This window comes from Procambarus clarkii, chromosome 16, assembly GCF_040958095.1.
Source record: "Procambarus clarkii isolate CNS0578487 chromosome 16, FALCON_Pclarkii_2.0, whole genome shotgun sequence".
NCBI lineage: Eukaryota > Metazoa > Arthropoda > Malacostraca > Decapoda > Cambaridae > Procambarus > Procambarus clarkii.
Window position 1 is genome coordinate 35,756,887 of NC_091165.1, and position 144,179 is coordinate 35,901,065.

Below are 144,179 nucleotides of genomic sequence, written 5' to 3' on the forward strand. Positions count from 1 at the left end.
GAGGCCGTTAAGATTGACTGGGAGACTCTCCTGGCGTGCAGTGGCGCAGTGAGGATCGAGTGAAGACCCGCAGGGCTACGGTGAGTTACCTTGAGCATAACTACTGCTCACCCCAGAGTAAGGGTAGAGAATAATAGAGAGTTGAAACCCCAACACTATGTGCTTTAATATACCTACAAATTTCTCTCATCTTTTAGTTTTTTCTTGCTATGTACCTATTATCATTTTTATAAATTTTGCAAGTATTTACCTACTTCAAATTTTCTTAGATTAAGGACCAGACCGAAACGCTGTGCGTACTAGTGGCTTAATTTACAAGAATGTAATTACTATACTATATGCGACTGAAAATTCACACCCCAGAAGTGACTCGAACCCATACTCCCAGGAGAAACGCAACTGGTATCGACAGGACGCCTTAATCCGCTTGACCGTGACGACCGGACAATAGGGAAGTGATAGCCGAAGCAATGTGAACCACTTCCCAGCCGGCACTCGGATGGTAATCTTGGGCATAGCATTTTATCAAATCACCTCATTCTTTGGGGCACACGTGAGGAACACAAATGCCAACAAGCCTGAATGGTCCCCAGGACTATATGCGACTGAAAACTCACACCCCAGAAGTGACTCGAACCCATTCTCCTCCTCCTTCCCCCTTTACCTTACCTTAAGTTTCCACAACAGCTAAGATAAGTATCCTCCTATGTAACCGTGCTACTAGATAGGCTTATGTGACTTGTATAGTGAGTGTAGTATTAGCCAGTGTTTGTATTGTGATAGGGTACCACGTGGGGCTCACTACCCCAAGCTGCTTTAGGCTTTAGAGTTCTTTACAAGTAGACTTTACCCTAGTTTGTCCTAATTGTAAAACCTTGTATCCTGCTTATGTGGACCAAGGCTTTTAACGTAAAATAGTGTGGTAAAGTAGTTATTGTTATTGTTGTTAATGTATATGGGGGTTGTTAAGAGGGTTTAATAAATATGTTTTTAAAGGAGTATCCATTCTTCCTGTGTAGGGGATCAATGATCAATTTCTAGGCTGACATATTTTCGTGAAGCCACTAAATTAATATTGTTTATGTTCTTATTGGGGGCCGGCCGGGCCTATCTGATCTCCACTAATTTTGATACATCCTGATTCTAGCTGTTGGCCCTTCTCCTTAATACTCTATACCCCCCCATAACAGTAAGCAAATTTGTAACAGACAGCCTTACAAGATGTTTGTTGTTGTTGTTATAGATTCAGCTACTCAGAACTAGTTCCAAGAAGCACGAGCTATGGGGAGCCCGTAGTGGACTTACTTGGCACTGGAGTGGGGCAAGTAGCACGGGCTATGGGGAGCCCGTAACTTACCTGGCACAGGAGCGGGGCAGGTAGCATGAGCTATGGAATTGACAGGGTTGAAAAGGATAAACTGTTCAATATGGGTGGTACGCAAACAAGGGGACACCGTGGAAACTGAGTACCCAAATGAGCCACAGGGACGTTAGAAATAACTTTTTCAGTGTTAGAGTTGTTAATGGAGGGAATGCATTAGGCAGTGATGTGGTGGAGGCTGACTCCATACACAGTTTCAAATGTAGATAGGATAGAGCACATAGGCTCAGGAATCTGTACACCAGTTGATCGACAGTTGAGAGGCTGGACAAAAGAGCTAATGGTGAGCCCGTAGTGGACTTACCTGGCACAGGTGCGGTGCTGGGTAGGGGGCTTACAAGAAGACTTCTAGACATTTATTAGTGTGGATACACCCCACTCTACGATTCACCAAAATTAAGCCCCTTAATCGTAGGGAGTGGCGAAGGGTAGGGTGAGGTGATTGTTGCCTGACTCCGGCTTTTAGCTGTCCGCTAGGTCTTACATCTTCCCTCCGGATCAGTGGAGGACCATCGAACAGTTGTATGCTCGAAGTAGAATTCATCTGGATGTTGATTACTGGTGTCAGCTACCGAATGAACACCTCCTTATGTATACGAAGCCTCCTACGATCGTCGGTGCGTGTGATTACTGTCGTATCTTTCGCTATGTCTTGGGCATAGTGAATGATATGACAGTAATCTTTCACCGAACATACAGCCCCGCTCCTGTGCCAGGTAAGTCCACTACGGGCTCACCATAGCCCGTGGTACTTGGAAGTTTTTGTTCTGAGTGGCTGAATCTAAAACAACAACACCAATGAATAATCATCAGTCTAATGATGAATAAGGATGAACCCAACTAGCCAAGTCAGCAACAGAAAAATGCGGCTGTCTTTTTAAGGATCTGAAAAACAGTATAGATAGAGAGAGAGCTTGGTACAAAAGGATTAAAGGAGACGTTGAGTGTAACCTTGGATTGTCAATGAGCAATCTGAGAGCAGCAGTACACCAAGAACTTCAACAAATCTTGTAGATCTGAGGCAAAGTGAATCCGGCACCAGTAATTCCATCTATCATCACACTATCATGCAAGAGGAGCCACACATCTATGGTTCATCCAATAAAATCAGCTGACTTCTAGATGTTACTACTGTTCGGCTTTGACTCGGTTACAAGTATCTCTGGGAATTCTCATTGTCTGCTGATTTAGACCTGACCATATGTAAACTGTCAACAAAATTATTCGCACACCCTCCGTCACTATGTGATGGAGTGCAAAAGATACATAAATTCAGGGACAATTCTATAACCAATGTTCCAACAATGTGTAAATATTTCATTGAAAATGATCTGCTACCAGAAATTTTAGCCAAATATCCCCAGTTTGCAAACAGTAGGTAGTATCTAAGTGATTGTAACCTATCCACCGCTGCCCATTGGAAGGGGGGCGGTGTGTAGGTCAAACATATCAATTGTGACACTAGCTCTCCACATATGTCAGTTGCTTAATTTATAAATTGTATTTGTGGTCGATCTGAAACCCATTTATGATGTGACGACTTATACTGAATTTTGTAACTAGCTCATCAAGATTGTAACTTGCTTAGCTAAATGAATTGTGGGGTTCAGTCCCTGAGCCCATGATGTGCCTCTGTAACCCTTTCCACTACCTCCCACAAGATGAGTATGGGGTGCATAATAAATGAACAAAACTAAACGATCGTGACTATTTAGGTCAAAGATATTTAATCAAATCACATTTTTAGTGCTGCATGAGCATCATTTGCGTGTGCACGTGCACAGGCGCATTTGTGTGCTGTGTTTTGCCGTTATTTTGTCATAAAATACTTCAGTTTCTAAATATCACTTTCAAATTGTAAATCATTTGCTAAATATCTTAACAACTCCTATAGGTAAACTAACTTTCTGTTTAGTTTTAAGTATTACTCAATTATACATGTAAATAAATATCCAAATTATGTTTACATCAGCCCATCCTCCTGTTTTGATAGTACTGTTGTTGTTGATATAGGGGCGCTGACGATCGAGGACTCGGATGCGCCCCAGCTGCACGATACCAGAAAAGTGCGGAGAGGGATGGTAACCCTAAAGTCTCTACTGTTGACAGACGTGTCCAATAAAGTGAAAGGTATAGAGAAGGTTGCCATAATGGACGTCCTCATCTTCTGCACCGCTCTATCAAGGAGAATGGGAACCGTGAGGCAAGGAATATGCAGCCTACAGACAGCACTGTAGTCTGACGTGCACTGTGAAACCGTGGGCAATGGAGAAATAGATGTTCCACAGTATCCTCCTCGTTCGAACATCACTGACAGTAGGGGGAATCCGCCAACTTAAAGACGATGGAGATGCGCACCCAGAGAGGTTTACCTTATCCGAAGGCGAGTAAGGGTCATGTCAAGAAGATGCGAGTGTTGACGGGCCTGAGGACGGGGAGAGGCACTCTATCGGAGGCAACCCAGAGAAAACATAAGGAAGGTCAACATCTCCTCCACCCAAGCCGTGAGGCAGGCTGCTTGAAGATGCTACAGAGTCTTTTTTAGATCCAGAAGTACCTGTGTAACTTCATGGTGAGCATACACCAATCCCGCTACTTCATCTACCTTCTCATTGCCATGATTTCGGCATAAGATGGAACCCAGTGCAGAGACTGACCAACCCGGGAAAATTGAGTAAGACAGCAATTCCCCACGGATCTGTGCCACCATATGATGGTGGACCCGCGGACGCTGAAATGATATCAGACACAGGGCTGCAAGACAGTCCACGTAGAAGACAACCAATGAGGGCCCGGAAACTTGATGGAGGAGTCTTAATACGAGCAAAATTGCGAAGTTCCCCAGCCAGGCACGAATGATCAGGAGAAACTTCCATGTCTGATACAAGGAAAAAGGAGCGCAGAAAGCAGCCGCCGAGGTTGTCGGCAACTGATTAACATGGGACCCATCTGTGTAAACCTTCAGGTATCCTTGGTATAAAGCATGCAGGTCAGGGAATATCGAAGGGTCTAGACCCTCTAAATCCTTCTTCCGGCAAGGAGGCATGAAAACGTCCACCGAAACACTGATAACCAAACCAGGGACGGTTCTGGGACTGAAACGGAAAACTCTGAATAAGCGTCAAAGGCTCAGACTACGAAAGACAGATGACGGCGCCTGAAACGTCCCGCCGGCACATCCCACAAGTGTTCATCGGACTGCAAGCGAGTAAGCAAAAGTGCAGCTGGGAGACGCACTATCCGTTGGAGTCGTCGACAAAGGACTAGAAGGCGTCCAAATCGCAGTGGCCAAACCCCCGACTTTGCATGGAGAGAGAGCACTGGCAAGGAGGGCATAACCCCAAGCGCAGAGCGAAGGGCACCATTTTGGAAAGAATAAAGCTGCGCTAAGACCGATGGAGCCGCCGAACCATAACCTTTAATCTCATACATGATCCTGCTACATAGGAAGGCCTTATAGAGAACTAGGAGAGAGGGACACCCGCGAAACCCTCCATGCCATCCCGGAAAGCCGCTTCATGATGGTGATGTGGTGCAGATAGGAGCCCGCCCCCCTCCCCCAAGGAAGCTACGTAACGCTTTTACGATAGCCGAGGGCCATCAGCAACCACTCGTAGCCACCTGTGATCCGTGGCGACCGGGAGACGACGACCCTCGATAGTCACCACCAGTTGAGCCTGTAAGCAGGTCCAGGTCCAGGTCCACCTGCAAGTCTTCTTCGGACTGATTGAGAGCCTCTTCCCCATCACATTTGCAGAGAGCGCATACTCCGCCTGCCGCAGAAAACTCTGCGCCTCCAGAAGAATGGCACCATCTCCACAAGCCTATAAGTTATCTGCCTAACCTAAAACCTGTGCACCACAGAAAACTGGAAGATCAGAGAAAATGATGGAGAATGGGAGTGGGGTGAGTATCGCTCCGTGGGGAACACTATGGGTGACCGGGCAGGACGAAGGGACGACACCACCCATCGCCACTCCAAAAGACGACACTCTAGATAGTTTTGAAACCATCTTATTGCGGAACCTGAGAGTCCTAGTCGAGCCAAGCCCTGAAGGACAGCAGTGTGTGATGCAGAGTCAGACGCACTCTGGATGTCAAAGAAAGCTGCAAGAAGCAGCCTCCTCCGGCGATTATTGCCCATTATTCAATGTTCCATGCTGAGAAGACAGTCCATGGTGCTCCTTCTCGCTCGAAACCCACTGTTTTAATAATACTAATAGTAACGATGTGGACCATCATACATATATTGACGTTATGGACAATTATAAAGTAGAATTTGGTACTATTGAATTTGGAAAATCGGGAAAGGTTTTGTATATATTTTGCTAATAAAACCTAACCACCCTAGGCCTAATACACGCTATTTAAGGCCTAACAAGGCCTTTAAGGCCTCCCCCTGTTTCAACCAAGTAACAAAGTGCTATATTAGTCCTAAGAATATTTAAGTTTGGTTTTAGCTTGATTTTTTCCAGGCTCAATAAAGGTATTAGTACCAAATTCTCTTAATTGTCCTTTACGTCAATATATGTACGACAGTCCATATAATTACGAGAGGTACTATCTAAACAGGAGGATGGGCAGGTTTACATTGTGCCCAAAACTGTGTATTAGTGACTTTTATAATGTACATTGTTTACCTACGAGTTCTCAACTGCATCTTTGATCAAATTTATGTATTATTCTATAAATATAAATTATTATTAGGATTATTATTATTATTAATCTGACGGGAGAAATGTGGAGAGTGGAATACTGTTTTCTGTCACATAAGTGAATGACAGAGAATAGGATATTACAAACTTCATCATCAAATCTGTAGATGACATTAAGATCTATGTTAAAGTAACAGCCAGCCTCCCCACCACAACTGTTGGGCGGCTGGCTGTTACTGATGCTACTGGGGTCAGTGTGGACCTGAACACGGTGGGTACCGCAGCTCCTCCCCACCACAGTTGTTCACTCTGGTAAGCTCACCATTACTGTTCGTATTTTATACAGTAAAATGTCATCTCTGAATGTGCAGAGGTCGGTGTTATCATGTCGATATTTTTGCATATGAGCTTGAGGTTGTGTGGGGTAGACAGTTCCAGGAATGGTTGTGGGGTTACGTTAGGAGGGGTGACGTTGCCTACAAACAACGTTACCATATTATTCATCAAGGTTTACTTCATGTTCTGTGTACATGAAGTAAATCCACGCGTCTGTTCAAGTAATGAAATTCTGGGAAAAGTTGATCGAAAAAAATAAGGAATGTTGACAGTATTATATAATTCATAATGACTACTCATGACTGAAAAAAACTGAATTTTACTAAATAAGCCATCTTTTAGGTGGTGATAAAATTTGTATTATGCTACCAAGATCAAGAGGTACCTGCAATTACATTATGTGTGTGTGAGTTTATAATTATCTAAGTGTAGTTGCAGGATGTGAGCTACGCTCGTGGTGTCCCGTCTTCCCCTTCATCTTTGTCATATGACAGAACCCGCTGATAATTTTGGCATCTACCGACATCCCTTAAATTGTTGCAACCTTTTACAACTCTGTTCGCAAAGCAGAACTTTTGCATACCTTTTCGACACTGTTGCTTTCTAAGCTTTAGGCTGTGGCCTCTTATTCCAGAAGTCTCAAGTTTTAATAATCCACTTTGGTAAATTTTTCGATTCCTGTGAGGGGTTTTATGTTGTGATTATATCTCTTTACCTTCTCTTTCCTCGCTTGTGCTTGTTTTGCACCTCAAGCTCATAGCTCTTGTGGGCTTTTGGTCTGGAAGCCGTTTGGTGGCTTGTCTTTTTACCCTTTATATTTTGTGTATGTATCTTTTTAGATATGGCCACCATACAACTACTGCGAACTCCGATGTCAGTTTCACAAATCTCGTCAAATTTTGTAAAGTATCTCCTTTCATCCATGTATTTAAAATTTATTTTGAAATTATGCAAGTTTAGCATAGGCTTCTCTCACAATGTTTAAAATAAGAAAAAATCCAGGCATCCTTCATTATGGTTTTTAATTGTGTTTATACTGAAACAGGTGAAGTAAGAGAGGCGTCATGGCGTACGGAAGAAGGTCTGGCGGGGCAGTCATGATGGCCTACCCTCGAGGGGCCATAGTCATCCTGGTGTCCTACCTGCTCGAGCGCCTCGTCTACTACGGGCTCTTCGGTGGTGCTGTGTTCTACATGCAACGGATGCTGGGCTTCACCTCCTCCTCGGCCACGACAGTCAAGGCCATCATGGAAGGCCTCGTCTACCTCGCCCCCATTGCCGGCGCCATCCTGGCCGATGTCTATCTGGGCAAGGTGGGTCGGGTGTGTGTGTATACTCCCCTTGTTGTGCTTGCGTGGATTGAGCTTTGGCTCTTTGGTCCGTCTCTCAACCGTCAATCAACTGGTGTAAAGATTGCTGAGCCTGTTGGGCTCTTATCATATCTATTTGAAACTGTGTGTGGAGTCATCCTCCACCACACTGCTGCCTAGTGCATTCCATTTTCTAACTACCGAACACTGAAAAAATTCTTTCTAGTGTCTGTGACTCAATTAGTTAATAAGTTTCCACCTGTGTCCCCTTGCGCGCCCCCTAATGACTCTTCTCATTCACTTTGCATCATCCGCAAACATTGATATGAAGGCGTCTCTTGTATGGGACATTATCAAATGTTTTCTGATAGTCAAAGAATATACTGTCTACCCATCCTTCTCTCTCTTATTTCATTTCTGTCTTCTTACTGCAAAACTGCAGCAAATTTGTCAAGCAGGATTTTGCTTTACAAAATCCGTGCTGGTGTTTTGAGACAAAATTTATCTGTTTTAAATGTTCGATTAACCTGCTTCCGATCAGTCTCTCTAGTAAGTGGCTGGGGATACTCGTCAGTGATAAGGTTCTATAGTATAACAGTTTCTGCCTTTATAGTATAGAATGCAGAGTCGTACCACATTAGGTATCTTCCAGCAATCAGGATGTTTTCCTGTTTTTGACAAGGAATTAATATTATAGCAAGGGGGGGGGTTGCACAATTGCTTCAGTTGCCTCTTTTTAGAGTCAATGGAATATTTCGTCTGGTCTTACAGCTTTCGTCACGTTCAGAAACTGTAATTGCGTCCTTACTTCATCTGGTCGTCATTATAATTTCAGTGAGGCTTTCCTATGGAAGTCCCCATTCGGTTTGGACTCTTAACTGTAGTGGCAAAATCAGGTTCCAGCTTGAATACTTCTTAAAAGCTGATGTTAAGTTTCTCATCATTCGTAGCATTACTTCCTTATGTTTTACAAGTCTGATAACCTGGTTGTTCGCAGTCATCTTCCTCTTGATGTTGCTACACAACAGTTTTGGCTGGGACTTAGCACTGAATTCATAGTCATTCTTATACTGTTTCTCTGCCTCTCTCTGGTTTCTGTGTAATCATTTCTGGACTCTGTGTATACATTGTGATTTCCTTCTGCTCTGTGTTCTCTATATTTCTTCCACGTTCTTTTGCTTATTTTCTCAACTTCCAGCCCAACCATTTGTGGTGGACGGTAGAGCGACGGACTCGCTTCATGCAGGTCGGCGTCAATCCCCGACCGTCTAAGTGGTTGGCACAATTCCCTCCCCGTCGAAAGGGAACAGGGTGTTGGATGTCTGTGTGGCATTGAGCTGGGGGTTTCACTTTGGTGGAGTGGAAATTGTTTGGCTTGGGGCTGGTGAAGGGAAGATGGCAGACGAGAGTGACTGAGTTCCAAGGAGAAATGTAGGAAGCGGTATAGGTGGTAGTTGATGCTAAATGGGTGGCAATTGGTGGTTGGTGGGTTGCAATTGATGGGAGAGGGAAATTGGTGCTACTGCGATGGAAGGAGGTTTCTGTGAGTGTTTGTGTAAGGGGTACATGAGCAGGAAAGTCAGGACCCGGGTTACCATGATATGGGGAACCAGGCTCTGAGCATACCAATAAACATTGCCAGCCATGGTTGTGAGAGCACCAAAAGATTGCCGTAAAGAGCAGTCGGGGTAACTGTCAATAAACAACAGCCGGGATTATCAAGGTATACATCAGGTAGGGGTAAGGAATGACGGCATCAGGGAGCGCGCTCAGAATTATAAGGAGAAAGGCAGGCAAGACAAACAAGTGTACGTGTTGGGTCTTTAATCAAGGTAGAATTAAGGTAGCAAATTGCATCTTATATATCAATACGAACCTGTTTTCGTGGTCGGCGTGTATACTGACGAAGTTGGCCAGGCGTAGCCAAGGGGAAGGTCATGTATAATGAGGATTGTGTGTATAGCCTCGTATGTTTATCCCAGACCTATCTGGGGTAGGTCTGACGTAGGATTGACGGCGCTGGAACCAATCGTATTGGTGTATGCCTTTCCATTGGAGACTTTCAGCGCCGTGGAGAGACCTGCTGCCTGGGTAACAGCTTCTCCCCCTAATCAACTTACCCTGGCTATGCGCCCTGGTGAGGCCACTCCAGACCAGGCCGACGCCAGTGCGCAAGTCCATAGTGCACTGAGACTGATGGATGCCTACTACCTTACCTTAAACTCCGGAGCTGGAGCCTCTGGAGCAGTTCGTTGTTGCCTTCAACTTCTTTCTGACAGTTCCTGGGACGACGCTGGAATCAATCGTATTAGCGTTTGCCTTTCCATTGGAGACTTTCGGTGCCGCGGAGAGGGGGACCTGCTGCATGGGTGACAGCTTCTCCCCTGTATCAACCTACTCTGCTTTTGCGCTCTGGAGAGGCCACTCCAGACCGACAACCAGAGCGCAACGCCATAGTCTCTTGAGACTGATAGATGCCTACTACTACTACTACTACCTTTCCTTGCGATGATTCCGGGAGTTAAGGTCCCCGCGGTCCGGTCTCTGACCAGGTCTCCTGGTCAGAGACCCCAGGTGAAGATCGTGTGTATTGTGGATCCTTACCATAATATACTTTGCGTGAAGATCGTGTACATATGATTCATTGTATTCAGTATATATACTAATGATCTTCGCCTGTTTGCATGTAGTGAGGATTGTGTATAATGAGAATTGTGAATGTTGTATAGTGATGGTCGTGAGCTGTGAGGGTCACAGCTCGGGAGAACTATGTGGGTATAGTGAAGATTGTCACTGCAGACAAGCATAACTAGGACCTGCCACTAGTGAAGATTACCTTGAGGTGCTTCCGGGCCTTAGCGTCCCCGCGACCCGGTCGTCGACCAGGCCTCCTACGCACAGGTAGGTACGCACAGTGAAAACATTCACCCAGGTGTGTATGCGTGTTGATTGTATGTATCATGTGTAATGAACATCAAACATTAGTTTTTTTATTATTATTATTTATTTATACAAGAGTTCTTACATTATTTATTGTAGAGCCACTATCACGCGTAGCGTTTCGGACAAGTCCATAATCCTGTGTTCCCCGGAATACGACCCGCCAAATCGTTTAACAACCAGGTTCCCATTTTATTGGTGGGTAAAGAGAGGCTACAGTTAATAAGGATTGACGCCAAGTAAATCTTCCCCGGACAAGATACGAATCCAGGACAAAGCGCTCGCGGAACGCGTCTTATCCGGTCTTGAGATAAAAGCAAAAGTTAACTTCTGTTTCACTAAGTTGACTTAGTGAAGGTCCTGTTATCTGTATATATCTTCTAAGCTGAACTTCACTCTCGCTCAAGCAACCTCACACTATAATACTCCCCGTACCTCTTCAACACCTCTTAGTCTCTGTCACCTTCCTCATACAGGCTCGCACAGTGTTCCTGATGTGCTGCGGGTACACAGTGGGCGCCGTCATCTTTACCCTTTCTTCGGTCACTCCCATCATGGCCTCCTTCAGCGCTGCCAAGTTCACAGGAGTCTTGGGCATGCTGGCGCTGGGCATCTGCACAGGGCTCATGAAAGCTGTGTACTCCTCCCTCGTTGCCGACCAGTTCAAAGTCCCAGAACAACGGGAGCAACAGAAGAGGTATGTTAAAGTCGGGGAGGTTCATCAGGGTGAATTGGGGATATTGATGGGTGTGGAAGGCTGGGAAGAGGGAGTTCACAGGTTGGTGGGTTTTGTAAAGGAGTTAAAGGGGTCTGTGGTGTGGCTGATATTTGTCTTTGCTATACACGGTAAGAAGTGCAATTAAAAAGTTGCAGCCAAGTTAACGAACAGACTCGCTGAGGAAAGCGTTAACAAGGACTTAATGCTTGATGATGGAAAACTATAGAAGAAGTGATCATGGCTCCTATTCCATTGTCATATTTAGCGAAATCTGTGTATAAGACGTGTGCATTTTAGTTTGCTTCAATAATACTTTGAAATGGTCAAGTAGTTAGGAAAGACAAAACATTCCTGCTCTCGATGACGTGTTAGATGGAGTTATTAATTCGTTTTTTGCACATAAACCAGATAACTGGTAAGTTGTCATCTTAGCATTCTCTCAACTTGTTATTTCTGTTGCAGGTTCTTTTACGCCTTCTACTGGATGATCAACGCTGGCGCCTTCGTCGGGCTATTCATAACAGCTCAAATACGAGACTCTGTCCAGTGCTTCGGTGATGACTGCTACTTCCTCTCCTACATTATAATGGCCGGCCTCATGGTTGTCTCCACCGTCATCTTCGCTGCTGGTCAGTCCTCTAGGATAATAATATTTAAACAATTTTTATTATTTGTTGATGTATTTTCAAGATGGCACCATGGACTATTTTAATACAAATTTTGTGACTTAATAAAACGTTTTTGTAAAGCCACAAACATATGTGTGTAATGCTGCAATTAGTCCCAGATGACACCGTAGCATATTAGTCCCAGATGACACCGTAGCATATTAGTCCCAGATGACACCGTAGCATATTAGTCCCAGATGACACCGTAGCATATTAGTCCCAGATGACACCGTAGCATATTAGTCCCAGATGACACCGTAGCATATTAGTCCCAGATGACACCGTAGCATATTAGTCCCAGATGTCACCGTAGCATATTAGTCCCAGATGACACCGTAGCATATTAGTCCCAGATGACACCGTAGAATAATAGTCCCAGATGACACCGTAGCATAATAGTCCCAGATGACACCGTAGCATATTAGTCCCAGATGTCACCGTAGCATATTAGACGCAGTCAGAGAAGGCTGTAAAGTGTAGGAGGCGAACGAGCAGGTAATTAGTCCAACGGTGTGTCCCACTATGCCTTTAATCTCCTTCCTTTTCCTATGTTTTGTTACGGGCTATTCATACCTATGCAACCTCTTGGGTGGCTTAATATTCATCAATCAATCAATTTATGTTTTGTCCCATACAACAGTACTCACTCATGTTTGTTCATTAGGAAAACAGAGTTTAGAACATTCTTCTTAAAAATTTAAGACGGGTATAAATATTCTTGAAAATAATTCGCATACATATGATAATCTTTATTTCATCAACGAGACTTGTAGACTGTCTCTTAATATATAATTGTGCAATACTCTCCCCAGTGTCTCCACTTGACAGCTCAGGTAGTGCACTATTAGTTGGCTCATCTAGTAAGACCTCACACGTCTGGCTTAGGCAAACTTTAGCGGCAGAAGGGATACTTTGGCGGGCTTTTATGGGACCCCACAAGCATTCATGGGGAACCAGCTGTCAGATCTATGAATTTGACCATTGAGGAAGAGGCACTGATGCCTCCCACAATCACATAGATTTGCGCCTACGTGCCTACGTGATTGTCACACTTGCCTTTTCGTAGGCTTGTCCCTAGCCTGTAGACTTATCCTTATCCATGTCTCCCCTAGCTTGTAGGCTATGGACATGGCGGTCGTTGGGAAATTCAAGATGGGTCTCCTTACCTTCGCTCTCACCGTGCGTAGACAGAAAAGTCATACAGCACACCAAATACAATGGCCAACTCCTTGGCTATTGTTTGCTTCTAAGGCAAGGATGTTTAATTCGGTCTAGTTAATCATAACTGGACAGTTAGTTAGTTTATTTCATTTATTATGCACCCTATACCCATCTTGTGGGCAGTAGTGGAAAGGGTTACAGAGGCACATAATGGGTTCAGGGACTGAACCCACAATTCATTAGCTAAGCAATTTACAGTTTTAATGCACAACAACCCTGGTGATAGCAATGGCCTGATGGTAATGTAGGCTCATCAGAGACCAACATGATAGACCCAAGTCCATACATAATGATTTTAGATCCATGCATATGTGGTTCTGCATGCGTATTGTGTACAACCGTAATGCGTATACTCTTGCATTCACAAGCTGATTTCCCTACTGTAGTTCACACAATGTACACCATTAAGTCAGCTGTGGCATTAATTCTCTCAGAAAATGGGAAATTCCACTAGGGCAATGAAGAGGACACGAACTTACGACCTTATCATGGCCAAGCCGCATACACTACCAATAGACCACCGTAACTTGTAAAAGTCATTCAACCAGATTTCTGCTGAAATCACAAGAAGTCTGGAGGCCCCTACTGAAGCCAGTCCAAGTTTTACGTAAAAAACACTGGAACACACTGTGTGTTTCTGAAGTTGAGGCGTAAGGTGTGGCACCACTCTGCCATTCCACCTGAGTGCTTGTGGGTTATACCCCAGCCACTTTGACTGGAAGGTCAAGGGTCATGGCCCAATCATGTCAAAGTCTGTACTTCTCACAACCAGTTTAAAACTTACATAATAAACGCCATGTAACCTACCTTACTCCTAAATGTCAACCCATGTCTACTATTTTAAACAATGCTGTTTGTTGACCAACTTGTATAATTGCTATTTTCTGCCATGTCCCCCCCCCCACTTATTTTTACTCCTTTTTTCAACACAATTTATACTTTAAGCTCAATTATTATTAAGTTTTAGTCTAAGTGTTTCCCCCCCCCCTCTCACACACACCTTGTCCGAAACGCTATGCTTATTAGTGGCTTTAGGTATTGTATGTACTACCTCTATCTTTAAATGTTTGTAACTTATCTTCAATGTATGTAGATTTACTTGAATAAAAAATCTAAATCTAAATCTAAGGTAGGGCGACGGTCTCGCTTCATGCAGGTCGGCGTTCAATCACCAACCGTCCAAGTGGTTGGGCACCATTCCTTTTACCCGTCCCATCCCAAATCCTTATCCTGACCCTTTCCCAGTGCTATATAGTCGTAATGTCTTGGCGCTTTCCCCCTAATAATTAAAATAAATTAAATTGTGGGTTATACGTAAAATTTGGACTGGCTTCAGTAGGGGCCTCCAGACTTTCTGTGAATTCAGTAGAAATCCGGTTGTATGACTTTTACAAATCAGCGATGGTCTAGTGGTGGAGTATTCGGCTTGGTAATGCCAAGGGCGTAGGTTCGTGATCCTAGTGGATTTTCTCATTGATATACATCACTTCAATGTGATTTCTGTGTGTTTTAATTCTCTCACATCATCTCTATTATCTGTTATGTATTTGTTATATTACAGGTAGGTCGCAGTACAAGGAGGGGCCCCCAGACACAATGATGCTAAAAACAGTTCGCTGCGTTGCATACGCGGTTCGCAAGACCTGGGATAAGAACCGAAAGCCTGTGCAGCACTGGCTTGACCGTGCTCAGGACAAATATGATGTTCAGTTGCTGCTGGACGTGAAGGTGACCTTGCGTGTCCTTCTGCTGTTCTGCACCTTCCCGCTCTTTTGGGTTCTCTTCTACCAGACCTTCACTAGTATGATATTCCTGGCTAAACGTCTCGACGGTATGGTGGGCAGCTATAGGATCCCGCCAGATATGTCTTCCACTGCCAACTCACTGCTCGTTTTAGCTCTCATTCCGCTCTTTGATTTTGTGGTCTACCCCTTGTTGGCCCGCGTTGGCGTCCTCACCAAGACCACATCCCGGATGATCGCGGGGATGTGCTTCACCATCATCGCCTTCCTGGTCTACGCACTGGTGAACATGAGCGTGGAACAGACTTTCATTCCTCCAGAGCAGGCGAGAATCCACGTTTACAACGCACTGCCTTGCCAGATGGTGGTGGAGGTGCCCTTCGTCAAGACCGGTCAGCTGAGTGTGGAGAGCGGAGGCCAGGTGGTTCTGCCTAGCTTGACTGTCACACGTGGTGATGAGGTGGAGGCCAAGGTGACAGCCTCCTGCCTCTCCCCAGACATGAGGCAGGTGAGAGTGAGGGTGCTGGATGCCCATGAGACAACACTCCTTGTCACCTCCACTGGCGTGCTGGCTCTCCCTCCCACACTCGAGTACATCAAGGACGAAGATGCCGACACCAAAGTGAGTCCCCGCCCCCAATCATTTACTCTCAGTTTCATAGCTTTAAAAAGTTAAATGCTAACAATGAGAGCAGACTTTACTAAAAATTCAGCACTAATCAATTCAAGTAACTAGCAACTGGAAAGTGTCTCATAAAGTGTCACCATAACGTCAAGTCAACTGTAAAATACATTAATAAAACACAACAACGGGCGAGTATAATGCTTCACAACACAGTTCAGGCAGAGAATGATAATATCCTAGCAATTATTTTTACTTTTACAAATATTGAAACATTTTCATAATCTGAGATATTTTACAACTTTCTCCATCCTCAAAAATTTATTAAATAAGTTTTTGAATGCTTTTGACTAATAAATAAGAGTTTTTAATTAGTTTTGTTACTATTATTGTTGATAGTCACAAGGCAATCACAACAGCGTGATTTATCAATGATAAAATCACTGGAGCCGAGCAGGGATTGGTCCAGCATCTTAAGATGCTGGTTTATCTTAAGATGCTACATCGTCTAAAGATGCCACTTCATCTTAAGACAATTTCATTAGCAACAAAATCCTTAGAGAACAAAGTCGTGTCTGGATGAATATCTTTTGTAGCATGTTATGGGGGGCCTAGCGCGTGTTTGACATTCACCAAGATGTTGCTTCGATCCCCACAGCTGAAGTGATTTTCTCATTACTGATATTATCATTGTTATTGTTAATATTATTTGATGGTGCCTTAGAAATAAATAATCCGTAAAATTTAGGGCCTGATTTCCTGGTGTTGTTCAGTTGTGTTGGTTCGCCCTGACAGGTGCGAGTGTTGGCGCCTGCGCACAACGAGCTCAACGTGACGCTCACGTACGACACCATCCTCCACAACTTCCAGCTCTTGGAGGGAAAGACGGAGTTCCAGCGCATCAGTCCCCAGGAGTACAAGGTGATGGTGGAAGAGGTGGAAGTTGGAGAGGCTGCTGTGTACCAGGACGGTGTGTACGACATCGTCATCACCACCACCGACGTCTTCCTCTTCCCCATGACGGCCCCTGCAAACGTCCACATGTTGTGGCTCCTTCCCCAGTACGTCCTCATCACCATCGGCGAGGTCCTCTTCTCAGTCTCTGGCATGGACTTTGCTTACTCGCAGGCCCCGATGGCCATGAAGTCTTCACTGCAGGCAGCCAATCTCTTCACAATTACTGTCGGCTTGTGGCTCTTTGCAGGACTAACGAGCCTGAGCTCTGCCACGGGGGCCTTCAAGCACCGACCCTCTCACGAAGCCTTCTTCTATGCTTGTCTCATGTCCGTCAACACAATAATCTTCATCGTGCTGATTAGGAGAAACAAGAAATCTCGCCTGAGGACCCCGGTATGGAGACATACACAAGTGAATCCTGTCTGTGAGCCCATCAACAATTAGCCTCTCACGACAATCTTGTTTTCATAGCCGTCTCCGCACTCGGCGAGTGCTTCGCGAACGCTTTGGCCTGTTTCGTATTCTGGCTGGAGAGGATTGACTGGGCGCCAATCCTTATCTGTAGCTTCTTTAACCAGCAGTGAATGGGTACCTGATTGTTAAAGGATTTGGCGGGTTGTATTCCGGGGAAAAAATTTAGGATTAAGGACTTGCCCGAAACGCTATGCGTGCTAGTGGCTTTACAAAAATGTAAAATATCTTGTATATAAAAAAATGAACGGTCTGTGTAGTCGTATTTCCTGTGACGACGCTCGCAGGTATGGCGTCCCCGGCAGGATTGTCTAATTGTCACTTATGAACGTCGAATTCTCAGTTAATTTGCAAAATTCGTATTTATTGGGCACGTAAGTAGCTGAATCTAAAACAGCAATAAATAACACTTGTAACTTGCACGTCTCCTGTACCAGGTGAGTACAACGGGCTCACCATAACCTGGCTGCTTGGAACTTTTTGTTGTGAGTAGCTGAATCTAAAACAATAACGCTTATAACTTACTCATACCTGTTCCACCTCTTGGACGGCTTAATCTTCATCAATCAATCAATCACATGTAACTTGTAACCTGCTTTTGTTTTTGATAATGTTGACAAGCATCAACGAAACTCACCTCTTAGTGTTTTGATTAAATTGTAAAAGGAATTTTGGAGAGTTAATTTTTCAACTTTCTTCTAAAGTAAAAAAATATGAGACAAGTAGAGACGATTCGGGATAGAATCATGGATCTCGTCCTTTCTGTCCCTGTCCCTTTACAGCCCGTTGCCGTCGTGAGGGGGCCTTCGTGGGCGGCTGTCGGAGTGTGATGCTCCATGGGACAGTCCTCTGTCATGTTGAAGCCTTATGCTCCTACTGCCGTCTTCACAAATTGTGCTAGATGCTTTTTCCTCTTACTTATGTTTTATGTTTCATGCACCCATGGGGGGTGCAGATCGTCTTTTCGGGTGTCTTATCGTCTTGGGGGGGGGGGGGTGCCAAAAAGACTTTTCGGGTGTCCTATGCTCTAACTGTGGCTCCATGGTGGGTATGGGGGCTTATTCGTGGATAAAATTATTACCCGTTCATTTATATGACGACATCTGACCCTCTTTTAACATCCCAGACTCGTGGGGTGAGCGACCTGGCCCCCCGTGTCGGACTGTGATGGAAGGCCGGGCTCTGCACATGTAGCCCGGCCTACATACTACCTATATTCATAAGAAATATGACCCTTGAGCGCTATTTCTGATAGGAATTCAAGGTGATTGCAAGTATTTGGAGTTTTAGATTACGACTTTTTACACCGAAAATATGCAAATTAGTAAAAATTGCTATTGGTTAGGTTTTGCCCAAATCCCCTGCAGTTTTTTTTTAAATACGGAAATATTACTATTGAGCATTATTTCTGAGCAGAATTCAGATTGATTACACGAATTTGGAGTTTTATATTGCTACTTTTTATACCGAAAATATGGAAATTAGTTCAAACGGCGATTGGTCAGATTTTTCACAAATCTACCTGCAGTTTTCAAAATACGATGCCTATCGGAAATATGACTCTTGAGCGTTATTTTTGAGCTATACTGAGCTTACAAGATTGTTGTTGTTTTACATTTAGCTACTTAGAACGAAATGTCCATGTAGCACAGGCTATGGTGAACGCGTAATCGAGTTTGGTTATTCGCGATAACCTTGTTACTGTGACACTGTTACGACCCTGGGTTCCTTAGTTTGAAACCAGAGGTCAAATTGAGCTCTAAATAATTTACGTTTCATTATTTGATAGAATTGCTGATGCGCGTTTGTTCCTATCTTCCTTGCCAGACGTAAGACGAATCTTGTTTCTCACAGAGCATTCAGACTCTTGAGCTTGTTGTGGATTAATTATATCATTGAACTAATTATCAACTATTCTTAGAACTAGTAAAGTAACGAAGGCCGGTGAAGACTTGTATTGTTTGTAGCTGCACGATCAGTTAGGTTATCTTCCCGGCAACAACAACAACAACAACTGGGGAGCTCGGAGACGGAAAGCCTGGGGTGCGCTCTTCTCTGGTCTGGCTGTGGTGTGACAACATCTTCCTGTGGGGCTCTGCCTTCATTCTCCTCCTCCTTCCCCCTTTACCTTACCTTAAGCTCCCACAACAGCTAAAATAAGTATCCTCCTATGTAACCGTGCTACTAGATAGGCTTATGTGACTTGTATAGTGATTGTGTAGTATAAGCCAGTGTTTTGGGCATCCCTAAGTGTTTGTGTTGTAATAGGGTACCACATGGGGCTCACTACCCCAAGCTGCTTTAAGCTTTAGAGTTCTTTACAAGTAGACTTTACCCTAGCTTGTCCTAATTGTAAAACCTTGTATCCTGCTTATGTGGACGTAAGATAGTGTGGTAAAGTAGTTATTGTTATTGTTGTTAATGTATATGGGGGGTTGTTAAGAGGGTTTAATAAATAAGTTAGTTTTTAAATGAGTATCCATTCTTCCTGTGTAGGGGATCAATGATCAATTTCTAGGCTGACATTTTCGTGAAGCCACTAAATTAATATTGTTTATGTTCTTATTGGGGGCCGGCCGGGCCTATCTGATCTCCACTAATTTTGATACATCCTGATTCTAGCTGTTGGCCCTTCTCCTTAATACTCTATACCCCCCATAACAGTAAGCAAATTTGTAACAGACAGCCTTACAAGATGTTTGTTGTTGTTGTTATAGATTCAGCTACTCAGAACTAGTTCCAAGAAGCACGAGCTATGGGGAGCCCGTAGTGGACTTACTTGGCACTGGAGTGGGGCAAGTAGCACGGGCTATGGTGAGCCCGTAACTTACCTGGCACAGGAGCGGGGCAAGTAGCACGGGCTATGGTGAGCCCGTAGCGGACTTACCTGGCACTGGAGTGGGGCAAGTAGCACGGGCTATGGTGAGCCCGTAGCGGACTTACCTGGCACTGGAGCGGTGCCCTGCTCTGCGACGTACAAGAAGAAATCTAGACATTTATTAATGTGGATACACCCCACTCTACGATTCACCAAAATTAAGCCCCTTAATCGTAGGGAGTGGCGAAGGGTGAGGTGATTGTTGCCTGACTCCGGCTTTTAGCTGTCCGCTAGGTCTTACATCTTCCCTCCGGATCAGTGGAGGACCATCGAACAGTTGTATGCTCGAAATAGAATTCATCTGGATGTTGATTACTGGTGTCAGCTACCGAATGAACACCTCCTTATGTATACGAAGCCTCCTACGATCGTCGGTGCGTGTGATTACTGTCGTATCTTTCGCTATGTCTTGGGCATAGTGAATGATATGACAGTAATCTTTCACCGAACATACAGCCCCGCTCCTCTGCCAGGCAAGTCCACTACGGGCTCACCATAGCCCGTGGTACTTGGAACTTTTTGTTCCCAGTAGCTGAATCTAAAACAACAACGCCAATGAATAATCATCAGTCTAATGATGAATAAGGATGAACCCAACTAGCCAAGTCAGCAACAAGAAAAATGCGGCTGTCTTTTTAAGGATCTGAAAAACAGTATAGATAGAGAGAGAGCTTGGTACAAAAGGATTAAAGGAGACGTTGAGTGTAACCTTGGATTGTCAATGAGCAATCTGAGAGCAGCAGTACACCAAGAACTTCAACAAGATCTTGTAGATCTGAGGCAAAGTGAATCCGACACCAGTAATTCCATCTATCATCACACTATCATGCAAGAGGAGCCACACATCTCTGGTTCATCCAATAAAATCAGAAGACTTCTATATGTTTCTACTGCTCGGCTTTGACTTTGTTACAAGTATCTCTGGGAATTCTCATTGTCGGCTGATTTAGACCTGACCAAACGTAAACTGTCAACAAAATTATTCGGACACTCTCCGTCACTATGTGATGGAGTGCAAAAAGATACATAAATTCAGGGACAATTCTATAACCAATGTTCCAACAATGTGTAAATATTTCATTGAAAATGATCTGCTACCAGAAATTTTAGCCAAATATCCCCAGTATGCAAACAGTAGGTAGTATCTAAGTGATTGTAACCTCTCCACCGCTACCCACTGGATGGGGGCGGTGTGTAGGTCAAACATATCAATTGTGACACTAGCTCTCCACATATGTCAGTTGCTTAATTTATAAATTGTATTTGTGGTCGATCTGAAACCCATTTATGATGTGACGACTTATACTGAATTTTGTAACTAGCTCATCAAGATTGTAACTTGCTTAGCTAAATGAATTGTGGGGTTCAGTCCCTGAGCCCATTATGTGTCTCTGTAACCCTTTCCAATACCTTCCACAAGATGAGTATGGGGTGCATAATTGTTACGGACCAGAGCCGAGTGTCGTAGCACGGAGCAGTGACGTCCATGCCATCTGTGAGTCAGCTCCCGAAACCCCCTCCAAATGGACAACGCCATCTAGCGAGGGCGGGATATACCGGCCACAGGGGCTGGTTTCCCGTCTTAATCAGCTCGTAACGTAGCCGTTGCTGACCTCTGGTGAGGTGACGCTTAGACAGCAACGCCATCTATGGAGTGGATAGGTGGGCGTTTGTGTCTAAGCCTGTAAGTGAGGTGCCCTAGGGTGTCCCTAGTACTGATGACGTGTCTGATTACAGAGTCGACCTGGGACTGCTGGATTGGACGATGGGCAGTCTACCCAAGGCAGCCATAGTATCTCCACGTGTTTGCTGCAGAAGCTGTGAGTCACCCCCCCCCCCCCCCCCGGATTTGTGGTTGGATTTGGATTGAAGGCCTCCACGACGGTGCACCCAGTGGGACTGTGATTTGGCTGGCCTGTGGCCTGGGTAGATTCGCCTAGGGAATCGAAGGATTCATCATGAGGCCACAAGAAGAGAACCAGGGCTACTCGTCTTGAGCACCGTAGAGCATCCTGCGTCTTCAGAGGAAGACCAGTTAATGTACATAAGTGTAGTTATAGCCCCAGCGAGTGTTTATATATTTATTTATTGGTGGTTGTGAATATATATTTAATTTAGTGCGTTTGTATCCCTTCCCCTTTAATTTACTTGCGATACGGAACACACCCCTTGAAAGCCACTACTAAATTGGGGCCGGATACCCAAACTCTAATAACATCAGAGAAGAACCCCAGTTGCGACCCAATAGGGCCGTAACAATAATAAATGAACAAAACTAAACGCTCGTGACTATTTAGGTCAAAGATATTTAATCAAATCACATTTTTAGTGCTGCATGAGCATCATTTGCGTGTGCACGTGCACAGGCGCATTTGTGTGCTGTGTTTTGCCGTTATTTTGTCATAAAATACTACAGTTTCTAAATATCACTTTGAAATTGTGAATCATTTGCTAAATATCTTTAACAACTCCTATAGGTAAACTAACTTTCTGTTTAGTTTTAAGTATTACCCAATTATACATGTAAATAAATATCCAAATTATGTTTACATCAGCCCATCCTCCTGTTTTGATAGTACTGTTGTTGTTGATAATAGGGGCGATGACGATCGAGGACTCGGATGCGCCCCAGCTGCACGATACCAGAAAAGTGCGGAGAGGGATGGTAACCCTAAAGTCTCTACTGTTGACAGACGTGTCCAATAAAGTGAAAGGTATAGAGAAGGTTGCCATAATGGACGTCCTCATCTTCTGCAGCCGCTCTATCAAGGAGAATGGGAACCGTGAGGCAAGGAATATGCAGCCTACAGACAGCACTGTAGTCTGACGTGCACTGTGAAACCGTGGGCAATGGAGAAATAGATGTTCCACAGTATCCTCCTGGTTCGAACATCACTGACAGTAGGGGGAATCCACCAACTTAAAGACGATGGAGATGCGCACCCAGAGAGGTTTACCTTATCCGAAGGCGAGTAAGGGTCATGTCAAGAAGATGCGTCTGTTGACGGGCCTGAGGACGGGGAGAGGCACTCTATCGGAGGCAACCCAGAGAAACCATAAGGAGAGTCAACATCTCCTCCACCCAAGCCGTGAGGCAGGCTGCTTGAAGATGTTACAGAGTCTTTTTTAGATCCAGAAGTACCTGTGTAACTTCATGGTGAGCATACACCAATCCCCTACTTCATCTACCTTCTCATTGCCATGAAACCCGGCATAAGATGGAAACCAGTGCAGAGACTGACCAACCCGGGAAACCTGAGTAAGACAGCAATTTCCCACGGATCTGTGCCACCGTATGATGGTGGACCGGCGCACGCTGAAATGATATCAGACACAGGGCTGGAAGACAGTCCACGTAGAAGACAACCAATGAGGGCCCGGAAACGTGATGGAGGCGTCTTAATACGAGCAAAATTGCGAAGTTCCCCAGCCAGGCACGAATGATCAGGAGAAAACTTCCATGTCTGATACAAGGAAAAAGGAGCGTAGAAAGCAGCCGCCGAGGTTGTCGGCAACTGATTAACATGGGACCCATCTGTGTAAACCTTCAGGTATCCTTGGTATAAAGCACGCAGGTCAGGGAATATCGAAGGGTCTAGACCCTCTAAATCCTTCTTCCGGCAAGGAGGCATGAAAACGTTCACCGAAACACTGATAACCAAACCAGGGACGGGTTCTGGGACTGGAACGGAAAACTCTGAATAAGCGTCAAAGGCTCAGACTACGAAAGACAGATGACGGCGCCTGAAACGTCCCGCCGGCACATCCCACAAGTGTTCATCGGACTGCAAGCGAGTAAGCAAAAGTGCAGCTGGGAGACGCACTATCCGTTGGAGTCGTCGACAAAGGACTAGAAGGCGTCCAAATCGCAGTGGCCAAACTCCCGACTTTGCATGGAGAGGCATAGGCAAGAAGGGCATAACCCCAAGCGCAGAGCGAAGGGCACCATTTTGGAAAGAATAAAGCTGCGCTAAGACCGATGGAGCCGCCGAACCATAACCTTTAATCTCATACATGATCCTACTACATAGGAAGGCCTTATAGAGAACTAAGAGAGAGGGACACCTGCGAAACCCCCCATGCCATCCCGGAAAGCCGCTTCATGATGGTGATGTGGTGCAGATAGGAGCCCGCCCCCCCTCCCCCAAGGAAGCTACGTGACGCTTTTACGATAGCCGAGGGCCATCAACAACCACTCCTAGCCACCTGTGATCCGTGGCGACCGGGAGACGACGACCCCCGATAGTCACCACCAGTTGAGCCTGTAAGCAGGTCCAGGTCCAGGTCCACCTGCAAGTCTTCTTCAGACTGATTGAGAGCCTCTTCCCCATCACATTTGCAGAGAGCGCATACTCCGCCTGCCGCAGGAAACTGCGCCTCCAGAAGAATGGCACCATCTCCACAAGCCTATAAGTCATCTGCCTAACCTAAAACCTGTGCACTACAGAAAACTGGAAGATCAGAGAGAATGATGGACAATGGGAGTGGGGTGAGTATCGCTCCGTGGGGAACACTATGGGTGACCGGGCAGGACGAAGGGACGACACCACCCATCGCCACTCCAAAAGACGACACTCTAGATAGTTTTGAAATCATCTTATTGCGGAACCTGAGAGTCCTAGTCGAGCCAAGCCCTGAAGGACAGCAGTGTGTGATGCAGAGTCAGACACACTCTGGATGTCAAAGAAAGCTGCAAGAAGCAGCCTCCTCCGGCGATTATTGCCCATTATTCAATGTTCCATGCTGAGAAGACAGTCCATGGTGCTCCTTCCCGCTCGAAACCCACTGTTTTAATAATACTAATAGTAACGATGTGGACCATCATACATATATTGACGTAATGGACAATTATAAAGTAGAATTTGGTACTATTGAATTTGGACAAATCGGGAAAGGTTTTGTATATATTTTGCTAATAAAACCTAACCACCCTAGGCCTAATACACGCTATTTAAGGCCTAACAAGGCCTTTAAGGCCTCCCCCTGTTTCAACCAAGTAACAAAGTGCTATATTAGTCCTAAGAATATTTAAGTTTGGTTTTAGCTTGATTTTTTCCAGGCCCAATAAAGGTATTAGTACCAAATTCTCTCTAATTGTCCTTTACGTCAATATATGTACGACAGTCCATATAATTACGAGAGGTACTATCTAAACAGGAGGATGGGCAGGTTTACATTGTGCCCAAAACTGTGTATTAGTGACTTTTATAATGTACAGTGTTTACCAACGAGTTCTCAACTGTATCATGTATAAAATTTATGTGTTTTTCTATCAATATAAATTATTTTTATGATTATTATTATTAAGCTGACGGGAGAAATGTGGTGAGTGGAATAGTTTTCTGTCACATACGTGAATGACAGAGAATAGGATATTACAAACTTCATCATCAAATCTGTAGATGATATTAATATCTATGTTAAAGTAACAGCCAGCCTCCCCACCACAACTGTTGGGCGGCTGGCTGTTACTGATGCTACTGGGGTCAGTGTGGACCTGAACACGGTGGGTACCGCAGCTCCTCCCCACCACAGTTGTTCACTCTGGTAAGCTCACCATTACTGTTCGTATTTTATACAGTAACATGTCATCTCTGAATGTGCAGAGGTCGTTGTTATCATGTCGATATTTTTGCATATGAGCTTGAGGTTGTATAGGCATCCCTTAAATTGTTGCAACCTTCTACAACTCTGTTCGCAAAGCAGAACTTTTGCATACCTTTTCGACACTGTTGCTTTCTAAGCTTTAGTCTGTGGCCTCTTATTCCAGAAGTCTCAAGTTTTAATAATCCCACTTTGGTAAATTTTTCGATTCCTGTGAGGGGTTTTATGTTGTGATTATATCTCTTTACCTTCTCATTCCTGGCTTGTGCCTGTTTTGCGCCTCAAGCTCATAGCTCTTGTGGGCTTTTGGTCTGGAAGCCGTTTGGTGGCTTGTCTTTTTACCCTTTATATTTTGTGTATGTATCTTTTTAGATATGGCTACCATACAACTACTGCGAACTCCGATGTCAGTTTCACAAATCTCGTCAATTTTTGCAAAGTATCCCCTTTCATCCATGTATTTAAAAGTTATTTTGAAATTATGCAAGTTTAGCATAGGCTTCTCTCACAATGTTTAAAATAAGAAAAAATCCAGGCATCCTTCATTATGGTTTTTAATTGTGTTTATACTGAAACAGGTGAAGTAAGAGAGGCGTCATGGCGTATGGAAGGAGGTCTGGCAGGGCGGTCATGATGGCCTACCCTCGAGGGGCCATAGTCATCCTGGTGTCCTACCTGCTCGAGCGCCTCGTCTACTACGGGCTCTTCGGCGGTGCTGTGTTCTACATGCAGCGGATGTTGGGCTTCACCTCCTCCTCGGCCACGACGGTCACGGCCATCATGGAAGGCCTCGTCTATCTCGCGCCCATTGCCGGCGCCATCCTGGCCGATGTCTATCTGGGCAAGGTGGGTCGGGTGTGTGTGTATACTCCCCGTGTTGTGCTTGCGTGGATTGAGCTTTGGCTCTTTGGTCCGTCTCTCAACCGTCAATCAACTGGTGTAAAGATTGCTGAGCCTGTTGGGCTCTTATATCTACATTTGAAACTGTGTGTGTTGTCATCCTCCACCACACTGCTGCCTAGTGCATTCCATTTTCTAACTACCCGGACACTGAAAAAATTCTTTCTAGTGTTTGTGACTCAATTAGTTAATAAGTTTCCACCTGTGTCCCCCTGCGCGCCCCCTAATGATTCTCCTCATTCACTTTGCATCATCTGCAAACATTGATATGAAGGCGTCTCTTGTATGGGACATTATCAAATGTTTTCTGATAATCAAGGAATATACAGTATACCCAACCTTCTCTCTCTTATTTCATTTCTGTCTCCTTACTGCAGAACTGCAGCAAATTTGTCAAGCAGGATTTAGCTTTACAAAATCCGTGCTGGTGTTTTGAGACAAAATTTATCTGTTTTAAATGTTCGATTAACCTGCTTCCGATCAGTCTCTCTAGTAAGTGGCTGGGGATACTCGTCAGTGATAAGGTGCTATAGTATAACGGTTTCTGCCTTTATAGTATAGAATGCAGAGTCGTACCACATTAGGTATCTTCCAGCAATCAGGATGTTTTCCTGTTTTTGACAAAGAATTAATATTATAGCAAGGGGGGGTGTTGCACAATTGCTTCAGTTGCCTCTTTTTAGAGTCAATGGGAATATTTCGTCTGGTCTTACAGCTTTCGTCACGTTCAGAAACTGTAATTGCGTCCTTACTTCATCTGGTCGTCATTATAATTTCAGTGAGGCTTTCCTGTGGAAGTCCCCATTCGGTTTGGACTCTTAACTGTAGTGGCAAAATCAGGTTCCAGCTTGAATACTTCTTAAAAACTGATGTTAAGTTTCTCATCATTCGTAGCATTACTTCCTTATGTTTTACAAGTCTGATAACCTGGTTGTTCGCAGTCATCTTCCTCTTGATGTTGCTACACAACAATTTTGGCTGGGACTTAGCACTGAATTCATAGTCATTCTTATACTGTTTCTCTGCCTCTCTCTGGTTTCTGTGTAATCATTTCTGGACTCTGTGTATACATTGTGATTTCCTTCTGCTCTGTGTTCTCTATATTTTTTCCACGTTCTTTTGCTTATTTTCTCAACTTCCAGCCCAACCATTTGTGGTGGACGGTAGAGCGACGGACTCGCTTCATGCAGGTCGGCGTCAATCCCCGACCGTCTAAGTGGTTGGGCACAATTCCCTCCCCCGTCGAAAGGGAACAGGGTGTTGGATGTCTGTGTGGCATTGAGCTGGGGGTTTCACTTTGGTGGAGTGGAAATTGTTTGGCTTGGGGGCTGGTGAAGGGAAGATGGCAGACAAGAGTGACTGAGTTCCAAGGAGAAATGTAGGAAGCGGTATAGGTGGTATTTGATGCTAAATGGGTGGCAATTGGTGGTTGGTGGGTTGCAATTGATGGGAGAGGGAAATTGGTGCTACTGCGATGGAAGGAGGAACCTCAACACTTTCCTCTCCCAATGTGGTCTGTCTCAGCTCATTATCACTCCCAGTGAATTAACTTAATTAACCCCCTGTCAACTAGTGGGGCTAGGTTTCCTAAGTCTCATTGTTTCATTTTCTGACTTAATTTTTAACTTGCTCTTAACTAGTCATTTACTGAAATTTTTTAATTGAGTGCATAAATAGTTCTTCAGGTCTTATTAATTATACAGTCATAACTGAACTATTTATAATTAATAATCATTAGCTTAAATTTGCCTATGTTTATTATTCAACTTTTCTTTGATTCCATTTATTACCTAGGTTGCCTAGCCTCGCCATGCTCCCTTACTCCATTGTACCCCTGGCTTTGCCTGTATCTCAAATTGCAAATTGTTACTTACAGTGTACCTGAGAGTACTTGTAAGCTATCTACCTCATTTTTCATTTTTGCTCAATTTGTTTTTGTATTGCTTAGTCTTGTTTATATTTTTGTTTTGTATTTCTATATCTTGTGTTTTGTATAGTCCATGTTTATATGTTTTTTCGTTAATCTCATTTATTACCTAGGTTGCCTAGCCTAGCCATACTCCCTTACTCCATTGTACCCCTGTAAGCCCCTTTTGAGTTTGCTTTGTTCTGTATTGTGTACATCTTTTTCCCTATTTTATAGCTTATTTCTACCTTGTTATTTGCCTTTCTTCCCTTGTTTTTCCTGCAATCAGCTTTTTTTATGCAGACAAGTATAGACCCTGAACTTAACCTCTTATCCACTATCTATGACAATTATCACTTTAATGATCTAAATTGCAGATATTTTGCAGCACATGATGTAAACAATGTATTAACTCATAATCACAATATCTCTGTAATCAATTTGAACGTTAGATCCCTAGGTAAACACTTCGATGATGTTAGTGCCTTGATTGAAGCTATTGACAACAAATTCTCTTTTATTATACTTACTGAAACATGGTTGAAAGAGGATACTACTCAGCTCTTTAACATGCCTAACTACTCAGCAATTCACAACTGTCGTTAAATTCAGAGAGGTGGTGGCACTGCTCTTTACTACCACCAAGAACTAACATGCTTAAAAGAAATTAGAACCAGAGACTGCTATGGGGAGTATATCTTCGCCAGCTTCAGAGTCAAGGGTGCCGAGTCTGTCCTGACTGTGGGTGCAGTTTATAGAATTCCTAACACTGATGTGTCCGAATTCAACTCAAACCTTAGAAATCTAATACTTGATAACAGACTGAACAAAAACCACCTAATTATCGCAGGGGACTTTAATATTGACCTATGCGAGCCTGAACACCCCACTGCTGTTAGCTTCCTCAACTGTATGAATTCCTGCTTCCTCATACCCTTAATCACTAGACCTACTAGAATCACTGATAGTACTGCCACGGCTACATAGTTAGGTAACATAGTGGACATCAACCTTGCAGTACAATCTTTTCTTCAAAAAACTCTTAGCCTTTATAATACCCACTGTCCTATGCTTACAAAACAAGTCACAACCAAAAGGCTTAACAATCCCTGGCTTACAAAGGGAATACTTAAATCTATTAATAAAAAACATGACCTTGAGAAGAAGTATAGGTTAGGAATTGTCTCCAAAGAATTCTCAAAGAATTACTCATTATTGCTGTCTAAGATAATTAGACGAGCCAAAACTAAATACTATGAAGATAAATTTACCCAAATAAAGAGCAACATTAAACAAACTTGGAGAACAATTTCTCAAATATTGGGATCAAAGAAGTCTTTAAATAACAAACCGACTCTCCTGTCTAATAACGATGGTCAGCTTTCAGCCTCTGATTCTGCTACTGAGTTCAATAGGTTCTTCTCTTCCATTGGTTCATCCCTTGCAAATGATATTCCATCTTCCAGTACAGACATTAATGACTATCTTTCAGGTAACTATCCACAGTCTCTGTACCTAAAGCCTATTAATTCCACTGACGTCAATGAGATAATCCTTTCCCTTAAAACCAAGTCTGGTGCCCTTGAGGAGATACCAACTTTAATTTACAAAAAAGCCTCCAGATCTTTAGCCCCTGCCATTGCTTTGCTCTTCAACAAGTCACTTGAACTCCAAACCTTCCCAGATATTCTAAAAAAAAGCGAGAGTAACGCCTGTCCACAAATGTGGTAATCTCACAGATGTTAACAACTACAGACCTATATCTATCCTGCCAAACTTGTCAAAAATTTTTGAAAAACTAATCTATAAGCAGCTTTACTCATATCTAGCCAAACTCAATATACTTAGCCCTTGCCAATATGGCTTCAGACCCAAAAAAAGCACTAACGATGCACTTATTAGTATGCTTAACTCGATTCATACAGCTCTTGATAAAAATGAGTTCTCTGTTGGGTTGTTTGTGGACCTGCGTAAAGCTTTTGACACTGTCAACCACCAAAACCTTCTTCTTAAATTACATCATTGTGGAGTCAGAGGACACTCCCTACAATACCTCAAATCCTACCTTACTGACAGGCTCCAATATGTTTCTGTGAATAATACAATTTCTCCCACCCTACCCATCAACATTGGTGTTCCCCAGGGCAGCATACTTGGCTCTCTCCTCTTTCTCATCTACATTAATGACCTTCCAAATGCCTCCCAACACCTCAAACCAATTCTATTTGCTGACGACACAACCTTCATTTACTCCAGTCCTGATCCCCTTGCTCTAAATGCCACAGTAAATACTGAGCTAAATAAAGTCCATCTGTGGCTAACTGCCAACAAACTCACCCTTAACATTGACAAAACCTTTTATATTCTGTTTGGCAATAAATCCTCTAATCAAATAAATCTCAAAATAAACAATACCCAAATTTGTAACAAATTAGATGGCAAATTCCTTGGCATTCTCATTGACCACAAGCTTAATTTCCAGGGACACATTCTAAACATATCAAAAAAAGTTTCAAAAACTGTGGGCATTCTTTCTAAGATCAGATATTATGTACCACGCCCTGCCCTGGTGACTCTCTATTACTCCCTTATCTATCCATATCTCAACTATGGTATTTGTGCTTGGGGCTCTACTACCCAAAATCACTTACGTCCTCTAATTACTCAACACAAAGCTGCTATTAGGACAATATCCAATTCTGGCCCCAGACACCACTCGGTACCCCTACTTAAATCTCTGAATATGTTAGACATTAAGTCACTGCACATTCTCTCATGTGTATTATACATATATAAAACGCTAAACTATAATGCCAATCCTGATCTCAAAAGCTTCATAGAAGGTTGTATCAGAACCCATGAGCATCACACCAGAAATAAATACAGTTTTGATATTCCTAGAGTACGACTTAATCAAACTAGAAATGCTCTACAAATCAAGGGGCCCAGAATGTGGAATGACCTTCCCAACCATGTTAAAGACTGTACCTCTCTCAACCAGTTTAAGTTAAAAGCGAAGCTATACCTAATAAATTCCCTGTAACCTACCTTACCCTTCTATTGTCAACCAATGTCTGTTTTTTCTTTAAAGAGCGCTGTTTGTCGACATAATTGTATTTGTGCTGCTTTTTCATCTATGTTTTCATTTCTTGTTTTCATTCTACTCATTATGCTCAATTAGTATTAAGCTTGTCATTTAAGTTTATCATGCCCGAAACGCTTTGCGTAATAGTGGCTTTAGGCATTGTATGTACTAGCTATACCTATAAGTTAAACAATCCTTGTAAATATTTATTGTATGTATGTACCTTACCTAAATAAAATTGTATTGTATTGTATTGTGTAAGATGTACATGAGCAGGAAAGTCAGGACCCGGGTTACCATGATATGGGGAACCAGGATCTGAGCATACCAATAAACATTGCCAGCCATGGTTGTGAGAGCACCAAAAGATTGCCGTAAAGAGCAGTCGGGGTAACTGTCAATAAACAACAGCCGGGATTATCAAGGTATACATCAGGTAGGGGTAAGGAATGACGGCATCAGGGAGCGCGCTCAGAATTATAAGGAGAAAGGCAGGCAAGACAAACAAGTGTACGTGTTTGGTCTTTAATCAAGGTAGAATTAAGGTAGCAAATTGCATCTTATATATCAATACGAACCTGTTTTCGTGGTCGGCGTGTATACTGACGAAGTTGGCCAGGCGTAGCCAAGGGGAAGGTCATGTATAATGAGGATTGTGTGTATAGCCTCGTATGTTTACCCCAGACCTATCTGGGGGTAGGTCTGACGTAGGATTGATGGCGCTGGAACCAATCGTATTGGTGTATGCCTTTCCATTGGAGACTTTCGCTGCCGCGGAGAGGGGGACCTGCTGCATGGGTGACAGCTTCTCCCCTGTATCAACCTACTCTGCCTTTGCGCTCTGGAGAGGCCACTCCAGACCGACAACCAGAGCGCAACGCCATTGTCTCTTGAGACTGATAGATGCCTACTACTACTACCTTTCCTTGCGATGATTCCGGGAGTTAAGGTCCCCGCGGTCCGGTCTCTGACCAGGTCTCCTGGTCAGAGACCCCAGGTGAAGATCGTGTTTTTTTTTTTTTTTTTTTTTTTTTTTTTTTTTTTTTTTTTTTAGATATATACAAGAGTTGTTACATTCTTGTACAGCCACTAGTACGCGTAGCGTTTCGGGCACGTCCTTAATCCTATGGTCCCTGGAATACGATCCCCTGCCGCGAAGAATCGTTTTTTCATCCAAGTAGACATTTTACTGTTGCGTTAAACAGAGGCTACAGTTAAGGAATTGCGCCCAGTAAATCCTCCCCGGCCAGGATACGAACCCATGACATAGCGCTCGCGGAACGCCAGGCGAGTGTCTTACCACTACACCACGGAGACTGCAAAGCATTGTGGATCCTTACCATATTGTGTATTGTGGATCCTTACCATAATATACTTTGCGTGAAGATCGTGATTCATTGTATTCAGTATATATACTAATGATCTTCGCCTGTTTGCATGTAGTGAGGATTGTGTATAATGAGAATTGTGAATTTGTGTAACGGTTTTATTGTTACGTAAAGTATGGTGACAAATAAACACAGACACTAAGATACTATATATATATTTGGTCGAATATACAGAAGTACACCGGTGATACTTTGGTGTGAGTTGAGCGCACTGAGCGTCGGTACAGTATCTCGCAAGTGTCTGCTCTAGACCACACTTGAAAGTAGACTAGCCAATGTTCGCTACACCGCTGCTTATATGCTCGGGCAACACCTCACCGTGTTGCCCAGGCAACGCCTCACCTCATTCATCTCCAAAGGTTGACAGGAATGTTGACCAGACCACACACTAGAAATTGAAGGGACGACGACGTTTCGGTCCGTCCTGGACCATTCTCAAGTCGATTGTGTACGACTTGAGAATGTCGTATTGACATTCAGGAATATTAACAATGCATTGACAGGAATATTAACAATGCATTTGAGCGAGTATATTATTGGGATAATCTACTCGCTACAGAACTCCCCCTCCCAGGGGATGAAAGGAAAAATACTTGATCAAGGAACTTAGCTGGTCGGCGAATTGTACGCCCTGCTCGCGTTACATAACCATCAAAGTTAACTTCCTCCTCTTCGCTGTCATCTAACTGGGGTCGTAGGGTGGGAGGTCGCACAGGATCAGGTTGTGGTGCGGCTGGTAACTGGGGTTGTAGGGTGAGAGGTCGTACAGGATCGTCCGTTGTCGTAGGTGGCGGTGCTGCTGGTAACTGTGGTCGAAAAGTGAACTGCGTAGTCGGCGGATGTGTCTCTGGAGGGATGTCTGGGGCAGCGTCACAGGGTGCTGGTTGAAGGCGATCGATGGAGATGTTTACCCGCTGTCCTCGGCGTTCAATGGTGAAGAACTTCGGTGTTCGAGAAACCACTTTAAATGGTCCTTCGTAAGGTGACTGTAGAGGGCGTCGAACAGCGTCGACTCTTACAAACACGTGTTCAGTTGTGTGGAGCTCATGAGGCACATATGTAGCACGAGTTGTCGGTTGGCGTGGTGGTGTAGGCCGAATGTTTGTCATGGCCGCCCGTAATTTCTGGACAAAAGTGGGGTCTGGGGGTGTGATAAGTGGCGTTGGGGTTAAGAATTCGCCCGGAAGCCGCAGGCTAGATCCGTATACTAAGTCTGCTGCCGAGAATCCACGGCCCTCCTTCGTGGCCGAACGGATGCCAAGCAAGACTAATGGAAGGTTGTCGATGCAATCATCAGGGCGTGCTTGAGCTCTTAGGGCAGCTTTTAGTTGTCTATGAAAGCGTTCTACCATTCCGTTCGACTCAGGGTGGTATGCTGTGGTTCGGTTATGTGTGGTGCCGAGGAATTCCATAAGTTCCTTCCATAGATATGATTCGAACTGTCGTCCTTGGTCGGTGATGATGACAGAGGGGCTGCCAAAACGGGCGACCCATCCAGAGAGGAAAGCCTGGACCACTGACTCAGCTGAGATGTTGATTAATGGGATTGCTTCCGGCCATCTGGAGAATCGATCGATGCAGGTGAGTAGATAAGAATATCCTCTTGCCGACGGTAATGGTCCAACGATGTCTACATGCACCACCTCGAAACGGTCAGAAGGTAACGGAAACTGTTGAAGAGGGCTCTTTGTGTGACGATGTGTTTTCGCTCGCTGGCACTGGAGACATGAGCGAGTCCATCGTCGAACATCGGCATTGATTCCTGGCCATACAACACGCTCCGTTAGTAGTTTCTGGGAAGCACGTACTCCTGGGTGTGCTAGGGAGTGAAATACTGAGAACGTTTTCCAGCGAAACTGGGCAGGAATGTAGGGCCTAAGTGCTCCCGTCCGTGAGGTGTCACAGATTATCCTTCCGCCACCTTCCATGGGAATCTCGATGAACCAGAGAACTGTGTCAGATGTTCGTAATCGCTGCAGATCAGGGTCTTCCCGTTGGGCCTTACTGATTACACAATAGTCCACCTGAGCTGGGTTTGTCACGACGTGGTTTATGGTGGGTCGAGACAGTGCATCGGCTATGACATTATTAGTTCCTTTGACATGACGGATATCCGAGGTAAATTGGGAAATAAATCCCAGGTGGTTGGCTACTCGAGGAGAGTGAGCATCACCCTTGGCCGCCAGCGCATAAGTGAGAGGTTTGTGGTCTGTGAGGATGTGGAAGTTCCACCCCTCGAGAAAGTGCCGGAAATGTTGTATGGCTGAGTAGATGGCGAGCAGTTCCCTATCAAAAGTGCTGTACTTCTCTTCAGTGGGTGACAGGCGCGCTGAAAAGAATGCAATTGGGCGCCATTCTCCTTCAACGAGCTGTTGTAGTACAGCACCAATTGCTGTGTTTGAAGCGTCGGTAGATAGATTGGTGGGAGCGTCAGACACTGGGTGTGCGAGCAAGGTGAATTCCGCCAGCTTGTGTTTTATGTCGGTGAATGCTGTCTCTGCCTGGGGAGTCCACTCCAACGGAAGACGGGACGTGAGTTTCCGACCTCGTAAGAGGTCGTATAAGTGTCGCAAGATGTCCGAACAATGTGGGATGAATCGATGATAAAAATTCACTACACCAAGAAATTCTTGCAACTTCTTTGGAGTAGATGGGCACGGGAATTCCTTGATTGCCTCGATTTTCTTCTCTAGTGGTTGGACCCCTGCTGCTGACACACGGTGTCCCAAGAAATCCAGCTCTGGAACATGGAAAATACACTTCTCGGAGTTGAGCTGCAAGCCGAAGTTGCGCAGACGGGTGAGAAGGAGTCGGAGGTGTAGCAGATGTTCTGTTGGTGATCTACTGGCCACCAGCAGATCGTCAATGTAGGCGTAGCAAAAAGGAAGGTCCTTAACTAATTGGTCGATGAAGCGTTGGAATGTCTGGGCTGCATTCCGTAGACCAAACGGCATCCGGACGAATTCAAACAGTCCAAAAGGTGTTGTGATCGCTGTTTTCGGAATGTCTGCCGGTTCCACAGGGATCTGGTAAAATGCCCGCACAAGGTCAATTTTCGAAAAAACGGTTGCGTTGCTCAATCCCTGTGAGAAATCCTGGATGTGTGGTATTGGGTAGCGATCCGGCAGAGTGCGAACGTTGAGAGCCCTGTAGTCTCCGCAAGGGCGCCATTCCCCTGGGGCTGTTTTCGGGACCATATGGAGAGGTGAAGCCCATGGACTCTTCGAAGGACGGATTATTCCCGCCTCCTGTAGTTTATTGAATTCAGCACGTGCTACCGCCAGTCGTTCCGGTGCCAGGCGGCGTGGTCTGGCGAAGGTAGGTGCTCCCGTTGTAGTAATGTGATGCGTAATCGTATGTTGCACCTCTGGTCGAGGGCTGGCGGGTTGGGTCACATCTTTGAATTCATCCAGGAGTGCTTGAAGTTCCGTAGATGCGACTGGGGTGACGATGTTAACTTGTGTAGAGGTACTAGGAGAGGCTCGAAGTACTACACCTGCGGGATCCACCATAAGTCGATGGTGTTGCAGGAAATCCCATCCAAGAATGGGTTGTTCCACATCCGCTATGAGGAAAGTCCACGTAAAGCGACCCAGAGAGGCGAACTCGAGAACCAGGGCGCGGGTCCCATATGTACGGACGGACGTACCATTGGCGGCTCGTAAGTCCAAACCAGGAGTACGGGTTGGTTTGACTAGTGGGGGAGGCAACACACTAGCTGCTGCACCTGTGTCAACGAGGAAACGGCGTTTGGTTATGACGTCAGATATGTAGAGCAGTGTAGTGTTTGAAATGGCGGGGTCACTGGCCGTTAACAGTCCCCGCCGAAGTAGTTTCCCGACCAGGAACAAGGAGCCCTACAGTTGCGGGCTTGGTGTCCGAACTTCTGGTGGTAAGAACAAAGCTTTCCCCGACGTTCTCGCTGTTGCCTAGAGACTGATACTGGATTCGCATGGTACGTTTTCCCTGGGTGGGCGAAACGCCGGTTCTGGAGGACGTCGAGTTGTTGGGTGTCTGTAGTCTGCTGTGTATCACTGAGGTGGGACAATATAGTGTTATTAGACGTCGTATGAAGCCGGTCTGCCAGTGTAGCCAGCTGGGCTAATGGGGTGTCGTCAGCCATACTGAATAGGGCCGGTTGAATGTGTTTTGGACAGAGTTGTATCCACAGTGATCTCACAATCTCGCTGGGGGCTGGGCCAGTTGCAGTATGCATCACATACTGAATATGCCGCAGAAGCTGAGCCGGTGTTTTGTCTGCTAATCTTTTGTCAGTGAGGAGTTGGTCCCTTTGTTGAATGCGGCGTTTCATTGGTGCCTGTAGAAGAGCGGCCTTCAATGCAGTGTACGTCCTGGTGTCCGGTGATGACAGCGGAGGCAGTGTGCATAGCCTCCGAGGTAAGTGTTGGCAGGGTACAGGCATATCGGGCTTTCTCAGTCGAAATTTCGTGAAGGTCGAAAATAGCCTCCATCTGCATGAACCAAAATTCTGGCTCATCTGCGTTGTATGCTGGAAACCTGGTAGATAAATCCATGGCGAAGATCTAGTTTGTGACTAGGTGTTCTTTTTCACTCACTGGGTCACCAATGTAACGGTTCTATTGTTACGTAAAGTATGGTGACAAATAAACACAGACACTAAGATACTATATATATATTTGGTCGAATATACAGAAGTACACCGGTGATACTTTGGTGTGAGTTGAGCGCACTGAGCGTCGGTACAGTATCTCGCAAGTGTCTGCTCTAGACCACACTTGAAAGTAGACTAGCCAATGTTCGCTACACCGCTGCTTATATGCTCGGGCAACACCTCACCGTGTTGCCCAGGCAACGCCTCACCTCATTCATCTCCAAAGGTTGACAGGAATGTTGACCAGACCACACACTAGAAATTGAAGGGACGACGACGTTTCGGTCCGTCCTGGACCATTCTCAAGTCGATTGTGTACGACTTGAGAATGTCGTATTGACATTCAGGAATATTAACAATGCATTGACAGGAATATTAACAATGCATTTGAGCGAGTATATTATTGGGATAATCTACTCGCTACAGAACTCCCCCTCCCAGGGGATGAAAGGAAAAATACTTGATCAAGGAACTTAGCTGGTCGGCGAATTGTACGCCCTGCTCGCGTTACATAACCATCAAAGTTAACTTCCTCCTCTTCGCTGTCATCTAACTGGGGTCGTAGGGTGGGAGGTCGCACAGGATCAGGTTGTGGTGCGGCTGGTAACTGGGGTTGTAGGGTGAGAGGTCGTACAGGATCGTCCGTTGTCGTAGGTGGCGGTGCTGCTGGTAACTGTGGTCGAAAAGTGAACTGCGTAGTCGGCGGATGTGTCTCTGGAGGGATGTCTGGGGCAGCGTCACAGGGTGCTGGTTGAAGGCGATCGATGGAGATGTTTACCCGCTGTCCTCGGCGTTCAATGGTGAAGAACTTCGGTGTTCGAGAAACCACTTTAAATGGTCCTTCGTAAGGTGACTGTAGAGGGCGTCGAACAGCGTCGACTCTTACAAACACGTGTTCAGTTGTGTGGAGCTCATGAGGCACATATGTAGCACGAGTTGTCGGTTGGCGTGGTGGTGTAGGCCGAATGTTTGTCATGGCCGCCCGTAATTTCTGGACAAAAGTGGGGTCTGGGGGTGTGATAAGTGGCGTTGGGGTTAAGAATTCGCCCGGAAGCCGCAGGCTAGATCCGTATACTAAGTCTGCTGCCGAGAATCCACGGCCCTCCTTCGTGGCCGAACGGATGCCAAGCAAGACTAATGGAAGGTTGTCGATGCAATCATCAGGGCGTGCTTGAGCTCTTAGGGCAGCTTTTAGTTGTCTATGAAAGCGTTCTACCATTCCGTTCGACTCAGGGTGGTATGCTGTGGTTCGGTTATGTGTGGTGCCGAGGAATTCCATAAGTTCCTTCCATAGATATGATTCGAACTGTCGTCCTTGGTCGGTGATGATGACAGAGGGGCTGCCAAAACGGGCGACCCATCCAGAGAGGAAAGCCTGGACCACTGACTCAGCTGAGATGTTGATTAATGGGATTGCTTCCGGCCATCTGGAGAATCGATCGATGCAGGTGAGTAGATAAGAATATCCTCTTGCCGACGGTAATGGTCCAACGATGTCTACATGCACCACCTCGAAACGGTCAGAAGGTAACGGAAACTGTTGAAGAGGGCTCTTTGTGTGACGATGTGTTTTCGCTCGCTGGCACTGGAGACATGAGCGAGTCCATCGTCGAACATCGGCATTGATTCCTGGCCATACAACACGCTCCGTTAGTAGTTTCTGGGAAGCACGTACTCCTGGGTGTGCTAGGGAGTGAAATACTGAGAACGTTTTCCAGCGAAACTGGGCAGGAATGTAGGGCCTAAGTGCTCCCGTCCGTGAGGTGTCACAGATTATCCTTCCGCCACCTTCCATGGGAATCTCGATGAACCAGAGAACTGTGTCAGATGTTCGTAATCGCTGCAGATCAGGGTCTTCCCGTTGGGCCTTACTGATTACACAATAGTCCACCTGAGCTGGGTTTGTCACGACGTGGTTTATGGTGGGTCGAGACAGTGCATCGGCTATGACATTATTAGTTCCTTTGACATGACGGATATCCGAGGTAAATTGGGAAATAAATCCCAGGTGGTTGGCTACTCGAGGAGAGTGAGCATCACCCTTGGCCGCCAGCGCATAAGTGAGAGGTTTGTGGTCTGTGAGGATGTGGAAGTTCCACCCCTCGAGAAAGTGCCGGAAATGTTGTATGGCTGAGTAGATGGCGAGCAGTTCCCTATCAAAAGTGCTGTACTTCTCTTCAGTGGGTGACAGGCGCGCTGAAAAGAATGCAATTGGGCGCCATTCTCCTTCAACGAGCTGTTGTAGTACAGCACCAATTGCTGTGTTTGAAGCGTCGGTAGATAGATTGGTGGGAGCGTCAGACACTGGGTGTGCGAGCAAGGTGAATTCCGCCAGCTTGTGTTTTATGTCGGTGAATGCTGTCTCTGCCTGGGGAGTCCACTCCAACGGAAGACGGGACGTGAGTTTCCGACCTCGTAAGAGGTCGTATAAGTGTCGCAAGATGTCCGAACAATGTGGGATGAATCGATGATAAAAATTCACTACACCAAGAAATTCTTGCAACTTCTTTGGAGTAGATGGGCGCGGGAATTCCTTGATTGCCTCGATTTTCTTCTCTAGTGGTTGGACCCCTGCTGCTGACACACGGTGTCCCAAGAAATCCAGCTCTGGAACATGGAAAATACACTTCTCGGAGTTGAGCTGCAAGCCGAAGTTGCGCAGACGGGTGAGAAGGAGTCGGAGGTGTAGCAGATGTTCTGTTGGTGATCTACTGGCCACCAGCAGATCGTCAATGTAGGCGTAGCAAAAAGGAAGGTCCTTAACTAATTGGTCGATGAAGCGTTGGAATGTCTGGGCTGCATTCCGTAGACCAAACGGCATCCGGACGAATTCAAACAGTCCAAAAGGTGTTGTGATCGCTGTTTTCGGAATGTCTGCCGGTTCCACAGGGATCTGGTAAAATGCCCGCACAAGGTCAATTTTCGAAAAAACGGTTGCGTTGCTCAATCCCTGTGAGAAATCCTGGATGTGTGGTATTGGGTAGCGATCCGGCAGAGTGCGAACGTTGAGAGCCCTGTAGTCTCCGCAAGGGCGCCATTCCCCTGGGGCTGTTTTCGGGACCATATGGAGAGGTGAAGCCCATGGACTCTTCGAAGGACGGATTATTCCCGCCTCCTGTAGTTTATTGAATTCAGCACGTGCTACCGCCAGTCGTTCCGGTGCCAGGCGGCGTGGTCTGGCGAAGGTAGGTGCTCCCGTTGTAGTAATGTGATGCGTAATCGTATGTTGCACCTCTGGTCGAGGGCTGGCGGGTTGGGTCACATCTTTGAATTCATCCAGGAGTGCTTGAAGTTCCGTAGATGCGACTGGGGTGACGATGTTAACTTGTGTAGAGGTACTAGGAGAGGCTCGAAGTACTACACCTGCGGGATCCACCATAAGTCGATGGTGTTGCAGGAAATCCCATCCAAGAATGGGTTGTTCCACATCCGCTATGAGGAAAGTCCACGTAAAGCGACCCAGAGAGGCGAACTCGAGAACCAGGGCGCGGGTCCCATATGTACGGACGGACGTACCATTGGCGGCTCGTAAGTCCAAACCAGGAGTACGGGTTGGTTTGACTAGTGGGGGAGGCAACACACTAGCTGCTGCACCTGTGTCAACGAGGAAACGGCGTTTGGTTATGACGTCAGATATGTAGAGCAGTGTAGTGTTTGAAATGGCGGGGTCACTGGCCGTTAACAGTCCCCGCCGAAGTAGTTTCCCGACCAGGAACAAGGAGCCCTACAGTTGCGGGCTTGGTGTCCGAACTTCTGGTGGTAAGAACAAAGCTTTCCCCGACGTTCTCGCTGTTGCCTAGAGACTGATACTGGATTCGCATGGTACGTTTTCCCTGGGTGGGCGAAACGCCGGTTCTGGAGGACGTCGAGTTGTTGGGTGTCTGTAGTCTGCTGTGTATCACTGAGGTGGGACAATATAGTGTTATTAGACGTCGTATGAAGCCGGTCTGCCAGTGTAGCCAGCTGGGCTAATGGGGTGTCGTCAGCCATACTGAATAGGGCCGGTTGAATGTGTTTTGGACAGAGTTGTATCCACAGTGATCTCACAATCTCGCTGGGGGCTGGGCCAGTTGCAGTATGCATCACATACTGAATATGCCGCAGAAGCTGAGCCGGTGTTTTGTCTGCTAATCTTTTGTCAGTGAGGAGTTGGTCCCTTTGTTGAATGCGGCGTTTCATTGGTGCCTGTAGAAGAGCGGCCTTCAATGCAGTGTACGTCCTGGTGTCCGGTGATGACAGCGGAGGCAGTGTGCATAGCCTCCGAGGTAAGTGTTGGCAGGGTACAGGCATATCGGGCTTTCTCAGTCGAAATTTCGTGAAGGTCGAAAATAGCCTCCATCTGCATGAACCAAAATTCTGGCTCATCTGCGTTGTATGCTGGAAACCTGGTAGATAAATCCATGGCGAAGATCTAGTTTGTGACTAGGTGTTCTTTTTCACTCACTGGGTCACCAATGTAACGGTTCTATTGTTACGTAAAGTATGGTGACAAATAAACACAGACACTAAGATACTATATATATATTTGGTCGAATATACAGAAGTACACCGGTGATACTTTGGTGTGAGTTGAGCGCACTGAGCGTCGGTACAGTATCTCGCAAGTGTCTGCTCTAGACCACACTTGAAAGTAGACTAGCCAATGTTCGCTACACCGCTGCTTATATGCTCGGGCAACACCTCACCGTGTTGCCCAGGCAACGCCTCACCTCATTCATCTCCAAAGGTTGACAGGAATATTAACAATGCATTTGGAGCGAGTATATTATTGGGATAATCTACTCGCTACAGATGTATAGTGATGGTCGTGAGCTGTGAGGGTCACAGCTCGGGAGAACTATGTGGGTGTAGTGAAGATTGTCACTGCAGACAAGCATAACTAGGACCTGCCACTAGTGAAGATTACCTTGAGGTGCTTCCGGGGCTTAGCGTCCCCGCGACCCGGTCGTCGACCAGGCCTACTACGCACAGGTAGGTACGCACAGTGAAAACATTCACCCAGGTGTGTATGCGTGTTGATTGTATGTATTATGTGTAATGAACATCAAACATTAGTTTTTTTATTATTATTATTTATTTGTACAAGAGTTCTTACATTATTTATTGAACAGCCACTATCACGCGTAGCGTTTCGGACAAGTCCATAATCCTGTGTTCCCCGGAATACGACCCGCCAAATCGTTTAACAACCAGGTTCCCATTTTATTGGTGGGTAAAGAGAGGCTACAGTTAATAAGGATTGACGCCAAGTAAATCTTCCCCGGACAAGATACGAATCCAGGACAAAGCGCTCGCGGAACGCGTCTTATCCGGTCTTGAGATAAAAGCAAAAGTTAACTTCTGTTGCACTAAGTTGACTTAGTGAAGGTCCTTGTCATGTTCACAGAAAATGGTACCATCCGTTTTCTATGTGCGGCGGCTGGGACGCCAGAGAGAGATTGAAGGTAAACAAGAGAGCGTACAGGACGCCAGCCAAGCTTGGTAGCTACTAGTCATGTAATCATATTAAGTATTAAAGTCAGTAACCAAGTCATGACTTTACATCAACCCTACAACCAAGACTTCCTCAGTAACACACAAACACCACATTGGCGACGAGGATGAACTGTGAACGCAGGTATTTGTTCAGTTTCAAACACAAGGGAGAAGCATGCTGCCTGGAGGAGGAAGAGAAGCTGTGAGCGCCATACCCGATGCTGTATGTTAACCGATGCTGTGTGCTAACCGATGCTGTGTGCTAAACGATGCTGTGTGCTAACCGATGCTGTGTGCTACCCAAGCTGTGTTGAAGAAACTGTGTACTGAGGAATCTGCCGACGTTGTGTACGAAACGACGCTTTGATGTGTACAAAACCTGATGTTTTGGTTATGAAACGACGCTTCGTGCTACAAAATTCATCACACTGAACTGACTGCTGTACCAACTGCTGCACCAACTGCTGCACCAACTGCTGTACCAACTGCTGCTGTACCAACTGCTGTGCCAACTGCTGTGCTGCTGCTGTGAGTAGGAACAACACATGTACACAAGGGCTAGGTAAGAAGTCAGTTGCTGCAATATTGTGCTCTGCTGTGAACTTTTGCATTAAAATGCTTGTGTGCTTTGCAAAATTAAAGTAATTACAGTGAATTCTTGACTAACATATACAGTGCAGTAAGTGTTTAATATTCTGAGGAACATTTAAGTGATAAGTTACATTTATTCAGTAAAAATGGCAAATATACCTCAGTTTCCTGCATTTGATCCTGACTGTGACCAGACAAACCTGTCACAGAGGTGGGTCAAATGGCTTAAAAAGTTTGAAAATTTGTTGATAGTTTCTGACATCAAAAGTGCTGAAAGAAAGCGTGCCTTTCTACTTCATTATGCAGGTGATAGAGTTTGTGACATCTTTGACACACTGAAAGACACTGGTGGTGCCAAAGATTATGACACTGCCAAAGCCAAACTAACAGAGCATTTCAAACCAAGGCAAAATACTGCTATGGAAATTATGCATTTCAGGAGAGCAAAACAACTCTCTAATGAAACTGTGGATCAATACCACACACGTCTGCAGGGTTTAGCAGCCCATTGTGAGTTTGCTGATGTTGACAAAGAAATCAAACAGCAAATAATTGAATCATGCACATCTACACGTCTTCGTCGAAGAGCTCTAGAACTTGTTGATGATGACAGTTCTCTTACCAAGATACTGGATATGGCTCGTCGAATGGAAGATGCTGCACGTGATGCTCGTGTCATGGAGTGCAGTGCCAATAACGGTTCTGCCACTGTTACTAACAGTGATGAGGTACGTAAGGTTCAGGGAGGACACCGTGATCAAAGAAGATATCATGGCAAACCTAACAGTAAATTTAGCCGAGAACCACGTCACAACTGGGGTCAAGGAACAAGGCTCAAGCAGTCACAACGACCCACATCAGAGGGTGTCAACAATAAATGTTACAATTGTGGAGGAGACTACCCACACCAAGATAATGTTTGTCCTGCTCAAGGTAAGAAGTGCTATGAGTGTGGAAAACTAGGTCATTTTGGTGCTATGTGTCGTTCCGCACTAAAGAAACCACAGTCAATGAATAAAAGCACTGTACGAGGATCAGGTCATAGGGGTCGAGGTGGTAAACACAATATTGCACCTCATATCCAGAATGTTAATAATATACAAGACAACATTTCATTACAACCAGTCTCAGATGACAGTGAATGTGATTATACTTATGGAGTACAAGCAATCACAGAATGGAATGATCTTCCAAACAACCCAGAGACATGTGTATACATTGCTGGTATTTGTCTCAAAGTTCTCATTGACACTGGATCAAACATTGACACCATTGCTGAGTGCCACTATGAAAAATTTAAAAAACAGTTCCCAAAGCTTGAGAACTATAATGGCAAAGCCACTGCCTATGCTTCAAAGGTAGCCTTGCCAGTGATTGGAACTTTCACTGCAGAGATTAAGTCAAAGAATGCAATGCTCATTACTACATTCCATGTTGTTAGGAATGCAAAGGAGTCTTTACTCAGTTACAAGACTTCAACCAAATTGGGGCTACTTCAGCTTTCTAATGCTGTAGCAGTGGAATCTGCAAACAATGTTGATGCTATTGTTGCTGAATTTTCTGATCGATTTAAATCCATAGGTTGTTATACTGATAGCAAAGTACATCTGCATATCAACTCAGATGTAATTCCAGTTGCCCAACCACATCGCCGACAACCATTCCATACTCGCAAGAAAGTCGATGCCGAACTGGATAGGCTGATAGAACTAGATATCATTGAACCAGTAACAGGCCCAACACCATGGGTAAGCCCAATTGTCACTCCACCAAAGCCGAAGAATCCAGATGAGATACGCATTTGTGTGGACATGCGTGTTCCCAACAAGGCAATAATGCGTGAACGCCATCCTACACCGACTGTAGATGATATGATCTACCGCTTGAATGGTGCAACTGTATTCAGCAAGTTAGATTTAAACAAGGGCTATCATCAGCTTGAACTTGATGAGGAGAGTCGATTCATCACAACGTTTACGACACATCGAGGTCTGTATAGGTACAAGCGCCTGAGTTTTGGTATCAACAGTGCTGCCGAGGTATTCCAGCACATCATCAGCCAGGTATTGCAAGACATACCTAATGCTGACAACATGTCTGATGACATCATTGTTTATGGCCGTACCCAAGCTGAACACGACAAAGCTCTTCGTGCAACATTGCAACGCTTACGAGAAAAGAATCTGACGTTAAGCCGAGCAAAGTGTGAGTTCAATCAACATAAAATTGAATTCTTTGGACATGTACTTAGTGACAAAGGTCTGTCTCCAGATCCTAAGAAAGTTGCAGATATCAAGAATGCTGCACCTCCTTCAACGTCCACTGAAGTACATAGTTTTCTGGGAATGGCAAACTACTGTTCTCGCTTCATTCCAGATTTTGCTACCATTACGAAGCCTCTACGTGAGCTCCTGAAGAAAAATGCATCATGGTACTGGAGCGATATCGAGCAAAATGCATTTGATGCTGTGAAAGATGCACTAGTAGAGAATGCGACTGCTGCATACTTTGATCCATCAATGGACACTGAGTTAACGGTGGATGCTAGTCCTGTTGGTTTAGGTGCTGTTTTAGCCCAACACAAACCTGGTCAACCAGATTCCCGAGTAGTAATTGCCTACGCCAGCCGTTCTCTCACAGATGTTGAGCAACGATACAGTCAGACAGAGAAGGAAGCTCTTGCTCTTGTATGGGGCTGTGAACACTTTAATGTGTATCTGCTTGGTGCACCCTTCACCACGATAGTCACTGACCACAAACCGTTGGAGACCATCTTCAATAATCCAAAGTCCAAACCACCAGCTCGCATTGAGAGATGGGCTCTTCGTCTGCAACCATACAACTTTACGGTGAAATACAAGCCGGGTGCAGGCAATCCCGCTGATTACATCAGTCGACATCCTGCCAACAGTTTCACCATCACCAAGCATCAGCAAGTTGCCGAGGAATATGTACACTCTGTAACCTGTGATGCAGTCCCTAAGGCTCTTACTCTTGATGAAATCCGTACTGCAACCCTAGAGGACCCAACTCTGCAAGCAACAGTGGATGCATTGACTAAGAAAAAGTTTCCACGCATCCCACCCTCAGGAGTTGACCAAGATGCATTCAAAGCACTTGAACGCATCCAGACAGAATTAAGTGTTACGCAACAACGCGACACTGTGCTGCGAGGTACTCGTATCGTGATTCCAGCTGTTCTCCAGCAACGTGCTCTGAAGCTTGCACATCAAGGACACCAAGGTCTTGTTAGGACGAAACAGCTGCTACGAGAAAAGGTGTGGTTTCCTGGCATTGATCGTCAAGCAAAGGATATGCATGATGCCTGTGTCCCTTGCCAAGCTGCAGTGGATACTTCAAGACCAACACCTCTACAACCTTCACCACTACCTGCTGCACCATGGACGGAAGTATCAATGGACTTCTGCGGACCACTACCAACTGGAGAGTACTTGATGGTAGTCATTGATGATCACTCACGTTATCCAGAAGTAGAAATCATCAATTCCACATCTGCAAAGGCCGTCATCCCGAAACTTGACAAGATCTTTTCAAACTTTGGCATTCCTGAAGTTGTCAAGACGGACAATGGACCGCCATTCAATGGACAAGACTTTGTCAACTTTTCTGAGCATATTGGATTCAAACACCGCCGTGTGATGCCACTACATCCTCAAGCAAATGGAGAAGTTGAGAGATTCATGCAACCTCTCATGAAAGCGGTACGCTGTGCTCATGCCGAAGGACGATCCTGGAAACAAGCTATGTATGCTTTTCTCAGGAACTACCGTGCAACACCACATGGAACACTGGGCAAGTCGCCAGGCGAACTTTTATTTGGACGTCCTATGAGAATCGCACTACCCGTCATGCCAGCCGAGGTAACGGATAAACGTCTCGCTCAGAAGGATGCACTAGCCAAGGGCAAAATGAAAATTGATCATGATCAACGTGCAAAGGAACAGTTCATAAAGGTTGGTGACACTGTTCTCGTTAAAAAGAAAAAAGAGGGAAAGTTAGATATGCCGTATGATACAAAACCATATAAAGTGATTAGTGTAAAAGGAACTATAGTAACAGCTAGTAATAGAGATCATAGTATAACACGTAATATGGCTTATTTCAAAGTGATTCCAACTAGTGTAGAAAATGATGAAGTGCAAAGTCGTGCAAAAGAAAAAGAAAAAAATAGTTATAACCCGACAAACAATTCATCAAGGGATGTTATTGCATTTAAGGACTCTCGTCCTAAACGTCATGTTAAACGCCCAACACGATTTGATGATTAATTGTGTTCCTATGTAATGCAAAATATTTACTTGTCATGCTGAACTAAATTTAATATTGTTTGAATAATGCAGTTATCTCATTCAATATTTTGTAACTTTGTAGTACAGTTTCTTTCATGTTTGTTTAACATTGCATATGTATTTTTAACATTGAAATCCTTTGTGGAAAAGATTAAGTTGTTTAAATTCTTTGTGTGCTTAATTAATGTTAAATGTATGCAGTATCTCTTGATATGGTAATAACTTACTTTGTGTCAATAACTTTGCTTTGTGCTACAATGCTGGTAGACATCCTGTATTCATTCTTTTTAAAGAAAAGGAGGGATGTCATGTTCACAGAAAATGGTACCATCCGTTTTCTATGTGCGGCGGCTGGGACGCCAGAGAGAGATTGAAGGTAAACAAGAGAGCGTACAGGACGCCAGCCAAGCTTGGTAGCTACTAGTCATGTAATCATATTAAGTATTAAAGTCAGTAACCAAGTCATGACTTTACATCAACCCTATAACCAAGACTTCCTCAGTAACACACAAACACCACAGTCCTGTTATCTGTATATATCTTCTAAGCTGAACTTCACTCTCGCTCAAGCAACCTCACACTATAATACTCCCCGTACCTCTTCAACACCTCTTAGTCTCTGTCACCTTCCTCATACAGGCTCGCACAGTGTTCCTGATGTGCTGCGGGTACACAGTGGGCGCCGTCATCTTTACCCTCTCTTCGGTCACCCCCATCATGGCCTCCTTCAGCGCCGCCAAATTTACAGGAGTCTTGGGCATGCTGGCGCTGGGCATCTGCACAGGGCTCATGAAAGCTGTGTACTCCTCCCTCGGGGCCGACCAGTTCAAAGTCCCAGAACAACGGGAGCAACAGAAGAGGTATGTTAAAGTCGAGGAGGTTCATCAGGGTGAATTGGGGATATTGATGGGTGTGGAAGGCTGGGAAGAGGGAGTTCACAGGTTGGTGGGTTTTGTAAAGGAGTTAGATGGGTTTGTGGTGTGGCTGATATTTGTCTTTGCTATACACGGTAGGAAGTGCAATTAAAAAGTTGCAGCCAAGTTAACGAACAGACTCGCTGAGGAAAGCGTTAACAAGGACTTAATGCTTGATGATGGAAAACTATAGAAGAAGTGATCATGGCTCCTATTCCATGGTCATATTTAGCGAAATCTGTGTATAAGACGTGTGCATTTTAGTTTGCTTCAATAATACTTTGAAATGGTCAAGTAGTTAGGAAAGACAAAACATTCCTGCTCTCGATGACGTGTTAGATGGAGTTATTAATTCGTTTTTTGCACATAAACCAGAAAACTGGTAAGTTGTCATCTTAGCATTCTCTTAACTTGTCATTTCTGCTGCAGGTTCTTTTACGCCTTCTACTGGATGATCAACGCTGGCGCCTTCGTCGGGCTATTCATAACAGCTCAAATACGAGACTCTGTCCAGTGCTTTGGTGATGACTGCTACTTCCTCTCCTACATTATAATGGCCGGCCTCATGGTTGTCTCCACCGTCATCTTCGCTGCTGGTTAGTCCTCTAGGATAATAATATTTAAACAATTTTTATTATTTGTTGATGTATTTTCAAGATGGCACCATGGACTATTTTAATACAAATTTTGTGACTTAATAAAACGTTTTTGTAAAGCCACAAACATATGTGTGTAATGCTGCAAATTAGTCCCAGATGACACCGTAGCATATCAGTCCCAGATGACACCGTAGCATATTAGTCCCAGATGACACCGTAGCATATTAGTCCCAGATGACACCGTAGCATATTAGTCCCAGATGACACCGTAGCATATTAGTCCCAGATGACACCGTAGCATATTAGTCCCAGATGACACCGTAGCATATTAGTCCCAGATGTCACCGTATCATATTAGTCCCAGATGACACCGTAGCATATTAGTCCCAGATGACACCGTAGCATAATAGTCCCAGATGACACCGTAGCATATTAGTCCCAGATGTCACCGTAGCATATTAGTCCCAGATGTCACCGTAGCATATTAGACGCAGTCAGAGAAGGCTGTAAAGTGTAGGAGGCGAACGAGCAGGAAATTAGTCCAACGGTGTGTCCCACTATGCCTTTAATCTCCTTCCTTTTCCTATGTTTTGTTACGGGCTATTCATACCTATGCAACCTCTTGGGTGGCTTAATCTTCATCAATCAATCAATTTATGTTTTGTCCCATACAACAGTACTCACTCATGTTTGTTCATTAGGAAAACAGAGTTTAGAACATTCTTCTTAAAAATTTAAGACGGGTATAAATATTCTTGAAAATAATTCGCATACATATGATAATCTTTATTTCATCAATGAGATTTGTAGACTGTCTCTTAATATATAATTGTGCAATACTCTCCCCAGTGTCTCCACTTGACAGCTCAGGTAGTGCACCATTAGTTGGCTCATCTAGTAAGACCTCACACGTCTGGCTTAGACAAACTTTAGGGGCAGAAGGGATGCTTTGGCGGGCTTCTTTGGGACCTCACAAGCATTCATGGGGAACCAGCAGTCAGATCTATGAATTTGACCATTGAGGAAGAGGCACTGATGCCTCCCAAATCACATAGATTTGCGCCTACGTGCCTACGTGATTGTCCCACTTGCCCTTTCGTAGGCTTGTCCCTAGCCTGTAGACTTATCCTTATCCATGTCCCCCCTAGCTTGTAGGCTATGGACATGGCGGTCGTTGGGAAATTCAAGATGGGTCTCCTTACCTTCGCTCTCACCGTGCGTAGACAGAAAAGTCATACCGCACACCAAATACAATTGCCAACTCCTTGACTATTGTTTGCTTCTAAGGCAAGGATGCTTAATTCGGTCTAGTTAATCATAACTGGACAGTTAGTTAGTTTATTTCATTTATTATGCACCCTATACCCATCTTGTGGGCAGTAGTGGAAAGGGTTACAGAGGCACATAATGGGTTCAAGGACTGAACCCCACAATTCATTAGCTAAGCAATTTACAGTTTTAATGCACAACGACCCTCGTGATAGCAATGGCCTGATGGTAATGTAGGCTCATCAGAGACCAACATGATAGACCCAAGTCCATACATAATGATTTTAGATCCATGCATATGTGGTTCTGCATGCGTATTGTGTACAACCGTAATGCGTATACTCTTGCATTCACAAGCTGATTTCCCTACTGTAGTTCACACAATGTACACCATTAAGTCAGCTGTGGCATTAATTCTCTCAGAAAATGGGAAATTCCGCTAGGGCAATGAAGAGGACACGAACTTACGACCTTATCATGGCCAAGCCGCATACACTACCAATAGACCACCGTAACTTGTAAAAGTCATTCAACCAGATTTCTGCTGAAATCACAGGAAGTCTGGAGGCCCCTACTGAAGCCAGTCCAAGTTTTACGTAAAAAACACAGGAACACACTGTGTGTTTCTGAAGTTGAGGCGTAAGGTGTGGCACCACTCTGCCATTCCACCTGAGTGCTTGTGGGTTATACCCCAGCCACTTTGACTGGAAGGTCAAGGGTCATGGCCCAATCATGTCAAAGTCTGTACTTCTCTCAACCAGTTTAAAACTTACATAATAAACTCCATGTAACCTACCTTACTCCTAAATGTCAACCCATGTCTACTATTTTAAACAATGCTGTTTGTTGACCAACTTGTATAATTGCTATTTTCTGCCATGTCTCCCCCCCCCCCCCACTTATTTTTACTCCTTTTTTCAACACAATTTATACTTTAAGCTCAATTATTATTAAGTTTTAGTCTAAGTGTTCCCCCCCCCCTCACACACACCTTGTCCGAAACGCTATGCGTATTAGTGGCTTTAGGTATTGTATGTACTAGCTCTATCTTTAAATGTTTGTAACTTATCTTCAATGTATGTAAATTTACTTGAATAAAAATCTAAATCTAAATCTAAGGTAGGGCGACGGTCTCGCTTCATGCAGGTCGGCGTTCAATCACCAACCGTCCAAGTGGTTGGGCACCATTCCTTTTACCCGTCCCATCCCAAATCCTTATCCTGACCCTTTCCCAGTGCTATATAGTTGTAATGGCTTGGCGCTTTCCCCCTAATATTTAAAATAAATTAAATTGTGGGTTATACGTAAAATTTGGACTGTTTTCAGTAGGGGCCTCCAGACTTTCTGTGAATTCAGTAAAAATCTGGTTGTATGATTTTCACAAATCAGCGATGGTCTAGTGGTGGAGTATTCGGCTTGGTAATGCCAAGGGCGTAGGTTCGTGACCCTAGTGGATTTTCTCATTGATATACATCACTTCAATGTGATTTCTGTGTTTTAATTCTCTCACATCATCTCTATTATCTGTTATGTATTTGTTATGTTACAGGTCGGTCGCAGTACAAGGAGGGGCCCCCAGACACAATGATGCTAAAAACAGTTCGCTGCGTTGCATACGCGGTTCGCAAGACCTGGGATAAGAACCGAAAGCCTGTGCAGCACTGGCTTGACCGTGCTCAGGACAAATATGATGTTCAGTTGCTGCTGGACGTGAAGGTGACCATGCGTGTCCTTCTGCTGTTCTGCACCTTCCCGCTCTTTTGGGTTCTCTTCTACCAGACCTTCACTAGTATGATATTCCTGGCTAAACGTCTCGACGGTATGGTGGGCAGCTATAGGATCCCGCCAGATATGTCTTCCACTGCCAACTCACTGCTCGTTTTAGCTCTCATTCCGCTCTTTGATTTTGTGGTCTACCCCTTGTTGGCCCGCGTTGGCGTCCTCACCAAGACCACATCCCGGATGATCGCGGGGATGTGCTTCACCATCATCGCCTTCCTGGTCTACGCACTGGTGAACATGAGCGTGGAACAGACTTTCATTCCTCCAGAGCAGGCGAGAATCCACGTTTACAACGCACTGCCTTGCCAGATGGTGGTGAAGGTGCCCTTCGTCAAGACCGGTCAGCTGAGTGTGGAGAGCGGAGGCCAGGTGGTTCTGCCTAGCTTGACTGTCACACATGGTGATGAGGTGGAGGCCAAGGTGACAGCCTCCTGCCTCGCCCCGGACATGAGGCAGGTGACAGTGAGGGTGCTGGGTGCCCATGAGACAACACTCCTTGTCACCTCCACTGGCGTGCTGGCTCTCCCTCCCACACTCGAGTACATCAAGGACGAAGATGCCGACACCAAAGTGAGTCTCCGTACCCAATCATTTCCGCTCCTTGGGTTTCTTGGGTGTAAAAAGGCTAAATGCTAACAATGAGAGCAGACTTTACTAAAGATTCAGCACTAATCATTTCAAGTAACTAGCAACTGGAAAGTGTCTCATAAAGTGTCACCATGACGCCAAGTCAACTGTAAAATACATTAATAAAACACAACAACGGGCGAGTATAATGCTTCACAATACAGTTCAGGCAGAGAATGATAATATCCTAGCAATTATTTTTACTTTTACAAATATTGAAACATTTTCATAATCTGAGATATTTTACAACTTTCTCCATCCTCAAAAATTTATTAAATAAGTTTTTGAATGCTTTTGACTAATAAATAAGAGCCATTTATTACAGGTCTATTAAGTAGTTTTTAATTAGTTTTGTTACTATTATTATTGATAGTCACAAGGCAATCACAACAGCGTGATTTATCAATGATAAAATCACTGGAGCCGAGCAGGGATTCCATGGTCCAGCATCTTAAGATGCTGGTTTATCTTAAGATGCTGCATCGTCTAAAGATGCCACTTCATCTTAAGACAATTTAATTAGCAACAAAATCCTTAGAGAACAAAGTAGTGTCTGGATGAATATCTTTTGTAGCATGTTATGGGGGGCCTAGCGCGTGTTTGACATTCACCAAGATGTTGCTTCGATCCCCACTGCTGAAGTGATTTTCTCATTACTGATATTATCATTGTTATTGTTAATATTATTTGATGGTGCCTTAGAAATAAATAATCCGTAAAATTTAGGGCCTGATTTCCTGGTGTTCAGTTGTGTTGGTTCGCCCTGACAGGTGCGGGTGTTGGCGCCTGCGCACAACGAGCTCAACGTGACGCTCACGTACGACACCATCCTCCACAACTTCCAGCTCCTGGAGGGAAAGACGGAGTTCCAGCGCATCAGTCCCCAGGAGTACAAGGTGATGGTGGAAGAGGTGGAAGTTGGAGAGGCTGCTGTGTACCAGGACGGTGTGTACGACATCGTCATCACCACCACCGACGTCTTCCTCTTCCCCATGACGGCCCCTGCAAACGTCCACATGTTGTGGCTCCTTCCCCAGTACGTCCTCATCACCATCGGCGAGGTCCTCTTCTCAGTCTCTGGCATGGACTTTGCTTACTCGCAGGCCCCGATGGCCATGAAGTCTTCACTGCAGGCAGCCAATCTCTTCACAATTACTGTCGGCTTGTGGCTCTTTGCAGGACTAACGAGCCTGAGCTCTGCCACGGGGGCCTTCAAGCACCGACCCTCTCACGAAGCCTTCTTCTATGCTTGTCTCATGTCCGTCAACACAATAATCTTCATCGTGCTGATTAGGAGAAACAAGAAATCTCGCCTAAGGACCCCGGTATGGAGACATACACAAGTGAATCCTGTCTGTGAGCCCATCAACAATTAGCCTCTCACGACAATCTTGTTTTCATAGCCGTCTCCGCACTCGGCGGGCGCTTCGCGAACGCTTTGGCCTGTTTCGTATTCTGGCTGGAGAGGATTGACTGGGCGCCAATCCTTATCAGTAGCTTCTTTAACCAGCAGTGAATGGGTACCTGATTGTTAAAGGATTTGGCGGGTTGTATTCCGGGGAAAAAAAATAGGATTAAGGACTTGCCCGAAACGCTATGCGTGCTAGTGGCTTTACAAAAATGTAAAATATCTTGTATATAAAAAAATGAACACTCTGTGTAGTTGTATTTCCTGTGACGACGCTCGCAGGTATGGCGTCCCCGGCAGGATTGTCTAATTGTCACTTATGAACGTCGAATTCTCAGTTAATTTGCAAAATTCGTATTTATTGGGCAGGTAAGTAGCTGAATCTAAAACAGCAACAAATAACACTTGTAACTTGCACGTCTCCTGTACCAGGTGAGTACAACGGGCTCACCATAACCTGGCTGCTTGGAACTTTTTGTTGTGAGTAGCTGAATCTAAAACAATAACGCTTATAACTTACTCATACCTGTTCCACCTCTTGGACGGCTTAATCTTCATCAATCAATCAATCACATGTAACTTGTAACCTGCTTTTGTTTTTGATAATGTTGACAAGCATCAACGAAACTCACCTCTTAGTGTTTTGATTAAATTGTAAAAGGAATTTTGGAGAGTTAATTTTTCAACTTTCTTCTAAAGTAAAAAAATATGAGACAAGTAGAGACGATTCGGGATAGAATCATGGATCTCGTCCTTTCTGTCCCTGTCCCTTTACAGCCCGTTGCCGTCGTGAGGGGGCCTTCGTGGGCGGCTGTCGGAGTGTGATGCTCCATGGGACAGTCCTCTGTCATGTTGAAGCCTTATGCTCCTACTGCCGTCTTCACAAATTGTGCTAGATGCTTTTTCCTCTTACTTATGTTTTATGTTTCATGCACCCATGGTGGATGCAGATCGTCTTTTCGGGTGTCCTATCGTCTTGGGGGGGGGGGGGGTGCCAAAAAGACTTGTCGGGTGTCCTATGCTCTAACTGTGGCTCCATGGTGGGTATGGGGGCTTATTCGTGGATAAAATTATTACCCGTTCATTTATATGACGACATCTGACCCTCTTTTAACATCCCAGACTCGTGGGGTGAGCGACCTGGCCCCCCGAGTCGAACTGTGATGGAAGGCCGGGCTCTGCACATGTAGCCCGGCCTACATACTACCTATATTCATAAGAAATATGACCCTTGAGCGCTATTTCTAATAGGAATTCAAGGTGATTGCAAGTATTTGGAGTTTTAGATTACGACTTTTTACACCGAAAATATGCAAATTAGTAAAAATTGCTATTGGTTTGCCCAAATCCCCTTGCAGTTTTTTTTTAAATACGGAAATATTACTATTGAGCATTATTTCTGAGCAGAATTCAGGGTGATTACACGAATTTGGAGTTTTATATTGCTACTTTGTATACCGAAAATATGGAAATTAGTTCAAACGGCGATTGGTCAGATTTTTCACAAATCTATCTGCAGTTTTCAAAATACGATGCCTATCGGAAATATGACTCTTGAGCGTTATTTTTGAGCTATACTGAGCTTACAAGATTGTTGTTGTTTTACATTTAGCTACTTAGAACGAAATGTCCATGTAGCACAGGCTATGGTGAACGCGTAATCGAGTTTGGTTATTCGCGATAACCTTGTTACTGTGACACTGTTACGACCCTGGGTTCCTTAGTTTGAAACCAGAGGTCAAATTGAGCTCTAAATAATTTACGTTTCATTATTTGATAGAATTGCTGATGCGCGTTTGTTCCTATCTTCCTTGCCAGACGTAAGACGAATCTTGTTTCTCACAGAGCATTCAGACTCTTGAGCTTGTTGTGGATTAATTATATCATTGAACTAATTATCAACTATTCTTAGAACTAGTAAAGTAACGAAGGCCGGTGAAGACTTGTATTGTTTGTAGCTGCACGATCAGTTAGGTTATCTTCCCGGCAACAACAACAACAACAACTGGGGAGCTCGGAGACGGAAAGCCTGGGGTGCGCTCTTCTCTGGTCTGGCTGTGGTGTGACAACATCTTCCTGTGGGGCTCTGCCTTCATTCTCCTCCTCCTTCCCCCTTTACCTTACCTTAAGCTCCCACAACAGCTAAAATAAGTATCCTCCTATGTAACCGTGCTACTAGATAGGCTTATGTGACTTGTATAGTGATTGTTTAGTATAAGCCAGTGTTTTGGGCATCCCTAAGTGTTTGTGTTGTGATAGAGTACCACGTGGGGCTCACTACCCCAAGCTGCTTTAAGCTTTAGAGTTCTTTACAAGTAGACGTTACCCTAGCTTGTCCTAATTGTAAAACCTTGTATCCTGCTTATGTGGACGTAAGATAGTGTGGTAAAGTAGTTATTGTTATTGTTGTTAATGTATATGGGGGGTTGTTAAGAGGGTTTAATAAATAAGTTAGTTTTTAAATGAGTATCCATTCTTCCTGTGTAGGGGATCAATGATCAATTTCTAGGCTGACATTTTCGTGAAGCCACTAAATTAATATTGTTTATGTTCTTATTGGGGGCCGGCCGGGCCTATCTGATCTCCACTAATTTTGATACATCCTGATTCTAGCTGTTGGCCCTTCTCCATAATACTCTATACCCCCCATAACAGTAAGCAAATTTGTAACAGACAGCCTTACAAGATGTTTGTTGTTGTTGTTATAGATTCAGCTACTCAGAACTAGTTCCAAGAAGCACGAGCTATGGGGAGCCCGTAGTGGACTTACTTGGCACTGGAGTGGGGCAAGTAGCACGGGCTATGGTGAGCCCGTAACTTACCTGGCACAGGAGCGGGGCAAGTAGCACGGGCTATGGTGAGCCCGTAGCGGACTTACCTGGCACTGGAGTGGGGCAAGTAGCACGGGCTATGGTGAGCCCGTAGCGGACTTACCTGGCACTGGAGCGGTGCCCTGCTCTGCGATGTATAAGAAGAAATCTAGACATTTATTAATGTGGATACACCCCACTCTACGATTCACCAAAATTAAGCCCCTTAATCGTAGGGAGTGGCGAAGGGTGAGGTGATTGTTGCCTGACTCCGGCTTTTAGCTGTCCGCTAGGTCTTACATCTTCCCTCCGGATCAGTGGAGGACCATCGAACAGTTGTATGCTCGAAGTAGAATTCATCTGGATGTTGATTACTGGTGTCAGCTACCGAATGAACACCTCCTTATGTATACGAAGCCTCCTACGATCGTCGGTGCGTGTGATTACTGTCGTATCTTTCGCTATGTCTTGGGCATAGTGAATGATATGACAGTAATCTTTCACCGAACATACAGCCCCGCTCCTGTGCCAGGTAAGTCCACTACGGGCTCACCATAGCCCGTGGTACTTGGAAGTTTTTGTTCTGAGTGGCTGAATCTAAAACAACAACACCAATGAATAATCATCAGTCTAATGATGAATAAGGATGAACCCAACTAGCCAAGTCAGCAACAAGAAAAATGCGGCTGTCTTTTTAAGGATCTGAAAAACAGTATAGATAGAGAGAGAGCTTGGTACAAAAGGATTAAAGGAGACGTTGAGTGTAACCTTGGATTGTCAATGAGCAATCTGAGAGCAGCAGTACACCGAGAACTTCAACAAGATCTTGTAGATCTGAGGCAAAGTGAATCCGACACCAGTAATTCCATCTATCATCACACTATTATGCAAGAGGAGCCACACATCTCTGGTCATCCAATAAAATCAGAAGACTTCTAGATGTTTCTACTGCTCGGCTTTGACTTTGTTACAAGTATCTCTGGGAATTCTCATTGTCGGCTGATTTAGACCTGACCAAACGTAAACTGTCAACAAAATTATTCGGACACTCTCCGTCACTATGTGATGGAGTGCAAAAAGATACATAAATTCAGGGACAATTCTATAACCAATGTTCCAACAATGTGTAAATATTTCATTGAAAATGATCTGCTACCAGAAATTTTAGCCAAATATCCCCAGTATGCAAACAGTAGGTAGTATCTAAGTGATTGTAACCTCTCCACCGCTACCCACTGGATGGGGGCGGTGTGTAGGTCAAACATATCAATTGTGACACTAGCTCTCCACATATGTCAGTTGCTTTATTTATAAATTGTATTTATGGTCGATCTGAAACCCATTTATGATGTGACGATTTATACTGAATTTTGTAACTAGCTCATCAAGATTGTAACTTGCTTAGCTAAATGAATTGTGGGGTTCAGTCCCTGAGCCCATTATGTGCCTCTGTAACCCTTTCCAATACCTTCCACAAGATGAGTATGGGGTGCATAATAAATGAACAAAACTAAACGATCGTGACTATTTAGGTCAAAGATATTTAATCAAATCACATTTTTAGTGCTGCATGAGCATCATTTGCGTGTGCACGTGCACAGGCGCATTTGTGTGCTGTGTTTTGCCGTTATTTTGTCATAAAATACTTCAGTTTCTAAATATCACTTTCAAATTATAAATCATTTGCTAAATATCTTTAACAACTCCTATAGGTAAACTAACTTTCTGTTTAGTTTTAAGTATTACCCAATTATACATGTAAATAAATATCCAAATTGTGTTTACATCAGCCCATCCTCCTGTTTTGATAGTACTGTTGTTGTTGATATAGGGGCGCTGACGATCGAGGACTCGGATGCGCCCCAGCTGCACGATACCAGAAAAGTGCGGAGAGGGATGGTAACCCTAAAGTCTCTACTGTTGACAGACGTGTCCAATAAAGTGAAAGGTATAGAGAAGGTTGCCATAATGGACGTCCTCATCTTCTGCACCCGCTCTATCAAGGAGAATGGGAACCGTGAGGCAAGGAATATGCAGCCTACAGACAGCACTGTAGTCTGACGTGCACTGTGAAACCGTGGGCAATGGAGAAATAGATGTTCCACAGTATCCTCCTCGTTCGAACATCACTGACAGTAGGGGGAATGCACCAACTTAAAGACGATGGAGATGCGCACCCAGAGAGGTTTACCTTATCCGAAGGCGAGTAAGGGTCATGTCAAGGAGATGCGAGTGTTGACGGGCCTGAGGACGGGGAGAGGCACTCTATCGGAGGCAACCCAGAGAAAACATAAGGAAGGTCAACATCTCCTCCACCCAAGCCGTGAGGCAGGCTGCTTGAAGATGCTACAGAGTCTTTTTTAGATCCAGAAGTACCTGTGTAACTTCATGGTGAGCATACACCAATCCCGCTACTTCATCTACCTTCTCATTGCCATGATTTCGGCATAAGATGGAACCCAGTGCAGAGACTGACCAACCCGGGAAAATTGAGTAAGACAGCAATTCCCCACGGATCTGTGCCACCATATGATGGTGGACCCGCGGACGCTGAAATGATATCAGACACAGGGCTGCAAGACAGTCCACGTAGAAGACAACCAATGAGGGCCCGGAAACTTGATGGAGGAGTCGTAATACGAGCAAAATTGCGAAGTTCCCCAGCCAGGCACGAATGATCAGGAGAAAGCTTCCATATCTGATACAAGGAAAGAGGAGCGTAGAAAGCAGCCGCCGAGGTTGTCGGCAACTGATTAACATGGGACCCATCTGTGTAAACCTTCAGGTATCCTTGGTATATAGCACGCAGGTCAGGGAATATCGAAGGGTCTAGACCCTCTAAATCCTTCTTCCGGCAAGGAGGCATGAAAACGTCCACCGAAACACTGATAACCAAACCAGGGACGGGTTCTGGGACTGGAACGGAAAACTCTGAATAAGCGTCAAAGGCTCAGACTACGAAAGACAGATGACGGCGCCTGAAACGTCCCGCCGGCACATCCCACAAGTGTTCATCGGACTGCAAGCAAGTAAGCAAAAGTGCAGCTGGGAGACGCACTATCCGTTGGAGTCGTCGACAAAGGACTAGAAGGCGTCCAAATCGCAGTGGCCAAACCCCCGACTTTGCATGGAGAGAGAGCACTGGCAAGGAGGGCATAACCCCAAGCGCAGAGCGAAGGGCACCATTTTGGAAAGAATAAAGCTGCGCTAAGACCGATGGAGCCGCCGAACCATAAACTTTAATCTCATACATGATCCTGCTACATAGGAAGGCCTTATAGAGAACTAAGAGAGAGGGACACCCGCGAAACCCCCCATGCCATCCCGGAAAGCCGCTTCATGATGGTGATGTGGTGCAGATAGGAGCCCGCCCCCCCCTCCCCCAAGGAAGCTACGTGACGCTTTTTCGATAGCCGAGGGCCATCAGCAACCACTCCTAGCCACCTGTGATCCGTGGCGACCGGGAGACGACGACCCTCGATAGTCACCACCAGTTGAGCCTGTAAGCAGGTCCAGGTCCACCTGCAAGTCTTCTTCGGACTGATTGAGAGCCTCTTCCCCATCACATTTGCAGAGAGCGCATACTCCGCCTCCCGCAGGAAACTTTGCGCCTCCAGAAGAATGGCACCATCTCCACAAGCCTATAAGTCATCTGCCTAACCTAAAACCTGGGCACCACAGAAAACTGGAAGATCAGAGAGAATGATGGAGAATGGGAGTGGGGTGAGTATCGCTCCGTGGGGAACACTATGGGTGACCGGGCAGGACGAAGGGACGACACCACCCACCGCCAATCCAAAAGACGACACTCTAGATAGTTTTGAAACCATCTTATTGCGGAACCTGAGAGTCCTAGTCGAGCCAAGCCCTGAAGGACAGCAGTGTGTGATGCAGAGTCAGACGCACTCTGGATGTCAAAGAAAGCTGCAAGAAGCAGCCTCCTCCGGCGATTATTGCCCATTATTCAATGTTCCATGCTGAGAAGACAGTCCATGGTGCTCCTTCCCGCTCGAAACCCACTGTTTTAATAATACTAATAGTAACGATGTGGACCATCATACATATATTGACGTAATGGACAATTATAAAGTAGAATTTGGTACTATTGAATTTGGACAAATCGGGAAAGGTTTTGTATATATTTTGCTAATAAAACCTAACCACCCTAGGCCTAATACACGCTATTTAAGGCCTAACAAGGCCTTTAAGGCCTCCCCCTGTTTCAACCAAGTAACAAAGTGCTATATTAGTCCTAAGAATATTTAAGTTTGGTTTTAGCTTGATTTTTTCCAGGCCCAATAAAGGTATTAGTACCAAATTCTCTCTAATTGTCCTTTACGTCAATATATGTACGACAGTCCATATAATTACGAGAGGTACTATCTAAACAGGAGGATGGGCAGGTTTACATTGTGCCCAAAACTGTGTATTAGTGACTTTTATAATGTACAGTGTTTACCTACGAGTTCTCAACTGCATCTTTTATCAAATTTATGTATTATTCTATAAATATAAATTATTATTTGGATTGTTAATCTGACGGGAGAAATGTGGAGAGTGGAATACTGTTTTCTGTCACATAAGTGAATGCTAGAGAATAGGATATTACAAACTTCATCATCAAATCTGTAGATGACATTAAGATCTATGTTAAAGTAACAGCCAGCCTCCCCACCACAACTGTTGGGCGGCTGGCTGTTACTGATGCTACTGGGGTCAGTGTGGACCTGAACACGGTGGGTACCGCAGCTCCTCCCCACCACAGTTGTTCACTCTGGTAAGCTCACCATTACTGTTCGTATTTTATACAGTAAAATATCATCTCTGAATGTGCAGAGGTCGGTGTTATCATGTCGATATTTTTGCATATGAGCTTGAGGTTGTGTGGGGTAGACAGTTCCAGGAATGGTTGTGGGGTTACGTTAGAAGGGGTGACGTTGCCTACAAACAACGTTACCATATTATTCATCAAGGTTTACTTTATGTTCTGTGTACATGAAGAAAATCCACGCGTCTGTTCAAGTAATGAAATTCTGGGAAAAGTTGATGGAAAAAAATAAGGAATGTTGACAGTATTATATAATTCATAATGACTACTCATGACTGAAAAAAAACTGAATTTTACAAAATAAGCCATCTTTTAGGTGGTGATAAAATTTGTATTATGCTACCAAGATCAAGAGGTACCTGCAATTACATTATGTGTGTGTGAGTTTATAATTATCTAAGTGTAGTTGCAGGATGTGAGCTACGCTCGTGGTGTCCCGTCTTCCCCTTCATCTTTGTCATATGACAGAACCCGCTGATAATTTTGGCATCTACCGACATCCCTTAAATTGTTGCAACCTTTTACAACTCTGTTCGCAAAGCAGAACTTTTGCATACCTTTTCGACGCTGTTGCTTTCTAAGCTTTAGTCTGTGGCCTCTTATTCCAGAATTCTCAAGTTTTAATAATCCCACTTTGGTAAATTTTTCGATTCCTGTGAGGGGTTTTATGTTGTGATTATATCTCTTTACCTTCTCTTTCCTCGTTTGTGCCTGTTTTGCGCCTCAAGCTCATAGCTCTTGTGGGCTTTTGGTCTGGAAGCCGTTTGGTGGCTTGTCTTTTTACCCTTTATATTTTGTGTATGTATCTTTTTAGATATGGCCACCATACAACTACTGCGAACTCCGATGTCAGTTTCACAAATCTCGTCAATTTTTGTAAAGTATCTCCTTCTCATCCATGAATTTAAAAGTTATTTTGAAATTATGCAAGTTTAGCATAGGCTTCTCTCACAATGTTTAAAATAAGAAAAAATCCAGGCATCCTTCATTATGGTTTTTAATTGTGTTTATACTGAAACAGGTGAAGTAAGAGAGGCGTCATGGCGTACGGAAGAAGGAGGTCTGGCGGGGCAGTCATGATAGCCTACCCTCGAGGGGCCATAGTCATCCTGGTGTCCTACCTGCTCGAACGCCTCGTCTACTACGGGCTCTTCGGTGGTGCTGTGTTCTACATGCAACGGATGCTGGGCTTCACCTCCTCCTCGGCCACGACGGTCAAGGCCATCATGGAAGGCCTCGTCTACCTCGCCCCCATTGCCGGTGCCATCCTGGCCGATGTCTATCTGGGCAAGGTGGGTCGGGTGTGTGTGTATACTCCCCTTGTTGTGCTTGCGTGGATTGAGCTTTGGCTCTTTGGTCCGTCTCTCAACCGTCAATCAACTGGTGTAAAGATTGCTGAGCCTGTTGGGCTCTTATCATATCTACATTTGAAACTGTGTGTGGAGTCATCCTCCACCACACTGCTGCCTAGTGCATTCTATTTTTTAACTACCCGGACACTGAAAAAATTCTTTCTAGTGTTTGTGACTCAATTAGTTAATAAGTTTCCACCTGTGTCCCCCTGCGCGCCCCCTAATGATTCTCCTCATTCACTTTGCATCATCTGCAAACATTGATATGAAGGCGTCTCTTGTATGGGACATTATCAAATGTTTTCTGATAATCAAGGAATATACAGTATACCCAACCTTCTCTCTCTTATTTCATTTCTGTCTCCTTACTGCAGAACTGCAGCAAATTTGTCAAGCAGGATTTAGCTTTACAAAATCCGTGCTGGTGTTTTGAGACAAAATTTATCTGTTTTAAATGTTCGATTAACCTGCTTCCGATCAGTCTCTCTAGTAAGTGGCTGGGGATACTCGTCAGTGATAAGGTGCTATAGTATAACGGTTTCTGCCTTTATAGTATAGAATGCAGAGTCGTACCACATTAGGTATCTTCCAGCAATCAGGATGTTTTCCTGTTTTTGACAAAGAATTAATATTATAGCAAGGGGGGGTGTTGCACAATTGCTTCAGTTGCCTCTTTTTAGAGTCAATGGGAATATTTCGTCTGGTCTTACAGCTTTCGTCACGTTCAGAAACTGTAATTGCGTCCTTACTTCATCTGGTCGTCATTATAATTTCAGTGAGGCTTTCCTGTGGAAGTCCCCATTCGGTTTGGACTCTTAACTGTAGTGGCAAAATCAGGTTCCAGCTTGAATACTTCTTAAAAACTGATGTTAAGTTTCTCATTATTCGTAGCATTACTTCCTTATGTTTTACAAGTCTGATAACCTGGTTGTTCGCAGTCATCTTCCTCTTGATGTTGCTACACAACAGTTTTGGCTGGGACTTCGCACTGAATTCATAGTCATTCTTATACTGTTTCTCTGCCTCTCTCTGGTTTCTGTGTAATCATTTCTGGACTCTGTGTATACATTGTGATTTCCTTCTGCTCTGTGTTCTCTATATTTCTTCCACGTTCTTTTGCTTATTTTCTCAACTTCCAGCCCAACCATTTGTGGTGGACGGTAGAGCGACGGACTCGCTGCATGCAGGTCGGCGTCAATCCCCGACCGTCTAAGTGGTTGGGCACAATTCCCTCCCCCGTCGAAAGGGAACAGGGTGTTGGATGTCTGTGTGGCATTGAGCTGGGGGTTTCACTTTGGTGGAGTGGAAATTGTTTGGCTTGGGGGCTGGTGAAGGGAAGATGGCAGACAAGAGTGACTGAGTTCCAAGGAGAAATGTAGGAAGCGGTATAAGTGGTAGTTGATGCTAAATGGGTGGCAATTGGTGGTTGGTGGGTTGCAATTGATGGGAGAGGGAAATTGGTGCTACTGCGATGGAAGGAGGTTTCTGTGAGTGTTTGTGTAAGGGGTACATGAGCAGGAAAGTCAGGACCCGGGTTACCACGATATGGGGAACCAGGATCTGGGCATACCAATAAACATTGCCAGCCATGGTTGTGAGAGCACCAAAAGATTGCCGTAAAGAGCAGTCGGGGAAACTGTCAATAAACAACAGCCGGGATTATCAAGGTATACATCAGGTGGGGGTAAGGAATGACGGCATCAGGGAGCGCGCTCAGAATTATAAGGAGAAAGGCAGGCAAGACAAACAAGTGTACGTGTTTGGTCTTTAATCAAGGTAGAATTAAGGTAGCAAATTGCATCTTATATATCAATACGAACCTGTTTTCGTGGTCGGCGTGTATACTGACGAAGTTGGCCAGGCATAGCCAAGGGGAAGGTCATGTATAATGAGGATTGTGTGTATAGCCTCGTATGTTTACCCCAGACCTATCTGGGGGTAGGTCTGACGTAGGATTGATGGCGCTGGAACCAATCTTATTGGTGTATGCCTTTCCATTGGAGACTTTCGCTGCCGCAGAGAGGGGGACCTGCTGCATGGGTAACAGCTTCTCCCCTGTATCAACCTACTCTGCCTTTGCGCTCTGAGAGGCCACTCCAGACCGACAACCAGAGCGCAACGCCATAGTCTCTTGAGACTGATAGATGCCTACTACTACTACCTTTCCTTGCGATGATTCCGGGAGTTAAGGTCCCCGCGGTCCGGTCTCTGACCAGGTCTCCTAGTCAGAGACCCCAGGTGAAGATCGTGTGTATTGTGGATCCTTACCATAATATACTTTGCGTGAAGATCGTGATTCATTGTATTCAGTATATATACTAATGATCTTCGCCTGTTTGCATGTAGTGAGGATTGTGTATAATGAGAATTGTGAATTTGTGTAACGGTTCTATTGTTACGTAAAGTATGGTGACAAATAAACACAGACACTAAGATACTATATATATATTTGGTCGAATATACAGAAGTACACCGGTGATACTTTGGTGTGAGTTGAGCGCACTGAGCGTCGGTACAGTATCTCGCAAGTGTCTGCTCTAGACCACACTTGAAAGTAGACTAGCCAATGTTCGCTACACCGCTGCTTATATGCTCGGGCAACACCTCACCGTGTTGCCCAGGCAACGCCTCACCTCATTCATCTCCAAAGGTTGACAGGAATATTAACAATGCATTGGAGCGAGTATATTATTGGGATAATCTACTCGCTACAGAACTCCCCCTCCCAGGGGATGAAAGGAAAAATACTTGATCAAGGAACTTAGCTGGTCGGCGAATTGTACGCCCTGCTCGCGTTACATAACCATCAAAGTTAACTTCCTCCTCTTCGCTGATGTCATCTAACTGGGGTCGTAGGGTGGGAGGTCGCACAGGATCAGGTTGTGGTGCGGCTGGTAACTGGGGTTGTAGGGTGAGAGGTCGTACAGGATCGTCCGTTGTCGTAGGTGGCGGTGCTGCTGGTAACTGTGGTCGAAAAGTGAACTGCGTAGTCGGCGGATGTGTCTCTGGAGGGATGTCTGGGGCAGCGTCACAGGGTGCTGGTTGAAGGCGATCGATGGAGATGTTTACCCGCTGTCCTCGGCGTTCAATGGTGAAGAACTTCGGTGTTCGAGAAACCACTTTAAATGGTCCTTCGTAAGGTGACTGTAGAGGGCGTCGAACAGCGTCGACTCTTACAAACACGTGTTCAGTTGTGTGGAGCTCATGAGGCACATGTAGCACGAGTTGTCGGTTGGCGTGGTGGTGTAGGCCGAATGTTTGTCATGGCCGCCCGTAATTTCTGGACAAAAGTGGGGTCTGGGGGTGTGATAAGTGGCGTTGGGGTTAAGAATTCGCCCGGAAGCCGCAGGCTAGATCCGTATACTAAGTCTGCTGCCGAGAATCCACTGCCCTCCTTCGTGGCTGAACGGATGCCAAGCACGACTAATGGAAGGTTGTCGATCCAATCATCAGGGCGTGCTTGAGCTCTTAGGGCAGCTTTTAGTTGTCTATGAAAGCGTTCTACCATTCCGTTCGACTCAGGGTGGTATGCTGTGGTTCGGTTATGTGTGGTGCCGAGGAATTCCATAAGTTCCTTCCATAGATATGATTCGAACTGTCGTCCTTGGTCGGTGATGATGACAGAGGGGCTGCCAAAACGGGCGACCCATCCAGAGAGGAAAGCCTGGACCACTGACTCAGCTGAGATGTTGATTAATGGGATTGCTTCCGGCCATCTGGAGAATCGATCGATGCAGGTGAGTAGATAAGAATATCCTCTTGCCGACGGTAATGGTCCAACGATGTCTACATGCACCACCTCGAAACGGTCAGAAGGTAACGGAAACTGTTGAAGAGGGCTCTTTGTGTGACGATGTGTTTTCGCTCGCTGGCACTGGAGACATGAGCGAGTCCATCGTCGAACATCGGCATTGATTCCTGGCCATACAACACGCTCCGTTAGTAGTTTCTGGGAAGCACGTACTCCTGGGTGTGCTAGGGAGTGAAATACTGAGAACGTTTTCCAGCGAAACTGGGCAGGAATGTAGGGCCTAAGTGCTCCCGTCCGTGAGGTGTCACAGATTATCCTTCCGCCACCTTCCATGGGAATCTCGATGAACCAGAGAACTGTGTCAAATGTTCGTAATCGCTGCAGATCAGGGTCTTCCCGTTGGGCCTTACTGATTACACAATAGTCCACCTGAGCTGGGTTTGTCACGACGTGGTTTATGGTGGGTCGAGACAGTGCATCGGCTATGACATTATTAGTTCCTTTGACATGACGGATATCCGAGGTAAATTGGGAAATAAATCCCAGGTGGTTGGCTACTCGAGGAGAGTGAGCATCACCCTTGGCCGCCAGCGCATAAGTGAGAGGTTTGTGGTCTGTGAGGATGTGGAAGTTCCACCCCTCGAGAAAGTGCCGGAAATGTTGTATGGCTGAGTAGATGGCGAGCAGTTCCCTATCAAAAGTGCTGTACTTCTCTTCAGTGGGTGACAGGCGCGCTGAAAAGAATGCAATTGGGCGCCATTCTCCTTCAACGAGCTGTTGTAGTACAGCACCAATTGCTGTGTTTGAAGCGTCGGTAGATAGATTGGTGGGAGCGTCAGACACTGGGTGTGCGAGCAAGGTGAATTCCGCCAGCTTGTGTTTTATGTCGGTGAATGCTGTCTCTGCCTGGGGAGTCCACTCCAACGGAAGACGGGACGTGAGTTTCCGACCTCGTAAGAGGTCGTATAAGTGTCGCAAGATGTCCGAACAATGTGGGATGAATCGATGATAAAAACTCACTACACCAAGAAATTCTTGCAACTTCTTTGGAGTAGATGGGCGCGGGAATTCCTTGATTGCCTCGATTTTCTTCTCTAGTGGTTGGACCCCTGCTGCTGACACACGGTGTCCCAAGAAATCCAGCTCTGGAACATGGAAAATACACTTCTCGGAGTTGAGCTGCAAGCCGAAGTTGCGCAGACGGGTGAGAAGGAGTCGGAGGTGTAGCAGATGTTCTGTTGGTGATGTACTGGCCACCAGCAGATCGTCAATGTAGGCGTAGCAAAAAGGAAGGTCCTTAACTAATTGGTCGATGAAGCGTTGGAATGTCTGGGCTGCATTCCGTAGACCAAAAGGCATCCGGACGAATTCAAACAGTCCAAAAGGTGTTGTGATCGCTGTTTTCGGAATGTCTGCCGGTTCCACAGGGATCTGGTAAAATGCCCGCACAAGGTCAATTTTCGAAAAAACGGTTGCGTTGCTCAATCCCTGTGAGAAATCCTGGATGTGTGGTATTGGGTAGCGATCCGGCAGAGTGCGAACGTTGAGAGCCCTGTAGTCTCCGCAAGGGCGCCATTCCCCTGGGGCTGTTTTCGGGACCATATGGAGAGGTGAAGCCCATGGACTCTTCGAAGGACGGATTATTCCCGCCTCCTGTAGTTTATTGAATTCAGCACGTGCTACCGCCAGTCGTTCCGGTGCCAGGCGGCGTGGTCTGGCGAAGGTAGGTGCTCCCGTTGTAGTAATGTGATGCGTAATCGTATGTTGCACCTCTGGTCGAGGGCTGGCGGGTTGGGTCACATCTTTGAATTCATCCAGGAGTGCTTGAAGTTCCGTAGATGCGACTGGGGTGACGATGTTAACTTGTGTAGAGGTACTAGGAGAGGCTCGAAGTACTACACCTGCGGGATCCACCATAAGTCGTTGGTGTTGCAGGAAATCCCATCCAAGAATGGGTTGTTCCACATCCGCTATGAGGAAAGTCCACGTAAAGCGACCCAGAGAGGCGAACTCGAGAACCAGGGCGCGGGTCCCATATGTACGGACGGACGTACCATTGGCGGCTCGTAAGTCCAAACCAGGAGTACGGGTTGGTTTGACTAGTGGGGGAGGCAACACACTAGCTGCTGCACCTGTGTCAACGAGGAAACGGCGTTTGGTTATGACGTCAGATATGTAGAGCAGTGTAGTGTTTGAAATGGCGGGGTCACTGGCCGTTAACAGTCCCCGCCGAAGTAGTTTCCCGACCAGGAACAAGGAGCCCTACAGTTGCGGGCTTGGTGTCCGAACTTCTGGTGGTAAGAACAAAGCTTTCCCCGACGTTCTCGCTGTTGCCTAGAGACTGATACTGGATTCGCATGGTACGTTTTCCCTGGGTGGGCGAAACGCCGGTTCTGGAGGACGTCGAATTGTTGGGTGTCTGTAGTCTGCTGTGTATCACTGAGGTGGGACAATATAGTGTTATTAGACGTCGTATGAAGCCGGTCTGCCAGTGTAGCCAGCTGGGCTAATGGGGTGTCGTCAGCCATACTGAATAGGGCCGGTTGAATGTGTTTTGGACAGAGTTGTATCCACAGTGATCTCACAATCTCGCTGGGGCTGGGCCAGTTGCAGTATGCATCACATACTGAATATGCCGCAGAAGCTGAGCTGGTGTTTTGTCTGCTAATCTTTTGTCAGTGAGGAGTTGGTCCCTTTGTTGAATGCGGCGTTTCATTGGTGCCTGTAGAAGAGCGGCCTTCAATGCAGTGTACGTCCTGGTGTCCGGTGATGGCGCGGTGATGACAGCGGAGGCAGTGTGCATAGCCTCCGAGGTAAGTGTTGGCAGGGTACAGGCATATCGGGGTTTCTCAGTCGAAATTTCGTGAAGGTCGAAAATAGCCTCCATCTGCATGAACCAAAATTCTGGCTCATCTGCGTTGTATGCTGGAAACCTGGTAGATAAATCCATGGCGAAGATCTAGTTTGTGACTAGGTGTTCTTTTTCACTCACTGGGTCACCAATGTAACGGTTCTATTGTTACGTAAAGTATGGTGACAAATAAACACAGACACTAAGATACTATATATATATTTGGTCGAATATACAGAAGTACACCGGTGATACTTTGGTGTGAGTTGAGCGCACTGAGCGTCGGTACAGTATCTCGCAAGTGTCTGCTCTAGACCACACTTGAAAGTAGACTAGCCAATGTTCGCTACACCGCTGCTTATATGCTCGGGCAACACCTCACCGTGTTGCCCAGGCAACGCCTCACCTCATTCATCTCCAAAGGTTGACAGGAATATTAACAATGCATTTGGAGCGAGTATATTATTGGGATAATCTACTCGCTACAGATGTATAGTGATGGTCGTGAGCTGTGAGGGTCACAGCTCGGGAGAACTATGTGGGTGTAGTGAAGATTGTCACTGCAGACAAGCATAACTAGGACCTGCCACTAGTGAAGATTACCTTGAGGTGCTTCCGGGGCTTAGCGTCCCCGCGACCCGGTCGTCGACCAGGCCTACTACGCACAGGTAGGTACGCACAGTGAAAACATTCACCCAGGTGTGTATGCGTGTTGATTGTATGTATCATGTGTAATGAACATCAAACATTAGTTTTTTTATTATTATTATTTATTTATACAAGAGTTCTTACATTATTTATTGAACAGCCACTATCACGCGTAGCGTTTCGGACAAGTCCATAATCCTGTGTTCCCCGGAATACGACCCGCCAAATCGTTTAACAACCAGGTTCCCATTTTATTGGTGGGTAAAGAGAGGTTACAGTTAATAAGGATTGACGCCAAGTAAATCTTCCCCGGACAAGATACGAATCCAGGACAAAGCGCTCGCGGAACGCGTCTTATCCGGTCTTGAGATAAAAGCAAAAGTTAACTTCTGTTTCACTAAGTTGACTTAGTGAAGGTCCTGTTATCTGTATATATCTTCTAAGCTGAACTTCACTCTCGCTCAAGCAACCTCACACTATAATACTCCCCGTACCTCTTCAACACCTCTTAGTCTCTGTCACCTTCCTCATACAGGCTCGCACAGTGTTCCTGATGTGCTGCGGGTACACAGTGGGCGCCGTCATCTTTACCCTCTCTTCGGTCACCCCCATCATGGCCTCCTTCAGCGCCGCCAAATTTACAGGAGTCTTGGGCATGCTGGCGCTGGGCATCTGCACAGGGCTCATGAAAGCTGTGTACTCCTCCCTCGGGGCCGACCAGTTCAAAGTCCCAGAACAACGGGAGCAACAGAAGAGGTATGTTAAAGTCGGGGAGGTTCATCAGGGTGAATTGGGGATATTGATGGGTGTGAAAGGCTGGGAAGAGGGAGTTCACAGGTTGGTGGGTTTTGTAAAGGAGTTAGATAGGTTTGTGGTGTGGCTGATATTTGTCTTTGCTATACACGGTAGGAAGTGCAATTAAAAAGTTGCAGCCAAGTTAACGAACAGACTCGCTGAGGAAAGCGTTAACAAGGACTTAATGCTTGATGATGGAAAACTATAGAAGAAGTGATCATGGCTCCTATTCCATGGTCATATTTGGCGAAATCTGTGTATAAGACGTGTGCATTTTAGTTTGCTTCAATAATACTTTGAAATGGTCAAGTAGTTAGGAAAGACAAAACATTCCTGCTCTCGATGACGTGTTAGATGGAGTTATTAATTCGTTTTTTGCACATAAACCAGAAAACTGGTAAGTTGTCATCTTAGCATTCTCTTAACTTGTCATTTCTGCTGCAGGTTCTTTTACGCCTTCTACTGGATGATCAACGCTGGCGCCTTCGTCGGGCTATTCATAACAGCTCAAATACGAGACTCTGTCCAGTGTTTCGGTGATGACTGCTACTTCCTCTCCTACATTATAATGGCCGGCCTCATGGTTGTCTCCACCGTCATCTTCGCTGCTGGTCAGTCCTCTAGGATAATAATATTTAAACAATTTTTATTATTTGTTGATGTATTTTCAAGATGGCACCATGGACTATTTTAATACAAATTTTGTGACTTAATAAAACGTTTTTGTAAAGCCACAAGCATATGTGTGTAATGCTGCAAATTAGTCCCAGATGACACCGTAGCATATTAGTCCCAGATGACACCGTAGCATATCAGTCCCAGATGACACCGTAGCATATTAGTCCCAGATGACACCGTAGCATATTAGTCCCAGATGACACCGTAGCATATTAGTCCCAGATGACACCGTAGCATATTAGTCCCAGATGACACCGTAGCATATTAGTCCCAGATGACACCGTAGCATATTAGTCCCAGATGTCACCGTAGCATATTAGTCCCAGATGACATCGTAGCATATTAGTCCCAGATGACACCGTAGCATAATAGTCCCAGATGACACCGTAGCATATTAGTCCCAGATGTCACCGTAGCATATTAGACGCAGTCAGAGAAGGCTGTAAAGTGTAGGAGGCGAACGAGCAGGAAATTAGTCCAACGGTGTGTCCCACTATGCCTTTAATCTCCTTCCTTTTCCTATGTTTTGTTACGGGCTATTCATACCTATGCAACCTCTTGGGTGGCTTAATCTTCATCAATCAATCAATTTATGTTTTGTCCCATACAACAGTACTCACTCATGTTTGTTCATTAGGAAAACAGAGTTTAGAACATTCTTCTTAAAAATTTAAGACGGGTATAAATATTCTTGAAAATAATTCGCATACATATGATAATCTTTATTTCATCAATGAGATTTGTAGACTGTCTCTTAATATATAATTGTGCAATACTCTCCCCAGTGTCTCCACTTGACAGCTCAGGTAGTGCACCATTAGTTGGCTCATCTAGTAAGACCTCACACGTCTGGCTTAGACAAACTTTAGGGGCAGAAGGGATGCTTTGGCGGGCTTCTTTGGGACCTCACAAGCATTCAGGGGGAACCAGCAGTCAGATCTATGAATTTGACCATTGAGGAAGAGGCACTGATGCCTCCCACAATCACATAGATTTGCGCCTACGTGCCTACGTGATTGTCCCACTTGCCCTTTCGTAGGCTTGTCCCTAGCCTGTAGACTTATCCTTATCCATGTCCCCCCTAGCTTGTAGGCTATGGACATGGCGGTCGTTGGGAAATTCAAGATGGGTCTCCTTACCTTCGCTCTCACCGTGCGTAGACAGAAAAGTCATACCGCACACCAAATACAATTGCCAACTCCATGACTATTGTTTGCTTCTAAGGCAAGGATGCTTATTTCGGTCTAGTTAATCATAACTGGACAGTTAGTTAGTTTATTTCATTTATTATGCACCCTATACCCATCTTGTGGGCAGTAGTGGAAAGGGTTACAGAGGCACATAATGGGTTCAGGGACTGAACCCCACAATTCATTAGCTAAGCAATTTACAGTTTTAATGCACAACGACCCTCGTGATAGCAATGGCCTGATGGTAATGTAGGCTCATCAGAGACCAACATGATAGACCCAAGTCCATACATAATGATTTTAGATCCATGCATATGTGGTTCTGCATGCGTATTGTGTACAACCGTAATGCGTATACTCTTGCATTCACAAGCTGATTTCCCTACTGTAGTTCACACAATGTACACCATTAAGTCAGCTGTGGCATTAATTCTCTCAGAAAATGGGAAATTCCGCTAGGGCAATGAAGAGGACACGAACTTACGACCTTATCATGGCCAAGCCGCATACACTACCAATAGACCACCGTAACTTGTAAAAGTCATTCAACCAGATTTCTGTTGAAATCACAGGAAGTCTGGAGGCCCCTACTGAAGCCAGTCCAAGTTTTACGTAAAAAACACAGGAACACACTGTGTGTTTCTGAAGTTGAGGCGTAAGGTGTGGCACCACTCTGCCATTCCACCTGAGTGCTTGTGGGTTATACCCCAGCCACTTTGACTGGAAGGTCAAGGGTCATGGCCCAATCATGTCAAAGTCTGTACTTCTCTCAACCAGTTTAAAACTTACATAATAAACGCCATGTAACCTACCTTACTCCTAAATGTCAACCCATGTCTACTATTTTAAACAATGCTGTTTGTTGACCAACTTGTATAATTGCTATTTTCTGCCATGTCTCCCCCCCCCCCACTTATTTTTACTCCTTTTTTCAACACAATTTATACTTTAAGCTCAATTATTATTAAGTTTTAGTCTAAGTGTTCCCCCCCCCCCTCACACACACCTTGTCCGAAACGCTATGCTTATTAGTGGCTTTAGGTATTGTATGTACTAGCTCTATCTTTAAATGTTTGTAACTTATCTTCAATGTATGTAGATTTACTTGAATAAAAAATCTAAATCTAAATCTAAGGTAGGGCGACGGTCTCGCTTCATGCAGGTCGGCGTTCAATCACCAACCGTCCAAGTGGTTGGGCACCATTCCTTTTACCCGTCCCATCCCAAATCCTTATCCTGACCCTTTCCCAGTGCTATATAGTTGTAATGGCTTGGCGCTTTCCCCCTAATAATTAAAATAAATTAAATTGTGGGTTATACGTAAAATTTGGACTGTTTTCAGTAGGGGCCTCCAGACTTTCTGTGAATTCAGTAAAAATCTGGTTGTATGATTTTCACAAATCAGCGATGGTCTAGTGGTGGAGTATTCGGCTTGGTAATGCCAAGGGCGTAGGTTCGTGACCCTAGTGGATTTTCTCATTGATATACATCACTTCAATGTGATTTCTGTGTGTTTTAATTCTCTCACATCATCTCTATTATCTGTTATGTATTTGTTATATTACAGGTCGGTCGCAGTACAAGGAGGGGCCCCCAGACACAATGATGCTAAAAACAGTTCGCTGCGTTGCATACGCGGTTCGCAAGACCTGGGATAAGAACCGAAAGCCTGTGCAGCACTGGCTTGACCGTGCTCAGGACAAATATGATGTTCAGTTGCTGCTGGACGTGAAGGTGACCTTGCGTGTCCTTCTGCTGTTCTGCACCTTCCCGCTCTTTTGGGTTCTCTTCTACCAGACCTTCACTAGTATGATATTCCTGGCTAAACGTCTCGACGGTATGGTGGGCAGCTATAGGATCCCGCCAGATATGTCTTCCACTGCCAACTCACTGCTCGTTTTAGCTCTCATTCCGCTCTTTGATTTTGTGGTCTACCCCTTGTTGGCCCGCGTTGGCGTCCTCACCAAGACCACATCCCGGATGATCGCGGGGATGTGCTTCACCATCATCGCCTTCCTGGTCTACGCACTGGTGAACATGAGCGTGGAACAGACTTGCATTCCTCCAGAGCAGGCGAGAATCCACGTTTACAACGCACTGCCTTGCCAGATGGTGGTGGAGGTGCCCTTCGTCAAGACCGGTCAGCTGAGTGTGGAGAGCGGAGGCCAGGTGGTTCTGCCTAGCTTGACTGTCACACATGGTGATGAGGTGGAGGCCAAGGTGACAGCCTCCTGCCTCGCCCCGGACATGAGGCAGGTGACAGTGAGGGTGCTGGGTGCCCATGAGACAACACTCCTTGTCACCTCCACTGGCGTGCTGGCTCTCCCTCCCAAACTCGAGTACATCAAGGACGAAGATGCCGACACCAAAGTAAGTCTCCGTACCCAATCATTTCCGCTCCTTGGGTTTCTTGGGTGTAAAAAGGCTAAATGCTAACAATGAGAGCAGACTTTACTAAAGATTCAGCACGAATCATTTCAAGTAACTAGCAACTGGAAAGTGTATCATAAAGTGTCACCATGACGCCAAGTCAACTGTAAAATACATTAATAAAACACAACAACGGGCGAGTATAATGCTTCACAACACAGTTCAGGCAGAGAATGATAATATCCTAGCAATTATTTTTACTTTTACAAATATTGAAACATTTTCATAATCTGAGATATTTTACAATTTTCTCCATCCTCAAAAATTTATTAAATAAGTTTTTGAATGCTTTTGACTAATAAATAAGAGCCATTTATTACAGGTCTATTAAGTAGTTTTTAATTAGTTTTGTTACTATTATTATTGATAGTCACAAGGCAATCACAACAGCGTGATTTATCAATGATAAAATCACTGGAGCCGAGCAGGGATTGGTCCAGCATCTTAAGATGCTGGTTTATCTTAAGATGCTGCATCGTCTAAAGATGCCACTTCATCTTAAGACAATTTCATTAGCAACAAAATCCTTAGAGAACAAAGTAGTGTCTGGATGAATATCTTTTGTAGCATGTTTTGTAGCCTAGCGCGTGTTCGACATTCACCAAGATGTCGCTTCGATCCCCACTGCTGAAGTGATTTTCTCATTACTGATATTATCATTGTTATTGTTAATATTATTTGATGGTGCCTTAGAAATAAATAATCCGTAAAATTTAGGGCCTGATTTCCTGGTGTTGTTCAGTTGTGTTGGTTCGCCCTGACAGGTGCGGGTGTTGGCGCCTGCGCACAACGAGCTCAACGTGACGCTCACGTACGACACCATCCTCCACAACTTCCAGCTCCTGGAGGGAAAGACGGAGTTCCAGCGCATCAGTCCCCAGGAGTACAAGGTGATGGTGGAAGAGGTGGAAGTTGGAGAGGCTGCTGTGTACCAGGACGGTGTGTACGACATCGTCATCACCACCACCGACGTCTTCCTCTTCCCCATGACGGCCCCTGCAAACGTCCACATGTTGTGGCTCCTTCCCCAGTACGTCCTCATCACCATCGGCGAGGTCCTCTTCTCAGTCTCTGGCATGGACTTTGCTTACTCGCCGGCCCCGATGGCCATGAAGTCTTCACTGCAGGCAGCCAATCTCTTCACAATTACTGTCGGCTTGTGGCTCTTTGCAGGACTAACGAGCCTGAGCTCTGCCACGGGGGCCTTCAAGCACCGACCCTCTCACGAAGCCTTCTTCTATGCTTGTCTCATGTCCGTCAACACAATAATCTTCATCGTGCTGATTAGGAGAAACAAGAAATCTCGCCTGAGGACCCCGGTATGGAGACATACACAAGTGAATCCTGTCTGTGAGCCCATCAACAATTAGCCTCTCAAGACAATCTTGTTTTCATAGCCGTCTCCGCACTCGGCGGGCGCTTCGCGAACGCTTTGGCCTGTTTCGTATTCTGGCTGGAGAGGATTGACTGGGCGCCAATCCTTATCAGTAGCTTCTTTAACCAGCAGTGAATGGGTACCTGATTGTTAAAGGATTTGGCGGGTTGTATTCCGGGGAAAAAAATTAGGATTAAGGACTTGCCCGAAACACTATGCGTGCTAGTGGCTTTACAAAAATGTAAAATATCTTGTATATAAAAAAATGAACACTCTGTGTAGTTGTATTTCCTGTGACGACGCTCGCAGGTATGGCGTCCCCGGCAGGATTGTCTAATTGTCACTTATGAACGTCGAATTCTCAGTTAATTTGCAAAATTCGTATTTATTGGGCAGGTAAGTAGCTGAATCTAAAACAGCAACAAATAACACTTGTAACTTGCACGTCTCCTGTACCAGGTGAGTACAACGGGCTCACCATAACCTGGCTGCTTGGAACTTTTTGTTGTGAGTAGCTGAATCTAAAACAATAACACTTATAACTTACTCATACCTGTTCCACCAATTGGACGGCTTAAACTTCATCAATCAATCAATCACATGTAACTTGTAACCTGCTTTTGTTTTTGATAATGTTGACAAGCATCAACGAAACTCACCTCTTAGTGTTTTGATTAAATTGTAAAAGGAATTTTGGAGAGTTAATTTTTCAACTTTCTTCTAAAGTAAAAAAATATGAGACAAGTAGAGACGATTCGGGATAGAATCATGGATCTCGTCCTTTCTGTCCCTGTCCCTGTACAGCCCGTTGCCGTCGTGAGGGGGCCTTCGTGGGCGGCTGTCGGAGTGTGATGCTCCATGGGACAGTCCTCTGTCATGTTGAAGCCTTATGCTCCTACTGCCGTCTTCACAAATTGTGCTAGATGCTTTTTCCTCTTACTTATGTTTTATGTTTCATGCACCCATGGTGGATGCAGATCGTCTTTTCGGGTGTCCTATCGTCTTGGGGGGGGGGGGGTGCCAAAAAGACTTGTCGGGTGTCCTATGCTCTAACTGTGGCTCCATGGTGGGTATGGGGGCTTATTCGTGGATAAAATTATTACCCGTTCATTTATATGACGACATCTGACCCTCTTTTAACATCCCAGACTCGTGGGGTGAGCGACCTGGCCCCCCGTGTCGGACTGTGATGGAAGGCCGGGCTCTGCACATGTAGCCCGGCCTACATACTACCTATATTCATAAGAAATATGACCCTTGAGCGCTATTTCTAATAGGAATTCAAGGTGATTGCAAGTATTTGGAGTTTTAGATTACGACTTTTTACACCGAAAATATGCAAATTAGTAAAAATTGCTATTGGTTTGCCCAAATCCCCTTGCAGTTTTTTTTTAAATACGGAAATATTACTATTGAGCATTATTTCTGAGCAGAATTCAGGGTGATTACACGAATTTGGAGTTTTATATTGCTACTTTGTATACCGAAAATATGGAAATTAGTTCAAACGGCGATTGGTCAGATTTTTCACAAATCTATCTGCAGTTTTCAAAATACGATGCCTATCGGAAATATGACTCTTGAGCGTTATTTTTGAGCTATACTGAGCTTACAAGATTGTTGTTGTTTTAGATTTAGCTACTTAGAACGAAATGTCCATGTAGCACAGGCTATGGTGAACGCGTAATCGAGTTTGGTTATTCGCGATAACCTTGTTACTGTGACACTGTTACGACCCTGGGTTCCTTAGTTTGAAACCAGAGGTCAAATTGAGCTCTAAATAATTTACGTTTCATTATTTGATAGAATTGCTGATGCGCGTTTGTTCCTATCTTCCTTGCCAGACGTAAGACGAATCTTGTTTCTCACAGAGCATTCAGACTCTTGAGCTTGTTGTGGATTAATTATATCATTGAACTAATTATCAACTATTCTTAGAACTAGTAAAGTAACGAAGGCCGGTGAAGACTTGTATTGTTTGTAGCTGCACGATCAGTTAGGTTATCTTCCCGGCAACAACAACAACAACAACTGGGGAGCTCGGAGACGGAAAGCCTGGGGTGCGCTCTTCTCTGGTCTGGCTGTGGTGTGACAACATCTTCCTGTGGGGCTCTGCCTTCATTCTCCTCCTCCTTCCCCCTTTACCTTACCTTAAGCTCCCACGACAGCTAAAATAAGTATCCTCCTATGTAACCGTGCTACTAGATAGGCTTATGTGACTTGTATAGTGATTGTGTAGTATAAGCCAGTGTTTTGGGCATCCCTAAGTGTTTGTGTTGTGATAGGGTACCACGTGGGGCTCACTACCCCAAGCTGCTTTAAGCTTTAGAGTTCTTTACAAGTAGACTTTACCCTAGCTTGTCCTAATTGTAAAACCTTGTATCCTGCTTATGTGGACGTAAGATAGTGTGGTAAAGTAGTTATTGTTATTGTTGTTAATGTATATGGGGGGTTGTTAAGAGGGTTTAATAAATAAGTTAGTTTTTAAATGAGTATCCATTCTTCCTGTGTAGGGGATCAATGATCAATTTCTAGGCTGACATTTTCGTGAAGCCACTAAATTAATATTGTTTATGTTCTTATTGGGGGCCGGCCGGGCCTATCTGATCTCCACTAATTTTGATACATCCTGATTCTAGCTGTTGGCCCTTCTCCTTAATACTCTATACCCCCCATAACAGTAAGCAAATTTGTAACAGACAGCCTTACAAGATGTTTGTTGTTGTTGTTATAGATTCAGCTACTCAGAACTAGTTCCAAGAAGCACGAGCTATGGGGAGCCCGTAGTGGACTTACTTGGCACTGGAGTGGGGCAAGTAGCACGGGCTATGGTGAGCCCGTAACTTACCTGGCACAGGAGCGGGGCAAGTAGCACGGGCTATGGTGAGCCCGTAGCGGACTTACCTGGCACTGGAGTGGGGCAAGTAGCACGGGCTATGGTGAGCCCGTAGCGGACTTACCTGGCACTGGAGCGGTGCCCTGCTCTGCGACGTACAAGAAGAAATCTAGACATTTATTAATGTGGATACACCCCACTCTACGATTCACCAAAATTAAGCCCCTTAATCGTAGGGAGTGGCGAAGGGTAGGGTGAGGTGATTGTTGCCTGACTCCGGCTTTTAGCTGTCCGCTAGGTCTTACATCTTCCCTCCGGATCAGTGGAGGACCATCGAACAGTTGTATGCTCGAAGTAGAATTCATCTGGATGTTGATTACTGGTGTCAGCTACCGAATGAACACCTCCTTATGTATACGAAGCCTCCTACGATCGTCGGTGCGTGTGATTACTGTCGTATCTTTCGCTATGTCTTGGGCATAGTGAATGATATGACAGTAATCTTTCACCGAACATACAGCCCCGCTCCTGTGCCAGGTAAGTCCACTACGGGCTCACCATAGCCCGTGGTACTTGGAAGTTTTTGTTCTGAGTGGCTGAATCTAAAACAACAACACCAATGAATAATCATCAGTCTAATGATGAATAAGGATGAACCCAACTAGCCAAGTCAGCAACAGGAAAAATGCGGCTGTCTTTTTAAGGATCTGAAAAACAGTATAGATAGAGAGAGAGCTTGGTACAAAAGGATTAAAGGAGACGTTGAGTGTAACCTTGGATTGTCAATGAGCAATCTGAGAGCAATAGTACACCAAGAACTTCAACAAGATCTTGTAGATCTGAGGCAAAGTGAATCCGACACCAGTAATTCCATCTATCATCACACTATCATGCAAGAGGAGCCACACATCTCTGGTTCATCCAATAAAATCAGAAGACTTCTAGATGTTACTACTGCTCGGCTTTGACTTTGTTACAAGTATCTCTGGGAATTCTAATTGTCGGCTGATTTAGACCTGACCAAACGTAAACTGTCAACAAAATTATTCGGACACTCTCCGTCACTACGTGATGGAGTGCAAAAAGATACATAAATTCAGGGACAATTCTATAACCAATGTTCCAACAATGTGTAAATATTTCATTGAAAATGAACTGCTACCAGAAATTTTAGCCAAATATCCCCAGTATGCAAACAGTAGGTAGTATCTAAGTGATTGTAACCTCTCCACCGCTACCCACTGGATGGGGGCGGTGTGTAGGTCAAACATATCAATTGTGACACTAGCTCTCCACATATGTCAGTTGCTTAATTTATAAATTGTATTTGTGGTCGATCTCAAACCCATTTATGATGTGACGACTTATACTGAATTTTGTAACTAGCTCATCAAGATTGTAACTTGCTTAGCTAAATGAATTGTGGGGTTCAGTCCCTGAGCCCATTATGTGCCTCTGTAACCCTTTCCAATACCTTCCACAAGATGAGTATGGGGTGCATAATTGTTACGGACCCGAGCCGAGTGTCGTAGCACGGAGCAGTGACGTCCATGCCATCTGTGAGTCAGCTCCCGAAACCCCCTCCAAATGGACGACGCCATCTAGCGAGGGCGGGATATACCGGCCACAGGGGCTGGTTTCCCGTCTTAATCACCTCGTAACGTAGCTGTTGCTGACCTCTGGTGAGGTGACGCTTAGACAGCAACGCCATCTATGGAGTGGATAGGTGGGCGTTTGTGTCTAAGCCTGTAAGTGAGGTGCCCTAGAGTGTCCCCAACACTAATGACGTGTCTGATTAGAGAGTCGACCTGGGACTGCTGGATTGGACGATGGGCAGTCTACCCAAGGCAGCCATAGTATCTCCACGTGTTTGCTGCAGAAGCTGTGAGTCACCCCCCCCCCCCCCGGATTTGTGGTTGGATTTGGATTGAAGGCCTCCACGACGGTGCACCCAGTGGGATTGTGATTTGGCTGGCCTGTGGCCTGGGTAGATTCGCCTAGGGAATCGAAGGATTCATCATGAGGCCACAAGAAGAGAACCAGGGCTACTCGTCTTGAGCACCGTAGAGCATCCTGCGTCTTCAGAGGAAGACCAGTTAATGTACATAAGTGTAGTTATAGCCCCAGCGAGTGTTTATATATTTATTTATTGGTGGTGGTGAATATATATTTAATTTAGTGCGTTTGTATCCCTTCCCCTTTAATTTACTTGCGATACGGAACACACCCCTTGAAAGCCACTACTAAATTGGGGCCGGATACCCAAACTCTAATAACATCAGAGAAGAACCCTAGTTGCGACCCAATAGGGCCGTAACAATAATAAATGAACAAAACTAAACGCTCGTGACTATTTAGGTCAAAGATATTTAATCAAATCACATTTTTAGTGCTGCATGAGCATCATTTGCGTGCGCACGTGCACAGGCGCATTTGTGTGCTGTGTTTTGCCGTTATTTTGTCATAAAATACTACAGTTTCTAAATATCACTTTCAAATTGTAAATCATTTGCTAAATATCTTTAACAACGCCTATAGGTAAACTAACTTTCTGTTTAGTTTTAAGTATTACCCAATTATACATGTAAATAAATATCCAAATTATGTTTACATCAGCCCATCCTCCTGTTTTGATAGTACTGTTGTTGTTGATATAGGGGCGATGACGATCGAGGACTCGGATGCGCCCCAGCTGCACGATACCAGAAAAGTGCGGAGAGGGATGGTAACCCTAAAGTCTCTACTGTTGACAGACGTGTCCAATAAAGTGAAAGGTATAGAGAAGGTTGCCATAATGGACGTCCTCATCTTCTGCACCCGCTCTATCAAGGAGAATGGGAACCGTGAGGCAAGGAATATGCAGCCTACAGACAGCACTGTAGTCTGACGTGCACTGTGAAACCGTGGGCAATGGAGAAATAGATGTTCCACAGTATCCTCCTGGTTCGAACATCACTGACAGTAGGGGGAATCCACCAACTTAAAGACGATGGAGATGCGCACCCAGAGAGGTTTACCTTATCCGAAGGCGAGTAAGGGTCATGTCAAGAAGATGCGAGTGTTGACGGGCCTGGGGAGGGGGAGAGGCACTCTATCGGAGGCAACCCAGAGAAAACATAAGGAAGGTCAACATCTCCTCCACCCAAGCCGTGAGGCAGGCTGCTTGAAGATGCTACAGAGTCTTTTTTAGATCCAGAAGTACCTGTGTAACTTCATGGTGAGCATACACCAATCCCGCTACTTCATCTACCTTCTCATTGCCATGATTTCGGCATAAGATGGAACCCAGTGCAGAGACTGACCAACCCGGGAAAATTGAGTAAGACAGCAATTCCCCACGGATCTGTGCCACCATATTATGGTAGACCCGCAAACGCTGAAATGATATCAGACACAGGGCTGCAAGACAGTCCACGTAGAAGACAACCAATGAGGGCCCGGAAACTTGATGGAGGATTCTTAATACGAGCAAAATTGCGAAGTTCCCCAGCCAGGCACGAATGATCAGGAGAAAGTTACCATGTCTGATACAAGGAAAAAGGAGCGTAGAAAGCAGCCGCCGAGGTTGTCGGCAACTGATTAACATGGGACCCATCTGTGTAAACCTTCAGGTATCCTTGGTATAAAGCACGCAGGTCAGGGAATATCGAAGGATCTAGACCCTCTAAATCCTTCTTCCGGCAAGGAGGCATGAAAACGTCCACCGAAACACTGATAACCAAACCAGGGACGGGTTCTGGGACTGGAACGGAAAACTCTGAATAAGCGTCAAAGGCTCAGACTACGAAAGACAGATGACGGCGCCTGAAACGTCCCGCCGGCACATCCCACAAGTGTTCATCGGACTGCAAGCGAGTAAGCAAAAGTGCAGCTGGGAGACGCACTATCCGTTGGAGTCGTCGACAAAGGACTAGAAGGCGTCCAAATCGCAGTGGCCAAACCCCCGACTTTGCATGGAGAGAGAGCACTGGCAAGGAGGGCATAACCCCAAACGCAGAGCAAAGGGCACCATTTTGGAAAGAATAAAGCTGCGCTAAGACCGATGGAGCCGCCGAACCATAAACTTTAATCTCATACATGATCCTGCTACATAGGAAGGCCTTATAGAGAACTAAGAGAGAGGGACACCCGCGAAACCCCCCATGCCATCCCGGAAAGCCGCTTCATGATGGTGATGTGGTGCAGATAGGAGCCCGCCCCCCTCCCCCAAGGAAGCTACGTGACGCTTTTACGATAGCCGAGGGCCATCAACAACCACTCCTAGCCACCTGTGATCCGTGGCGACCGGGAGACGACGACCCTCGATAGTCACCACCAGTTGAGCCTGTAAGCAGGTCCAGGTCCAGGTCCACCTGCAAGTCTTCTTCGGACTGATTGAGAGCCTCTTCCCCATCACATTTGCAGAGAGCGCATACTCCACCTCCCGCAGGAAACTCTGCGCCTCCAGAAGAATGGCACCATCTCCACACGCCTATAAGTCATCTGCCTAACCTAAAACCTGGGCACCACAGAAAACTGGAAGATCAGAGAGAATGATGGAGAATGGGAGTGGGGTGAGTATCGCTCCGTGGGAAACATCATGGGTGACCGGGCAGGACGAAGGGATGACACCACCCACCGCCACTCCAAAAGACGACACTCTAGATAGTTTTGAAACCATCTTATTGCGGAACCTGAGCGTTCTAGTCGAGCCAAGCCCTGAAGGACAGCAGTGTGTGATGCAGAGTCAGACGCACTCTGGATGTCAAAGAAAGCTGCAAGAAGCAGCCTCCTCCGGCGATTATTGCCCATTATTCAATGTTCCATGCTGAGAAGACAGTACATGGTGCTCCTTCTCGCTCGAAACCCACTGTTTTAATAATACTAATAGTAACGATGTGGACCATCATACATATATTGACGTAATGGACAATTATAAAGTAGAATTTGGTACTATTGAATTTGGACAAATCGGGAAAGGTTTTGTATATATTTTGCTAATAAAACCTAACCACCCTAGGCCTAATACACGCTATTTAAGGCCTAACAAGGCCTTTAAGGCCTCCCCCTGTTTCAACCAAGTAACAAAGTGCTATATTAGTCCTAAGAATATTTAAGTTTGGGTTTAGCTTGATTTTTTCCAGGATCAATAAAGGTATTAGTACCAAATACTCTCTAATTGTCCTTTACGTCAATATATGTACGACAGTCCATATAATTAGAGTTGTTACATACATTCTTGTACAGCCACTAGTACGTGTAGCGTTTCGGGCAGGTCCCTGGAATACGATCCCCTGCCGCGAAGAATCGTTGTTACAACCAAGTACACATTTTACTGTTGAGTTAAACAGAGGCTACAGTTAAGGATTTGCGCCCAGTAAATCCTCCCCGGCCAGGATACGAACCCATGACAAAGCGCTCGCGGAACGCCAGGCGAGTGTCTTACCACTACACCATGGAGACTACAAATTACGAGAGGTACTATCTAAACAGGAGGATGGGCAGGTTTACATTGTGCCCAAAACTGTGTATTAGTGACTTTTATAATGTACATTGTTTACCTACGAGTTCTCAACTGTATCATGTATCAAATTTATGTATTTTTCTATAAATATAAATTATTATTATTATTAAGCAGACGGGAGAAATGTGCTGAGTGGAATAGTTTTCTTCCACATACGTGAATGACAGAGAATAGGATATTACAAACTTCATCATCAAATTTGCAGATGACATTAATATCTATGTTAAAGTAACAGCCAGCCTCCCCACCACAACTGTTGGGCGGCTGGCTGTTACTGATGCTACTGGGGTCAGTGTGGACCTGTACACGGTGGGTACCGCAGCTCCTCCCCACCACAGTTGTTCACTCTGGTAAGCTCACCATTACTGTTCGTATTTTATACAGTAAAATGTCATCTCTGAATGTGCAGAGGTCGGTGTTATCATGTTGATATTTTTGCATACGAGCTTGAGGTTGTGTGGGGTAGACAGTTCCAGGAATGGTTGTGGGGTTACGTTAGAAGGGGTGACGTTGCCTACAAACAACGTTACCATATTATTCATCAAGGTTTACTTCTTGTTCTGTGTACATGAAGTAAATCCACGCGTCTGTTCAAGTAATGAAATTCTGGGAAAAGTTGATCGAAAAAAAATAAGGAATGTTGACAGTATTATATAATTCATAATGACTACTCATGACTGAAAAAACTGAATTTTACTAAATAAACCATCTTTTAGGTGGTGATAAAAGGTGTATTATGCTACCAAGATCAAGAGGTACCTGCAGTTACATTATGTGTGTGTGAGTTTATAATTATCTAATTGCAGGATGTGAGCTACGCTCGTGGTGTCTCGTCTTCCCCTTCATCTTTGTCATATGACTGAACCCGCTGATAATTTTGGCATCTACCGACATCCCTTAAATTGTTTCAACCTTCTACAACTCTGTTCGCAAAGGGGAGCTTTTGCATACCTTTTCGACACTGTTGATTTCTAAGCTTTAGTCTGTGGCCTCTTATTCCAGAAGTCTCAAGTTTTAATAATCCCACTTTGGTAAATTTTTCGATTCCTATCAGGGGTTTTATGTTGTGATTATATCTCTTTACCTTCTCATTCCTCGCTTGTGCCTGTTTTGCACCTCAAGCTCATAGCTCTTGTGGGCTTTTGGTCTGGAAGCCGTTTGGTGGCTTCTCTTTGTACCCTTTATATTTTGTGTATGTATCATTTTACATGTGGCTACCATACAACTACTGCGAACTCCGATGTCAATTTCACAAATCTCGTGAATTTTTGTAAAGTATTCCCTTTCATCCATGTATTAAAAAGTTATTTTGAAATTTTGCAAGTCTATCATAGGCTTCTCTCACAATGTTTAAAATAAGAAAAAATCGAGGCTTCTTTCATTATGTTTTATAATTGTGTTTATACTGAAACAGGTGAAGCAAGAGTGGCGTCAAGGCGTACGGAACAAGTAGGTCAGGCGTGGCAGTCATGATGGCCTACTCTCGAGGAGCCATAGTCATCCTGGTGTCCTACCTGCTCGAGCGCCTCGTCTACTACGGGGTCTTCGGCGGTGCTGTGTTCTACATGCAGCGGATGTTGGGCTTCACCTCCTCCTCGGCCACGACAGTCAAGGCCATCATGGAAGGCCTCGCCTACCTCGCGCCCATTGCCGGCGCCGTCCTGGCCGATGTCTATCTGGGCAAGGTGGGTCGGGTCTGGAAGCTTCGTTCTGCGTGTGTATACTCCCCGTGTTGTGCTTGCGTGGATTGAGCTGTGGCTCTTTGATCCGTCTCTCAACCATCAATCAACTGATGTAAAGATTGCTGAGCCTGTTGGGCTCTTATCATATCTACATTTGAAACTGTGTGTGTGGAGCCATCCTCCACCACACTGCTGCCTAGTGCATCCCATTTTCTAACTACCAGGACACTGAAAAAATTATTTCTAGTGTTTTTGACTCAATTAGTTACCAATAAACATTGCCAGCCATGGTTGTGAGAGCACCAAAAGATTGCCGTAAAGAGCAGTCGGGGTAACTGACAAATTATCAACAGCCGGAATTATCAAGGTATACATCAGGTAGGGGTAAGGAATGAGGGCATCAGGGAGCGCGCTCAGAATTATAAGGAGAAAGGCAGGCAAGACAAACAAGTGCACGTGCTTGGTCTTTAATCCAAGTTAGAATTAAGGTCGCAAATTGCATCTTATATATCAATACGAACCTGTTTTCGTGGTCGGCGTGTATACTGACGAAGTTGGTCAGGCGTAGCCAAGGGGAAGTTCATGTATATTGAGGATTGTGTGTATAGCCTCGTATGTTTACCCCAGACCTATCTGGGGGTAGGTCTGACGTAGGATTGACGGCGCTGGAACCAGTCGTATTGGTGTATGCCTTTCCATTGGAGACTTTCAGCGCCGTGGAGAGACCTGCTGCCTGGGTAACAGCTTCTCCCCCTAATCAACTTACCCTGGCTTTGTGCCCTGGTGAGGCCACTCCAGACCAGGCCAACGCCAGTGCGCAAGTCCATAGTGTACTGAGACTGATGGATGCCTACTTCCTTACCTTAAACTCCGGAGCTAAAGCCTCTGGAGCAGTTCGTTGTTGCCTTCAACTTCTTTCTGACAGTTCCTGGGACGACGCTGGAATCAATCGTACAGGCGTTTGCCTTTCCATTGGAGACTTTCGGTGCCGCGGAGAGGGGGACCTGCTGCATGGGTGACAGCTTCTCCCCTGTATCAACCTACTCTGCCTTTGCGCCCTGGAGAGGCCACTCCAGACCGACAACCAGAGCGCAACGCCATAGTCTCTTGAGACTGATAGATGCCTACTACTACTACTACCTTTCCTTGCGATGATTCCGGGAGTTAAGGTCCCCGCGGTCCGGTCTCTGACCAGGTCTCCTGGTCAGAGACCCCAGGTGAAGATCGTGTGTATTGTGGATCTTTACCATAATATACTTTGCGTGAAGATCGTGTACATATGATTCATTGTATTCAGTATATATACTGATGATCTTCGCCTGTTTGCATGTAGTGAGGATTGTGTATAATGAGAATTGTGAATGTTGTATAGTGATGGTCGTGTGCTGTGAGGGTCACAGCTTGGAAGAACTATGTGTGTATAGTGAAGATTGTCACTGCAGACAAGCATAACTAGGACCTGCCACTAGTGAAGGTACGCACAGTGAAAACATTCACCCAGGTGTGTATGCGTGTTGACTGTATGTATCATGTGTAATGAACATCAAACATTTGTTTTTTATTATTATTATTTATTTATACAAGAGTTCTTACATTATTTATTGTAGAGCCACTATCACGCGTAGCGTTTCGGACAAGTCCATAATCCTGTGTTCCCCGGAATACGACCCGCCAAATCGTTTAACAACCAGGTTCCCATTTTATTGGTGGGTAAAGAGAGGCTACAGTTAATAAGGAGTGATGCCAAGTAAATCTTCCCCGGACAAGATACGAATCCAGGACAAAGCGCTCCCAGAACGCGTCTTATCCGGTCTTGAGATAAAAGCAAAAGTTAACTTCTGTTTTACTAAGTTGACTTAGTGAAGGTCCTGTTATTTGTATATATCATCTATTTTATTTTTATTTTTCCCCCCTTTTATATCAAATTTTGTTTTGTAATTGCCATTCTTGCCTTGTTTTCCTACAACCAGTCTTCTTATGCAAACAAGTATAGACCCAGAACTAAACCTCTTATCCAGTATCTATGACAATCATCACTTTAATGATCAAAATTGCAGATATTTTACAGCTCATGATGTAAACAATGTATTAACACATAATCACAATATCTCTCTAATTAACTTGAATGTAAGATCACTAAGCAAACACGTCGATGATGTTAGTGCCTTGATTGAAACTATTGACAACGAATTCTCTTTTATTATACTTACTGAAACGTGGTTAAAAGAGGATACTACTTAACTCTTTAACATGCCGAACTACTCAGCAATTCACAACTGTCGACCAATTTAGAGAGGTGGTGGCACTGCTCTTTACTACCACCAAGAACTAACATGCCTAAAAGTAATTAGAATTAGAGACTACTGTGGGGAGTATATCTTTGCCAGTTTCAGAGTCAAAGGTGCTGAGTCTGTCTTGACTGTGGGAGCAGTCTCTAGAGTTCCAAACACTGATGTGTCCGAATTCAACTCTAACCTTAAAAATCTTATACTAGATAACAGACTGAACAAAAACCATCAAATTATCGCAGGGGACTTTAATATTGACCTCTGTGAGCCTGAAAACCCCACTGCTGCCAGTTTCCTCAACTGTGTGAATTCCTGCTTCCTCATACTCTTAATCACTAGACCTACTAGAATCACTGATAGTACTGCCACGGCTCTTGATCACATCTGGACCAACATAACCGCTCCGCTTACTTCAGGTATAATCACCGATAGCACTACAGACCATTACCCCACATTTCTCCTAACTAACATTAACAAACCACCTCTAGAGACAAGGGAGATAAGCTTTAGGCTGCACAATGAAACTGCCATAGGCAATTTTATAGCTGCTGCTGCTAATGTCAACTGGGAGTCTGAATTAGGTAACATAGGGGACATCAATCTAGCAGTGCAATCTTTTCTTAAAAAAACTCTCAGCCTTTATAACACCCACTGTCCTATGCTAACGAAACAAGTCACAACTAAAAGGCTAAACAATCCTTGGCTTACAAAGGGGATACTTAAATCCATTAATAAAAAACATGACCTTGAGAAGAAGTATAGGTTAGGAATCGTCTCCAAAGAATTTTCAAAGAATTACTCATCATTGCTATCTAAAATAACTAGAAGAGCCAAAATTAAATATTACAAAGATAAATTTACCCACACAAAGGGCAACATTAAGAAAACATGGAGCACAATTTCACAAATATTGGGATCAAAGAAGATTTTAAATAACAAACCAATACTCCTGTCAAATATTGATGGTCTGCTTTCAGCCTCTGACACTGCTTTTGAGTTCAATAGGTTCTTCTCTTCCATTGGGTCATCCCTTGCAAATGATATTCCATCTTACAGTACTAATATTCAGGACTATCTTACAGGTAACTATTCACAGTCTCTGTACCTAAGGCCTACTAATACCACTGATGTTACTGACATAATCCTTTCCCTTAAAAACAAGTCTAGTGCCCTTGAGGAGATACCAACTCTTATTTACAGAAAAAAGCGAGGGTAACCCCTGTCCACAAATGTGGTGATCCCACTGATGTTAACAACTTCAAACCTATATCAATTCTGCCAAACTTGTCTAAAATATCTCAAAAACTTATCTACAAGCAGCTTTACTCTTATCTAGCCAAACACAATATACTTAGCTCTTGTCAATATGGCTTCAGATCCCAAAAAAGCACTAACGATGCACTTATTTGTATGATTAACTTGATACATGCAGCTCTTGATAAAAATGAGTTCCCTATTGGGTTATTTGTGGATCTGCGTAAGGCTTTTGACACTGTTAACCACCAAAACCTTCTTCTTAAATTACAACATTATGGAGTCAGAGGTCACTCCCTGCAGTACCTTAAGTCCTACCTTACTGACAGGCTCCAATATGTTTCTGTGAATAATTCAATTTCTCCCACCCTACCCATCAACATTGGTGTTCCCTAGGGCAGCATACTTGGCCCTCTCCTCTTTCTCATCTACATTAATGACCTCACAAATGCCTACCAACATTTCAAACCAATTTTATTTGCTGACGACTTGACCTTCATTTACTCCAGCCCTGACCCCTTTGCTCTAAATGTCACAGTGAATACTGAGCTAAATAAAGTCCATCACTGGCTAACCGCCAACAAACTCACCCTCAATATTGACAAAACTTTCTATATTTTGTTTGGCAATAAATCCTCAAACCAAATAATCTCAGGATTAACAATACCCAAATTTGTAACAAAGTAGATGGCAAATTCCTTGGCGTTCTCATTGATCGCAAGCTGAATTTCCAGGGACGCATTCTAAATATATCAAAAAAAGGTTCAAAAACTATTGGCATTCTCTCTAAGATCAGATATTATGTACCTCGCCCTGCCCTGGTGACGCTCTATTACTCTCTCATCTATCTTTATCTCAACTATGGTATTTGTGCTTGGGGTTCTACTACCCAAAATCATTTACGTCCTCTAATTACTCAACACAAAACTGCAATTAGGACAATATCCAACTCTGGCCCATGTCTTCTATTTTAAACAATGCTGTTTGTTTACCAAATTGTATTTTTTTTTCTGCCATGTTTCCACCCCTTCTTCCCCCCACCCTACCTTTTCACATTTTTGTCTTATTTTTTCTAAACACAATTTATACTTTATTCTCAATTCGTTTTAGTCTTAGCGTTTTTCCTGCCTGAAACGCTTTGCGTAATAGTGGCTTTAGGCATTGTATGTACTAGCTCTATCTATAAATCCATCAACTTTTGTATTTCACCTTGTATGTATGTACTTTACCTGAATAAATATTTGTATTTTTGTATTTGTATATATCTTCCAAGCTGAACTTCACTCTCGCTCAAGCAACCTTACACTATAATACTCCCCGTACCTCTTCAACACCTCTTAGTCTCTGTCACCTTCCTCATACAGGCTCGCACAGTGTTCCTGATGTGCTGCGGGTGCACAGTGGGCGCCGTCATCTTCTCCCTCTCTTCGGTCACCCCCATCATGGCCTCCTTCAACGCCTCCAAATTTACAGGAGTCTTGGGCATGCTGGCGCTGGGCGTCTGCGCAGGTCTCATGAAAGCTGTGTACTCCTCCCTCGGGGCCGACCAGTTCAAAGTCCCAGAACAACGGGAGCAACAGAAGAGGTATGTTAAAGTGGGGAAGGTTCATCAGGGTGAATTGGGGATATTGATGGGTGTGGAAGGCTGGGAAGAGGGTGTTCATAGGTTGGTGGGTTTTGTAAAGGAGTTAGAGGGGTCTGTGGTGTGGCTAATATATGTCCTTGCTATACACGGTAGGAAGTGCAATTAAAAAGTGGCAGGCAAATTCCCGAACAGACTTGGTGAGGAAAACGTTCACAAGGATTTAATGCTTGACGATGGAAAACTAGGGAAGAAGGACCATGGCTCCTACTCCATGGTCATATTTAGCAAAATCTGTGTATAAGACGTGTACATTTTAGTTTGCTTCAATAATACTTTGTAATTTTGTTGAAATGGTCAAGTAGTTAGGAAAGAAAAATCATTCCTGCTTTCGATGACGTCTTAGATGGAGTTATTAATTCGTTTTTTGCACATAAACCAGAAAACTGGTAAGTTGTCATCTTAGCATTCTCTCAACTTGTTATTTCTGTTGCAGGTTCTTTTACGCCTTCTACTGGATGATCAACGCTGGCGCCTTCGTCGGGCTATTCATAACAGCTCAAATACGAGACTCTGTCCAGTGCTTCGGTGATGACTGCTACTTCCTCTCCTACATTATAATGGCCGGCCTCATGGTTGTCTCCACCGTCATCTTCGCTGCTGGTCAGTCCTCTAGGATAATAATATTTAAACAATTTTTATTATTTGCTGATGTATTTTCAAGATGGCACCATGGACTATTTTAATACAAATTTTGAGACTAAATAAAACGTTTTTGTAAAGCCACAAACATATGTGTGTAATGCTGCAAATTAGTCCCAGATGACACCGTAGCATATTAGTCCCGGATGACACCGTAGCATATTAGTCCCAGATGACACCGTAGCCTATTAGTCCCAGATGACACCGTAGCATATTAGTCCCAGATGACACCGTAGCCTATTAGTCCCAGATGACACCGTAGCATATTAGTCCCAGATGACACCGTAGCATATTAGTCCCAGATGACACCGTAGCATATTAGTACCAGATGTCACCGTAGCATATTAGTCCCAGATGACACCGTAGCATATTAGTCCCAGATGTCACCGTAGCATATTCGTCACAGATGACACCGTAGCATATTAGTCCCAGATGTCACCGTAGCATATTAGTCCCTGATGACACCGTAGCATATTAGTCCCAGACGACACCGTAGTATATTAGTCCCAGATGTCACCGTAGCATATTAGTCCCAGATGTCACCGTAGCATATTAGAGGCAGTCAGAGAAGCCTGTAAAGTGTAGGAGGCGAGCGAGAAGGTAATTAGTCCAACGGTGTGTCCCACTATGCCTTTAATCTCCTTCCTTTTCCTATGTTTTGTTACGGGCTATTCATACCCATGCAACCTCTTGGGTGGCTTAATCTTCATCAATCAATCAATTTATGTTTTGTCTCATACAGCAGTACTCACCCATGTTTGTTCATTAGGAAAACAGAGTTTAGAACATTCTTCTTAAAAACTTAAGACGGGTATATATATTCTTGAAGATAATTCGCATACATATGATAATCTTTATTTCATCAATGAGATTTGTAGACTGTCTCTTGATATATAATTGTGCAATACTCTCCCCAGTGTCTCCACTTGACAGCTCAGGTAGTGCACCATTAGTTGGCTCATCTAGTAAGACCTCACACGTCTGGCTTAGACAAACTTTAGGGGCAGAAGGGATGCTTTGGCGGGCTTCTTTGGAACCCCACAAGCATTCATGGGGAACCAGCTGTCAGATCTATGAATTTGACCATTGAGGAAGAGGCACTGATGCCTCCCACAATCACGTAGATTTGCGCCTACGTGATTGTCACACTTGCCTTTTCGTAGGCTTGTCCCTAGCCTGTAGCCTTATCCTTATCCATGTCCTCCCCCCTAGCTTGTAGGCTATGGACATGGCGGTCGTTGGGAAATTCAAGATGGAGTCTCCTTACCTTCACTCTCACCGTGCGTAGACAGAAAATTCATACTGAACACCAAATACAATGGCCAACTCCTTGGCTATTGATTGCTTCTAAGATAAGGATGTTTAATTCGGCCTAATTAATCATAACTGGACAGTTAGTTAGTTTATTTTATTTGTTATGCACCCTATACCCATCTTGTGGGCAGTAGTGGAAAGGGTTACAGAGGCACATAATGGGTTCAGGGACTGAACCCCACAATTCAATAAGCTAAGCAAGTTACAGTTTTAATGCACAACAACCCTGGTGATAGCAATGGCCTGATGGTAATGTAGGCTCATCAGAGACCAACATGATAGACCCAAGTCCATACATAATGATATTAGATCCATGCATATGTGGTTCTGCATGCGTATTGTGTACAACCGTAATGCGTATACTCTTGCATTCACAAGCTGATTTCCCTACTGTAGTTCACACAATGTACACCATTAAGTCAGCTGTGGCATTAATTCTCTCAGAAAATGAGAAATTCCACTAGGGCAACGAGGAGGACACGAACTTACGACCTTATCATGGCCAAGCCGCATACACTACCAATTGACCACCGTAACTTGTAAAAGTCATACAACCGGATTTCTGCTGAAATCACAGGAAGTCTGGAGGCCCCTATTGAAGCCAGTCCAAGTTTTACGTAAAAAACACAGGAACACGTTGTGTGTTTCTGAAGTTGAGGCGTAAGGTGTGGCACCACTCTGCCATTCCACCTGAGTGCTTGTGGGTTATACCCCAGCCACTTTGACTGGAAGGTCAAGGGTCATGGCCCAATCATGTCAAAGTCTGTACCTCTCTCAGCCAGTTTAAAACTTACATAATAAACGCCATGTAACTTACCTTACTCCTAAATGTCAACCCATGTCTACTATTTTAAACAATGCTGTTTGTTGACCAACTTGCATAATTGCTATTTTCTGCCATGTCACCCCCCCCCCCACCCACTTATTTTTTACTCCTTTTTTCAACACAATTTATACTTTAAGCTCAATTACTATTAAGTTTTAGTCTAAGTGTTCCCCCCCCCCCCCTCACACACACCTTGTCCGAAACGCTATGCGTATTAGTGGCTTTAGGAATTGTATGTACTAGCTCTATCTTTAAATCCAACATGATGTTTGTAACTTTTTTTCTTTTCTTTTTTTTGAGATATATACAAGAGTTGTTACATTCTTGTACAGCCACTAGTACGCGTAGCGTTTAGGGCAGGTCCCTGGAATACGATCCCCGCCGCGAAGAATCGTTTTTTCATCCAAGTACACATTTTACTGTTGCGTTAAACAGAGGCTCCAGTTAAGGAATTGCGCCCAGTAAATCCTCCCCGGCCAGGATACGAACCCCTGACATAGCGCTCGCGGAACGCCAGGCGAGTGTCTTACCACTACACCACGGAGACTTTATCTTCAATGTATCTTCAATCAATTCAATGTATTCAATCTTATCTTCAATGTATGTAGATTTACCTGAATAAAAAATCTAAATTTAAATCTAAGGTAGGGCGACGGTCTCGCTTCATGCATGTCGGCGTTCAAGCCCCGACCGTCCAAGCCGTTGGGCACCATTTCTTTTCCCCGTCCCATCCCAAATCCTTATCCTGACTCTTTCCCAGTGCTATATAGTCGTAATGTCTTGGCGCATTCCCGACAATTCCCTTCCCTTCCCCCCCCCAACCCTCTCCCATCTCAAATCCTTATCCTGATCATTTCCAAGTGCTATAAAGTCGTAGTGGCTTGGCGCTTTCCCCCTGATAATTAAAATAAATTAAATTGTGGGTTATACGTAAAATTTGGACTGACTTCAGTAGGGGCCTCCAGACTTTCTGTGATTTCAGTAGAAATCCGGTTGTATGACTTTTACAAATCAGCGATGGTCTAGTGGTGGAGTATTCGGCTTGGTAATGCCAAGGTCGTAGGTTCGTGACCCTAGTGGATTTTCTCATTGATATACATCACTTTAATGTGATTTCTGTGTGTTTTAATTCTCTAACATTATCTCTATTAGCTGTTATGTATTTGTTATATTACAGGTCGGTCGCAGTACATGGAGGGGCCCCCAGACACAATGATGTTAAAAACAGTTCGCTGCGTTGCATACGCGGTCACTAAGACCTGGGATAAGAACCGAAAGCCTGTGCAGCACTGGCTTGACCGTGCTCAAGACAAATTTGATGTTCAGTTGCTGCTGGACGTGAAGGTGACCTTGCGTGTCCTTCTGCTGTTCTGCACCTTCCCGCTCTTTTGGGTTCTCTTCTACCAGACCTTCACTAGTATGATATTCCTGGCTAAACGTCTCGACGGTATGGTGGGCAGCTATAGGATCCCGCCAGACATGTCTTCCACTGCCAACTCACTGCTCGTTTTAGCTCTCATTCCGCTCTTTGATTTTGTGGTCTACCCCTTGTTGGCCCGCGTTGGCGTCCTCACCAAGACCACATCCCGGATGATCGCGGGGATGTGCTTCACCATCATCGCCTTCCTGGTCTACGCACTGGTGAACATGAGCGTGGAACAGACTTTCATTCCTCCAGAGCAGGCGAGAATCCACGTTTACAACGCACTGCCTTGCCAGATGGTGGTGGAGGTGCCCTTCGTCAAGACCGGTCAGCTGAGTGTGGAGAGCGGAGGCCAGGTGGTTCTGCCTAGCTTGACTGTCACACATGGTGATGAGGTGGAGGCCAAGGTGACAGCCTCCTGCCTCTTCCCAGACATGAGGCAGGTGAGAGTGAGGGTGCTGGGTGCCCATGAAACAACACTCCTTGTCACCTCCACTGGCGTGCTGGCTCTCCCTCCCACACTCGAGTACATCAAGGACGAAGATGCCGACACCAAAGTGAGTCTCCGTACCCAATCATTTCCGCTCCTTGGGTTTCTTGGGTGTAAAAAGGCTAAATGCTAAAAATGAGAGCAGACTTTACTAAAGATTCAGCACTAATCATTTCAAGTAACTAGCAACTGGAAAGTGTCTCATAAAGTGTCACCATGACGCCAAGTCAACTGTAAAATACATTAATAAAACACAACAACGGGCGAGTATACTGCTTCACAACACAGTTCAGGCAGAGAATGATAATATCCTAGCAATTATTTTTACTTTTACAAATATTGAAACATTTTCATAATATGAGATTTTTACAACTTTCTCCATCCTCATAAATTCATTAAACAAGTTTTTGAATGCTTTTAACTAATAAATAAGAGCCATTTATTACAGGTCTATTAAGTAGTTTTTATGAGTTTTGTTACTATTATTATTGATAGTCACAAGGCAATCACAACAGCGTGATTTATCAATGATAAAATCACTGGAGCCGAGCAGGGATTGGTCCAGCATCTTAAGCTGCTGGTTTATCTTAAGATGCTGCTTCGTCTAAAGATGCCACTTCATCTTAAGACAATTTCCTTAGCAACAAAATCCTTAGAGAACAAAGTAGCGTCTGGATGAATATCTTTTGTAGCATGTTAGGGCCTAGCATGGGCCTAGCGCGTGTTTGACATTCAACAAGATGTTGCTTTGATCCCCACTGCTGAAGTGATTTTCTCATTACTGATATTATCATTGTTATTGTTAATATTATTTGATGGTGCCTTAGAAATAAATATTCTGTAAAATTTAGGGCCTGATTTCCTGGTGTTGTTCAGTTGTGTTGGTTCGCCCTGACAGGTGCGGGTGTTGGCGCCTGCGCACAACGAGCTCAACGTGACGCTCACGTACGACACCATCCTCCACAACTTCCAGCTCCTGGAGGGAAAGACGGAGTTCCAGCGCATCAGTCCCCAGGAGTACAAGGTGATGGTGGAAGAGGTGGAAGTTGGAGAGGCTGCAGTGTACCAGGACGGTGTGTACGACATCGTCATCACCACCACCGACGTCTTCCTCTTCCCCATGACGGCCCCTGCAAACGTCCACATGTTATGGCTCCTTCCCCAGTACGTCCTCATCACCATCGGCGAGGTCCTCTTCTCAGTCTCTGGCATGGACTTTGCTTACTCGCAGGCCCCGATGGCCATGAAGTCTTCACTGCAGGCAGCCAATCTCTTCACAATTACTGTCGGCTTGTGGCTCTTTGCAGGACTAACGAGCCTGAGCTCTGCCACGGGGGCCTTCAAGCACCGACCCTCTCACGAAGCCTTCTTCTATGCTTGTCTCATGTCCGTCAACACAATAATCTTCATCGTGCTGATTAGGAGAAACAAGAAATCTCGCCTGAGGAACCCCGTTATGGAGACAAACACAAGTGAATCCTGTCAGTGAGCCCATCAACAATTAGCCTCTCACGACAATCTTGATTTCATAGCCGTCTCCGTGGCGTAGTGGTAAAGCACTCGGCGGGCGCTTTGCGAACGCTTTGGCCAGTTTCGTATTCTGGCCTGGGAGGATTGACTGAGCGCCAATCCTTATCTGTAGCCTCTTTAACCAGCAGTGAATGGGTACCAGTTTGTTAAAGGATTTGGCGGGTCGTATTCCGGGAAAAAAAAATAGGATTAAGGACTTGCCCGAAACGCTATGCGTGCTAGTGGCTTTACAAAAATGTAAAATATCTTGTATATAAAAAAATGAACACTCTGTGTAGTTGTATTTCCTGTGACGACGCTCGCAGGTATGGCGTCCCCGGCAGGATTGTCTGATTGTCACTTATGAACGTCGAATTCTCAGTTAATTTTCAAAATTCGTATTTATTGGGCAGGTAAGTAGCTGAATCTAAAACAGCAACAAATGACACTTGTAACTTGCACGTCTCCTGTACCAGGTGAGTACAACGGGCTCACCATAACATGGCTGCTTGGAACTTTTTGTTGTGAGTAGCTGAATCTAAAACAATAACACTTATAACTTACTCATACCTGTTCCACCTCTTGGACGGCTTAATCTTCATCAATCAATCAATCACATGTAACTTGTAACCTGCTTTTGCTTTTGATAATGTTGACAAGAGTCAACGAAACTCACCTCTTAGTGCTTTGATTAAATTGTAAAAGGAATTTTGGAGAGTTAATTTTTCAACTTTCTTCTAAAGTAAAAAAATATGAGACAAGTAGAGACGATTCGGGATAGAATCATGGATCTCGTCCTTTCTGTCCCTGTCCCTTTACAGCCCGTTACCGTCGTGAGGGGGCCTTCGTGGGCGGCTGTCAGAGTGCGATGCTCCATGGGACAGTCATCTGTCATGTTGAAGCCTTATGCTCCTACTGCCGTCTTCACAAATTGTGCTAGATGCTTTTTCCTCTTCCTTATGTTTCATGTTTCATGCACCCATGGGGGGTGCAGATCGTCTTCTCGGGTGTCCTATCGTCTTGTCGGGGGGGGGGGTGCAAAAAAGACTTGTCGGGTGTCCTATGCTCTAACTGTGGCTCCATGGTGGGTATGGGGGCTTATTCGTGGATAAAATTATTACCCGTTCATTTTTATGCCGACATCTGACCCTCTTTTAACATCCCAGACTCGTGGGGTGAGCGACCTGCCCCCCGAGTCGGACTGTGATGGAAGGCCGGGCTCTGCACATGTAGCCTGGCCTACATATTACCTATATTCATAAGAAATATGACCCTTGAGCGCTATTTCTGAGAAGAATTCAAGGTGATTGCAAGTATTTGGAGTTTTAGATTACGACTTTTTATACCGAAAATATGCAAATTAGTAAAAATTGCTATTGGTTTGCCCAAATCCCCTTGCAGTTTTTTTTAAATACGGAAATATTATTATTGAGCATTATTTCTGAGCAGAATTCAGGGTGATTACACGTATTTGGAGTTTTATATTGCTACTTTTTATACCGAAAATATGGAAATTAGTTCAAACGGCGATTGGTCAGATTTTTCACAAATCTACTCGCAGTTTTCAAAATACGATGCCAATCGGAAATATGACTCTTGAGCGTTATTTTTTAGCTATACTGAGCTTACAAGATTGTTGTTGTTGTTTTAGATTTAGCTACTTAGAACGAAATGTCCATGTAGCACAGGCTATGGTGAACGCGTAATCGAGTTTGGTTATTCGCGATAACCTTGTTACTGTGACACTGTTACGACCCTGGATTCCTTAGTTGGAAACCAGAGGTCAAATTGAGTTCTAAATAATTTACGTTTCATTATTTGATAAGATTGCTGATGCACATTTGTTCCTATCTTCCTTGCCAGACGTAAATCGAACCTTGTTTCTCACAGAGCATTCAGACTCTTAAGCTTGTTGTGGATTAATTATATCAGTGAATTAATTATCAACTATTCTCAGAACTAGTAAAGTAACGAAGGCCGGTGAAGACTTGTATTGTTTGTAGCTGCACGATCAGTTAGGTTATCTTCTCGGCAACAACAACAACAACTGAGGATCTCAGAGACGGGGCGCCTGGGGTGCGCTCTTCTCGGGTCTGGCTGTGGTGTGACAACATCTTCCTGTGGGGCTCTGCCTTCATTCTCCTCCTCCTTCCCCCTTTACCTTACCTTAAGCTTCCACAACAGCTAAGATAAGTATCCTCCTATGTAACCGTGCTACTAGATAGGCTTATGTGACTTGTATAGTGATTGTGTAGTATAAGCCAGTGTTTTGGGCATCCCTAAGTGTTTGTGTTGTGATAGGGTACCACGTGGGGCTCACTACCCCAAGCTGCTTTAAGCTTTAGAGTTCTTTACAAGTAGACTTTACCCTAGCTTGTCCTAATTGTAAAACCTTGTATTTTGCTTATGTGGACCAAGGCTTTTAACGTAAGATAGTGTGGCAAAGTAGTTATTGTTATTGTTGTTAATGTATATTGGGGGTTGTTAAGAGGGTTTAATAAATATGTTTTTAAAGGAGTATCCATTCTTCCTGTGTAGGGGATCAATGATCAATTTCTAGGCTGACATATTTTCGTGAAGCCACTAAATTAATATTGTTTATGTTCTTATTGGGGGCCGGCCGGGCCTATCTGATCTCCACTAATTTTGATACATCCTGATTCTAGCTGTTGGCCCTTCTCCTTAATACTCTATACCCCCCATAACAGTAAGCAAATTTATAACAGACACCCTTACAAGATGTTTGTTGTTGTTATAGATTCAGCTACTCAGAACTAGTTCCAACAAGCACGAGCTATGGGGAGCCCGTAACTTACCTGGCACAGGAGCGGGGCAGGTAGCATGAGCTATGGAATTGACAGGGTTGAAAAGGATAAACTGTTCAATATGGGTGGTACGCAAACAAGGGGACACCGGTGGAAACTGAGTACCCAAATGAGCCACAGGGACGTTAGAAATAACTTTTTCAGTGTTAGAGTAGTTAATGGAGGGAATGCATTAGGCAGTGATGTGGTGGAGGCTGACTCCATACACAGTTTCAAATGTAGATAGGATAGAGCACAGTAGGCTCAGGAATCTGTATACCAGTTGATCGACAGTTGAGAGGCTGGACAAAAGAGCTAATGGTGAGCCCGTAGTGGACTTACCTGGCACAGGTGCGGTGCTGGGTAGGGGGCGCTTACAAGAAGACTTCTAGACATTTATTAATGTGGATACACCCCACTCTACGATTCACCAAAATTAAGCCCCTTAATCGTAGGGAGTGGCGAAGGGTAGGGTGAGGTGATTGTTGCCTGACTCCGGCTTTTAGCTGTCCGCTAGGTCTTACATCGTCCCTTCGGATCAGTGGAGGACCATCGAACAGTTGTATGCTCGAAGTAGAATTCATCTGGATGTTGATTACTGGTGTCAGCTACCGAATGAACACCTCCTTATGTATACGAAGCCTCCTACGATCGTCGGTGCGTGTGATTACTGTCGTATCTTTCCCTGTTTCTTTGGCATAGTGAATGATATGACAGTAATCTTTCACCGAACATACAGTCCCGCTCCTGTGCCAGGCAAGTCCACTACGGGCTCACCATAGCCCGTGGTACTTGGAACTTTTTGTTCCCAGTTGCTGAATCTAAAACAACAACGCCAATGAATAATCATCAGTCTAATGATGAATAAGGATGAACCCAACTAGCCAAGTCAGCAACAGGAAAAATGCGGCTGTCTTTTTAAGGATCTGAAAAACAGTATAGATAGAGAGAGAGCTTGGTACAAAAGGATTAAAGGAGACGTTGAGTGTAACCTTGGATTGTCAATGAGCGATCTGAGAGCAGCAGTACACCAAGAACTTCAACAAGATCTTGTAGATCTGAGGCAAAGTGAATCCGACACCAGTAATTCCATCTATCATCACACTATCATGCAAGAGGAGCCACACATCTATGGTTCATCCAATAAAATCAGAAGACTTCTAGATGTTACTACTGCTCGGCTTTGACTTTGTTACAAGTATCTCTGGGAATTCTCATTGTCTGCTGATTTAGACCTGACCAAATGTAAACTGTCAACAAAATTATTCGGACACTCTCCGTCACTATGTGATGGAGTGCGAAAAGATACATAAATTCAGGGACAATTCTATAACCAATGTTCCAACAATGTGTAAATATTTCATTGAAAATGATCTGCTACCAGAAATTTTAGCCAAATATCCCCAGTTTGCAAACAGTAGGTAGTATCTAAGTGATTCTAACCTCTCCACCGCTGCCCACTGGATGGGGGGCGGTGTGCAGGACAAACATATCAATTGTGACACTAGCTCTCCACATATGTCAGTTGCTTAATTTATAAATTGTACTTGTAGTCGATCTCAAACCCATTTATGATGTGACGATTTATACTGAATTTTGTAACTAGCTCATCAAGATTGTAACTTGCTTAGCTAAATGAATTGTGGGGTTCAGTCCCTGAGCCCATGATGTGCCTCTGTAACCCTTTCCACTACCTCCCACAAGATGAGTATGGGGTGCATAATAAATGAACAAAACTAAACGATCGTGACTATTTAGGTCAAAGATATTTAATCAAATCACATTTTTAGTGCTGCATGAGCATCATTTGCGTGTGCACGTGCACAGGCGCATTTGTGTGCTGTGTTTTGCCTTTATTTTGTCATAAAATACTTCAGTTTCTAAATATCACTTTCAAATTGTAAATCATTTGCTAAATATCTTTAACAACTCCTATAGGTAAACTAACTTTCTGTTTAGTTTTTAAGTATTACCCAATTATACATGTAAATAAATATCCAAATTATGTTTACATCAGCCCATCCTCCTGTTTTGATAGTACTGTTGTTGTTGATATAGGGGCGATGACGATCGAGGACTCGGATGCGCCCCAGCTGCACGATACCAGAAAAGTGCGGAGAGGGATGGTAACCCTAAAGTCTCTACTGTTGACAGACGTGTCCAATAAAGTGAAAGGTATAGAGAAGGTTGCCATAATGGACGTCCTCATCTTCTGCACCCGCTCTATCAAGGAGAATGGGAACCGTGAGGCAAAGAATATGCAGCCTACAGACAGCACTGTAGTCTGACGTGCACTGTGAAACCGTGGGCAATGGAGAAATAGATGTTCCACATTATCCTCCTGGTTCGAACATCACTGACAGTAGGGGGAATCCACCAACTTAAAGACGATGGAGATGCGCACCCAGAGAGGTTTACCTTATCCGAAGGCGAGTAAGGGTCATGTCAAGAAGATGCGAGTGTTGACGGGCCTGAGGACGGGGAGAGGCACTCTATCGGAGGCAACCCAGAGAAAACATAAGGAAGGTCAACATCTCCTCCACCCAAGCCGTGAGGCAGGCTGCTTGAAGATGCTACAGAGTCTTTTTTAGATCCAGAAGTACCTGTGTAACTTCATGGTGAGCATACACCAATCCCGCTACTTCATCTACCTTCTCATTGCCATGATTTCGGCATAAGATGGAACCCAGTGCAGAGACTGACCAACCCGGGAAAATTGAGTAAGACAGCAATTCCCCACGGATCTGTGCCACCATATTATGGTGGACCCGCAAACGCTGAAATGATATCAGACACAGGGCTGCAAGACAGTCCACGTAGAAGACAACCAATGAGGGCCCGGAAACTTGATGGAGGAGTCTTAATACGAGCAAAATTGCGAAGTTCCCCAGCCAGGCACGAATGATCAGGAGAAAGTTACCATGTCTGATACAAGGAAAAAGGAGCGTAGAAAGCAGCCGCCGAGGTTGTCGGCAACTGATTAACATGGGACCCATCTGTGTAAACCTTCAGGTATCCTTGGTATAAAGCACGCAGGTCAGGGAATATCGAAGGGTCTAGACCCTCTAAATCCTTCTTCCGGCAAGGAGGCATGAAAACGTCCACCGAAACACTGATAACCAAACCAGGGACGGGTTCTGGGACTGGAACGGAAAACTCTGAATAAGCGTCAAAGGCTCAGACTACGAAAGACAGATGACGGCGCCTGAAACGTCCCGCCGGCACATCCCACAAGTGCTCATCGGACTGCAAGCGAGTAAGCAAAAGTGCAGCTGGGAGACGCACTATCCGTTGGAGTCGTCGACAAAGGACTAGAAGGCGTCCAAATCGCAGTGGCCAAACCCCCGACTTTGCATGGAGAGAGAGCACTGGCAAGGAGGGCATAACCCCAAACGCAGAGCGAAGGGCACCATTTTGGAAAGAATAAAGCTGCGCTAAGACCGATGGAGCCGCCGAACCATAAACTTTAATCTCATACATGATCCTGCTACATAGGAAGGCCTTATAGAGAACTAAGAGAGAGGGACACCCGCGAAACCCCCCATGCCATCCCGGAAAGCCGCTTCATGATGGTGATGTGGTGCAGATAGGAGCCCGGCCCCCTCCCCCAAGGAAGCTACGTGACGCTTTTACGATAGCCGAGGGCCATCAACAACCACTCCTAGCCACCTGTGATCCGTGGCGACCGGGAGACGACGACCCTCGATAGTCACCACCAGTTGAGCCTGTAAGCAGGTCCAGGTCCAGGTCCACCTGCAAGTCTTCTTCGGACTGATTGAGAGCCTCTTCCCCATCACATTTGCAGAGAGCGCATACTCCGCCTCCCGCAGGAAACTCTGCGCCTTCAGAAGAATGGCACCATCTCCACAAGCCTATAAGTTAGCTGCCTAACCTAAAACCTGGGCACCACAGAAAACTGGAAGATCAGAGAGAATGATGGAGAATGGGAGTGGGGTGAGTATCGCTCCGTGGGAAACATCATGGGTGACCGGGCAGGACGAAGGGACGACACCACCCACCGCCACTCCAAAAGACGACACTCTAGATAGTTTTGAAACCATCTTATTGCGGAACCTGAGAGTCCTAGTCGAGCCAAGCCCTGAAGGACAGCAGTGTGTGATGCAGAGTCAGACGCACTCTGGATGTCAAAGAAAGCTGCAAGAAGCAGCCTCCTCCGGCGATTATTGCCCATTATTCCAGCCCGTCCTCCAAAAATGGGGTGGTAAATGTAAGGAGACAAATAAGTGCAATTATGTACTATTCATAGCAGTTAGGAATTGTACTTATTTTCACTTAGTATTAAATCGTACTGTCAAATATATTGTGAATATTTGAGTTTACCCAAAAAACTGAATAGAAAACCACAACCTCACCTAACCGTCTTAGTTTTTGAAGATAATAATTTTATTGCTTCTTAATTACAATTAGTACTTAACCTATAGCTATATTGATATTACAGTTTTATAAAACTAATAAAACAAAACTCAAATATATCAATAAATTGTAAAATAACTCATGATATTTAAAAATTTTGTATAAAATCTATATTGTTTAATAAACCAGAAAAAAAAATTCTTGATATTTAAAACTTGTGTATTGCAACTTGAAATTGAAAATTTCATCCTAAAATTCTGTGTGTCTTAACAGAAAACGAGGGGAATTAAATCGGGGGAGGGAGTTGGGTAAATGTAACAGCCCCATAAGTGCACTTATGCACTGGTTATGACAGTTAGAAAGTGTACTTATTACTTAGTATTAAATCGTACTGTCAATTCGGAGGATGGGTTGATTATTCAATGTTCCATGCTGAGAAGACAGTCCATGGTGCTCCTTCCCGCTCGAAACCCACTGTTTTAATAATACTAATAGTAACGATGTGGACCATCATACATATATTGACGTAATGGACAATTATAAAGTAGAATTTGGTACTATTGAATTTGGAAAAATCGGGAAAGGTTTTGTATATATTTTGCTAATAAAACCTAACCACCCTAGGCCTAATACACGCTATTTAAGGCCTAACAAGGCCTTTAAGGCCTCCCCCTGTTTCAACCAAGTAACAAAGTGCTATATTAGTCCTAAGAATATTTAAATTTGGTTTTAGCTTGATTTTTTCCAGGCTCAATAAAGGTATTAGTACCAAATTCTCTCAAATTGTCCTTTACGTCAATATATGTACGACAGTCCATATAATTACGAGAGGTACTATCTAAACAGGAGGATGGGCAGGTTTACATTGCGCCCAAAACTGTGTATTAGTGACTTTTATAATGTACAGTGTTTACCAACGAGTTCTCAACTGCATCTTTGATCAAATTTATGTATTATTCTATAAATATAAATTATTATTAGGATTATTATTATTATTAATCTGACGGGAGAAATGTGGAGAGTGGAATACTGTTTTCTGTCACATAAGTGAATGACAGAGAATAGGATATTACAAACTTCATCATCAAATCTGTAGATGACATTAAGATCTATGTTAAAGTAACAGCCAGCCTCCCCACCACAACTGTTGGGCGGCTGGCTGTTACTGATGCTACTGGGGTCAGTGTGGACCTGAACACGGTGGGTACCGCAGCTCCTCCCCACCACAGTTGTTCACTCTGGTAAGCTCACCATTACTGTTCGTATTTTATACAGTAAAATGTCATCTCTGAATGTGCAGAGGTCGGTGTTATCATGTCGATATTTTTGCATATGAGCTTGAGGTTGTGTGGGGTAGACAGTTCCAGGAATGGTTGTGGGGTTACGTTAGGAGGGGTGACGTTGCCTACAAACAACGTTACCATATTATTCATCAAGGTTTACTTCATGTTCTGTGTACATGAAGTAAATCCACGCGTCTGTTCAAGTAATGAAATTCTGGGAAAAGTTGATCGAAAAAAATAAGGAATGTTGACAGTATTATATAATTCATAATGACTACTCATGACTGAAAAAAAACTGAATTTTACTAAATAAGCCATCTTTTAGGTGGTGATAAAATTTGTATTATGCTACCAAGATCAAGAGGTACCTGCAATTGCATTATGTGTGTGTGAGTTTATAATTATCTAAGTGTAGTTGCAGGATGTGAGCTACGCTCGTGGTGTCCCGTCTTCCCCTTCATCTTTGTCATATGACAGAACCCGCTGATAATTTTGGCATCTACCGACATCCCTTAAATTGTTGCAACCTTTTACAACTCTGTTCGCAAAGCAGAACTTTTGCATACCTTTTCGACACTGTTGCTTTCTAAGCTTTAGGCTGTGGCCTCTTATTCCAGAAGTCTCAAGTTTTAATAATCCCACTTTGGTAAATTTTTCGATTCCTGTGAGGGGTTTTATGTTGTGATTATATCTCTTTACCTTCTCTTTCCTCGCTTGTGCTTGTTTTGCACCTCAAGCTCATAGCTCTTGTGGGCTTTTGGTCTGGAAGCCGTTTGGTGGCTTGTCTTTTTACCCTTTATATTTTGTGTATGTATCTTTTTAGATATGGCCACCATACAACTACTGCGTACTCCGATGTCAGTTTCACAAATCTCGTCAAATTTTGTAAAGTATCTCCTTTCATCCATGTATTTAAAATTTATTTTGAAATTATGCAAGTTTAGCATAGGCTTCTCTCACAATGTTTAAAATAAGAAAAAATCCAGGCATCCTTCATTATGGTTTTTAATTGTGTTTATACTGAAACAGGTGAAGTAAGAGAGGCGTCATGGCGTACGGAAGAAGGAGGTCTGGCGGGGCAGTCATGATGGCCTACCCTCGAGGGGCCATAGTCATCCTGGTGTCCTACCTGCTCGAGCGCCTCGTCTACTACGGGCTCTTCGGTGGTGCTGTGTTCTACATGCAACGGATGCTGGGCTTCACCTCCTCCTCGGCCACGACAGTCAAGGCCATCATGGAAGGCCTCGTCTACCTCGCCCCCATTGCCGGCGCCATCCTGGCCGATGTCTATCTGGGCAAGGTGGGTCGGGTGTGTGTGTATACTCCCCTTGTTGTGCTTGCGTGGATTGAGCTTTGGCTCTTTGGTCCGTCTCTCAACCGTCAATCAACTGGTGTAAAGATTGCTGAGCCTGTTGGGCTCTTATCATATCTACATTTGAAACTGTGTGTGGAGTCATCCTCCACCACACTGCTGCCTAGTGCATTCCATTTTCTAACTACCCGAACACTGAAAAAATTCTTTCTAGTGTCTGTGACTCAATTAGTTAATAAGTTTCCACCTGTGTCCCCTTGCGCGCCCCCTAATGACTCTTCTCATTCACTTTGCATCATCTGCAAACATTGATATGAAGGCGTCTTTTGAATGGGACATTATCAAATGTTATCTGATAGTCAAAGAATATACTGTCTACCCATCCTTCTCTCTCTTATTTCATTTCTGTCTTCTTACTGCAAAACTGCAGTAAATTTGTCAAGCAGGATTTTGCTTTACAAAATCCGTGCTGGTGTTTTGAGACAAAATTTATCTGTTTTAAATGTTCGATTAACCTGCTTCCGATCAGTCTCTCTAGTAAGTGGCTGGGGATACTCGTCAGTGATAAGGTTCTATAGTATAACGGTTTCTGCCTTTATAGTATAGAATGCAGAGTCGTACCACATTAGGTATCTTCCAGCAATCAGGATGTTTTCCTGTTTTTGACAAGGAATTAATATTATAGCAAGGGGGGGGGGTTGCACAATTGCTTCAGTTGCCTCTTTTTAGAGTCAATGGGAATATTTCGTCTGGTCTTACAGCTTTCGTCACGTTCAGAAACTGTAATTGCGTCCTTACTTCATCTGGTCGTCATTATAATTTCAGTGAGGCTTTCCTATGGAAGTCCCCATTCGGTTTGGACTCTTAACTGTAGTGGCAAAATCAGGTTCCAGCTTGAATTCTTCTTAAAAGCTGATGTTAAGTTTCTCATCATTCGTAGCATTACTTCCTTATGTTTTACAAGTCTGATAACCTGGTTGTTCGCAGTCATCTTCCTCTTGATGTTGCTACACAACAGTTTTGGCTGGGACTTAGCACTGAATTCATGTCATTCTTATACTGTTTCTCTGCCTCTCTCTGGTTTCTGTGTAATCATTTCTGGACTCTGTGTATACATTGTGATTTCCTTCTGCTCTGTGTTCTCTATATTTCTTCCACGTTCTTTTGCTTATTTTCTCAACTTCCAGCCCAACCATTTGTGGTGGACGGTAGAGCGACGGACTCGCTTCATGCAGGTCGGCGTCAATCCCCGACCGTCTAAGTGGTTGGGCACAATTCCCTCCCCCGTCGAAAGGGAACAGGGTGTTGGATGTCTGTGTGGCATTGAGCTGGGGGTTTCACTTTGGTGGAGTGGAAATTGTTTGGCTTGGGGGCTGGTGAAGGGAAGATGGCAGACGAGAGTGACTGAGTTCCAAGGAGAAATGTAGGAAGCGGAATAGGTGGTAGTTGATGCTAAATGGGTGGCAATTGGTGGTTGGTGGGTTGCAATTGATGGGAGAGTGAAATTGGTGCTACTGCGATGGAAGGAGGTTTCTGTGAGTGTTTGTGTAAGGGGTGCATGAGCAGGAAAGTCAGGACCCGGGTTACCATGATATGGGGAACCAGGATCTGAGCATACCAATAAACATTGCCAGTCATGGTTGTGAGAGCACCAAAAGATTGCCGTAAAGAGCAGTCGGGGTAACTGTCAATAAACAACAGCCGGGATTATAAAGGTATACATCAGGTAGGGGTAAGGAATGACGGCATCAGGGAGCGCGCTCAGAATTATAAGGAGAAAGGCAGGCAAGACAAACAAGTGTACGTGTTTGGTCTTTAATCAAGGTAGAATTAAGGTAGCAAATTGCTTCTTATATATCAATACGAACCTGTTTTCGTGGTCGGCGTGTATACTGACGAAGTTGGCCAGGAATAGCCAAGGGGAAGGTCATGTATAATGAGGATTGTGTGTATAGCCTCGTATGTTTACCCCAGACCTATCTGGGGTAGGTCTGACGTAGGATTGACGGCGCTGGAACCAGTCGTATTGGTGTATGCCTTTCCATTGGAGACTTTCAGCGCCGTGGAGAGACCTGCTGCCTGGGTAACAGCTTCTCCCCCTAATCAACTTACCCTGGCTTTGCGCCCTGGTGAGGCCACTCCAGACCAGGCCAACGCCAGTGCGCAAGTCCATATGTACTGAGACTGATGGATGCCCACTACCTTACCTTAAACTCCGGAGCTGGAGCCTCTGGAGCAGTTCGTTGTTGCCTTCAACTTCATTCTGACAGTTCCTGGGACGACACTGGAATCAATCGTATTAGCGTTTGCCTTTCCATTGGAGACTTTCGGTGCCGCGGAGAGGGGGACCTGCTGCATGGGTGACAGCTTCTCCCCTGTATCAACCTACTCTGCCTTTGCGCCCTGGAGAGGCCACTCCAGACCGACAACCAGAGCGCAACGCCATAGTCTCTTGAGACTGATAGATGCCTACTACTACTACTACTACCTTTCCTTGCGATGATTCCGGGAGTTAAGGTCCCCGCGGTCCGGTCTCTGACCAGGTCTCCTGGTCAGAGACCCCAGGTGAAGATCGTGTGTATTGTGGATCCTTACCATAATATACTTTGCGTGAAGATCGTGATTCATTGTATTCAGTATATATACTGATGATCTTCGCCTGTTTGCTTGTAGTGAGGATTGTGTATAATGAGAATTGTGAATGTTGTATAGTGATGGTCGTGAGTTGTGAGGGTCACAGCTCGGGAGAACTATGTGGGTGTAGTGAAGATTGTCACTGCAGACAAGCATAACTAGGACCTGCCACTAGTGAAGGTTACCTTGAGGTGCTTCCGGGGCTTAGCGTCCCCGCGACCCGGTCGTCGACCAGGCCTACTACGCACAGGTAGGTACGCACAGTGAAAACATTCACCCAGGTGTGTATGCGTGTTGATTGTATGTATCATGTGTAATGAACATCAAACATTAGTTTTTTTATTATTATTATTTATTTATACAAGAGTTCTTACATTATTTATTGTACAGCCACTATCACGCGTAGCGTTTCGGACAAGTCCATAATCCTGTGTTCCCCGGAATACGACCCGCCAAATCGTTTAACAACCAGGTTCCCATTTTATTGGTGGGTAAAGAGAGGCTACAGTTAATAAGGATTGACGCCAAGTAAATCTTCCCCGGACAAGATACGAATCCAGGACAAAGCGCTCACGGAACGCGTCTTATCCGGTCTTGAGATAAAAGCAAAAGTTAACTTCTGTTTCACTAAGTTGACTTAGTGAAGGTCCTGTTATCTGTATATATCTTCTAAGCTGAACTTCACTCTCGCTCAAGCAGCCTCACACTATAATACTCCCCGTACCTCTTCAACACCTCTTAGTCTCTGTCACCTTCCTCATACAGGCTCGCACAGTGTTCCTGATGTGCTGCGGGTACACAGTGGGCGCCGTCATCTTTACCCTTTCTTCGGTCACTCCCATCATGGCCTCCTTCAGCGCTGCCAAGTTCACAGGAGTCTTGGGCATGCTGGCGCTGGGCATCTGCACAGGGCTCATGAAAGCTGTGTACTCCTCCCTCGGGGCCGACCAGTTCAAAGTCCCAGAACAACGGGAGCAACAGAAGAGGTATGTTAAAGTCAGGGAGGTTCATCAGGGTGAATTGGGGATATTGATGGGTGTGGAAGGCTGGGAAGAGGGAGTTCACAGGTTGGTGGGTTTTGTAAAGGAGTTAAAGGGGTCTGTGGTGTGGCTGATATTTGTCTTTGCTATACACGGTAGGAGGTGCAATTAAAAAGTTGCAGCCAAGTTCCCGAACAGACTCGCAGAGGAAAGCGTTAACAAGGACTTAATGCTTGATGATGGAAAACTATAGAAGAAGTGATCATGGCTCCTATTCCATGGTCATATTTAGCGAAATCTGTGTATAAGACGTGTGCATTTTAGTTTGCTTCAATAATACTTTGAAATGGTCAAGTAGTTAGGAAAGACAAAACATTCCTGCTCTCGATGACGTGCTAGATGGAGTTATTAATTCGTTTTTTGCACATAAACCAGAAAACTGGTAAGTTGTCATCTTAGCATTCTCTCAACTTGTCATTTCTGTTGCAGGTTCTTTTACGCCTTCTACTGGATGATCAACGCTGGCGCCTTCGTCGGGCTATTCATAACAGCTCAAATACGAGACTCTGTCCAGTGCTTCGGTAATGACTGCTACTTCCTCTCCTACATTATAATGGCCGGCCTCATGGTTGTCTCCACCGTCATCTTCGCTGCTGGTCAGTCCTCTAGGATAATAATATTTAAACAATTTTTATTATTTGTTGATGTATTTTCAAGATGGCACCATGGACTATTTTAATACAAATTTTGTGACTTAATAAAACGTTTTTGTAAAGCCACAAACATATGTGTGTAATGCTGCAAATTAGTCCCAGATGACACCGTAGCATATTAGTCCCAGATGACACCGTAGCATATTAGTCCCAGATGACACCATAGCATATTAGTCCCAGATGACACCGTAGCATATTAGTCCCAGATGACACCGTAGCATATTAGTCCCAGATGACACCGTAGCATATTAGTCCCACATGACACCGTAGCATATTAGTCCCATATGTCACCGTAGCATATTAGTCCCAGATGACACCGTAGCATATTAGTCCCAGATGACACCGTAGCATAATAGTCCCAGATGACACCGTAGCATAATAGTCCCAGATGACACCGTAGCATATTAGTCCCAGATGTCACCGTAGCATATTAGACGCAGTCAGAGAAGGCTGTAAAGTGTAGGAGGCGAACGAGCAGGTAATTAGTCCAACGGTGTGTCCCACTATGCCTTTAATCTCCTTCCTTTTCCTATGTTTTGTTACGGGCTATTCATACCTATGCAACCTCTTGGGTGGCTTAATATTCATCAATCAATCAATTTATGTTTTGTCCCATACAACAGTACTCACTCATGTTTGTTCATTAGGAAAACAGAGTTTAGAACATTCTTCTTAAAAATTTAAGACGGGTATAAATATTCTTGAAAATAATTCGCATACATATGATAATCTTTATTTCATCAATGAGATTTGTAGACTGTCTCTTAATATATAATTGTGCAATACTCTCCCCAGTGTCTCCACTTGACAGCTCAGGTAGTGCACTATTAGTTGGCTCATCTAGTAAGACCTCACACGTCTGGCTTAAGCAAACTTTAGGGGCAGAAGGGATGCTTTGGCGGGCTTCTTTGGGACCTCACAAGCATTCATGGGGAACCAGCTGTCAGATCTATGAATTTGACCATTGAGGAAGAGGCACTGATGCCTCCCACAATCACATAGATTTGCGCCTACGTGCCTACGTGATTGTCACACTTGCCTTTTCGTAGGCTTGTCCCTAGCCTGTAGACTTATCCTTATCCATGTCTCCCCTAGCTTGTAGGCTATGAACATGGCGGTCGTTGGGAAATTCAAGATGGGTCTCCTTACCTTCGCTCTCACAGTGCGTAGACAGAAAAGTCATACTGCACACCAAATACAATGGCCAACTCCTTGGCTATTGTTTGCTTCTAAGGCAAGGATGTTTAATTCGGTCTAGTTAATCATAACTGGACAGTTAGTTAGTTTATTTCATTTATTATGCACCCTATACCCATCTTGTGGGCAGTAGTGGAAAGGGTTACAGAGGCACATAATGGCACATCTCTCAGAAAATGGGAAATTCCACTAGGGCAATGAAGAGGACACGAACTTACGACCTTATCATGGCCAAGCCGCATACACTACCAATAGACCACCGTAACTTGTAAAAGTCATTCAACCAGATTTCTGCTGAAATCACAGGAAGTCTGGAGGGCCCCTACTGAAGCCAGTCCAAGTTTTACGTAAAAAACACTGGAACACACTGTGTTTCTGAAGTTGAGGCGTAAGGTGTGGCACCACTCTGCCATTCCACCTGAGTGCTTGTGGGTTATACCCCAGCCACTTTGACTGGAAGGTCAAGGGTCATGGCCCAATCATGTCAAAGTCTGTACTTCTCTCAACCAGTTTAAAACTTACATAATAAACGCCATGTAACCTACCTTACTCCTAAATGTCAACCCATGTCTACTATTTTAAACAATGCTGTTTGTTGACCAACTTGCATAATTGCTATTTTCTGCCATGTCCCCGCCCACTTATTTTTACTCCTTTTTTCAACACAATTTATACTTTAAGCTCAATTATTATTAAGTTTTAGTCTAAGTGTTTCCCCCCCCCCCTCCCTCACACACTCCTTGTCCGAAACGCTATGCGTATTAGTGGCTTTAGGTATTGTATGTACTAGCTCTATCTTTAAATGTTTGTAACTTATCTTCAATGTATGTAGATTTACTTGAATAAAAAATCTAAATCTAAATCTAAGGTAGGGCGACGGTCTCGCTTCATGCAGGTCGGCGTTTGTCGGAAAATCCGACACCATTTAATATATCATACAGATAATAGCTGTATTGTATAAACAAGTTACCCATAGAAAACGTAACTTGTAGTGGAATTACCGTCTATAGAAAACGGGATATCATCACCACATACTATTATAATTCACCACCTATTATGGTGGGAATTATTCTTAAATACATTAGTCTTTGGACTTTACCATCATAAAACATCTTATATAAATTAACTTAATTATCAATGTTAAAGTAGAGTAAATGTGACCCTTCTATCACTTATTGACATCTGGACAAAGTAGGCCAGGCGTCAGGAGGAAGGGGGGCAGCCATTGTTGTGTCACCTCCGAGACGTGTGGAGCAAATTCGGCTCCTATCATTCTGGACAATGTCGGCCAGTAACGTCAATAGTATGGAGTGTTAAACAGCCATTGTTTTTAACGAGACCAGAGGCTCACACGGGAGCAAATTCGGCTCCTGTTAATTTTACTTGGACGTAGTGTTATGGAAACCAAAGGTACCATCTCCAACACGATGTCTACAATTCAAGTTAAGTGTTCTTTCCGAAACCCGTTTATCATTCATTTATGGCCATTAATGTCAGGATATAGGGTGACCCGGTTAGATCACGTGGAAGCCTCAAACTAAAGGTAATTAAGCCAGGTCTTCATGTTCCACGTACAGTTTTCTCTGAAATACTTGTCATATATAGGATTCTGGCTTCACAGCTAGCGCACTTTTGACAGGTCAAGACGAGGAAGCAAGATTTGTGCACCAGTTACTGGGTGATATGGAAGCTACCTCAAAAAGGATAATTTGGTGTCTACACCCTAGTTATACCTGGTGGACTAACCTGCTGTACTATAAGATAAGGAACCTCTTCAATGTATGTAGTTACTGTAGTTTGATTGGCTGCATATATATTAATTTAATAACCCCCCCTAATGTGTAGAGGATCGATTTGTGAGATTATGAGATTATTGCAGAAATACAGTCCACTTATCATTATACAAATTGCTATCGAAGTATATAAATTAACGTAAATATAAATTCATATAAATTAAATAAATATAAATCTCACAGGTCGGTTCCCACAGCGTTCAATCACCAACCGTCCAAGTCGTTGGGCACCATTTCTTTTACCCGTCCCATCCCAAATCCTTATCCTGACTCTTTCCCAGTGCTATATAGTCGTAATGGCTTGGCGCTTTCCCCCTAATAATTAAAATAAATTAAATTGTGGGTTATACGTAAAATTTGGACTGGCTTCAGTAGGGGCCTCCAGACTTTCTGTGAATTCAGTAGAAATCCGGTTGTATGACTTTTACAAATCAGCGATGGTCTAGTGGTGGAGTATTCGGCTTGGTAATGCCAAGGTCGTAGGTTCGTGACCCTAGTGGATTTTCTCATTGATATACATCACTTCAATGTGATTTCTGTGTGTTTTAATTCTCTCACATCATCTCTATTATCTGTTATGTATTTGTTATATTACAGGTAGGTCGCAGTACAAGGAGGGGCCCCCAGACACAATGATGCTAAAAACAGTTCGCTGCGTTGCATACGCGGTTCGCAAGACCTGGGATAAGAACCGAAAGCCTGTGCAGCACTGGCTTGACCGTGCTCAGGACAAATATGATGTTCAGTTGCTGCTGGACGTGAAGGTGACCTTGCGTGTCCTTCTGCTGTTCTGCACCTTCCCGCTCTTTTGGGTTCTCTTCTACCAGACCTTCACTAGTATGATATTCCTGGCTAAACGTCTCGACGGTATGGTGGGCAGCTATAGGATCCCGCCAGATATGTCTTCCACTGCCAACTCACTGCTCGTTTTAGCTCTCATTCCGCTCTTTGATTTTGTGGTCTACCCCTTGTTGGCCCGCGTTGGCGTCCTCACCAAGACCACATCCCGGATGATCGCGGGGATGTGCTTCACCATCATCGCCTTCCTGGTCTACGCACTGGTGAATATGAGCGTGGAACAGACTTTCATTCCTCCAGAGCAGGCGAGAATCCACGTTTACAACGCACTGCCTTGCCAGATGGTGGTGGAGGTGCCCTTCGTCAAGACCGGTCAGCTGAGTGTGGAGAGCGGAGGCCAGGTGGTTCTGCCTAGCTTGACTGTCACACATGGTGATGAGGTGGAGGCCAAGGTGACAGCCTCCTGCCTCTCCCCAGACATGAGGCAGGTGAGAGTGAGGGTGCTGGATGCCCATGAGACAACACTCCTTGTCACCTCCACTGGCGTGCTGGCTCTCCCTCCCACACTCGAGTACATCAAGGACGAAGATGCCGACACCAAAGTGAGTCCCCGCCCCCAATCATTTCCTCTCAGTTTCATAGCTTTAAAAAGTTAAATGCTAACAATGAGAGCAGACTTTACTAAAAATTCAGCACTAATCAATTCAAGTAACTTGCAACTGGAAAGTGTCTCATAAAGTGTCACCATGATGTCAAGTCAACTGTAAAATACATTAATAAAACACAACAACGGGCGAGTATAATGCTTCACAACACAGTTCAGGCAGAGAATGATAATATCCTAGCAATTATTTTTACTTTTACAAATATTGAAACATTTTCATAATCTGAGATATTTTACAACTTTCTCCATCCTCAAAAATTTATTAAATAAGTTTTGAATGCTTTTGACTAATAAATAAGAGTTTTTAATTAGTTTTGTTACTATTATTGTTGATAGTCACAAGGCAATCACAACAGCGTGATTTATCAATGATAAAATCACTGGAGCCGAGCAGGGATTGGTCCAGCATCTTAAGATGCTGGTTTATCTTAAGATGCTACATCGTCTAAAGATGCCACTTCATCTTAAGACAATTTCATTAGCAACAAAATCCTTAGAGAACAAAGTAGTGTCTGGATGAATATCTTTTGTAGCATGTTATGGGGGGCCTAGCGCGTGTTTGACATTCACCAAGATGTTGCTTCGATCCCCACTGCTGAAGTGATTTTCTCATTACTGATATTATCATTGTTATTGTTAATATTATTTGATGGTGCCTTAGAAATAAATAATCCGTAAAATTTAGGGCCTGATTTCCTGGTGTTGTTCAGTTGTGTTGGTTCGCCCTGACAGGTGCGAGTGTTGGCGCCTGCGCACAACGAGCTCAACGTGACGCTCACGTACGACACCATCCTCCACAACTTCCAGCTCTTGGAGGGAAAGACGGAGTTCCAGCGCATCAGTCCCCAGGAGTACAAGGTGATGGTGGAAGAGGTGGAAGTTGGAGAGGCTGCAGTGTACCAGGACGGTGTGTACGACATCGTCATCACCACCACCGACGTCTTCCTCTTCCCCATGACGGCCCCTGCAAACGTCCACATGTTATGGCTCCTTCCCCAGTACGTCCTCATCACCATCGGCGAGGTCCTCTTCTCAGTCTCTGGCATGGACTTTGCTTACTCGCAGGCCCCGATGGCCATGAAGTCTTCACTGCAGGCAGCCAATCTCTTCACAATTACTGTCGGCTTGTGGCTCTTTGCAGGACTAACGAGCCTGAGCTCTGCCACGGGGGCCTTCAAGCACCGACCCTCTCACGAAGCCTTCTTCTATGCTTGTCTCATGTCCGTCAACACAATAATCTTCATCGTGCTGATTAGGAGAAACAAGAAATCTCGCCTGAGGACCCCGGTATGGAGACATACACAAGTGAATCCTGTCTGTGAGCCCATCAACAATTAGCCTCTCACGACAATCTTGTTTTCATAGCCGTCTCCGCACTCGGCGAGTGCTTCGCGAACGCTTTGGCCTGTTTCGTATTCTGGCTGGAGAGGATTGACTGGGCGCCAATCCTTATCTGTAGCTTCTTTAACCAGCAGTGAATGGGTACCTGATTGTTAAAGGATTTGGCGGGTTGTATTCCGGGGAAAAAATTTAGGATTAAGGACTTGCCCGAAACGCTATGCGTGCTAGTGGCTTTACAAAAATGTAAAATATCTTGTATATAAAAAAATGAACGGTCTGTGTAGTCGTATTTCCTGTGACGACGCTCGCAGGTATGGCGTCCCCGGCAGGATTGTCTAATTGTCACTTATGAACGTCGAATTCTCAGTTAATTTGCAAAATTCGTATTTATTGGGCACGTAAGTAGCTGAATCTAAAACAGCAACAAATAACACTTGTAACTTGCACGTCTCCTGTACCAGGTGAGTACAACGGGCTCACCATAACCTGGCTGCTTGGAACTTTTTGTTGTGAGTAGCTGAATCTAAAACAATAACGCTTATAACTTACTCATACCTGTTCCACCTCTTGGACGGCTTAATCTTCATCAATCAATCAATCACATGTAACTTGTAACCTGCTTTTGTTTTTGATAATGTTGACAAGCATCAACGAAACTCACCTCTTAGTGTTTTGATTAAATTGTAAAAGGAATTTTGGAGAGTTAATTTTTCAACTTTCTTCTAAAGTAAAAAAATATGAGACAAGTAGAGACGATTCGGGATAGAATCATGGATCTCGTCCTTTCTGTCCCTGTCCCTTTACAGCCCGTTGCCGTCGTGAGGGGGCCTTCGTGGGCGGCTGTCGGAGTGTGATGCTCCATGGGACAGTCCTCTGTCATGTTGAAGCCTTATGCTCCTACTGCCGTCTTCACAAATTGTGCTAGATGCTTTTTCCTCTTACTTATGTTTTATGTTTCATGCACCCATGGAGGATGCAGATCGTCTTTTCGGGTGTCTTATCGTCTTGGGGGGGGGGGGTGCCAAAAAGACTTTTCGGGTGTCCTATGCTCTAACTGTGGCTCCATGGTGGGTATGGGGGCTTATTCGTGGATAAAATTATTACCCGTTCATTTATATGCCGTCATCTGACCCTCTTTTAACATCCCAGACTCGTGGGGTGAGCGACCTGGCCCCCCGTGTCGGACTGTGATGGAAGGCCGGGCTCTGCACATGTAGCCTGGCCTACATACTACCTATATTCATAAGAAATATGACCATTGAGCGCTATTTCTGATAGGAATTCAATGTGATTGCAAGTATTTGGAGTTTTAGATTACGACTTTTTACACCGAAAATATGCAAATTAGTAAAAATTGCTATTGGTTAGGTTTTGCCCAAATCCCCTTGCAGTTTTTTTTTAAATACGGAAATATTACTATTGAGCATTATTTCTGAGCAGAATTCAGATTGATTACACGAATTTGGAGTTTTATATTGCTACTTTTTATACCGAAAATATGGAAATTAGTTCAAACGGCGATTGGTCAGATTTTTCACAAATCTACCTGCAGTTTTCAAAATACGATGCCAATCGTAAATATGACTCTTGAGCGTTATTTTTGAGCTATACTGAGCTTACAAGATTGTTGTTGTTTTACATTTAGCTACTTAAAACGAAATGTCCATGTAGCATGGGTTATGGTGAACGCGTAATCGAGTTTGGTTATTCGCGATAACCTTGTTACTGTGACACTGTTACGACCCTGGGTTCCTTAGTTGGAAACCAGAGGTCAAATTGAGCTCTAAATAATTTACGTTTCATTATTTGATAGAATTGCTGATGCGCGTTTGTTCCTATCTTCCTTGCCAGACGTAAGACGAATCTTGTTTCTCACAGAGCATTCAGACTCTTGAGCTTGTTGTGGATTAATTATATCATTGAATTAATTATCAACTATTCTCAGAACTAGTAGAGTAACGAAGGCCGGTGAAGACTTGTATTGTTTGTAGCTGCACGATCAGTTAGGTTATCTTCCCGGCAACAACAACAACAACAACTGGGAAGCTCGGAGACGGAACGCCTGGGGTACCACGTGGGGCTCACTACCCCAAGCTGCTTTAAGCTTTAGAGTTCTTTACAAGTAGACTTTACCCTAGCTTGTCCTAATTGTAAAACCTTGTATCCTGCTTATGTGGACGTAAGATAGTGTGGTAAAGTAGTTATTGTTATTGTTGTTAATGTATATGGGGGGTTGTTAAGAGGGTTTAATAAATAAGTTAGTTTTTAAATGAGTATCCATTCTTCCTGTGTAGGGGATCAATGATCAATTTCTAGGCTGACATTTTCGTGAAGCCACTAAATTAATATTGTTTATGTTCTTATTGGGGGCCGGCCGGGCCTATCTGATCTCCACTAATTTTGATACATCCTGATTCTAGCTGTTGGCCCTTCTCCTTAATACTCTATACCCCCCATAACAGTAAGCAAATTTGTAACAGACAGCCTTACAAGATGTTTGTTGTTGTTGTTATAGATTCAGCTACTCAGAACTAGTTCCAAGAAGCACGAGCTATGGGGAGCCCGTAGTGGACTTACTTGGCACTGGAGTGGGGCAAGTAGCACGGGCTATGGTGAGCCCGTAACTTACCTGGCACAGGAGCGGGGCAAGTAGCACGGGCTATGGTGAGCCCGTAGCGGACTTACCTGGCACTGGAGTGGGGCAAGTAGCACGGGCTATGGTGAGCCCGTAGCGGACTTACCTGGCACTGGAGCGGTGCCCTGCTCTGCGACGTACAAGAAGAAATCTATACATTTATTAATGTGGATACACCCCACTCTACGATTCACCAAAATTAAGCCCCTTAATCGTAGGGAATGGCGAAGGGTAGGGTGAGGTGATTGTTGCCTGACTCCGGCTTTTAGCTGTCCGCTAGGTCTTACATCTTCCCTCCGGATCAGTGGAGGACCATCGAACAGTTGTATGCTCGAAGTAGAATTCATCTGGATGTTGATTACTGGTGTCAGCTACCGAATGAACACCTCCTTATGTATACGAAGCCTCCTACGATCGTCGGTGCGTGTGATTACTGTCGTATCTTTCGCTATGTCTTGGGCATAGTGAATGATATGACAGTAATCTTTCACCGAACATACAGCCCCGCTCCTGTGCCAGGTAAGTCCACTACGGGCTCACCATAGTCCGTGGTACTTGGAAGTTTTTGTTCTGAGTGGCTGAATCTAAAACAACAACACCAATGAATAATCATCAGTCTAATGATGAATAAGGATGACCCCAACTAGCCAAGTCAGCAACAGGAAAAATGCGGCTGTCTTTTTAAGGATCTGAAAAACAGTATAGATAGAGAGAGAGCTTGGTACAAAAGGATTAAAGGAGACGTTGAGTGTAACCTTGGATTGTCAATGAGCAATCTGAGAGCAATAGTACACCAAGAACTTCAACAAGATCTTGTAGATCTGAGGCAAAGTGAATCCGACACCAGTAATTCCATCTATCATCACACTATCATGCAAGAGGAGCCACACATCTCTGGTTCATCCAATAAAATCAGAAGACTTCTAGATGTTACTACTGCTCGGCTTTGACTTTGTTACAAGTATCTCTGGGAATTCTCATTGTCGGCTGATTTAGACCTGACCAAACGTAAACTGTCAACAAAATTATTCGGACACTCTCCGTCACTATGTGATGGAGTTCAAAAAGATACATAAATTCAGGGACAATTCTATAACCAATGTTCCAACAATGTGTAAATATTTCATTGAAAATGATCTGCTACCAGAAATTTTAGCCAAATATCCCCAGTATGCAAACAGTAGGTAGTATCTAAGTGATTGTAACCTCTCCACCGCTACCCACTGGATGGGGGCGGTGTGTAGGTCAAACATATCAATTGTGACACTAGCTCTCCACATATGTCAGTTGCTTAATTTATAAATTGTATTTGTGGTCGATCTGAAACCCATTTATGATGTGACGACTTATACTGAATTTTGTAACTAGCTCATCAAGATTGTAACTTGCTTAGCTAAATGAATTGTGGGGTTCAGTCCCTGAGCCCATTATGTGCCTCTGTAACCCTTTCCAATACCTTCCACAAGATGAGTATGGGGTGCATAATTGTTACGGACCCGAGCCGAGTGTCGTAGCACGGAGCAGTGACGTCCATGCCATCTGTGAGTCAGCTCCCGAAACCCCCTCCAAATGGACGACGCCATCTAGCGAGGGCGGGATATACCGGCCACAGGGGCTGGTTTCCCGTCTTAATCAGCTTGTAACGTAGCCATTGCTGACCTCTGGTGAGGTGACGCTTAGACAGCAACGCCATCTATGGAGTGGATAGGTGGGCGTTTGTGTCTAAGCCTGTAAGTGAGGTGCCCTAGGGTGTCCCTAGTTCTGATGACGTGTCTGATTACAGAGTCGACCTGGGACTGCTGGATTGGACGATGGGCAGTCTACCCAAGGCAGCCATAGTATCTCCACGTGTTTGCTGCAGAAGCTGTGAGTCACCCCCCCCCCCCCCCCGGATTTGTGGTTGGATTTGGATTGAAGGCCTCCACGACGGTGCACCCAGTGGGACTGTGATTTGGCTGGCCTGTGGCCTGGGTAGATTCGCCTAGGGAATCGAAGGATTCATCATGAGGCCACAAGAAGAGAACCAGGGCTACTCGTCTTGAGCACCGTAGAGCATCCTGCGTCTTCAGAGGAAGACCAGTTAATGTACATAAGTGTAGTTATAGCCCCAGCGAGTGTTTATATATTTATTTATTGGTGGTGGTGAATATATATTTAATTTAGTGCGTTTGTATCCCTTCCCCTTTAATTTACTTGCGATACGGAACACACCCCTTGAAAGCCACTACTAAATTGGGGCCGGATACCCAAACTCTAATAACATCAGAGAAGAACCCCAGTTGCGACCCAATAGGGCCGTAACAATAATAAATGAACAAAACTAAACGCTCGTGACTATTTAGGTCAAAGATATTTAATCAAATCACATTTTTAGTGCTGCATGAGCATCATTTGCGTGCGCACGTGCACAGGCGCATTTGTGTGCTGTGTTTTGCCGTTATTTTGTCATAAAATACTACAGTTTCTAAATATCACTTTCAAATTGTAAATCATTTGCTAAATATCTTTAACAACTCCTATAGGTAAACTAACTTTCTGTTTAGTTTTAAGTATTACCCAATTATACATGTAAATAAATATCCAAATTATGTTTACATCAGCCCATCCTCCTGTTTTGATAGTACTGTTGTTGTTGATATAGGGGCGATGACGATCGAGGACTCGGATGCGCCCCAGCTGCACGATACCAGAAAAGTGCGGATAGGGATGGTAACCCTAAAGTCTCTACTGTTGACAGACGTGTCCAATAAATTGAAAGGTATAGAGAAGGTTGCCATAATGGACGTCCTCATCTTCTGCACCTGCTCTATCAAGGAGAATGGGAACCGTGAGGCAAGGAATATGCAGCCTACAGACAGCACTGTAGTCTGACGTGCACTGTGAAACCGTGGGCAATGGAGAAATAGATGTTCCACAGTATCCTCCTGGTTCGAACATCACTGACAGTAGGGGGAATCCACCAAATTAAAGACGATGGAGATGCGCACCCAGAGAGGTTTACCTTATCCGAAGGCGAGTAAGGGTCATGTCAAGAAGATGCGTCTGTTGATGGGCCTGAGGACGGGGAGAGGCACTCTATCGGAGGCAACCCAGAGAAAACATAAGGACAGTCAACATCTCCTCCACCCAAGCCGTGAGGCAGGCTGCTTGAAGATGTTACAGAGTCTTTTTTTAGATCCAGAAGTACCTGTGTAACTTCATGGTGAGCATACACCAATCCCCTACTTCATCTACCTTCTCATTGCCATGAAACCCGGCATAAGATGGAACCCAGTGCAGAGACTGACCAACCCGGGAAAATTGAGTACGACAGCAATTTCCCACGGATCTGTGCCACCGTATGATGGTGGACCGGCGCACGCTGAAATGATATCAGACACAGGGCTGGAAGACAGTCCACGTAGAAGACAACCAATGAGGGCCCGGAAACGTGATGGAGGAGTCTTAATACGAGCAAAATTGCGAAGTTCCCCAGCCAGGCACGAATGATCTGGAGAAAGCTTCCATGTCTGATACAAGGAAAAAGGAGCGTAGAAAGCAGCCGCCGAGGTTGTCGACAACTGATTAACATGGGACCCATCTGTGTAAACCTTCAGGTATCCTTGGTATAAAGCACGCAGGTCAGGGAATATCGAAGGGTCTAGACCCTCTAAATCCTTCTTCCGGCAAGGAGGCATGAAAACGTTCACCGAAACACTGATAACCAAACCAGGGACGGGTTCTGGGACTGGAACGGAAAACTCTGAATAAGCGTCAAAGGCTCAGACTACGAAAGACAGATGACGGCGCCTGAAACGTCCCGCCGGCACATCCCACAAGTGTTCATCGGACTGCAAGCGAGTAAGCAAAAGTGCAGATGGGAGACGCACTATCCGTTGGAATCGTCGACAAAGGACTAGAAGGCGTGCAAATCGCAGTGGCCAAACCCCCGACTTTGCATGGAGAGAGAGCACTGGCAAGGAGGGCATAACCCCAAGCGCAGAGCGAAGGGCACCATTTTGGAAAGAATAAAGCTGCGCTAAGACCGATGGAGCCGCCGAACCATAAACTTTAATCTCATACATGATCCTGCTACATACGAAGGCCTTATAGAGAACTAAGAGAGAGAGACACCCGCGAAACCCCCCATGCCATCCCGGAAAGCCGCTTCATGATGGTGATGTGGTGCAGACAGGAGCCCACCCCCTCCCCCAAGGAAGCTACGTGACGCTTTTACGATAGCCGAGGGCCATCAACAACAACTCCTAGCCACCTGTGATCGGTGGCGACCGGGAGACGACGACCCTCGATAGTCACCACCAGTTGAGCCTGTAAGCAGGTCCAGGTCCACCTGCAAGTCTTCTTCAGACTGATTGAGAGCTTCTTCCCCATCACATTTGCAGAGAGCGCATACTCCGCCTGCCGCAGGAAACTGCGCCTCCAGAAGAATGGCACCATCTCCACAAGCCTATAAGTTATCTGCCTAACCTAAAACCTGTGCACTACAGAAAACTGGAAGATCAGAGAGAATGATGGAGAATGGGAGTGGGGTGAGTATCGCTCCGTGGGGAACACTATGGGTGACCGGGCAGGACGAAGGGACGACACCACCCATCGCCACTCCAAAAGACGACACTCTAGATAGTTTTGAAATCATCTTATTGCGGAACCTGAGAGTTCTAGTCGAGCCAAGCCCTGAAGGACAGCAGTGTGTGATGCAGAGTCAGACGCACTCTGGATGTCAAAGAAAGCTGCAAGAAGCAGCCTCCTCCGGCGATTATTGCCCATTATTCAATGTTCCATGCTGAGAAGACAGTCCATGGTGCTCCTTCTCGCTCGAAACCCACTGTTTTAATAATACTAATAGTAACGATGTGGACCATCATACATATATTGACGTAATGGACAATTATAAAGTAGAATTTGGTACTATTGAATTTGGACAAATCGGGAAAGGTTTTGTATATATTTTGCTAATAAAACCTAACCACCCTAGGCCTAATACACGCTATTTAAAGCCTAACAAGGCCTTTAAGGCCTCCCCCTGTTTCAACCAAGTAACAAAGTGCTATATTAGTCCTAAGAATATTTAAGTTTGGTTTTAGCTTGATTTTTTCCAGGCTCAATAAAGGTATTAGTACCAAATTCTCTCTAATTGTCCTTTACGTCAATATATGTACGACAGTCCATATAATTACGAGAGGTACTATCTAAACAGGAGGATGGGCAGGTTTACATTGTGCCCAAAACTGTGTATTAGTGACTTTTATAATGTACAGTGTTTACCAACTAGTTCTCAACTGTATCATGTATAAAATTTATGTGTTTTTCTATCAATATAAATTATTTTTATGATTATTATTATTAAGCTGACGGGAGAAATGTGGTGAGTGGAATAGTTTTCTGTCACATACGTGAATGACAGAGAATAGGATATTACAAACTTCATCATCAAATCTGTAGATGATATTAATATCTATGTTAAAGTAACAGCCAGCCTCCCCACCACAACTGTTGGGCTGCTGGCTGTTACTGATGCTACTGGGGTCAGTGTGGACCTGAACACGGTGGGTACCGCAGCTCCTCCCCACCACAGTTGTTCACTCTGGTAAGCTCACCATTACTGTTCGTATTTTATACAGTAACATGTCATCTCTGAATGTGCAGAGGTCGTTGTTATCATGTCGATATTTTTGCATATGAGCTTGAGGTTGTATAGGCATCCCTTAAATTGTTGCAACCTTCTACAACTCTGTTCGCAAAGCAGAACTTTTGCATACCTTTTCGACACTGTTGCTTTCTAAGCTTTAGTCTGTGGCCTCTTATTCCAGAAGTCTCAAGTTTTAATAATCCCACTTTGGTAAATTTTTCGATTCCTGTGAGGGGTTTTATGTTGTGATTATATCTCTTTACCTTCTCATTCCTGGCTTGTGCCTGTTTTGCGCCTCAAGCTCATAGCTCTTGTGGGCTTTTGGTCTGGAAGCCGTTTGGTGGCTTGTCTTTTTACCCTTTATATTTTGTGTATGTATCTTTTTAGATATGGCCACCATACAACTACTGCGAACTCCGATGTCAGTTTCACAAATCTCGTCAATTTTTGCAAAGTATCCCCTTTCATCCATGTATTTAAAAGTTATTTTGAAATTATGCAAGTTTAGCATAGGCTTCTCTCACAATGTTTAAAATAAGAAAAAATCCAGGCATCCTTCATTATGGTTTTTAATTGTGTTTATACTGAAACAGGTGAAGTAAGAGAGGCGTCATGGCGTATGGAAGGAGGTCTGGCAGGGCGGTCATGATGGCCTACCCTCGAGGGGCCATAGTCATCCTGGTGTCCTATCTGCTTGAGCGCCTCGTCTACTACGGGCTCTTCGGCGGTGCTGTGTTCTACATGCAGCGGATGTTGGGCTTCACCTCCTCCTCGGCCACGACGGTCACGGCCATCATGGAAGGCCTCGTCTATCTCGCGCCCATTGCCGGCGCCATCCTGGCCGATGTCTATCTGGGCAAGGTGGGTCGGGTGTGTGTGTATACTCCCCGTGTTGTGCTTGCGTGGATTGAGCTTTGGCTCTTTGGTCCGTCTCTCAACCGTCAATCAACTGGTGAAAAGATTGCCGAGCCTGTTGGGCTCTTATCATATCTACATTTGAAACTGTGTGTGGAGTCATCCTCCACCACACTGCTGCCTAGTGCATTCCATTTTCTAACTACCCGGACACTGAAAAAATTCTTTCTAGTGTTTGTGACTCAATTAGTTAATAAGTTTCCACCTGTGTCCCCCTGCGCGCCCCCTAATGATTCTCCTCATTCACTTTGCATCATCTGCAAACATTGATATGAAGGCGTCTCTTGTATGGGACATTATCAAATGTTTTCTGATAGTCAAAGAATATACTGTCTACCCATCCTTCTCTCTCTTATTTCATTTCTGTCTCCTTACTGCAGAACTGCAGCAAATTTGTCAAGCAGGATTTTGCTTTACAAAATCCGTGCTGGTGTTTTGAGACAAAATTTATCTGTTTTAAATGTTCGATTAACCTGCTTCCGATCAGTCTCTCTAGTAAGTGGCTGGGGATACTCGTCAGTGATAAGGTTCTATAGTATAACGGTTTCTGCCTTTATAGTATAGAATGCAGAGTCGTACCACATTAGGTATCTTCCAGCAATCAGGATGTTTTCCTGTTTTTGACAAAGAATTAATATTATAGCAAGGGGGGGTGTTGCACAATTGCTTCAGTTGCCTCTTTTTAGAGTCAATGGGAATATTTCGTCTGGTCTTACAGCTTTCGTCACGTTCAGAAACTGTAATTGCGTCCTTACTTCATCTGGTCGTCATTATAATTTCAGTGAGGCTTTCCTGTGGAAGTCCCCATTCGGTTTGGACTCTTAACTGTAGTGGCAAAATCAGGTTCCAGCTTGAATACTTCTTAAAAACTGATGTTAAGTTTCTCATCATTCGTAGCATTACTTCCTTATGTTTTACAAGTCTGATAACCTGGTTGTTCGCAGTCATCTTCCTCTTGATGTTGCTACACAACAGTTTTGGCTGGGATTTAGCACTGAATTCATAGTCATTCTTATACTGTTTCTCTGCCTCTCTCTGGTTTCTGTGTAATCATTTCTGGACTCTGTGTATACATTGTGATTTCCTTCTGCTCTGTGTTCTCTATATTTCTTCCACGTTCTTTTGCTTATTTTCTCAACTTCCAGCCCAACCATTTGTGGTGGACGGTAGAGCGACGGACTCGCTTCATGCAGGTCGGCGTCAATCCCCGACCGTCTAAGTGGTTGGGCACAATTCCCTCCCCCGTCCCATCTCAAATCCTTATCCTGACCCCTTCCAAGTGCTATATAGGTTATATTGTCTTAGCACTTTCTCCTGGTAATTACCTTACCTTTTCTTTACTTCCCAAACACTGCCACTTTAACCATCGGGTAATGTTCGTCGTGCTTCCTTTAACCCTTAGTGGTGGTATGAATCTTTCTTCAGCTTCTTTGAGTTTGTTCGTTACGTAGTCCATCATGTCGTGTTGATTTTCCTCTGAGGTCTCCTCATTTATCCCCTCCAGGAATTCTCTGATCTTATGTATTCAAAGACTAAGACATAGTGGTCGCTTATTGGCGTTTTATGGCCAATGTTTTTAATGTCATCTCACTCTGTGTGAAGACCAGGTCTAATGTAGCTGGTTTGTCACCACCTCTTCTTGTTTACTTCCTGACATATTACACTAAGAATTTTATCTCAACCACTTCTACAAGCTTTGCGCTCTGTCTTATCTCCTACTTTTGGGCCCATTGTTTCTCAGTCAGTTTGGCCATGACTGAAGTCTCCTGTTACTATATATAAGTTTCACTTTCAGTCTATGGGCTACCACCCTTTGGTATTCTTACCTCAGTCTTCTGTTGTTCTTTGAAGGGTTGTAGATTACAGCCACAACCTCTTTCTCAATATCCAATTAAATTATTCGCATGATGCAGTTCTTGTAGTTGTTTGCCACCTCTAAACAAACCCCTTCAGAGATCCGGTTTATTTTTACCAACAGTGCCACACCTGTCTTCTCTCTGAAGTCTTTCCTCTCTCATTACCTAGTGTTTCATTGGGAATATTGCATTTCAGTACTAATCATAGCAGTTAGTTTGGTCTCCATCAGAGTTTGCATCCTCAGTCCTTTCTTTGAGTTCATCTGCTTTATTTGATAGTCCATCAACATTGGTCTACCACATCTTCAGAGTTTGCACTGGTGTCCTGTCCTCTGGGCAGTTAGTTTCCAGTCTGAGTATGGGGCTTAGGTTAGGTTAGGGTAGGTTAGGTTAGGTTTGGTTATGTTCAGTTGAGTTCGTAGGTAGGGTAGGTATCATAGGAAGGTACATTTGGGATGTGAAAGGGAACAGGGTGTTGGATGTCTGTGTGGCATTGAGCTGGGGGTTTCACTTTGGTGGAGTGGAAATTGTTTGGCTTGGGGGCTGGTGAAGGGAAGATGGCAGACGAGAGTGACTGAGTTCCAAGGAGAAATGTAGGAAGCGGTATAGGTGGTAGTTGATGCTAAATGGGTGGCAATTGGTGGTTGGTGGGTTGCAATTGATGGGAGAGGGAAATTGGTGCTACTGCGATGGAAGGAGGTTTCTGTGAGTGTTTGTCTAAGGGGTGCATGAGCAGGAATGTCAGGACCCGGGTTACCACGATATGGGGAACCAGGATCTGGGCATACCAATAAACATTGCCAGCCATGGTTGTGAGAGCACCAAAAGATTGCCGTAAAGAGCAGTCGGGGTAACTGTCAATAAACAACAGCCGGGATTATCAAGGTATACATCAGGTAGGGGTAAGGAATGACGGCATCAGGGAGCGCGCTCAGAATTATAAGGAGAAAGGCAGGCAAGACAAACAAGTGTACGTGTTTGGTCTTTAATCAAGGTAGAATTAAGGTAGCAAATTGCATCTTATATATCAATACGAACCTGTTTTCGTGGTCGGCGTGTATACTGACGAAGTTGGCCAGGCATAGCCAAGGGGAAGGTCATGTATAATGAGGATTGTGTGTATAGCCTCGTATGTTTACCCCAGACCTATCTGGGGTAGGTCTGACGTAGGATTGACGGCGCTGGAACCAATCGTATTGGTGTATGCCTTTCCATTGGAGACTTTCAGCGCCGTGGAGAGACCTGCTGCCTGGGTAACAGCTTCTCCCCCTAATCAACTTACCCTGGCTATGCGCCCTGGTGAGGCTACTCCAGACCAGGCCGACGCCAGTGCGCAAGTCCATAGTGTACTGAGACTGATGGATGCCTACTACCTTACCTTAAACTCCGGAGCTGGAGCCTCTGGAGCAGTTCGTTGTTGCCTTCAACTTCTTTCTGACAGTTCCTGGGACGACGCTGGAATCAATCGCATTAGCGTTTGCCTTTCCATTGGAGACTTTCGGTGCCGCGGAGAGGGGGACCTGCTGCATGGGTGACAGCTTCTCCCCTGTATCAACCTACTCTGCCTTTGCGCCCTGGAGAGGCCACTCCAGACCGACAACCAGAGCGCAACGCCATAGTCTCTTGAGACTGATAGATGCCTACTACTACTACTACTACCTTTCCTTGCGATGATTCCGGGAGTTAAGGTCCCCGCGGTCCGGTCTCTGACCAGGTCTCCTGGTCAGAGACCCCAGGTGAAGATCGTGTGTATTGTGGATCCTTACCATAATATACTTTGTGTGAAGATCGTGTACATATGATTCATTGTATTCAGTATATATACTAATGATCTTCGCCTGTTTGCATGTAGTGAGGATTGTGTATAATGAGAATTGTGAATGTTGTATAGTGATGGTCGTGAGCTGTGAGGGTCACAGCTCGGGAGAACTATGTGGGTATAGTGAAGATTGTCACTGCAGACAAGCATAACTAGGACCTGCCACTAGTGAAGATTACCTTGAGGTGCTTCCGGGGCTTAGCGTCCCCGCGACCCGGTCGTCGACCAGGCCTCCTACGCACAGGTAGGTACGCACAGTGAAAACATTCACCCAGGTGTGTATGCGTGTTGACTGTATGTATCATGTGTAATGAACATCAAACATTAGTTTTTTATTATTATTATTTATTTATACAAGAGTTCTTACATTATTTATTGTACAGCCACTATCACGCGTAGCGTTTCGGACAAGTCCATAATCCTGTGTTCCCCGGAATACGACCCGCCAAATCGTTTAACAACCAGGTTCCCATTTTATTGGTGGGTAAAGAGAGGCTACAGTTAATAAGGATTGACGCCAAGTAAATCTTCCCCGGACAAGATACGAATCCAGGACAAAGCGCTCGCGGAACGCGTCTTATCCGGTCTTGAGATAAAAGCAAAAGTTAACTTCTGTTTCACTAAGTTGACTTAGTGAAGGTCCTGTTATCTGTATATATCTTCTAAGCTGAACTTCACTCTCGCTCAAGCAACCTCACACTATAATACTCCCCGTACCTCTTCAACACCTCTTAGTCTCTGTCACCTTCCTCATACAGGCTCGCACAGTGTTCCTGATGTGCTGCGGGTACACAGTGGGCGCCGCCATCTTCTCCCTCTCTTCGGTCACCCCCATCATGGCCTCCTTCAGCGCCGCCAAATTTACAGGAGTCTTGGGCATGCTGGCGCTGGGCATCTGCACAGGGCTCATGAAAGCTGTGTATTCCTCCCTCGGGGCCGACCAGTTCAAAGTCCCAGAACAACGGGAGCAACAGAAGAGGTATGTTAAAGTGGGAGAGGTTCATCAGGAGGTGAATTGGGGATATTGATGGGTGAGGGAAGGCTGGGAAGAGGGAGTTCACAGGTTGGTGGGTTTTGTAAAGGAGTTAGATAGGTTTGTGGTGTGGCTGATATTTGTCCTTGCTATACACGGTAGGAAGTGCAATTAAAAAGTTGCAGCCAAGTTCCCGAACAGACTCGCAGAGGAAAGCGTTCACAAGGACTTAATGCTTTATGATGGAAAACTATGGAAGAAGGATCATGGCTCCTATTCCATGGTCATATTTAGCGAAATCTGTGTATAAGACGTGTACATTTTAGTTTGCTTCAATAATACTTTGTAATTTTGTTGAAATGGTCAAGTAGTTATGAAAGAAAAAACAATCCTGCTCTTGATGACGTGTTAGATGGAGTTATTAATTCGTTTTTTTGCACATAAACCAGAAAACTGGTAAGTTGTCATCTTAGCATTCTCTCAACTTGTTATTTCTGTTGCAGGTTCTTTTACGCCTTCTACTGGATGGTTAACGCTGGCGCCTTCGTCGGGCTATTCATAACAGCTCAAATACGAGACTCTGTCCAGTGCTTCGGCGATGACTGCTACTTCCTCTCCTACATTATAATGGCCGGCCTCATGGTTGTCTCCACCGTCATCTTCGCTGCTGGTCAGTCCACTAGGATAATAATCTTTAAAAAATTTGTATTATTTATTGATGTATTTTCAAGATGGCACCATGGACTATTTTATTACAAATTTTGTGACTAAATAAAACGTTTTTGTAAAGCCACAAACATATGTGTGTAATGTTGCAAATTAGTCCCAGATGACACCGTAGCATATTAGTCCCAGATGACACCGTAGCATATTAGTCCCAGATGACACCGTAGCATATTAGTCCCGGATGACACCGTAGCATATTAGTCCCAGATGACACCGTAGCATATTAGTCCCAGATGACACCGTAGCATATTAGTCCCGGATGACACCGTAGCATATTAGTCCCAGATGACACTGTAGCATATTATTCCCAGATGACACCGTAGCATATTAGTCCCAGATGACACCGTAGCATATTAGTCCCGGATGACACCGTAGCATATTAGTCCCAGATGACACCGTAGCATATTAGTCCCAGATGACACCGTAGCATATTAGTCCCAGATGACACCGTAGCATATTAGTCCCAGATGACACCGTAGCATATTAGTCCCAGATGACACCGTAGCATATTAGAGGCAGTCAGGGAAGCCTGTAAAGTGTAGAAGGCGAGCGAGCAGGTAATTAGTCCAACGGTGTGTCCCACTATGCCTTTAATCTCCTTCCTTTTCCTATGTTTTGTTACGGGCTATTCATACCCATGCAACCTCTTGGGTGGCTTAATCTTCATCAATCAATCAATTTATGTTTTGTCTCATACAGCAGTACTCACCCATGTTTGTTCATTAGGAAAACAGAGTTTAGAACATTCTTCTTAAAAACTTAAGACGGGTATATATATTCTTGAAGATAATTCGTATACATATGATAATCTTTATTTCATCAACGAGACTTGTAGACTGTTTCTTGATATATAATTGTGCAATATTCTCCCCAGTGTCTCCACTTGACAGCTCAGGTAGTGCACTATTAATTGGCTCATCTAGTAAGACCTCACACGTCTGGCTTAGACAAACTTTAGGGGCAGAAGGGATGCTTTGGCGGGCTTTTATGGGACCCCACAAGCATTCATGGGGAACCAGCAGTCAGATCTATGAATTTGACCATTGAGGAAGAGGCACTGATGCCTCCCACAATCACGTAGATTTGCGCCTACGTGATTGTCCCACTTGCCCTTTCGTAGGCTTGTCCCTAGCCTGTAGCCTTATCCTTATTCATGTCCCCCCTAGCTTGTAGACTTGAGACATGGCGGTCGTTGGGAAATTCAAGATGGGTCTCCTTACCTTCGCTCTCACCGTGCGTAGACAGAAAAGTCATACAGCACACCAAATACAATGGCCAACTCCTTGACTATTGATTGCTTCTAAGACAAGGGTGTTTAATTCGGCCTAATTAATCGTAACTGGACAGTTAGTTAGTTTATTTCATTTGTGATGCACCCTATACCCATCTTGTGGGCAGTAGTGGAAAGGGTTACAGAGGCACATAATGGGTTCAGGGACTGAACCCCACAATTCATTTAGCTAAGCAAGTTACAGTTTTAATGCACAACGACCCTCGTGATAGCAATGGCCTGATGGTAATGTAGGCTCATCAGAGACCCAAAATGATAGACTCAAGTCCATACATAATGATTTTAGATCCATCCATATGTGGTTCTGCATGCGTATTGTGTACAACCGTAATGTGTGTACTCTTACATTCACAAGCTGATTTCCCTACTGTAGTTCACACAATGTACACCATTAAATCAGCTGTGGCATTAATTCTCTCAGAAAATGGGAAATTCCACTAGGGCAACGAGGATGACACGAACTTACGACCTTATCATGGCCAAGCCGCATACACTACCAATTGACCACCGTAACTTGTAAAAGTCATACAACCGGATTTCTACTGAGATAGAAATGGTTAACGCTGAAGTCATGAAAGTCAAGTCACAACCAAAAGGCTTAACAATCCCTGGCTTACAAAGGGAATACTTAAATCTATTAATAAAAAACATGACCTTGAGAAAAAGTATAGGTTAGGGATTGTCTCCAAAGAATTCTCAAAGAATTACTCATTATTGCTATCTAAGATAATTAGACGAGCCAAATCTAAGTACTACGAAGATAAATTTACCCAAATAAAGAGCAACATTAAACAAACATGGGGAACAATTTCACAAATATTGGGATCAAAGTCTTTAAATAACAAACCGACTCTCCTGTCTAATAACGATGGTCAGCTTTCAGCCTCTGATTCTGCTATTGAGTTCAATAGGTTCTTCTCTTCCATTGGTTCATCCCTTGCTAATGATATTCCATCTTCCAGTACTGACATTAAGGACTATCTGACAGGGAACTATCCCCAGTCTCTGTACCTAAAGCCTATTAATTCCATTGACGTCAATGAGATAATAATTTCCCTTAAAACCAAGTCTGGTGCCCTTGAGGAGATACCAACTTTAATCTACAAAAAAGCCTCCAGATCTTTAGCCCCTGCTATTGCTTTGCTCTTCAACAAGTCACTTGAACTCCAAACCTTTCCAGATATTCTAAAAAAAGCGAGAGTAACGCCTGTCCACAAATGTGGTGATCTCACAGATGTTAACAACTACAGACCTATATCAATCCTGCCAAACTTGTCAAAAATTTTTGAAAAACTAATCTTTAAGCAGCTTTACTCATATCTAGCCAAACTCAATATACTTAGCCCTTGCCAATATGGCTTCAGGCCCAAAAAAAGCACTAACGATGCACTTATTAGTATGCTTAACTCGATTCATACAGCTCTTGATAAAAATGAGTTCCCTGTTGGGTTATTTGTGGACCTGCGTAAAGCTTTCGATACTGTCAACCACCAAAACCTTCTTCTTAAATTACATCATTATGGTGTCAGAGGACACTCCCTACAATACCTCAAATCCTACCTTACTGACAGGCTCCAATGTGTTTCTGTGAATAATACAATTTCTCCCACCCTACCCATCAACATTGGTGTTCCCCAGGGCAGCATACTTGGCCCTCTCCTCTTTCTCATCTACATTAATGACCTTCCAAATGCCTCCCAACACCTCAAACCAATCCTATTTGCTGACGACACAACCTTCATTTACTCCAGTCCTGATCCCCTTGCTCTAAATGCCACAGTAAATACTGAGCTAAATAAAGTCCATCTGTGGCTAACTGCCAACAAACTCACCCTTAACATTGACAAAACTTTCTATATTCTGTTTGGCAATAAATCCTCTAATCAAATAAATCTCAAAATAAACAATACCCAAATTTGTAACAAATTAGATGGCAAATTCCTTGGCATTCTCATTGACCACAAGCTGAATTTCCAGGGACACATTCTAAACATATCTAAAAAAGTTTCAAAAACTGTGGGCATTCTTTCTAAGATCAGATATTATGTACCACGCCCTGCCCTGGTGACTCTCTATTACTCCCTTATCTATCCATATCTCAACTATGGTATTTGTGCTTGGGGCTCTACTACCCAAAATCATTTACGTCCTCTAATTACTCAACACAAAGCTGCTATTAGGACAATATCCAATTCTGGCCCCAGACATCACTCGGTACCCCTATTCAAATCCCTGAATATGTTAGACATTAAGTCACTGCACATTCTCTCATGTGTACTATACATATACAAAACGCTAAATTGTAATGCTAATCCTGATCTCAAAAGCTTCATAGAAGGTTGTAACAGAACCCATGAGCATCACACCAGAAATAAATACAGTTTTGATATTCCTAGAGTACGACTTAATCAAACCAGAAATGCTCTACAAATAAAGGGGCCCAGAATGTGGAATGACCTTCCCAACCATGTTAAAGACTGTACCTCTCTCAACCAGTTTAAGATAAAAACTAAACACTACCTAATAAATTCCCTGTAATCTACCTCACTCCTCTATTGTCAACCCATGTCCGTTATTTTCTTTTTTTTTAATCAACACTGTTTGTCAACCTATTGTATTTGTGCTGCTTTTTCAGTCATGTTCCCCCTTTTTTTTATCTTTATTTGTATTTGTTCTCAACACTTTTTATTCTTTATGCTCAATTAGTATTAAGTTCTAGATATTAATGTTTTTCTTGCCCGAAACGCATTGCGTAATAGTGGCTTTAGGCATTGTATGTACTAGCTCTATCTATATATCAATCCATTAATGTAACATCACTTGTATGTATATACCTTCCCTGAATAAACATCTGAATCTGATCTGAATCATCTGAGATCACAGGAAGTCTGGAGGCCCCTACTGAAGCCAGTCCAAGTTTTACGTAAAAAACACAGGAACACACTGTGTGTTTCTGAAGTTGAGGCGTAAGGTGTGGCACCACTCTGCCATTCCACCTGAGTGCTTGTGGGTTATACCCCAGCCACTTTGACTGGAAGGTCAAGGGTCATGGCCCAATCATGTCAAAGTCTGTACCTCTCTCAACCAGTTTAAAACTTACATAATAAACGCCATGTAACCTACCTTACTCCTAAATGTTAACCCATGTCTACTATTTTAAACAATGCTGTTTGTTGACCAACTTGTATAATTGCTATTTTCTGCATTATTTCCCCCCCCCCCAGTTATTTTTACTCCTTTTTTCAATACAATTTATACTTTAAGCTCAATTATTATTAAGTTTTAGTCTAAGTGTTCCCCCCCCCCCCACACACACACACCTTGTCCGAAACGCTATGCGTATTAGTGGCTTTAGGTATTGTATGTACTAGCTCTATCTTTAAATGTTTGTAACTTATCTTCAATGTATGTAGATTTACTTGAATAAAAAATCTAAATCTAAATCTAAGGTAGGGCGACGGTCTCGCTTCATGCAGGTCGGCGTTCAAGCCCCGACCGTCCAAGTGGTTGGGCACCATTTCTTTTCCCCGTCCCATCCCAAATCCTTATCCTGACTCTTTCCCAGTGCTATATAGTCGTAATGTCTTGGCGCTTTCCCGACAATTCCCTTCCCTTCCCCCCCCCCCCTACCCTGTCTCATCTCAAATCCTTATCCTGATCATTTCCAAGTGCTATAAAGTCGTAGTGGCTTGGCGCTTTCCCCCTGATAATTAAAATAAATTAAATTGTGGGTTATACGTAAAATTTGGACTGACTTCAGTAGGGGTTTCCAGACTTTCTGTGAATTCAGTAGAAATCCGGTTGTATGACTTTTACAAATCAGCGATGGTCTAGTGGTGGAGTATTCGGCTTGGTAATGCCAAGGGCGTAGGTTCGTGACCCTAGTGGATTTTCTCATTGATATACATCACTTTAATGTTATTTCTGTGTGTTTTAATTCTCTCACATCATCTCTATTATCTGTTATGTATTTGTAATATTACAGGTAGGTCGCAGTACAAGGAGGGGCCCCCAGACACAATGATCTTAAAAACAGTTCGCTGCGTTGCATACGCGGTTCGCAAGATCTGGGATAAGAACCGAAAGCCTGTGCAGCACTGGCTTGACCGTGCTCAGGACAAATTTGATGCTCAGTTGCTGCTGGACGTGAAGGTGACCTTGCGTGTTCTTCTGCTGTTCTGCACCTTCCCGCTCTTCTGGGCTCTCTTCTACCAGACCTTCACTAGTATGATATTCCTGGCTAAACGTCTCGACGGTATGGTGGGCAGCTATAGGATCCCGCCAGATATGTCTTCCACTGCCAACTCACTGCTCGTTTTAGCTCTCATTCCGTTCTTTGATTTTGTGGTCTACCCCTTGTTGGCCCGCGTTGGCGTCCTCACCAAGACCACATCCCGGATGATCGCGGGGATGTGCTTCACCATCATCGCCTTCCTGGTCTACGCACTGGTGAACATGAGCGTGGAACAGACTTTCATTCCTCCAGAGCAGGCGAGAATCCACGTTTACAACGCACTGCCTTGCCAGATAGTGATGGAGGTGCCCTTCGTCAAGACCGGTCAGCTGAGTGTGGAGAGCGGAGGCCAGGTGGTTCTGCCTAGCTTGACTGTCACACATGGTGATGAGGTGGAGGCCAAGGTGACAGCCTCCTGCCTCGCCCCAGACATGAGGCCGGTGAGAGTGAGGGTGCTGGGTGCCCATGAGACAACACTCCTTGTCACCTCCACTGGCGTGCTGGCTCTCCCTCCCACACTCGAGTACATCAAGGACGAAGATGCAGAGACCAAAGTGAGTCTCCCCACCCAATCATTTCCTCTCAGTTTCATAGCTTTAAAAAGTTAAATGCTAACAATGAGAGCAGACTTTACTAAAGATTCAGCACTAATCATTTCAAGTAACTAGCAACGGGAAAGTGTATCATAAAGTGTCACCATGATGTCAAGTCAACTGTAAAATACATTAATAAAACACAACAACGGGCGAGTATAATGCTTCACAACACAGTTCAGGCAGAGAATGATAATATCCTAGCAATTATTTTTACTTTTACAAATATTGAAACATTTTCATAATCTGAGATATTTTACAACTTTCTCCATCCTCAAAAATTTATTTAACAAGTTTTTGAATGCTTTTGACTAATAAATAAGAACCATTTATTACAGGTCTATTAAGTAGTTTTTAATTAGTTTTGTTACTATTATTATTGATAGTCACAAGGCAATCACAACAGGGTGATTTATCAATGATAAAATCACTGGAGCCGAGCAGGGATTGGTCCAGCATCTTAAGATGCTGGTTTATCTTAAGATGCTGCTTCGTCTAAAGATGCCACGTCATCTTAAGACAATTTCATTAGCAACAAAATCCTTAGAGAACAAAGTAGTGTCTGGATGAATATCTTTTGTAGCATGTTATGGGGGGCCTAGCGCGCGTTTGGCATTCACCAAGATGTTGCTTCGATCCCCATTGCTGAAGTGATTTTCTCATTACTGATATTATCATTGTTATTGTTAATATTATTTGATGATGCCTTAGAAATAAATAATCCGTAAAATTTAGGGCCTGATTTCCTGGTGTTGTTCAGCTGTGTTGGTTCGCCCTGACAGGTGCAAGTGTTGGCGCCTGCGCACAACGAGCTCAACGTGACGCTCACGTACGACACCATCCTCCACAACTTCCAGCTCCTGGAGGGAAAGACGGAGTTCCAGCGCATCAGTCCCCAGGAGTACAAGGTGATGGTGGAAGAGGTGGAAGTTGGAGAGGCTGCAGTGTACCAGGACGGTGTGTACGACATCGTCATCACCACCACCGACGTCTTCCTCTTCCCTATGACGGCCCCTGCAAACGTCCACATGTTATGGCTCCTTCCCCAGTACGTCCTCATCACCATCGGCGAGGTCTTCTTCTCAGTCTCTGGCATGGACTTTGCTTACTCGCAGGCCCCGATGGCCATGAAGTCTTCACTGCAGGCAGCCAATCTCTCCACAATTACTGTCGGCTTGTGGCTCTTTGCAGGACTAACAAGCCTGAGCTCTGCCACGGGGGCCTTCAAGCACCGAGCCTCTCACGAAGCCTTCTTCTATGCTTGTCTCATGTCCGTCAACACAATAATCTTCATCGTGCTGATTAGGAGAAACAAGAAATCTCGCCTGAGGACCCCGGTATGGAGACATACACAAATGAATCCTGTCTGTGAGCCCATCAACAATTAGCCTCTCACGACAATCTTGTTTTCATAGCCGTCTCCGTGGCGTAGTGGTAAAGCACTCGGCGAGTGCTTCGCGAACGCTTTGGCCTGTTTCGTATTCTGGCTGGGGAGGATTGACTGGGCGCCAATCCTTATCTGTAGCCTCTTTAACCAGCAGTGAATGGGTACCTGATTGTTAAAGGATTTGGCGGGTTGTATTCCGGGGAAAAAAATTAGGATTAAGGACTTGCCCGAAACGCTATGCGTGCTAGTGGCTTTATAAAAATGTAAAATATCTTGTATATAAAAAAATGAACGGTCTGTGTAGTCGTATTTCCTGTGACGACGCTCGCAGGTATGGCGTCCCCGGCAGGATTGTCTAATTGTCACTTATGAACGTCGAATTCTCAGTTAATTTGCAAAATTCGTATTTATTGGGCAGGTAAGTAGCTGAATCTAAAACAGCAACAAATAACACTTGTAACTTGCACGTCTCCTGTGCCAGATGAGTACAACGGGCTCACCATAACATGGCTGCTTGGAACTTTTTGTTGTGAGTAGCTGAATCTAAAACAATAACGCTTATAACTTACTCATGCCTGTTCCACCTCTTGGATGGCTTAATCTTCATCAATCAATCAATCACATGTAACTTGTAACCTGCTTTTGCTTTTGATAATGTTGACAAGCATCAACGAAACTCACCTCTTAGTGTTTTGATTAAATTGTAAAAGGAATTTCGGAGAGTTAATTCTTCAACTTTCTTCTAAAGTGAAAAAACATGATACAAGTAGAGACGATTCGCGCTAGAATAGTGGCTCTCGTCCTTTCTGTCCCTGTCCCTTTACAGCCCGTTGCCGTCGTGAGGGGGCCTTCGTGGGCGGCTGTTGGAGTGTGATGCTCCATGGGACAGTCCTCTGTCATGTTGAAGCCTTATGCTCCTACTGCCGTCTTCACAAATTGTGCTAGATGCTTTTTCCTCTTCCTTATGTTTCATGTTTCATGAAACAGAACGTAAATGATTTTGGGTAGTAAAACCCCGAGCACAAATACCATAGTTGAGATAAGGATAGATGAGAGAGTAATAGTGTCACCAGGGCAGGGCGGGGTACATAATATCTGATCTTAGAAAGAATGCCAACAATGTTTGAAACTTTTTTTGATATATTAAGAATGTGTCCCTGGAAATTCAGCTTGTTGTCAATGAGAACGCCAAGAAATTTGCCATCTACTTTGTTACAAATTTTGGTATTGTTTATCCTGAGATTTATTTGATTTGAGGATTTATTGCTAAACAAAATATAGAAAGTTTTGTCAATATTGAGGGTGAGTTTGTTGGCAGTTATCCAGAGATGGACTTTATTTAGCTCAGTATTCACTGTGACATTTAGAGCAAGGAGGTCTGGCCTGGAGTAAATGAAGGTTGTGTAAATAGAATTGGTTTGAGGTGTTGGGAGGCATTTGGAAGGTCATTAATGTAGATGAGAAAGAGGAGAGGGCCAAGTATGCTGCCCTGAGGAACACCAAATGGAACATCAAATGTCCATGCAGCACGGGCTATGGTGAGCCCATAAAGCTTACAAGATTGATTGATTGATAAAGATTAAGCCATCCAAGAGGTGGCACGGGCATGAATAGCCCGTAAGTGGTACAATTTTTTTTTCTCAGTATTCTGAGGTTGCATTTAACCATCAAGCTGTTATCGCGGGGGAGGATACTGCTTCACAGTCTTTATGAGAGTGTCCAGCTGCTGGACACCTTTGTTGACCAGGAGAGTGGCTGTGTTGATGGCTTCAGGGTGGCCACTGCATGATTCAGGAACTCTTAAAGCTCTTCTAAGGTCATTGGTTGCTTCACATTCCAGAAGATAGTGAAGTAATGGCTTTTCTGTGACATTTTGGCAGAAGATGCACTCTCTCTCTGTCGGGGTTCACCAATCTCCCAGTTGCATCTGTAACCTAGACGTAGTCTATATAACCTAACTGCTATTTCCCTGTGGATTCCTTTTGGGATATTTAACCTTTCTAATTTGGTTGCCTGAAGATACCATGTTGCAGATGGCGAACCTTCAGCTATTCTCTGGTGTAGGTCGGCTTTGTTGAGATGTGAGAGTTTTTTGGTGATGATGTTTTTTATGTTCTCTAGGCTGGGTTGAATTGTTTTATGTATCACTGGATGACGAGTTGTCAATTTAGCAATTTCATCAGCTTTTTCATTTAATGGGATTCCAATATGGGATGGGATCCAGTTTAAAGTTATGTTGAGTCCTTTGCCTTTAGCGACTGCTCCAAGATACAAAATGGTGGTAATTATTTCCACATTATCTTTCCACTGTTTTTGTCCTAGTATTTGAAGTGCAGCTTTTGAGTCTGTGTGTATGATTGCATTTTGAGTGTTTTGTGCAATCACATATGCGAATGCCTGTTGTATGGCAAACAGCTCAGTTTGGGTTGATGATACTTGTCCTCCCAGTCTCCAATATGCCTGTACGCTGGTCGTGCAAAGAGCAGCGCCAGCACTCTCATATTCTGTGTCCACCGATCCGTCTGTGAAGATGTGGGTGGCTCCTGCTACTGCTATGCTATACATTTGCTCTTCTATTATGCGCCTTAGGATTGTCGGATCATAGGCAGCCTTTTTCATTGGGAGACTTTCTATTAGTATTTGAAAGTAGGCTCTTCCCACGGCGCGGAAGGAGTGTAATTTGGGTGTGGATGATCACCCTCTCTATCAAGAATCATATTTTTTAAATGTAGTCTGTTTAGGACTTTTCCTGCTCTTGCAACCCAAGAGTTTCCATTGTTTTGGCCTAGTCCAACCACCAAGGCCTGCCGTACTGGGATTGGATCAGAAGAAATAATTATCTTACTGATAATTGTAGCTGTCCTTTGTGATATTCTTTCTTGTAGAGAGGGCAAACCCGTCTCCAGTCTAAGAGTTTCAAGCCTGGTCCACATGGGGGCTCCCAGTGCAGCTCTCATAGCATTGTTTTGGGCAACTTCAAGCTTTTTCCACTGTTGGTGTGATAGATTTGTGAGTGCAGGTGCGGCATAATCGATCACTGATCTGACTGCCTGTACATAGTATGTGCGAAGGACTTGCAGATTGGCTCCTCCAGAAAGGGAGGTTAGCGACCTGAGGATTGCCGTCCGGGCCGCAGTTCGCTCTCTCAAGTAAGTGACCTCAGCATTAAAATTCATGTGTGTGTCCAGGATGATTCCTAGATACTGATAGGTGTCGACCCATTCTATTGGTTGACCCTGTACTGTGAGTTGGATGTTGGGCTTCTCTATTTTTATGGGCATGACCTTTGACTTTGAGGGGTTGAGTTTGATCCCAATCTGTTTTGCCTCTTTACTGATGCAGCTTACAAGAAGAAAGCTTGACATTTATAAGTGTGGGTACACCCCACTCTACAATTCACCTACTCACTTACCTAAATTAATCCCCTTAATCGTAGGGAATGGCGAAGGGTAGGGTGAGATGATTGTTGCCTGACTGCGGCTTCTAGCTTTCCGCTAGGTCTCACATCTTCCCTCCGGATCAGTGAGGGACCATCGAACATTTATATGCTCGAAGTCGAATTCATCTAAATGTTGATTACTGGTGTCAGCTACCGAATGAACACAGCCTCATATATACAAAGCCTCCTACGGTCGTCGGTGCGTGTGATTACTGTTGTATCTTTCGCTATGTTTTAGATATTGTGAAAGAGTTGACAGTAATCTTTCACAGAACATACAGC

At 44.5% G+C, this 144,179-nt stretch overlaps 6 protein-coding genes across 7 annotated transcripts in view; all 6 read left to right on the forward strand.

Moving 5' to 3' along the window:
* Positions 1-6,245: 6,245 nt before the first annotated feature.
* LOC138365209 (peptide transporter family 1-like) lies at positions 6,246-19,493 on the forward strand. Its single transcript, XM_069325444.1, has 6 exons — positions 6,246-6,348; positions 7,418-7,685; positions 11,099-11,319; positions 11,803-11,969; positions 14,791-15,593; positions 16,389-19,493. Exons 2-6 carry the CDS (start codon positions 7,437-7,439, stop codon positions 16,992-16,994), a joined length of 2,046 nt encoding a protein of 681 aa, XP_069181545.1. The 5' UTR covers positions 6,246-6,348; positions 7,418-7,436; the 3' UTR covers positions 16,995-19,493.
* Positions 19,494-22,521: 3,028 nt separating this feature from the next.
* Positions 22,522-55,054, forward strand: LOC138365210 (peptide transporter family 1-like). 2 transcript variants are annotated; one of them, XM_069325445.1, is made up of 6 exons: positions 22,522-25,446; positions 26,082-26,349; positions 48,431-48,651; positions 49,135-49,301; positions 52,123-52,925; positions 53,753-55,054. In XM_069325445.1, the coding sequence occupies exons 2-6, from the start codon at positions 26,101-26,103 to the stop codon at positions 54,356-54,358; spliced, it is 2,046 nt and encodes a 681-aa protein (XP_069181546.1). In that variant the 5' UTR covers positions 22,522-25,446; positions 26,082-26,100; the 3' UTR covers positions 54,359-55,054. The 2 variants fall into 2 exon arrangements, with proteins under 2 accessions (XP_069181546.1, XP_069181547.1); XM_069325446.1 differs by having other exon boundaries at positions 22,522-26,349.
* A 6,837-nt stretch (positions 55,055-61,891) lies between these two features.
* Positions 61,892-79,587, forward strand: LOC138365211 (peptide transporter family 1-like). Its single transcript, XM_069325447.1, has 6 exons — positions 61,892-61,977; positions 63,050-63,320; positions 71,166-71,386; positions 71,870-72,036; positions 74,861-75,663; positions 76,488-79,587. The coding sequence occupies exons 2-6, from the start codon at positions 63,069-63,071 to the stop codon at positions 77,091-77,093; spliced, it is 2,049 nt and encodes a 682-aa protein (XP_069181548.1). The 5' UTR covers positions 61,892-61,977; positions 63,050-63,068; the 3' UTR covers positions 77,094-79,587.
* A 6,049-nt stretch (positions 79,588-85,636) lies between these two features.
* Positions 85,637-99,215, forward strand: LOC138365212 (peptide transporter family 1-like). The gene is made up of 6 exons (XM_069325448.1): positions 85,637-85,787; positions 86,852-87,122; positions 92,026-92,246; positions 92,740-92,906; positions 96,263-97,065; positions 97,897-99,215. The coding sequence occupies exons 2-6, from the start codon at positions 86,907-86,909 to the stop codon at positions 98,485-98,487; spliced, it is 1,998 nt and encodes a 665-aa protein (XP_069181549.1). The 5' UTR covers positions 85,637-85,787; positions 86,852-86,906; the 3' UTR covers positions 98,488-99,215.
* A 7,607-nt stretch (positions 99,216-106,822) lies between these two features.
* LOC138365213 (peptide transporter family 1-like) lies at positions 106,823-120,670 on the forward strand. Its single transcript, XM_069325449.1, has 6 exons — positions 106,823-106,926; positions 107,998-108,268; positions 111,680-111,900; positions 112,384-112,550; positions 116,195-116,997; positions 117,792-120,670. The coding sequence occupies exons 2-6, from the start codon at positions 108,017-108,019 to the stop codon at positions 118,395-118,397; spliced, it is 2,049 nt and encodes a 682-aa protein (XP_069181550.1). The 5' UTR covers positions 106,823-106,926; positions 107,998-108,016; the 3' UTR covers positions 118,398-120,670.
* A 3,171-nt stretch (positions 120,671-123,841) lies between these two features.
* LOC138365214 (peptide transporter family 1-like) overlaps positions 123,842-144,179 on the forward strand; it is a 20,644-nt gene continuing 306 nt past the window's right edge. The window contains exons 1-6 of the mRNA XM_069325450.1: positions 123,842-126,622; positions 127,258-127,525; positions 132,013-132,233; positions 132,731-132,897; positions 138,230-139,032; positions 139,854-144,179. The exon at positions 139,854-144,179 is cut by the window's right edge and continues 306 nt beyond it. Coding sequence (XP_069181551.1) covers positions 127,277-127,525; positions 132,013-132,233; positions 132,731-132,897; positions 138,230-139,032; positions 139,854-140,459 — 2,046 coding nt within the window. The 5' untranslated portion in view covers positions 123,842-126,622; positions 127,258-127,276 and the 3' untranslated portion in view covers positions 140,460-144,179. The remainder of the gene's footprint in view (positions 126,623-127,257; positions 127,526-132,012; positions 132,234-132,730; positions 132,898-138,229; positions 139,033-139,853) is intronic.

Excerpts from the sequence above, each read along its gene's own strand:
- LOC138365209 (XM_069325444.1), top strand. The coding sequence starts at position 7,437 with ATGGCGTACGGAAGAAGGTCTGGCGGGGCAGTCATGATGGCCTACCCT. Across the intron at positions 11,970-14,790 it reads CACCGTCATCTTCGCTGCTG|GTAGGTCGCAGTACAAGGAG; the intron begins GTCAGTCCTCTA and ends GTTATATTACAG. Across the intron at positions 15,594-16,388 it reads ACGAAGATGCCGACACCAAA|GTGCGAGTGTTGGCGCCTGC; the intron begins GTGAGTCCCCGC and ends TCGCCCTGACAG.
- LOC138365210 (XM_069325446.1), top strand. The coding sequence starts at position 26,101 with ATGGCGTATGGAAGGAGGTCTGGCAGGGCGGTCATGATGGCCTACCCT. Across the intron at positions 26,350-48,430 it reads CCGATGTCTATCTGGGCAAG|GCTCGCACAGTGTTCCTGAT; the intron begins GTGGGTCGGGTG and ends TTCCTCATACAG. Across the intron at positions 48,652-49,134 it reads CAACGGGAGCAACAGAAGAG|GTTCTTTTACGCCTTCTACT; the intron begins GTATGTTAAAGT and ends TTTCTGCTGCAG.
- LOC138365211 (XM_069325447.1), top strand. The coding sequence starts at position 63,069 with ATGGCGTACGGAAGAAGGAGGTCTGGCGGGGCAGTCATGATAGCCTAC. Across the intron at positions 71,387-71,869 it reads CAACGGGAGCAACAGAAGAG|GTTCTTTTACGCCTTCTACT; the intron begins GTATGTTAAAGT and ends TTTCTGCTGCAG. Across the intron at positions 72,037-74,860 it reads CACCGTCATCTTCGCTGCTG|GTCGGTCGCAGTACAAGGAG; the intron begins GTCAGTCCTCTA and ends GTTATATTACAG.
- LOC138365212 (XM_069325448.1), top strand. The coding sequence starts at position 86,907 with ATGATGGCCTACTCTCGAGGAGCCATAGTCATCCTGGTGTCCTACCTG. Across the intron at positions 92,907-96,262 it reads CACCGTCATCTTCGCTGCTG|GTCGGTCGCAGTACATGGAG; the intron begins GTCAGTCCTCTA and ends GTTATATTACAG. Across the intron at positions 97,066-97,896 it reads ACGAAGATGCCGACACCAAA|GTGCGGGTGTTGGCGCCTGC; the intron begins GTGAGTCTCCGT and ends TCGCCCTGACAG.
- LOC138365213 (XM_069325449.1), top strand. The coding sequence starts at position 108,017 with ATGGCGTACGGAAGAAGGAGGTCTGGCGGGGCAGTCATGATGGCCTAC. Across the intron at positions 112,551-116,194 it reads CACCGTCATCTTCGCTGCTG|GTAGGTCGCAGTACAAGGAG; the intron begins GTCAGTCCTCTA and ends GTTATATTACAG. Across the intron at positions 116,998-117,791 it reads ACGAAGATGCCGACACCAAA|GTGCGAGTGTTGGCGCCTGC; the intron begins GTGAGTCCCCGC and ends TCGCCCTGACAG.